This window comes from Chelonus insularis, unplaced genomic scaffold (assembly GCF_013357705.1).
Source record: "Chelonus insularis isolate UGA/USDA-ARS -01 unplaced genomic scaffold, ASM1335770v1 contig_406_pilon, whole genome shotgun sequence".
Taxonomy (NCBI): Eukaryota; Metazoa; Arthropoda; class Insecta; order Hymenoptera; family Braconidae; genus Chelonus; species Chelonus insularis.
The window spans coordinates 325,390-440,109 of NW_023276563.1; the positions used below are offsets into that span (position 1 = coordinate 325,390).

The following is a 114,720-nucleotide window of genomic DNA, read 5'->3' on the forward strand; positions in this document are numbered from 1 at the left end:
GTTCACAGCTTTCAACAATGATATTCTTATCAATGCATTTAAAAAAAATTTCATTCTAAAAAAATGGTCTATACTTTAGAGAACATCATTAAATCAGCATCTCTTTTATTAAGATTTTAGTGCTTTCATTAATTATTAATTAACAAATCTTTGAATAATTGGAGAATATCGATGAAGATTAATCTTCAATTATTACATAGGATTAGCTTCACTTAAATTCTCTACAATTTATGGACTGAATGAATAATTAATCGTGAAAATTAGAACAACAAGAACAGAATATTGATGATTTTTTTTAATCAGAATATTTTTTTTTTTTGAATATTGAAAGTGATGAAGAAAGATTTCAAATATTTTTTAAAAGAAGCAATTAAAAGTTTTGTAGAGTAAAAAGAAACTTGATTATCGTCGGTGTTTTTCTTATTTTTATCCTGATAAGTAATAAACTCTACAGTATATGATGAATCACATTTATCTGTCTAGATGTTTAGTCCACAACTTTAAAAAAAAATAAAAAACATTATGGACAACTGCACTGTAAACCTCAGAATTTTCAGCAGTCATATATCTTTCAAGAAAAAAATAAATATTATAAAATTCTTACTTATATGATGCTATTTCTTGAATGCTTTAATTCACTCTGTTCCATGTCATTTGTGAATATTAAAAATATAAAATATTTTCACTTTGATTTTAATTTTTTTTATACTTATTACATATCTTAATTACCAAGGTTTTTTTCTAAATTAAAATCTTAAATAATAGACTTTATGATTAAAAAAATATTCATAAAGATATATTTGCATATATGTATTATTAAAATTTTAAACAATGACTCAGTAAAGAATGTTTTAATTAAGAAAAAGTTGAGCATAAATAGGTTTATTTAAACATATGACGATATAGACTCTTTATAAGCATAAATATTTGTACATTGTCTTTCTTCTGAAAACTTTGTTAATTTAAAATAAAATTTATATACATATATACAATATTGAAGTCACTGGTAATGCATTGCAAATTGATACTATAATGATCTCTCAGATATTAATAGCATTCTGATGTTGAATCTTGTCACATATTGACCGTGAGTTGACTCTTAAAGCTTGAACGTGGCTTTTAGCTGTATTCTGACGCCAACGTATCGACATGGATTTGAATCGATCTGAAACAAATGAATGGGATACTATCTATAGTAAAAGTTTCAACAATATTATATTAAGAATGTATTCTTGAATGAACATTTCTATTCAACATCAATAAAAGTATGATTAGAACATTGTGGTTAATTTTATACAATTTTTTTCAATCTAATATTCGACTTAAATTAAATCAAAACACATTTATACTAAAATCTAGATCAGTAGAATAAAATTTCTATTTTTATAATCTCATATAACATGAATTTTCTATTCCAGTAAGCTTGTTTCGCTGTTTCTCTTTTCTTTTTGTGACCAATTTTATCGGTGAAAAGTCAGTAGAATTCCAATGGGGCATAAAACGATATCGTGTTTAATTTTAACCAACAATTGGATTATTCTCCTTCAAATATATGTAAATGTAATATGTATATTTTGTAGTTGAAACGGAAGCATTTTATTCGGGAATATAAATTACGAAAGCTACAGGTTACATTTATTCAATAAAAATAAAAGTATGTTCACACCTATTTGGTGCAATTAAATGTGCAATTATATTATTGATTAAATTTTATATCAATTTCTGTTTAAAACACCCAGAAGAATTAATTTTTTTAGTAATTAATTATTATGATAAATAATATTTCAACCAATTATTATGTTTATCATTAAAAGTTAAATTTTACTAGGCTGTGTTAAAAAATAAACTGAAACAGTTATTATAATAAAATAAAAAACTTTGTTTTTATTGTTTGCATTAGAGCTTTATTCAAATTGCATATTTGATATTGCAGTTCAAGATTTTCAGATTCCGTGGGGACATTCTAAAACTTTTCAGTATTCCATTTAATTGGTGATATAATAATTTAAATTCAAAAAGTACGTAAATTGTATGCTTACTATGTATAATAAATGTTTTCAAAGTTGACAACAGTATTAATAGTTATGGAAAATAATTTGATCAACAGTTACACTGTTTACAAAAAATAGTAATAATAATTTATAAAGATTTACTTAAATTATACTTGCAATTATACTAAACACTAACTACTCTACAATAGTTACTGTTTTATTACTTGCTCTTGTTTATTATCCTAGAAAATTATAACACAATAACAGTATAGTGTTACAGGATCCGTACACGTTTAAACACTAATTTACGAGTTCATTATGACTTTATTATTTGAATAATCAACTATAATAGTTGTAATAATATAATTACTAGTCTAATTAGTAAAAGAATTGTATAAAATTATATCAGTCTGATAAGCTGATATTTTAAATGGAATTAAAAGTAATTTTTTTATTGTTTAAATTGAATTAAAATGATTGATTTAACACGAAAAAAGTAATTGTAATTTTTACTTCAATAAATGGTACCTCACATGAAAAAGAAATATATGAAATGTACATTAAATTTTTTTTCATGTCAATTTTATAATACACTAGAAGTGTAATTATTAATATTTATTCTTCATTTTTTTGTAGTTCACAATTTTAATTAAATAAAAAAAAAATTTACATTAAATAATTGCAATGTATTCCAATTAAAAATTACTTGTTGCCATTCTTGAACCTGAAATGACAGACTACCATGTATTGGAGTAAAAATTACAATTCCTTCCTCTCGGTGTAATTAAAATTGATACAGTTACCTCCTGTACTTGACTTATTTTATTGTTGAAAACGTTTAAATGTATTTTTCAAGTGTTTCCATCATACCTGATTGAGAAGGTGCAGTATCAGAATGCCGCAACCCAGCTATTTCTTGCATTTGATAATTACTTGAATTTGTACGACTCATTATACAACAACACCTGCAGATAATTTGTTGAAAATACATCCGGAATCTGAAATCGTATAAATTTTAACCAATACAAATTTTTGTAAAGAAACAAAACTGATAATTCATGTGTTTGACGCTCGAACAAACAAGTAGTAAAGTGTGAAATTAGTCAGACAGTTTTATCGTTGTGCCTATTAGTAAGACAATTGAAGGAGAAATGTGTAAAAATGAAAAACAGACATGTCGATTAAATGAACGTCAAGTATACAATTAAATGAAGAATTTTTAAATTAGATATTGTTGCCTTCATCTTTAACTTCACTCTGAACTTTCACTTGGAACTTTTTTATTCTATCGTTTGAAGATACTTCAATCTAGGGAAAGACTTTTTGCTAGATAAAATTTTTCAGATTCTACACAAAGTTTGATCCGGTGTGTTTTTTACTTTTAAGTTTTTTAAGTCATTGATGCCTGCAAAGTATAATCTCTTCTATGTTTCATGCAAAATGGTACGAAATGATTTATAGTCAAAATTTAAATGCAATTCGATTTTTTTTGTATTCAAGTTTTGTGTAAAATTTTAATTACTAATTAATTATGATGTTAAGAATATATCACTTAAGAAAGTTAAAACTTTTTTTAACATTTACTTGAACTCATAAAATATAATAAAAATTTACAGTCTATTGAAAAATTAAGATTAAAAATTAATTATAGAAAATTTACATCATCTTATCATAATTAAAAGAAAAAACTTGTACTAAAAGCTCATTTTCTTAAATAAAAACTCATAATGAATAAAGATCACGTACTCCTTTTTAAAAAAAAGGTGATTAGACTTCAATAAATCTTGCATTTAAAATTTTATAAAAATAATATTATAATAAATATAAATGTAAAACTATCATAAAAGAATAATTATAAAAGAGATTGGGTAATCGCTTGAATGACTATTGAAAAAATAAAAACTTATTTGCTTAAAAAGCTCTGCTTTCAAAGTATGCTATTCATCGTTGTAAAAATAAAAAAAAAATTTTCCGTAAGAGTTTCATTCAAAACGATTAGCAAAAGTGCAGAGTTAAGTGAAAATAGATGTATATCTATATATCAAAGCTATCGAGAATCGATTAACGACACTTGTCAGAGAATAATGAGACATTTTAAAGAACGAGAAAAAAGGGTTTTTTCACTCAACAAAATTACTTTTATTAATTCGATGAGCTCACCTGTTGTTCATCCAGTAATATATTAATGGATTAACCATGGCATTAGACATTGCAAGCCAGTAAAAACTTAAATAAACATGTTGAACGTAACTGCTATCCATAATATTTTTGTAATGGTACAGGAATATAAAAAAGCCGTGATAAGGAAGCCAACATACAGCAAATATTGTTACAATGACAATAAACATCTTCACCACCTGAAACATAGTGTTTTTGATAGTGATGAATGACAATAAATTTCCCATGTTTCTGTTGACATTTGAAAGCTATCTAGTCCATATCATAATGTACCAACACGTGCAACTTATGTAACATGTGTAATTAATGTCAACTTTAGTATTAATCACTTGGAATTTATCAGGATTATTCACATTCAAATAGAATGAAAGATCAATTAACTCAAAAAATGTTATTCAACAATGTAGGGTGTATTCAATGATCTATTATTGATGATCATACCTTTCGTTTGGATTTCATTGAATACTTCTGATGTTGTGTGTGTTCACCAATAGATTTTGAACCCCATAATTTACGACCCATTAAAGTGTAACAAACTGCCATCACAATCATGGGGATGAGATAAGTTACTCCGAGAAAAACCAAGTTATATCTGAAAAATAAAATCAAATGTTATTGTAAATAACTATTCTTTCTGATTGTTGTTTATTCATGGGACAATGGAAGGATATTTCGGTGAAATAGGAGTGCTTTTTTCTCACGACTGATTAATCAATTCAGATTAATAAATGTCAGTAGAATAAATTGATCAAGCCAACAGATCCATTCAATTTGCCTATAATTGCTTTGGATTACACTATGAATCAAGTGATCCTTGATTTCATATATTGAATCAGTAACTGTATAACTTAATTAGATTGAATCACTTTCATTGCTCCCAATGGAGTAGTGGCGGTATGTCATGCTTGTCATGACATGCATCAACTAATTTCCCTTAAAGGTTTTTCGTAATTTTAAAGACACAAACCTCCGTAAATTTAAATATTTTTGCGGTGATAAACAAAAATTATCTTTTCTTAATAAAATAAAAAGTGAGAAAATTTGTATGCTCATGTATTGAAATTTTATTATATAAAAAAAATGGAAATTAGGACTTTAATAATTAAAACTTTTGATATATATTTTTTTGTAAAACTATTTTTAAGCTCATGCCTTCCTTGCGAATATAGATGACAAATGTTGCAATTACTTACAAGACTTATAGTTTAAATTTTAATATTTTTGTTTGATTAAATTTTTTTATAACTAGATGATTAAAAATGAAATGATAATTCAAAAACTTACATATACTCGCTTCTACTGTTTAAATAATCTCCATCAGGCCACAACATATAGCAAACGATCCTTGATTTTCCATTAGAGTATCTGTAAAAAAGGTTTCGAATTTCTTTATCAATAAAAATTCTATTAAAATCGTATTTTCTGCCTAGCTATAAAAGCTCTAAGGCAACTAGAGAAGTATCAGTTCGCCATTGAGATGGTTAAAGAGATAGAAAAAATAGAAAAAGAAGAATTATCCAATTACCTTCGTGTCAATGTTGTAGAATAAAGAAGACACGGCATAGCAAGCAAAGCTGATGCTAACCAAATTAAAATTAGTGCTACTGTTGTGCGTCTACGTGACATGTGATGTTGCAGTGGTCTCATGATTGCCATATATCTGTCAACAAAAATATACAGAATCATTAACAATCAGCTTCAATTATCGTATTAATCAAGAAAAATGTTTATTATACAAGTCACAGCATAAATAAGACCTGTAAGTTCATATTCTTCTAATGCATTTTCATTGTACTGGAGATTTAAAAAGTAATCAGGAATCTGTCATCATTTTGATTATTTTCATCGAGATATTTAATCGAATAAAACAACTGTAGAATGAATTAGATCTTTTCATCAATATAATGAAATTAAAAAAAAAATTTCTACACAATGTTTCACGTAAATTAAATTTTAGAATTGTTTATCGCTGGTATAAATGATGAGAACATGAAACAAATTTATTTTGAACAGAATTTATGGTTATTATTTTAAATTATTCATCATACATTCTTTTCCATTTGATGTAATAAACAGTTTTTATAAGTCACTGTGGCATAATAAAACTATATGATCGATAAATTCAAAAATTGCCTTTTAATGCTAAATGTGATGTCATTTTTCAAGTTATAAATGAAAAAAAAGTAACCATTGCATACGTTTGTATTCAACAATAATGAAATCAAGATATACAATGTTTTTATTTTTGTGTAATATTTCATAAATAAAAGTGATTTTTTTCTCCTTTGATAAATGTAACAAATAGATAGCAAATCTCGAATACATATGGAGAATAGTAAATTTAAGTGTTGACTTAGTTGGCGATTTATCAATCTTGTTGTGATGAAAATGGAATTATGAAGAAAAGTACCATTCCTCAGGAAGAAAGTAATGGCTTTAGATCCAATAAGTTTGAAAAATGGATAAGTAAAGATCTTTGTTAGCAGATTGTGTGTGTGTCTAGTTAATATAAACAGTTGTTTGTCCAATAGTTGGATGATTATAATACTATATATTCCACAACCCTACAAAACACACTCCAAACAGTTTCTTATTACATTGTTACACATAGAACACTTGGAAAAATATATAAGCATAGAAGCTTGTACATTCATTGCTATGAAGATATTTGGAATTGAAAATTAAAAATAAATTGATAGTGATATTGAGAAGTTTTAGTGTGATGACAGCAGGACATGTGAGATAAAAATTCCACTTGCCTTGGAGAAAAGGGAAAGATTAAGAAATTTTATTATATATATTTTAAACTAAAAGTGGATTTACGTTGACATGAATTGACGGATAATATAGACAGAGGATCGAATTTATATTCAAGTACAACATAGCAAACGTGGAAAAGATTGAACGTTTTTATGTACATAAACTCCAAACACTTTTCCTATTACAATATCGTATTTTACAAATATCCTTTTCAAACAAATTTTTATTCAGAAATAACCTAGTTATGAAATCCCTATAAAAATGTATGATATATAAAATCCCATCGGATTTTTGTGTCTTTGATTTTTTTTTATTGAACAAACTATGTTCAATAAGCCTCAGCTCAATAGTGTATTTATTTGATGATGCAAAATTTCTCTGTTTTATGTAATCTGATATTCTTTAAGCCTCTCATGAACAACAAACCACAATTATTCTGAAATCTGATTCAAATGATTTGACGTCATAAAGTCATGAACAGAGGAGGAAAGTGAAGAGATAACAACCAATTCACATGTTCCATCAATTTGAGTATAATTAATAGGAAATCAAATTTATGTTATATATCTTACCTATCTACTCATATATATGTATCTTCAAAGAAACATTAGTTTTATAGTTTTAAAAAGTAAAAATGTCTCTACAGATAATATACATTTTTTATGTGCATTCCAAGTCCATCACAGAAAATCCTTTTTTATATCATCCCTGATTTCTAAGAGTTAAACTTTGGACTCTATCAGATGTCTACAGACCTTTTGGTCAATCCTTTAGATACCTTTTATCCCTAATTTCCTACACTTAGAATCTATCCTCTGAACCACTCAGATCTCCTAAATTACTCATCCAACCGACACTAAGTAACATCATGTACTTGTCAATAAACGAATAGTTTTAATCGAAATATCGTTCAGTAATTGGGAATATAACATTAATGAACGCCAAGATTGGTTATAATTGAGAAGCAGTAAATTTATAGACAAATGTTACTTACAAATTTACAGACAACATTTCAAGGATTTGAATATGAATTTTCCTTAGGTATCGTCAGTTGGAGGAAGTTTCTCAATTACGTATGTATAATGTAGATCTTTGAGATATGGCTTTGAACTCAATAACGACTCGCTTGAGAATATGTTAGTTTGATATCTCCTTGGTGACAATCTTGCTATTATTCTATTATTGTTACTATGAAATCCCCCTTATGAAATTTCTTCATACATGTTAGGGAAAGAAAAGCAAATAAAAAGACAAAATAAGCAACATGTGTCTGAGTTTACAGATGTTTTTTATTTGTCAACTTGTAAACTGTTACAAAAGACTGATAATGATAACAACTTCAACCACATATGATTACACTATCTAAAGGACTATATTCTAGTATGTTTTGAAAGCTTATATGACACCTAGAATACCCGTTGAAACATAAACATTCGAAAGCTCGGCACGTAATGCTGTCGTCCAGATATCTTTCGTGGTGAAATACATAAGTTAATATTAAGTAAATTCCTGTCTGAATGTTAAAACTTCTTTACATGAAAAGAGAAATGCGAATATTTTACCAGTAATTTCTTTAAGTTTAACTCAAAAAATTCTACATCACTATTTCCGAATAAAACTTCTTGAAAAAAGTAACTAAATAAAACAAAGTATTAATTGCATCCATAGGCAAAGTGGTACATTTTGAGTTTTATTCCTAGTTTAAACATTATTTTTCAAGTTTGATGCATGATATATACCAGTTTACATCGTTTCTAAAGGTCATAAAAAAAGAATTTAATTCAAGCTATAATAATTCACCTCAACTACCTTTTTATTGTATTTGTTCTCGCCAACATTTTCAAGAATTAATCCAGTGGAAGCTATTTTTTCTAGAGCTATACTATTATACTAACTTATTCTATCGTAATTCGAATGTAATCTATACTTTAATCCAGAAGCATGTAATTTTTTCTGGTAATAATTCCTTCATGTTTAGAAAAGAACATGCAGCTAAAATTAAATACGTAGACTTAAATACACGTATTTCGGTGCATATATTAAGTGAAAGATTGTTTTATTCACAAAGTTATTTTGAGAAGATCGATAAAGTGCCACGTTACTTTGGTACATTTAACTGAAATACATCAACCCTTGAATTCTATATAGACCTCGTACATCTCATGCAGCTATCTGAGCTTTTGTGAATATGGTTACATAAAGCTGACTCATTTATTTGTGTGCCAGTGTCTATCTAGTCCTTGTGTCTACTTTGTTACGTACCTAGTTGTCATATTATAACCATAAATATATTTACTTTACTTAATACAACTTCCAACTTTTCCTTAAACAAATTTAATAAAATGATTTTCTTATATAGTGTTATGTTCACTCTTATATATATGTGTATATTTACCACAACTAGGTTTCCATCAATGTCTACCAGATATTAAAGTAGAAAAAACTGAGAGATAATTTAAAAACTTTCTCATCTAATGATCAAGATTAATTGAAATAAGATAAAGGAAGAGAGTTTGATAATATTAAAACTCCACGATTGATAAATTGTGTAGGATTACTATATTAGATTAATAATAATAACAATAATAGATAGATGTAAATTTTTTATATCAGAAATTCAATATTGTAAAATGTATAGAATGCCTTTGACATAGATACTCCCTTGTGCACTTTTCTTCGTCACATGAAATATTTTATCTGAAGAATGTTTATTCTTGCCTCTACTTGGCTTAAAATAGAACTAAATTAAAAATTTCATCAAAAATATTTTTTTTTATTATTTGATCAGTTATAGAGTAAAATAAATAAACTTTAAAAGGTAGACAATGAGTAAGCATTGTTGTGAATCGTAATAAAAAATAGAAATTCTTTATTTTATTAAAAATAATTGATTATTTTGTACCTTTACCTTATTCTAGGTATTTTGTATCATACAGGAATAATAATATCTTACAATTCTCAATTAAGAAGTATCGAACTTTGACAATTTTTTAAATAAATCAGGAAGAACTTCTTTTTGCCTGAAATATTATAAAAAAGCATAGCTTTATCAAAAGAGTAATTGGCATTATACGATTTTTAATTTCCTCTGTGATTCTAGAACATATATGGCTTCAACTCGTTTTTGGTGTCTCAATTTATTTAATAATTGTAGTAATGTTGAAATTTAATCTTCTTAATTGGAGAGAATATTTCTCATTAATAAAGTTTTAGAATTTTTTTGCTTTAAAAGTTTTCGCATGAGAATTAAAAAAATAATGTTTTGAAATATTTTATTTTTTATTTTTTATCAACGTAGAAACTCATTCAAAGTTTTAAAATGAAACAAATATTCAGTGAGAAGATAAACGCTTAAGAAATTTTATATTTACTAGTTATTACACAAGTCTTGTTCATCTTGATAAATATTTATAAAGTCACCATTGCTAACAATCATTTTAAAGATGTGTCATTAATTTATTTTAATAATTTTGTTGTTAGATTATTTTTTTTCCATCAAACTTTTAATATAATTCAAGCCTTGTAAATTAATGAATTAGAATCTTATCTATAACACCTTATTCTGAATACCATCAATGAATGAAAAAGATGAATGTGATAAATTTCCAAAAGTTTAGAAAGACTTTTTTCTCTTCAGGATCGATAAGAATGTATCAAAACTTTTTCGATAAATTCCATTTCATGAATGAATATTAAAATTTTACGATGACGTTAGTAATACTGGACGATTAGATGAACGAAATTAATTGAAGCAAATTACTAAAATCTTATTTAAATGACAGTTATCTCTCGATGTTCCGAAATAACTTGCTCCATTTTACTGAAACGTTGTTCAATAATATGCCAGGTGAAGCGTTACAGGCATAGAGATTTAAGAGAAATTGAAAAATAAAAGCTAAAAATCTTGCTGTCTGTATTGTGAAATATTTACTTCAGTCACTGGAAGAAAATCATTTGTCGACTGAGTAATAAAAAAATAAAAAACAAGTAGTAATTATGATGGTTTTGTGTGTTGAGAACTTCTATAAATGTTTGATATCATCAGTGCATATAAATTCGAAACAAATAATAAACAATTGATCCAAGGAATACTATAGTGACTTTATGAGTTGCAAGTGAATGAATGATAAGAATGTACAATAGAATATAAACAGAAGTTTTGATGCACAAGAAACTCGTGCCCTTTGTTCTCTATATCATTGCTTCTTAGAGAAGTTGAGCATTTAATTTTATCATAAAAAATCTAAGCCAAATACACTAGGAGAAAATGGCTCTTTTCATTTGTAAAGTGTTCTATAATTACAACTATTTTCCAAACAACAATGAATAAGTCAAAGTACAAATGAAAATTTTAATTACGTTCCATGCCACAATGCTTTTATGCTTCTGCTTGTTGACTGATAGATAATAAAAATTATATTAAAATCTTCTGTATTATTAAAAATCTCCTTTGCTTTGAATTTTCTTACCTGTCAAAAGATATGACGACTAAGGTAAAGGTGCTAGATGCCACAGTGACATTTGCGACAAAGTTGTTCACAGTACAATAAACTACTCCAAATGGCCAGTTTGAATTGAGCATAAAAATAAAGTTGAATATGCAGTTGAGTAACGACATCATTAAATCTGCAATAGACAGATTTACTAGGAGGTAATTCGTTACTGTTCGCATTCTCCGGTGAGCTGAAACAATTATAAATTCCACGAATTTATTAACACTACAATTTAATTTTCTATAATTGTTTAAATTTCATTTACTGACAAGTGAAATATTTAGAGAAAAATTCATTTATTTATTAAAAAAAAATAAAACAACCCTTATTGCGCTTCTTGTTTATCAATGTTACAAATCTGTTAATGTATTAAAAATAATTAATATATTAACTAAATTGCTAATTTATGCTTTTTCGTTACGTTTCACTTTACCCTTCCTTCCTCTAATCATAAACAATAGTCAGTAAAAAAAAAATGAAGATTGATATTGCTCCTCACTTTGTATAATTTTCTGCACGGTTAATTTGTGCATAATTTTGACACAAATTCAATGTACAAAGTCGATAAATTTTGTATTATTAAATAAATTATACATTTCAATAGATTGCAAGAGATTTTCATAACCAGAAAAATTCACTTTTTCTATCAAAAAATTTCTCTTTCGATTTTTCCACCGAAATCTTATGCTGCTACTTTTTTCATGAATATGTACTCCCATACATATATATATATATATATATCGTCAGAGGTATTGACGTCAGAGAGGATATGTTCAAGTACATTAGTCCGGTCGAACAAATTTTTTTTTATTTTTGAAACCTTCATATTGAAAATTCCTTTAAAAAAAATTCTCGACATTTATACATTTTATTTAAATCTATAAATGATATTCATAATAAATAATATATATTTACTGTATTTAATATAAATTTAGTACCATAATAGTGGCCTTCACTTTCAACTAATGGCTTCCACTTTATAAGTTGAAAGTGCAATGCTAAAAATAGCTGAATATAACAAAAGTTAAATTGAAGCAGAAGACGGGCATATGATTGAGCTATACTACTGAATTCAATCGAAGCCCAGCTCTTCAAATACGGAAGACCCGTTCATTTCATATCGATCATTAATATCCAAATAATTCTCTCACAATTGATTCTCTTTGTCACAGAGGATGTTAGGTACATGTAGAAATTCCAGTCTAGAGGTATAGAGGCATGAAATATATGAACAAGTAAGATTTAACAGCATTTCTGAATTATCTACTCCTTTCTTGTCGAGTGTGAAATATTAAATCCATTGACTAGTGATAAGAAATTCTCAAATATGAAAAGTACATGGAATAAATTACATAAAAATTACCATACCGATTTGATCTTTTTATATTTTATCAATATTTGAGTGGCAATAATCCATAGACATTGATACCAGTAGTGCTTTATAGCAACTAAGAAGCAATAAATATCATGATATGAATTTTTATATATATCGTATCTAAAAAAATTCAATAAAATTGAAATGCTTTGAAAAAATGACTTTTTCTTATTCTTTGTCCAAACAAATAAGTAATTATTCAATTTTAATAAATATTAGAAACTTGTAGCAACTTTGACGTTATTTATGTCAGTGTCAATTTAAAGATAATGGTAATAACAAATATAGTTACATAATATTGAACTTATCCTATTCATGCTATTAGTTTATATTGAGAATTATTACATGTAAATTTTAATAAATGAATAAAGTATTGCTTCACAAATTATACAATGACACTTCAATTTACTTCAAAGTCACAAGTTTAACTTGAGCATGAAGTATAAGACAATATTTTTAGTATTCGTGAAAATTATACATAATGAGAGTTCAGTATTATCAATGCACATATGATAAGACATTAAATAAATGGGTTATAAGGTGAAAAAAAATATTTCTGAATCAGTAGATTCGCTGAATTCGCGTTACCATTGATAATGTATCTATTAAAAGTTAACTTTTTAGCAGCATTTGCTCTGATCATTTTCATTTCGACAGTTAAATCTCAAACGAGTCCAGATGTTCGAAAATTTGCTATGAGTTTGAAGTATAATCTGGAAAAGAGTCTTCCTTCATTGTTACAAAATATATCAGCACTTTATCAACCACTACAACTTAAAGATGCTGAAGCTGCAACGATTTATATATATACTTTGGATGCAACTAAATCATTGTTGAAAGTTAACAGTTGGCAAATTAACCCATCAGTTGTAAAACAAAAAAGTACGTTTCACTTATTACAATTTATTGATCATTTATGTATTTGTATTTCAATATCCAGAACCAGCCATTAATTTAATAATGTTCTGACTTAGGAGAATCAACAGTAATGACAAATATGGAAGATTACATTAACTTTATCGTTGGATTCATCGTGAATGGACTTGTTTTTGGATTAAAAGCACTTCTAACTCCAGTCATCTTATTAGTTCAAGTTCTTCTTCTAATAGTAGGGATACTATTGAACATTATTTTGTGGATTCTCCGAGCATTATTAGCGACTCTATTGACAGACTTGGGTGCTGGAGGTTTAGGAACGGCTTTATCATCAATATTAGGAGACGTACAAACTTCAGTAGATGGGATATTAAAAGATGTAGAAAAATTATTAGGTAATTTATCATTAATACAAATTTAAAGATCGAATAAGCTTTTGAAAGAAGCTGAAACATTGATCTCAATATCATTCATGTTCGATATATTGATTCTGTAATTAATTTTGAATAAAAAAAATAATCTTAACGATGAAATGAAATTGCATTTTTGCTTCTAGAGTAATAGTTGTAGAAAATATTCCTCGATTAATCAATAATTCATGTTTAAAATGTTTACCATGTAAGCTATTGATTTTGAAAGCTAAAATAAATACCTCTATGTCCTTATCGCTTAAGATACAACTGTACATATGCTATAATAGCAGTAAAACTTACTAAAATTTATCATATAAGCTTAGGAAATATTTTTCATATAATTATAAGCCATTTTCACGACAAATAATGGCGAAATTAAATAATCTTATCGTAAACTTTAAATTAAATCATGTAAAAAATAGAAACAGTTTATTGTATTGATTTCATTGTTACAATATTCCTAATCATAAAAATGTAAAAAAAATAAAAAATTATACATAATGAGTTTTACGTATTATCGATACGTACATTGACTTATGTGTGACAGCAATAAGGAAAAAAACCACACTGAGTTTAAGCAAACATATTTATATTTGCACACAAGTTAAAAAAGTGTCTAGTCCATTGATCATGTATTTATCAAGAGTTGACTTTTTGACGGGGTTTTTATTATTATCTTTCATTTTAATCACCAATTGTCAAACAATTAAAAATCCACAGAAGCTTCAACAACGTTCAAAAAATAACCTCCGAACTTCGTTGCCTTCATTGTTTAGAAATATCAACTCATTTGATAAACCGTTCAAGAGTGGGAATAATGCGGTAGAAATTTCTTCAAAAAAATTGGATACAGAAACAGTGGAAGTATTAATTAATAGTTATTCATCGTTAAATTTAGAGACAGGTACAAATAACAATGCTTTAAATATACTTTTGTATGTTGAAAATTTCATGAATACTTATTGTCCTTCCAATTTCAATAACAGATATATTCTGCTATTATTTGAAAATGAAAAGAACAAAACTTTGATATTAATATCATGATTGACATACAATTTGTACAATTTTCATTAATAATTTATTCTCATTGAATATTTTCATTTCAGATTTAACAGATACAAATGATCAGCGACTTTTTCGGCGCAAACGTTCATTTAATGTTGACCATTTTCTCGATATTGTCCTCAATACTATTTTTTACCCTTTTTATCTCATTCTAACACCTGTTAGAACAATAATATGGACCTTACGTGCATTAAATCGCTCTTTTTTAAAATTTATTTAAAACATAAAATTGTATGAAATGTTTTTCTCAATATATATTGATTTAACAAAGGTATTCTTACTGATATAATCCAATTTTACATTTCCTTTTGTGAAAGTACTCAATATATTAAATAAATACATCCATGTTCATTTGATGTTACGTAAGTTTTTCATCTATAGCAAAGTAAAAGGATTTGAAAATAAATTCTTTGATTAGGCTGATTATCCTATTGAACAAAAATACCAGTGCCAACCGTGCTAGAAGTAATTTTCTTGTTGGTACTTGGAACTTGTGATGTAATTAAAAAATGGGAAGGACATTGAAAAATTTTTTTAATTGAATGAATTTTATTATTAATCATTTCATTTGCATCGAGTTAAACAAAGGTACCTGTTGAAGTAATTAAAATATTTCTAATAGATAGTTGAAAAACAGCAGCAGATACAACGAATACAAAAGAAGGTATAATTATTATAAAAATATTTTCCCAATACATTCACTAATGATAGAACATAACTAGTTATTTAACGTATACTGGCAAACTAATTAAATTATCCAATTTTCTTTTTTATTCCAGCACAAAGTTTATCTGGTTTATCTAATGTTTCAATTGATGTAGGATCATTTGTATTAACTGGACCTATATTTTTAATAAGGACCATATTAACATCAATTATCATTTTAGTACAAGCAATTCTAGGCTTAGTACGAATACATTTCATTATTATTTTATGAATTATTCAAGAATTACCATCAGCAATTTCGATATCTCTGGGTTTATCACACATATCACAAATGCTTGTTACTTTATTAGAATTCATCCAAACTATGTGATATGAATTACTGGGAAAGTTAACATTAATATCAGACTTAGAAAATTAACAATTCTATCCAAAAACTGCTATTAAATTTCAAAACAATGCTTAGAAATAAAAAATGGCAATGAAGCAAACTTTTAATTGCAATTAAAAAATTTTTAACCAATTAAAAATTAATTTTCATTACTTCAATTATTTTTTTTTCGATAAATACTAAACGATTTAAGTATTTATGTTCATAGGAAGGGATATTTCTACTCAATAAATTGTGAATATAATTCAACTTGTAAGTCAAACAGTGTTATCTTTTCATGAAAAAACTTTCCTGGACGTGTAATTAGAGTACTTGTAGAATAGTAAAAAATAGAAAAGATAAAATAATTTTTCATGAATTATTGAGTAAAACAACAGTTGAATAAATCCCAATCCGATTCCATTGTAAAACGTGGGAACGGAAGAATAATTACAGTGTTGAACTGGAACAGAGTTTCAATATGAGTAAAAAATAAGTTTAGATTTTCTGATTAAATAAACGTGAGTGCCTATGATAATAACATATGATAGTATCAACTTGCTCGATAAACAGTGGTTGTTTTTGAAGAATATCAAGCTTTACTGTATGTAAATGTAATAAAAGTAATGAATTACATTTTAAAAGGAAGTGATTTTTGAATTCAAGATGATTAATTCATTCACTAACATACAGCATAAATAAACTATTTATATTTTTGATAATTTTTGAGTTTAATGTTAATGTCAAAAAAATTATAAATTAATATTAATGACTTGATTAAAGAAAATTAAATTAAAATTTTTCAAAAAGTTAGTCAACATTGCTCATGACATTATCAGTGTTGTGCGTCAAAATTAATTCTATTTCTAATTGTCGTTAAATTATGAAATTGAATATGTAATTTTATAAAAAAACCTCTTTCTTTCTCTATACTAATTTCGAGGTATGCATAATGTGTGTAAAAAGTTTTAAATTAAATTATTTAATTTTCAAGTATAAAAAGAATTGGAGAAATTTCAAACTTCTACTCCTCTTTACATATATGTGTATATGTGCAAATAAAAAGTTCCTCGAGATAATTTACGTTTCATCTCTGTTTTCTGCAATAACAGTAACAACCTCAGAAAAAGCAGCTATTATATTGTTCCATGTCATTTCTAATGGCGATTATATACAAGAAATTTCATCATAAGAATACACTTAATCTTGGAAGATTGCGCCATCACATCTGGTTGAAATAATATTGTTATAAATGACCATTTTAATCTGCTAAATTAATAATTGATTCCACGATGTTTGATTAAATTTTTGTTCAAATATTTTCTTTATAAATTTTATATTAATGTATTATTATTCGTACAAATATTATCTAAATGAGAATATTTTATCAATTATCCCTATTTCACTGGATAACATAATTCTAGATAAGCAAATGCAGTCACATTTTAATTTATTTTTAATCAAAAATATGTTTTTTACAGAAACGATTAGAAGTAACTGAGATTCTAATTTGATTTTCGCCATACAAACAGCGAATTACCAAGATTATGAAATTACCTAAATCACTTGTTTAATCTGATTTATGCAATACATCAGTGTTCATAATAGAGAAATTCTATTTCAATATAAATATATGAGCAAACTCTATTAATGTATAACATGAAATGTTCATTACCAAGTTCAATTACTACCCAATACAGCTAATGTTTTCATAAACAATCTTATTTTATAATTCTCAAAAACTTAATTGAAATTAAAATAATTATAAGTTTTTTTTTTTAATTACACATGAAAAAGTTTTAAATAACAATAAATATGTTTGGTTATTTATAAAGTTAAGTTTATTTGTAAAAAGATTAATAAACATTAATATACTTAATATTAAAAGTACTTTTGATTTTCCGGACCTGAAACTTGATCATATACTTTCCCTGATGCTACGAAGAATATTACAAAACGTCATCCATATCATCTTATCCCGAAATATACCACAGACTTTGGGAGTTTAACCAATTCCCGAGGGAATTAGATAATTCATAAGGATCACTTGGTACTTTATATGTGAAACTTGTGATAACGACAACCAAAGGTCAGCATTTTCCGGATTATACAAATTAAAAAAAAAAAAAATGAATGTTAGATAAATACCTTTATTTACTACACCCTTTCAACAAAAAAGTTATTTTCTTAAAACTCATCCTTAATTTAATCAAAGTTTTTTTTCGTGAAAAAGCCAATGATAATTATATTACTGAACTTTTAATAGACTTTCTGCCAAAATTCAATTCATTTCTAAGTACATTCACAGGTTGAAGAAAATGAGGTTGAATTTATAATCACATACTGTTTTAATTTCTAGCGATTATCGTTAGGTACATAATTTAATTTGTGAATTGAAATTAATTCGAGCATTATTTTATAATGAATTGACATGTTGATTACATGAATCGATTTAATCGTATATTGAATATTGGGTTGCTATTTTATACACTGCATCATCCATGATTAATACTCTCAGCAATCAATACTAAATTATTATGTAGATGTCTAAATAATTAATGTACTTATAATAATAATCGAATTTCCAGCAGTGAAATATCGAAAACAATTCAATGTATACAATAATAGATATCGAATATGTTCGATATATGTGACATTATGGTAACAATTTATCGACTATCATTGAAAAACTCAAGTAATTTTTAACTATAGATATTTTTATACATCCAATAAATCTTCTATCTTTCATGGACTGTAGAGAATCGAGATATATTGTTTGAAGAAATAAAGGATTATCTTGGTAGATAATACATATATTTATATATAATACAATAAAAACATGAAATGAATTTTTATAAACTAAAATGATGTATATCTTCACGTTTAGTTTTTTGTTCTCACACAATGACATCTTTCTGAAATATTTTTTTTGTATTTCAGTTCCATTATCACCATACTACTAGGAAAAAATTGAATATTTAATGTGATAGCAAAGGTAGTTTTATAAAAAGCAATTTGAGTTTTTTTTCAGTTTCTTCGATAGCAATAAAAAAACATTTTTATTTGATATTAATTTGATACTAAACACTTGGTAAAATGAAGCATTTATATGGATCAATTTCAATAGATGTATCACATAAAAAGGACATTCAGAACATGAAGCCATCATAAAAAAGTACCATATAATATCAATCAGATTAAGGTTTAGTATCAACATTTTACTTTGATGTATTCATTCATCACATGAATAAGGAGCTAAACTTGTAGTGGAGTCATTATAGCTATTGAAAGTTCTCAATAAATTCAATGGTGCAAATCATCTTTCAACCAAGTCGTTTATTGATCACTAGAAAATTAAACGACGTCGGTATTTCATAGAATAACATCAAAAATGTTATTAATATTTATCTAATAAATAAAGTATCTCACCAGAATGAGTTGACAAATCAATAAAAAATTAATTGAGCTAATTACCTAACTACTATCATACACTTTACTGATTTTGATTTGAATTTATTGAAAAGTATTTGGATTATTCCAATTCAATATTTGTAAAATTATCAAAATAAAAATTATTATAATCCAGGTAATTAAACATAAAATTTTTGCTTCATATAATTTGCAAGTTTATGCAAGATAAAAGTTTTATCCAAATGACTCAGCATTGTTTGAATGTGGCTATCACTACCGTATACATTGCAATGCTGCTGTTGCTTTTCTTCAAAGAAATATATTTTTCTCGCTTTTTAAACTATTTAAAACTTAATACATAGAACTAAACATTATCTTTCCTCTCTAATGAATGAGGTAATGACTTTCATTTGCTTATGTATCAATTATCTAAATGAAATTGATAATATTTATATCAATTAGTCCAATTTCCATTTAAATTTGTCTGATTTGTTTATTTATCTTGCATATGGAGCTATTGAATTATTCTATTTACATTCTATGCTTCAATTTGAAAACATTTAATATTGTAAATAATTGAATTGTTATTCGTTATTAAATGGATTAATAAATCATTTAACCTTTTCTCATTTTCAATATAAATATGTTTTATATGTAATTGGAAGCTAAATTAATGATTATAATTTCAGTTTACTTAATTAAATAATAATATTTATCACCAATATTGATAACCATCTAACTGAAATCAATTTGGTATTCATCACCACAATTAACGGTTGTGTGAATGGTCTACCGCATGAGTATTTTGACAACTGCATATCTTCATTCGTTTATACACTTGATAGTACTTGATGGCAAAGGATCATCATTAACATAACTATTAATATGGTTGTTAATAGTTATGGGCAGTAATATTGAATATTATTGAGTTGTATTGTACCTTTAATACAGTGACAAAACAGAAATCACATTAATTTATTAGCTATTCTATTACATACTACAATAGCATACCTAACACAATCCACATAACGATGATATTTCCGCCAGTTGCAACCAAAAGGATAACAGCGAAAATGGTTGACCACGAGAGTTTCTGCCACCATGGTAAATCGAAAGGTCGTTCTTGACCTGTGAATAGACAATCCGTAAGATTAGCTCGTAAAAGCTCTCTTTCACTTGATCTCAGTAGAACTTGATCCAACACAGATAAAAGTACACTACGGTTAAATTCAAGCAATACTGATATATCTTCTTTCAACACTATTGCACTGCAATTGTATAATTTTATAAGACTGTCACTATTCATTGTTGTACTTTTATGTTATAGAAATATTTTTATTTATTTTGTGGAAAACATATTTTCTATATTAATAATATTTCAATGTAAATTTTGTTTTGGAATAGAATAATGAGATTTTCATTCATTTATTTTCCTTATTATTCCAAAAATATTATGAAACTTTTGCAACTTTAATTCCAAAACTAAAATATCTTTTATTATTTCTCCACATATTTTAATAAAGGTACTTTTTTAATTTACTTTATGTAACATTAATATAACATTCATCACTAATATTTTTGTTTGATATTCTATTGTTTTATTGTACAGAGGTATTGTCAGATATAATGTCGATTCTTAGATTTATAAGTTGTTAAAGAAAAATACAACTTTTCTCACGTTTTCTTCACAATGTATAAAACCGATTGAAACTTAAGCTATTATTTGGTGCAATAAATGCATTTAAAATAGCAGTAATTGGAATAACTACAGAAATGACTTTATAAAATAATTATTCAATTTTTCCAACTCTATTGTTTTAATTATCTTATTTGAAAAATTCTTACACTACAATTGTTACAACTTTTAACACGTCCTTATATTGAAAATAAAAAATAATTGAGATACAATTATTTAAAGTATCAATCAGTCTAATGAAGTATTTTTTTAAATTAATGAAGATTATATAAAAACTAAATAAAGAAATTCAGGTTCCAGGACATGGTTACCGATCTCAAGAACGCTGCAAGTAATACTGAGGTTCGAAAGCACGTTCATTCAAGATTGCGTGCGCATTCTAACAGAACTCACCCCTTTTTTACATCTTTCACTATATCAAACATCCTCTTGAATGTTTGAATTTAATGAAAACAAATGTGCGTCTAAGCATTGTCAAACTAACACACGTTAGTTAGCATAATTTATGACAATTTATATATTTCTCTAGCCAACAAATATGAAGAGAAAAAAAACTAGTTATCTTATTTATTTTTTAATACACATTTTGCCAAAATCGCGAAACGTATCCTACATTTTTATTTTTCGATATAAATTTTCCGATAGTTTGACTATTTTGAAAGTATTTATTGATCATGACAACTCTTTTAATTCTTTTAATACCATAATGAAAATTGAACAAATATTTTTTTAACCACTAAATTTTATAAACTAGCATTTATTTTTAAAAATAGATAAATTTTTACTCCAGTAAAAATATTAAATTAACATGATTGTTATTTTTATTCGACCGAAAAATAACAACAAACTTCTTCAATATTTTTGCGTGATAAAATATTTTCTATCTTTTATCAGTAAAGCATAAATTTTTATATAAATTGTTAAAAAGGATTTCCAATAGTTTGTTTTTTATTTCATTAATGAATTAAATATTTTTGAAACATTCAATTTTGACAGAAAGTTTGATATAAAAATTAGATAGAATATCAAGTTTGAAAATACTAGAGGCGTTTTAGATACTCATATTGTATATGGCAGGATTATACGAAACTACCACAATGTAACTTTTCTGAGATTAAATACGTTAATTAGAACAATGAAAAACAAAATATTTCATGATTTCATTAATTTATTTTTAAATCTAAAAAAGAATGTGTAAAGACCAAAGAGATCAAATACCGATTTATTTATATTCAACTTTACCCCTTTATTCTTATTATAAAAACTCATTCTATTTAAGATGGAAAGAAAATTTAAAAGTATCAAAGAAAACTATTTATTTTAACATTTTTGTCCATAAAGTGTAATAGTCAACTTGAAAGTACAGCTGAATTTTTTTTTTCAAAATGAAATGAAATCATAATTTGCCATTAAATGGGTGTTTTATTACTCTGAATTTCATGCAGTTATCTAAACTTTCAAAAACATAAATCACTAAAGAATATCAACTGCGAAAAAATAGACAATGTTATCAATAAAACGTCAATTTATTATTTTAAAATGACAAAATTTTTAAACACTTTAAAACCAGCTCAATTTTCTACTAATAGTCACAATAAAAATTTCAAATATTAAAAAATCAACACAATTTTCAACAATTTCATTAATCAAATACCTTAATTTAGAAATATCCAAACAACAATTACTATTGCAATTTTTACAAATCAAACGTACTTTTTTCATAAATAAATTTTAAATAATTAAAAAAAAAATTTCCCAACTTTAAAATCATCATTGTAAACACTATATCACAAAATTAATTCATTTAGAAAAAGTAGACTAATAAAATGGATTTTTTTCTTAAGATTACTATCTATTTAAAATATTTCTATAAGCGTCAAATGAATTATCTTCAAGATAATTCTCAATTTAAGTGAGGTTTTAAAATTTCTGCAGTTCTTCGTCGCCAGTGCATTTTAGATGTTTTTAAATTACAAATGGAATTATTTTCTGTTATTGAAACAGAATTTTTGATTGTTGAAACACAATTCGTTTCCTCTACAGGTATATTCTCATGAATTCTACCACTCTTGATTGTCAAATCTACTATTTGTTCAGTTACCACAATAGATTTTCCTCTCGGTTGCTCATCAATTTGAATTCCTTTATTCCTTGCATCGAGATTGGGCATAATCGAATTAGATGCAATTGAATTCTTCAATTCAATTAAAGTTCCGCTTTTTGGTGGCAAAAAATTATTATCTTTTAATTTTTCTGACGTAGATTTAATATTTGGAACAGCTTTAATGAGTGAATTATGTCTTAAAGGTGGTAAACATGGTATTAATAAATGTGGATCCATCCGACTAGATTCCCGATAAAAACAAGAATTATTGTTAACACTTTGATGATACAATTTCTCTTCAATCCGTTGGTTAATAACAACTGCTTCTGCTGGTGGAATTGGCTCTGTGTACGTTAACGTTTTCTTCTTTATTACATCACCGCCTTTCACATCATCACTTCTCAATTTACTTATGGGTCCATTAATCACAGAAACGGCATTACTTAACTCTCCTGGTGCTCTAATTACTGGTAATATATTCCCCATAGAATCAATCCTTGAATTTATTTGATTTTTACTACTTCCCAACGCTACATTGTCTTTAATTAAAATTTTTTGAGATAAATTATTAATATTATTTATTTTTGATACTTTCTTTGTAACTTGATTACTTTTAGATTTTGTTGAATTAATTATTTTTTTCTTTTTAATTTTTTCAACAATTTTAGTCTTTTTAATATTATTGTCAATATTATATGGAGTATCTTCTGAATGATGATGTCTCATATGACGAGTCAAATTGTCTTTTCTCTTAAATACTGTTTGACAAACTTCACAGTTAAACGGTTTAACATCAGAATGGATTGTCAAGTGTCGTCTAACTTCACTTTTAGATAAGAATACTCGTGGACAATGAGCACAGGAATAAGGTCGTTCTTTGCCGTGTGTACGTTTGTGTCGAGACAAAAGTGATTGATCTTTAAAACTTTTCCCACAAAAATCACAAATATAAGGTCGTTCATTGGAGTGAATGTGCATATGTCTGTTAAGATTGGTTCGTATTCCGAAAGCTTTTCCACAAGATTTACAAATATACGGTAGTGATCCTGAGTGAGTCATCATATGAGATTTAAGACTTTCTTTATTACTATATTTCTTATCGCATTTTGTACAAAAAAATTGTTTATCCCGACTGTGAGACAATATATGTCGATTAAGTTTATTCTTCTGAGGAAATGATTTTTCACAGATTTCACATTTGAAAGGTTTATAACCGGTATGAACCCTTTCATGATATTCAAAGTGAGACTTTTTTACGAAACTCCGATCACAAACACTACAATGATATGGTCGAACTCCAGTGACACAGGCATCATGATAGCACTTTCCTTTTTTATTCCTAAATATTTTTCCGCATAAGGTACACTTGTAACGTTCTGGATTTCCAGGTATTACTATAATATGACTTCGATCTAAAAGTTTTCTGGGCTTAGATTGCTCAGATATATCTTCTGAATCATTAATTGTCTGTTCCGTTGATTTAATAACCGATTTATTGATATTTCCGTTAGTTTGTATTTCATTAGAAACATTTTCCCCATTCTGATTTATTATTTTAACGGAATGGGAATTCGAAACGTCTAATATTGTAATTAACGAGCTTTCTTCTGGCTCATTATCATTTCTATCGTTAGCTTTCAATGACTCACCATCTAAAAAATAAAAATCAATACATTAAAATTCTATAGTTTTTATATATTTTTAACATATAACTCATGATTGTTACTACAAATATAAATGATAATTACCTATTCTTACAAATTTGTTTTTTTCTCTTTCGCAGGTTTTGCATCCTTGTTCTTCGTATAATAAACAAATGCGACATTTTCTATGACCACAAGAATCTTCAATTAATCGAGAACAGGAATCATTTGTCAATTGTCCACAATTAGGACAGTCTTCACTCATTCTTACCACAAACTCTGTATTATACACTTTATTTTACAGTTAATTACATTCATTGATTCTTTTATTTACAGTTTTACCATTCATCATGAACTCTATTATTTACATTATTTAGGTTAAAATATAAAACACAATCAAACACTCTAATACACATATCCATAACTTTTTGTCATTTATTTACAATACACAATTAAAATATTAAATCTTCAACTAATAACACAATATATATTTATGATTCATCTTAACGATAAGTAATCTTAAAAACTAAATTAATACGATTATAAATGTGACTTATAAATAAAATAGATACACACATGTACACAACACGTCATCCTGAGCGGAGAAGAGAGACTAGTATAGAAGCTCAACTCAAATGGACGATTAAAACATGAGTTAGAGACTCGTCAAAAAGACGGGAGATGGCGTTGCTATGAAAAGGCAGCGCTCAAGGCGGAGCAAAAACTAAACACAGTATGATGGGGAGGAATAGAATTAGTGGTAGGATTTTGAAACGCACGTGTTAGATTTTATGATAACACATAATTCTCAGGTGTAATAAACATATTTACAAATTTATAAATTTACCTGAATTCATTGAAACAATGTCGCATTAATTATAACCTTAAAACAAGTGTGTTTAATGTAAGTTGCTTTTAATAACCTATAACTAATAATTAGACGTATATGCACAATATATATGTTTATTTGTTTTCCAATATTAGAAAAGGAGATTTAAATTTAAAAATATTATCAAAATGAATGGTCGACTTCGAGGAGAGGTAAACTCTATTTAAAGATAGATTCATTAATTAAAATGACATTCTATGCATCTATATTAAGTTTTTATATTTTAGGTTCTCAGAACATTTAAAAAATTACATAAAACTAGAAAAATAATATTTCAAGGGGATGAACGCGCTTTAAGTTGTGAGTATATTTTTGTTAACTGTATCAGTCATTCATTTAGGATTTAAAATTAAAAATCTTTTTCAGTCGTTAGAAACAAAATCAACGATGAATTTAAAAAAAATAAACATGTGACTGATGAAAAATCTATTGAAGAAGTAAGTAGCATAGATATCATTTTAACATAAAATAAAGTAACTAATTATGTATATTTTTTATTACAGTTGAATAAATTAGCATTAGAAGTAGATCACGAATTAAAAACAACCGTAATTCAAGCAATAGAAAAAAAACCAGGAACATATGAACTTAATATTCGAAAAGATCATTTAATAGATAATACAACGTTACCGTTAACTTCATTTTCGAAATCCAATCGAAAATGTAGCTCCAAAGGACGAGAATCAAGTAACGGAAAATTATAGCACAAATAGTAGAAAGTTTTTTTAAAGTATTTATTCATTTATTTATTCAATAATAACAGTTGTAATAGTAATTTTATTCACTTATTTATTTGAATTCTTTCTCAATTTAATACTTGACAGTATTATTTGTTGTCTATAATAATTTTGTATGCGGTTATCAAAAGCATCAAGAACAATTACTGTCAATCCTCAATGACTTCCATCTTCATCCTAAAAGTAATTACAAAGAAATTGAATGGCGTTTTTCGTTATTTTATCGTAAAATGTTATATTTACTTACCAGAGTGAGATAGAAATTCTAAAGGAAATTAAAGGTTCAAGGAAGCTCAATGAAAATAAATATTTTTAAAGGAAAATCTAATGGAAATGAATATCGATGATGTTAATAAAGTAGAAAAGTTAAATTGTATTAAAAAACAGTTAGAACATAAACATATATAAGCTAAACTTTTAAATTGTTATATATTTAACGTAATAGTAACGTCGTTAGTCTATTCCTTTGAAACACGAGAAAAATATAGCCAGCCAGAGTATTAGACGAAAAAACTTTTTCGCTTTCTTACGAAAAAGCTGCTATAAAAACTGATTCATTGTCTCAACTTTATGCTGATGCAGTTCTGCTTGATGTCAATTGATAATGATAGTGATTGTTTAACTATTGTGAACATATTGAACATTATTTGAGATATGAGAAATAGAATTTTCTCTAGTGTTACTTACTTTAGTATACAAAAACTTGTTGAATAGACTAACGAAGTCCTTTGTTAAAATTGATGTAAATTTTTATGTCAAAGTGGAGCTTCGGTTTTGTCAGATATTCTAATTTATCTCCCCTTTTAGTTAATAATTAATTAATTAATACATTAACTAACTCTAGTAAATAATTAATATAATTATCTATAACTAGACTAATTATTTAAATTGAAATGAAATAATATACTAACGCATGCTCAGGATGATTACGTATTTGATCAATTAAGTCTGTTGGTTTAAGTTCTCGTGAGCAAATACGATGAACTGCAGTGAATAGAGGAAATTTATCAGTAACATTTTGTGCTTTTAACATTCCATTCACTTCTTCAGCGGTTGCTGGTCCTTGAAGTTTTTGTCCACCAAGTAACTCATCTTCTAATTCCTTGATTGACTTTCCAGTTTTTACAAACTGTTCACAAACTCGTCGATTTCTACCACCATAACATGTTGTGATTAGATCTGCTACGCCACAGCTTTCAAAGAATGTTGCAATTTTAGCACCTCCGTAAAAAGTGTCAACAAATTTAATCATCTCCATTAAACCCAATCTAATTACTGCAGCTTTCGTGTTATCTCCGAGTCCCATACCATCCACAAAACCGGCAGCACAAGCAACAATATTCTGAAAATTTTCCATTCTGCTTTATTAATACGTTTTTATTTTTCAAAATAAATTATAAAAGTTTTCATAAAGTTTCTCTAAAAAAAAATTTCAATTTCTCACGACATTCACAAATAAAAGACTTACTTTAAGAGCACCACAAACTTCAACAGCTTCGCAATCTTCTACAACGACAACTCTAAAGTTGGGTGTCATCATTAAATCTCTTAAAATGGGAGCAAGTCGTTTATCCTTACATCCTAAAAAAATTAGAAAGTATTTTAAATTCTAGCCAATCTTTAAAATTATCCTACTATTGAAAGTCACTGGTTGATTGATTAATTGAAAAATTACCAATAGTTGTTTCACAGAATTTTTCTTCTGCAACTTCGTTAGCAAGATTGGCACCCATCAAAACATAACAAGGAATTTTCAAATGTTCTTCTACTACTTTAGAAATCAATTTGATACTTTTTCCATCTGAAGAATCAAATCCTTTGATTAAAGAAAGCCCGACAGCAGTGGGTTTAATTTTTCCTAGCATTGCAGCTGCTAAGCCACGTATAAATTGATGTGGTATTACAAAAATTAAAATGTCAGCATCTTTAGCAGCTTCAACAACGTCTGGAACTGCGACCTAAAATCATCAAATATTACAAATAATTTACAATAATATCTTAATATTGTTTTCATTCTTAATAAATAAAAATAAATCTTATCAACTATTGTTTTTTTCCAAACTAGTTCTCTAACTTTGGCATCGATCCATAAACGTCTTGAAGGTCAGCTGCATCTCAATGTGCTTCCGTGTGCATCCAACGAACGTGAGAAGCTTATGCAACTACGGCTAAGCGGAAGTCTGGTCTATTAGCCAATTGATCATGATCGACATTCAAAGTTCCTCCCAGTTACAAAATTCATTTGTTTTATTTCAAAAACCACTCCAACATATTTGCATTATTTTTTTTCTCAATCGACAACGAATTTTTTTTATGATATAGTTATCATGATTAATTTATATAATATTCTAATCCGGATGAAAATGATATTTAAAAATGTAATCTACAATTTTGCGTCAGATGTCCACTGATTAATATAAATCTTTCTGTACTGGTAATTTTATTTTATCGTCTCACACAATGACAGTAATAATCTTTGTAACCCATACCATTATAGCTACAGCTTATATTAAATACACGCCCATACCAATGTTCTGCATCAGTTCTCTAGCAAACTTGCAATAAAGTGCACGTTACTTGTGGTTCAGTTAAAACTTTGACTTCATCATATCATACACTATGCGTCTTAATTCGGTGGTTCCAAATTTCCAAGCTGATACAACTCAAGGACCAATTGATTTCTATGAATGGCAAGGAAATTCGTAAGTCATTTTACTATATTTCACTATAGCAAAGCCTGTAGAATTTATGGATCCTAAATATTATAAAATTATTTAAAAAACAACGCAATAAATGATGCAATAGTTTAACTTATTTATTATTATTGTATAGCTGGGTAGTTTTGTTTTCACATCCGGCGGATTTTACTCCAGTTTGTACGACAGAGCTTGGCCGAATTGCAGTTCACTACCCTCATTTTGAAAAGAGAAATGTAAAGCTACTGGCCCATTCAGTAGATAAACTTAAGGATCACGTCGATTGGGTCAATGTTAGTCTCTTTATGATAAATAATATAATCATGAGATTCTTGGTTTGCATAAAATATTTTTTGCCATTTCAGGACATTAAATCTTACTGTCAGGACATTCCTGGATCATTCCCATATCCTATTATTGCTGATGATGACCGTAGTCTAGCAGTCAAATTGGATATGATTGATGAGGATTCCAAAGATGATGCAGAACATGCTCTGACTGTCCGTTCTCTTTATATCATTGATCCTGATCATCGCCTTCGTTTGAGCATGCAGTATCCTACATCTACTGGTCGCAATGTCGAGTAAATAAAATTAATTTTATGAAGAATTAGAATACAAATGATATAAAGTAGTTTATTAATTATACTTTCATGAATGCATGCTATGACTAATTATTTATGATTTCAGTGAAATTCTTCGTGTTATTGATTCTCTACAACTTGTTGACCGTATACCACAAATCGCTACGCCTGCTAATTGGATAGTAAGTATAATTTTCTTTAATGCATACAAATAAAAAAATATTGAACTTTTTTTTTCCATTCTATTAGCCAGGAGAAAAAGTGATGATTTTGCCAACCGTTCCTGAAGAAGAATTAGAAGCTCTTTTCCCTGGAGGAGTTGACAAAGTTTGCATGCCTTCAGGAAAAGTTTATGTTCGCACCACTACTGATTATTAAATTTATTCCTTTTCACTATTACACAAACAATGTTCCCTCTTTAACACAATTAAAAAATGTTATTTATCTTATCTTATCACCTTCGATAAATTAATCATTTATTAATAATAATAAATGACATACTTTTATACTTTCATGATATAAAAACTTGAATAAAAAAAAGCTTTAATAAATTTAATTAGTATCAATTCATTCAAAATTGTTTATCTACACCTTGTATGTTGATAGCTCTTAATAGAAGAAAAAAAAATTTTAATAATGAGTATATTCAATTATGTAGATAAATAGAAACTAGAGATAAGTAATTAAAATAATGTGTCAATAGAAATAAAACATGATTACATAATACATACGATGTTTGGTGGAAGCTTGTGGCCTGGTAAGTACTTGACATTTTCATGTTGTTGATTGATTATTTCTGTAAGTTTTTTACCATCAATCATTTCTTCATATACATACATAGTAACAGTCTCTTCAAATTTGTTATTGAACTTTGTAGCATTGGCGCCTACAATTTTTGCTATAGCCGAGCCCCTGGTGGGAAGATGAGATTACATTTATTTAATATTCATTTATTTTAATGAATTGATTATATTTAACCTTTTGAAAATAAATTAAAATTGAATTTTGTTAAAATTTGCAATGATAATTATTAGTCTAATAAATTATTAAATATTTCAAATCTATTTATATTTAATCCTGCTTTAGATAATAGAGATTATCTGAATTCTTGATGAAATTAAAATAAAATAACAATTATAATTTTATCAACAAATGTAAATATTCTAATTATTAATATAATAAAAAATTTTATGTACCAATTGCCACTGCCAACGATGCAAATCTTCTTCTTCGACATTTTATATTTGTAAAAAAGTTGTTTGGTTTATCAACAAATTATCACACTGATACTTATACAAAACAATTCGAAAACTTGAAAAAATTATCTCTTCTTATTTGATTCTTCTGTTTTGATCAATGTCAATCAATTAACTGCCTTTAAAACATTTGTGCTACTCATTTACTATTGACCTTAACAACAAGCTAACGAATAAATTCGGTTCTTGAATAAATCTTGGACCCTCTCCAAAGTAATGAAAGACCCAGCCCACTAGGGTACTTGGCCAATGTTAAATTTAACATCACTATGATAATTACATACTATTATATGTACAATTGATGCAATTATTCGACATTGACACAATTTTAATACTTTTGTATATGATTGTATAACGAAAACATAAAAAGAAAATATAATTTTTAATCATCAATAACATAAAAAATCATCAATAAAGAATTAAAAAATTTTTTTTATAATGGCATAGATGAAATTAGTCATTTCACCTACATATGAAAAATATATTTATTGTTCTTCTTCATTTGGTTCACTTGAAAATCAGTTTCTCTATAAACTCTTCACTCTTGAATGACTTAAAGATGGCACTTTGGTGGTAGATTCTCATCACCGTCAAACCTAGATGTGCAGTAAAATGAATGATAAAAAAAATTAATGATCATGATCATGATAGTTATTGTTAAAAAATATTTAAAATAAAGTCATATGAAATTGGTTAAAATTCCCCAATAAAACATGCATGAAGAAGCTTGAATATGAATGTACTGATATTGAAAAGTTAGTAATAGAAACATTAAGAGATTCATAAAATTAACAGACAATAAAACTATATTTTATCTTCGCAGTTACAATTATTTTCATCAATAACAATTCGATCACAATATTTCATAATAAAGTTACACAATAAAACATCACTTTAATCCTCTTCAGGGACTTTCATTCTTTCTAACTTTCCTTCATTTTAAAATTTTTAAGATTTATAGAGAGAAAGCAACTTTACTACTTAAATTTTTTAACTAAAATAGTTGTAAATAATATTTTAAATAAAAATCTCTATTTACATCATTTATTTATATTTCAACAAAAAATTTTTGACTAACTAAAAACTACAAAAATATACTTATAAATTTTACTAGAATCATTTCTATCATTTGGTTCATTGATTGATTTATATTTATTTTTGGTAAGTCCTTTGGTACTAAAATTATCTAATTCATTGCACGATTTTTTTTACGTTCAGAACGTTTCGAAAATGCAAGTTTAGAACAATAAATGCATTTAAAAATTATAAGCAGTATTTTTACTTATTAAAAGTTATAAATTTTTCGTCAAGCTTTTGATAAATAAGACTTGGCATAATAATAGAAAAAAATTTTAAATATTGTTTCTTTAAATCTTGCAGTAAGGGAGGGACTATTTTTTTAATTGATAGCTTTTCTATATGTACATTTACTAAAATTTAAATCAATATTTCTGTATAGAGACAGTATCTTAGAGAAACTTGCATAAAGTCTACAGAAAGAATTATTTTGTACTGCGATAAATAAAATGGAATTAATTTAGAAACGAATATGTTTAAAAGTGTTTAAAAAATATTTCCTCTTCAACCATAGAATAAAGGGACTATTCATTTGATAAATTTTCTTTAGATTTTGAGCTTACATGTGTTCGGGATGATTTCGTATGCAGTCGATAAGGTCTACCGGTCTTAAATCACCGATACAAATTCGATGAATTGCTGTAAACAGAGGAAATCGTGCCTCCATATTCTTTGCTTTGAGCATATAATTGACTTCTTCTGCAGTAAAGGGTCCTTGGAGTTTTTGTCCATTGAGCATTTCTTGCTCTAGTTCAGCAATACTCTGAAATAATAATTGAATTTTGTTGAAATTTATTTTTAAACTGATCAATATTATTGATTATAAAATAAATAGATAAGAATTAGAAGAAATAAGAATACCTTTCCTGTTTTTACAAAGGCTTCAGACACTTTACGATTTCGTCCACCATAGCATGTTGTAATAAGATCTGCTACACCACAGCTTTCAAAGAATGTACTTAGTTTACCTCCAGGATAAAACACGTCTACAAATTTTATCATTTCCATAAGCCCTAATCGAATTACAGCTGCTTTTGTATTGTCTCCAAGTCCAATTCCATCAACAAAACCAGCACCACAAGCCACAATATTCTAAACAATGAAGAAATTATGTAAGAAGCAGTGAACAATTAAAAAACTATTAGCGTGAAAAGTTTTTATTGAATAATAAAAAGTGTTTTGTTTAATTACTTTAAGTGCACCACAGCATTCGACTGAGTCAACATCATCAACAACTACCACTCGGAAAAATGGAGTTTGAATCATATCTCTTAAAATTGCGCCCATCGCGTTATCTTTACATCCTATAAAAACATATTTAATCATCAATAAACAGACAAGAGATTAAAAACTTATAACATTATGTAATTTTCTTTTATATGGCTGGATAATACTATGGATTTATGATTATCTCAATTGTAAATTTCTAAAAAGTTATTTATATTATCAAATAAAAAATTTTAAGTAAAAAATCATAATAGCAATAACTATAAAATGAAATTTGTTTTAAAAATCTTGCTATCTCAATAATCTTTTCCTTCACGAAAGAACTTTCATACTATTGTTAATTTGTTTTTGTTTTTTTTTTTTAGTTTTTCTATGTTTATATTTAGAATGACCGAGTCTGACATTCTTTCAATTATGCCTTACCAATAGTAGTCTCACAAAACATCTCATCAGCTACTTCAGAAGCTAAATTAGCTCCCATTAATACAGCCATTGGAATACTCAATTCCTTTGCAATTATGTGGGAAATAAGCTCGATACCTCCTCCTTCTTTCTTATCAAATCCCTGTGAAATGAATGAAAAATTAAAATACCATTCGAATCATGATATTCATAACTAATAATATAACTTTATACTTTAATTAAAGATAATCCACAAGCAGTAGGTTTAATTTTTCCTAGTAAAGTACTGCATATTCGTTTAATGAATTGATGAGGGACTACAAAAACAAGTATATCAGCATCTGATGCTGCTTCAACAACGTCAGGAACTGCAATCTGAAAACGAATGTCATACGTCAATAAAAATCTTTAATTTTCTAAGATAAATACAAAATGAAGGTCAGAAGTGTTAAAATAAATTTTACTAAGCTGAAAATTGTATAAAAATAAATCTTTCAACTGAATAGAATGCGCGACTCTTCATCTTTTGTCATGTTACATCAAAAAACTTCAAAAGTTATAACATAGTAACCGATAATATATATATATGTATATAAACATATATAGTTATTGGCCTTGAGGAAAATGTACGTCAGATAAATGACGTAGATAAATGTTAGTTAAAATGAGATATAAAGAATAAGTGATGTCAGGAAATATAATGAATGAACAGAACAAAAACTTATTCAGGTAAAATGAGGAAGTGAAGTTAATACAATTGCGATAACTAACAATAAGTAACTCTTTATCATATATCGTTTATTCGATATTAATTGAGAAATCATTGAAAATATCAATAATTTCGAAACCAACAAGAAATATTTCAAAACAATAGTTCAATAGCACACATAAAAAATTCCTAATGTTAGACAAAATTTCTAAATATCGTTGAATAACAATCGTTTCTACGTTAAAGTAGATTTATACTTTATGAAAAGTAGAAAGTGATTATATAATTAAATATAATAGGAAATTTAGAAATATAATATTTGAAAAAGTTTTTATCAATCAGAGATATGTTGATTAATATGAGTACATAACTTTTGTTAGTTGTCTCATGATCATTGATAGACATAAAAATTTGCTTGTTATTTTGTCAGATAATTTCTGTATTTGTTTTTAAAAGCTGTTTTGCATGATCTGTGAAATTTTTCTTATCAGTTATATACTGATAACTTACCACATTCTCGGGTATTTTATGACCTGGGAGATACTTGACATTTTCATGTTCCTCATTAATAATTTCTGTTAATTTCCTCCCATTTATTATTTCTTCATAAACATACATTGTCACCCGATCATCGAAATTGTCCAGCTGCTTTGCATTAGCTCCAATTATCTTCGCTATCGCTGAACCCCTGATAAATTATAATATATAAAATTTTAAATACTATCCAACAATATATGAAATATAAAAGTAAAATGATGTAAATTCTAACTCAAGGATTGTTAAAAATTAAAAACTACAAATGTAATTGTTCTTCGCCAATTTTATGCATAAAAGGGTGGTTATTCAATAAAATAATATATAGAACAAAGTTCAAGGCCATATAAATATCGTCACTGATTTTAAACAATAATAGAAATTAATATGATAATAACATGGTAAGAGAAAATACCTTTGTACTTTCATTATTTTTTCAATCTCATTATTTATAGAAATGAAATTTTTTTCCAATTGTGATCCTGTCATTATTCATTTAAATTTTCAATGAATACATTTAATTTAAACAAAATTTTTTATGAATATTTTATAATAACAATTTTATTAGAATGTATTTTTGTATAAAATATAAAAATTATAGGAAATATCTTTAAAAACTTGATAATGCTGACGATATTGCGTGACTATTTTGCTATTTATATTACCAATTTAGTGGAATTAAATGAATTAAAACTCACCAATTTCCTGATCCAATGATACACACACGTTGTTTAGTTGCCATTATTGATTATATTAATTTTAAACAGTTTTAACTGGTAATGAATTAATTACACTTAAGATTTAAGAAAAATTGGAGCGCTGATCAGCCAAACAGTCTAGACTGTCGAGTGTCCAATGCTGATGTCTACTGGAAGTGGAAAATGGTGTAGCAGAGAAACGAAGACAGAACAAACGCGCAACGTTGACGATGGCAACTTCATGGGAGAAATGGAGCAAAGTGGGGGAAACACGTGATGTAAGATTTATCGATCGATGAAGAAAATAAAGATGCAATGCCATAATACACTAGAGTACTTGTTAATAATTGAATTAAATCCTATATTATATTATCTAAATGATACAAGCTATATTTTAAAGAAATCTTATAAATACAAAAAGAATTTTATAGATCATTTATTGATTCTTTATTTAATGCTAGGATACAATAACGTACATAATGCCGTTTTTAAACATATTTTCATGCTCTTTTGAAAAAATTCAGATCTAACAATTATTATTTGCCACCTCTTAACTTTTTAATTAAATTCATGTACAGTTGGTTTTAAATACATTAGAGTTTTCTATGTAGATTTATAATAAAATAGAGACAAAATTTAATATTACCTTGTTTAAATAAAGTGAAAGTTTTTATTTTTTACTTAACTCGACTTTAACTATGTAAATGTTAAGAAGTGTATATATTATTAATGCTCAGTAAGATTAAATATTAATACGATAATATTATTTTTTAATATCTTTATTCTTCTGGTGTTGATTGAGCACTTTCTAAAATAATTTCGAAAGAGAATGGAGTAAATGTATATCCTAAACCTGCATAAAATTTACTTTGGAACTCAACCCTAAAAAATATGTTTTCAGTTAGAAAATTTGATTATCAAATTTATATTTAATTTTTTTCTTACCAATGAAGACGTAGAGTATGTAAGAAAGCTGAAAGTCCTTCCATAAGAACAAGGATTCCTACTGTTAGCACAGCCCAAAAAGCAAAAACTATCCATAAAAATATGCCTCCAAACCAACCTTCTTGAACTAATCCATTTCTCATCACCATGTTCCATAAAACCTCAGATAATTCTATGGTAATAAAATTTTATGGATAGTAATTTTTATTTAATAGCAATAAATAAAAAAATTAACGTTTTAATAAATTACCAGGAAGACTTACGTGCATGAGCAAGAGATAAAGCCCAAAGACGAAGATAAGAAGCAGTATGTGATACACTTCCAAGAACATATTCAATGGTATGAATTCCTTGATGAATGAAAACTTCACTTATATCTTCTTCTTCTTTGTGTCCCATTGCAAGTCCTTGATTTGGTTGCATAGCACCAACTCCTCCTTCAACATCTCCATTTTCTTGTCCATGATTATTAAGTTGATAATGCTGTTTTCTACTACGCATTAACAAAATAGGTTTTGCTAAAAGCATCCAAGGTATACAAAGAAATGCAATGACAACCAGGAATCTTTGAATACCAAACTGCCCGGCAAACATGAATTCACTGCATGGATCATTTTTTGCATTTTCTGAATCCACCTCATTTGGGGATTTAAATAGTACCATATTAATGAATGTGATTAAAATAGATGGAGCACAATGAGGGCCATATTTTTCTTCATTGACAGCTGAATATGATGTCCACTTGATGAACATTAACAAACACATGTACATAAATAAGAAAGTCAGGAAAATGACTTGTGGTACAAACTCGCAAATGATATTTTGACGTTTTTTGAAGTAAAGATGGTTTTTCAGACCCACAAGAACACCAAACAACATGTGAATTATACCAAATATGATTGATATCTTCATTTTATAAGAATTCAAAAAGATGATTTTATTTTCAGTCAATTGCCAGACTGGATCCATACCAATTGGATAAGGATATTGTAAGTAATCAGGCCCAGGGTTTAATGATATTGATTTGTTGGTATGAATATCATGCCAATCATTGTTGACTACCCAGTAAGATCCAAAAATGTTTAAGGATTTGGAAAATACATCATTGTAAATAAAACCAGTGTACATGGAGAATAAACCCATAAGGAAGATAATATATCGACCACCGAAGAAAATATTCCATATTTCATTATCTGATTTTTGTGCAGTAAGTGGCTTTTCTTTTAATACCATCCAAAGACCAAAAAGGAACATGAGTAAACCGTGTCCAGTATCACCAAACATCACAGCAAATAAAAATGGAAATGTAATAATGGTATAAGGAGCTGGATTCATTTCTCTGTAAGTAGCAACTCCATATGCATCAATCAATGCTTGAAATCCTTTTGTAAATTTATTGGTACGATTGTATGTTGGTGGATCCTCAAATGACTCCATTCGATTTAGAATTGGCGGTACGGAACTTCCACTGCGTTCCTATTGATAGTATAAATATAATTATTAAAAAATATTAAAGCAGTAGATGAAAAAAAAATATATATATATATCTATATATTACAGTTCCACGTCGAAGAGCCAGCTGAATAGTTTCGATATCTAAAACTGGAACCCAGCATTCAGCGATTAAACATTTTTGGGTAACATCCAAGTTAAATAGATTCAATGTATGATAAATGGCTTTAATTTTTCGAACTTTGATGAACCAATTTTTGATATTCTTTGCAGCAGCTACAAGTACTCGGTGACGGTGATCCTGAGTTTGTCCTAAAACCTACAATAACATTTCTGGATGTAATTATTTATAATATGAAGGGTTACTAATTTAATTTGAACTTAAAATATATATGAAAATAATTTTTGAAATAAATCTTACGGTATTCAAATCTTCAATACGAGTCATAACACCCATAGACATTTCACGTCTATCAGCAGGTGCTTCAGGACATGGATAAAGAGTAGCACGAAAGCCTTCACATATTTTTTTGACTCTAGTTTTCAATTGATCTCCTTGGAAAAAAATAATAAAAACTGATTTGAAAACTTGATCTCCCTGTAAAATAATAAATAATAATTAATATTTAATTATAACGATATTTTAAAATATATAATTTAATAATCATACTGTGGATGGATCTTCTAATGCAGAATCGATTTCTGCTTGACGAAGAAAAACATTTCCTCGACATGCTCGCCATAGCATACGTTCAAAAGCTGGAATCCTTTCTCGTAAAATAACTCCAGCGACGAAACTAATTCATAATAAAAAAACTTTTTAACAAATTTGAGCCAGGTAAGATATATACATCAAATAATGAATGTAAATTTATAATTAAAGAATTAATTGATTAATTTGGGGCAAACAGCAATTAATTGATGAAAATCGGCACGTCGTAACTTGAAATCTTTCTTTAAAACACCTGTATGACTTTCTATATGCTTTTTTACACACTCCATCAGTGCCCTATGCCTACTGATTCTATCATTAATGACCTTTTTCGAAGATTTAAATTGTTTGATTGGTACTCATTAATTTGAACTAACAATAAAGATAGATCTTCATGATTTTTCAACACTATATTGAAACCATGTCTGGCAATATTGTAAAAGCATATGATGATTCTTGTAGCCATGGTCTTTTACATACCTTAATAATCAAAGTTGAAAATAAGATGGTCATGTGAATAACCCCACTATGAAAGATGCTTTAAAAAATGCAGCTGGGAATTATCAAATATTAAATATTGACAATAAACAACAAACCCACACTCAAGTATATATTTAATTTTAATAATGAAAACTCACATAATGCTACTTTACCACACTTTTAACCAAAATCAAATTACATTTTAAACATTAATTAAAATTATTTGATTAACGATTACTACAATTTGTAAGATCAGTAATGATCGATAAACATGACAAAAAACTGTAAATTTATATAGTGTATACTGCACATCAGTATATTTTTATGCGAATGATTTTACAAAGATATCATATCAAAAGATATTAAAATAATGAATAACGATATGAATGAAAACAATAACATAAAAATAAACATTTGGAATATTTAGAGGCTTTGTTTTTTTATTAGAAATAGAGCTGACTCGTTAATTATTTTACTTTGTGTTTTTGGGCATTAGATAGAGGTGAAAGGAAGCGATACAAATTATAATCATCCGTGCTTTTTAAATCTACATACATTCCAAAGATTCCAAACAAGAAATAGAATAAATAAAATAATAAAAATAATTTTATAGTGATTAAATAATTATAAATAATGACAAAATAAACAAATTATAAGTATAAACAAATAAATAAGTGGAGTAAACTACCAAGGCATAAGAAGTATTATTGCTTTATATCAATTATTTATATGATTATTATTACATTTATCATAATTTCTACTAATTTCAACAAGGGGGGGAAGGATTAAAAATACAAGCAATATTTAGATCTAAATACTTTTAAATACCATAGAAATTATTTGTCAAGCTTTTAATCAAATATTTTTGATATTTACTTCTGAGAATTGAAACAGGAGTTATCTGAAATTTATTTTTCAAAAATTAATTAAAATTTGGATAAAAATTTTTTTTTGTCATTGTTAGCTGTTGAAAGTATTTATATTTTCAGGATGATTTCGATTAAGAAGTCAGTTTAATAGGGTCAGGTGTTATCTAGTTTTGAAGGAGGTGAGTGAAGGTACATACCCCAACTGGACAGGACCAAGGGCGGACTGGCGGGCGATATTATCATCACTAATCAACGCGCGTGTCATGGACTCGGTGGGGTTCAAGCCTGCGTGCTCTTGCTGACGACACAACAGACAAGACACAACCACATTATAATTAGCACACTAGACACGGGACCACAATGCTCAAATAAAACGCCACTCGATGCCGTTGCATATGGGTGCTTGGCCTTCAGTGTGCGTGCAGGTGTTAACTAAATCCTCGATCATTTTTATCTTTTTCTTGCAATTACGACAATTTATTTTTCCATTTATTCTTGGAAATTTAATACATTCTGTATCGTTATAATATTTTCTTATCAAAATTATTCTGTTCGAGAATTTAGTAATTACACCACATATAATCTAAATATGAATTGCCAAACTGAGTGTTTATTTTTTCTTTAACATGACAATTAAAAAATTTATGTTAATGTACGTTTATTTAAAATGGTTGAAAATGAAAAAATATAATAATGGCAATTCTTATTTAATAATCTGAAAGAAAATGTACATATGTGTAATTATGATTGTGTTATTAAAATAAAAATCCATTGGCCATTTAATTTTTATAGGAAGTTGTTTAAATGTATGTTGTAATTATTTTTTTACTATTTGTGTATCTTACGGGCCCCTTTTAACTAACTTTAAACTCATTATTATAATTTATTATTATTAAATATGATCTAAATTTTAACAATGACAAAAATAATAAATTTACCATGTTCTAGCAAATAAAAAAAAGATAAGCAGTTAGCTATTTAAGACAAAGGCATGGTGCATATGGTTGCAGAATAATGATGCATAATAATTTCATTTAGTTATATCATAATATCAATAGGTCATCCCATTATAACTATTTTTAACGAACTTGTATACAATAAGCAAAGTAATTAAGACAATAATGATGCATCAAAAAAAAAGGATAAAAACACTACAGAGATGTTTGTTAATTGGAATAAAAATTGATATACATACCCATGGCCACACCATCATCATTTATATTGTTATTTACATGACATGGCTCTAAACTTAAATATAAAAATGCTAATCCTATAATTAAAGAAAAAAAAACTAAATGGTTTATTTACGAGGCAGTGATTGCTTAAATATCTGTGTTATTTAGATGATTATTTTTTTGCCAATTTTTATCAACAATTTAAAATTCTTATAATATTTATTCAATATTATGAAAATATTTTCTTTAATAATTTTAACGACGTTGAGATTTACATTGACAATTTGCAAAATCCATATTATTCACAATATTTATGTAATTAATTGAATTGTTATTACTACTAAATATTAATGATATTACTTGTTAATAGATGTGTTTTTTATAACAATAAGAAATCAAATGACTACATTATGAACAGTCTCAATTGTCTTTTCTCGACAAAGAAGGCAAATTGAAAGCATACTATGACTTTTTGGTGATTAAATTATTAAATAATTTAAAAAAAGTTAAATTTTGATTATTCAATTGCCTTTATGATCTTTTGTTGATTAAAAGTCAGCTGAAATAGCATAACAGGCAAACATTGAGGCAAAAAAATGTAATTGGCAAACGCAAATAACTGTTGATAACAGCTTGCCTGAGGGGATTCCTATAGTGGGCTCCTACGGTGTCTGCTGCAGTGTACAGGTGCTGTAACCATAGAATACACTGGCTTATTGTGCTTCTTAATTAAATAGAGCCTCGTAGTGCACCTTTATCGATAAAATAATAACTACTTGATATTAAAAATTATGAAAAAATAATTGAATAAATTTTTTAAATATACATATTTAATATTTTCTCACTCGACTGCCTGATTTTCGTATGGGTATTTTCATCTCAAGACTTAGCCATTTAAACCGAGAACACACTGGTGCATATCAATAGTGCAATAAGTGGACTTAGAATACATTTTTCTATTAAATTAAAAAACATGCAGTCACGTGTGAATCTCGGTTATTTAATTTTTATAATGAAGGATACAGTGATCTTTATAATTATCAACCAATCAAATAATTTCATTGATTATATGTATAATTTTGATTAATATATTTTTTGAAATAATTAGGATTCGAAGATCACTGTATCCTAAGTTGTGGAGATGAAGACCACATTCAATTACCCGAGTTTAAGAGCCTGGCCGCCAGCGCGGAGGCCCTCCTCACCCAAAAGAGTAACTTGTTCTTCCTCGCGACTTGGATCTGCCATCTGCGACATGACACTTTCATGCTCAGCTTCGTAATGAATACATGTTACATTTCCATATGCCAAGTCTCACCAAAATGAAACTTTTATAATTATTCTTAATGTCACATTTTTATCGATACTTTTATAAATAATTTTGAATTATGATAAACCATTCGATAAATAATACAAAAAAAAAATATCAGAGACAATGCATTGGTAACTTGTGTTCATTGCAGTACTGTAACATTTTGTTAGTTAGCGACTAACACATTAAGACTCCCTAAAATCATCTAAATTATTATTAATAATACAAGGGACAATTGTAGACTACCATTATGGATATTTGATTATTATATATTATATTAATTTTTCATAAAAAAAAAATTTCATTTCTTGCTAATAATGAAGTTTACATGATCAAATATTCTTGAGTGCAAGTGCTAATTTTTGTCTTTTTTTGCGTGAAATATTCTAGCAAATAGTAAATGTGGAGCCAATAATTCAGCCATTTTTAGCAAAAATTATGAAACTTTCATGCACCTTCCAATTTTAAAAAAATGTTTCGTGATAAAATTATTCAAATAATTATTATCCTTCACTTTATTGATAATTAAATATATTAGAAAAATTTTTTTCAATATAACATATTAAATTACTACTTCTTTTTCTGTTTTATTAAAGTTAGGACCCGTTTCTTTTTTATGTATTAAAAAATAACAAATTACACTGTTAACAAAAGATAGAGCCATGGATTTTTCGTTTTAAAATACTATTTTGCATTCTTCAAATAATTGATTAGTTCATTTACACCCTAATTAGCGATTTAGTATCAAAAAAGACTATTAATGTTACAAAATATACTAAACATTTAAATAAATAAATGCTTACCTCGTCAAAGAATACTTGAGTTTTTCTCAAAATATGTTTTAATTCAGTAAGCTCTAAAAAATTTCGTTTTAGAGCTTCTGCATTTTGGTTCACCTCTCTAAGCTCATTTTCTAATTTTTCAAATGTTGCTTCAAGATCAATCATCTCACGAGGTTGTGGTGCTTCAGGATTTTCTCCAGAATCAGGCATTGGTGTTCCATCTTTTTTAATTTCTTTTTCCAAATAACGAAGCTTACGTTCCATTTCATCACACCGCCGTACTTCATTTACAAACTTCCTTTGAAAGGCGTTTACATCAGGATTCAGCTAAAAAAGAATTTAATCACGAGTATGTAATTAAGGTCATTTCCGAGACCTTGAAAGTCATTATAAACGATAGAAAAAAATTTAGATTGCCTATCAATATAGAATTATTGATTACTATTACTTATTTTACTTACATCACGGAATTGAACAAGACCAAGTTCTCCAAGTTCAGATACACATGCATAAGCTGCTTCACTTTGCAAAAAGAGCTGACACAAGGTCATTTCTTCACTTCGAAAAAGCGAGCCCATTTTTATGAATTTCGATTGCCGGGTTTATGTAAATATAAAATATAAATATTGAAAAATAATATTCTCAGTCTTTAATCGCCTCGTCGTTGAGAACGACGTCGACGATGATGTTAATTAATGTAAAAGTAATAATTCACTCAAGTTTGATTTTTAATATTTTGGGCGAGGTATCTAAATCGAAGGCTGATTTCACACTGACGTAAATGCTGTCACTGTTAAAACGAATCAATAAGTGGAATCGAGTCACGAGAATCACAAGAAAATGAACATTTTGTACAGTGCGCATACGTCTCGTTGTTGATGACAAGATGGCGGTCGCCGTGAACGCCTCTGCCGTGAAAATTTGGAACTAAATTTAAAATTAAAAAATTCGTCGACATAAAATTCTCATTATTTTTGATTCTAAACATATTATCATTTTAATCCGGATAATGATAAACATAAAAACGTATAATTAAATAATTTAAGGTAATTATAAAAATAATCAAATTTTTAAGGTAAATAAATTTTTTATTAACATTAACTTGAGTATTATTGACATTTATTAATTTTATATTTTTTTAGATAACTTATGTAATAAAAAAAAGTACGTATGAATATATATACATATCATGTATCAAATACATATCTATAATCTATAAATTATGAAATGAAAATAAAATATATTTATTAAAAATAAATAAACTATCTATCGTAACATAAAATTTTTTTACAAAAAGTTTTAGTCTTAAAAAATAAACACCAAGATGTCATTTGATATTTAAAATTGAATAAAAAGAGACTCAATCTCTGAGATCTACCATATGTATGTGAAACAATCATTACCCCGTCTTCAACGGAGTTTTTTTTTTTTTTTCAAGGCGCAAAGTAAAGACTAAGGTAATTGTCGTTATTAGTGTTTGGAATTTCAGTTGATGTTCATCATCAAAATCACTTCTTCTTCGTAGCAGTAATAGATTTTTTCACTGGTTTTTTCGCTTTTGCTTTGATAACAGGTTTCTTCACCGCTGCAGCTTTTTTCGGTGGTGTTTTCGTAACAATCTTGGCTTTAGCTGTCGTTTTTGCCTTTGGTGGTTTCGCAGCAGGCCCTTTAGTAGCTTTTTTCTTCTCTTTATCAGCAGTGGCTTTGCTTGCTAAGGGTTTTTTCACTTCAGCCTTTTTAACTGGTTTCTTAGCAACAAGCTTCTTAACTCCAACAGCTTTCTTCAACGGTGCAGACTTAGAAGTAGGTTTTTTCTTGACTTTGCTCACTTCGGATTTACGTACCGAAAGCTTGAATGATCCAGCAGCACCTTTGCCTTTGGTCTGAACAAGATTACCGCTTTCAACAGCAGCTTTGAGATACTTTTTGATAAACGGAGCTTGTTTTTCCGCATCTATTTTGTAAGTTGTGGTAATATATTTTTTAATTGCCTGTAGCGATGATCCATTGCGATCTTGCAATACTTTAATGGCAGCATTCACCATGTCTGCAGTTCTAGGATGTGTTGGTTTTGATCTCGGTGATTTTGTTTTAGCTTGATTCGTCTTCTTCTGATTGACTTGAACGTTTGAATTGGCTGTTGGTGTCATGATTACTGGATTTGTTTTTGTATCAGTCATTGCCTGAATAAACTTTGCTGAAAATAAGCTTGTCTTCACTGAACTTTATAAAGTCACACGCGCAAGCTTTACTTCAATATTGTAGTCTGATGATGAAGCCCTCAAGTAAGTGAAGTAGTATCGGTGCGCGGACCGTGGAGAGAGGCCGCGACTACCTTGTGCGCTATTAAATGCCCGATAGTCCTTCATTGTGGTACCGATTCCTATAAACTTTACCTATTTTATCTAGTTCAACATCATTCCATTCATCTTCCAGCTATTTAAATACATCAATGAATATCTTGTGCTTTTATTGCAAATAAAAAGCAACTCTCAACTCGATAAAAATGATGAAAAAGTGCCTCAAGCTCCAAACACTCAAGTTCACAGCCAAGGCAATCACTATCAAGAATTCATCAAATTTAACAAGCTAGAGACAGTTTGGATGATTTATTACTTGTAATTGATACTAAATATTTGTATGCTTTTAATAATTACCCGAAATAATTGATTAAATATGTTTATTTAAAAATATGAGCTCTTTAACTAACAACTCTAGTGCATCTTTAAGCAGTAGCAAATGGTGAATATGTTCGCGTTTGAATTATATTATTATGAGTGGGAAATAAAATTTTTTGCAAAAATCATTTCTCTCGTACCGAGAACAGTTTATTTATTATATATCTAAATATTTTTTCAGAATCATTTCATGGCTTTTCATCAGCTAGAAAGACCTTTTCTATGGAATTCGCGGATTTTTAAGCGTTATTCAACCCACTCTGCCGGCATTGTCAACATCTGTTTATTTATTTTTTTTTACATTATATAAAAAAAAATAAATACAAATAAACAAAATAGAATTTCGTTAAAAATATAAACTGATATTTTAAATGAATAAAAAACCTCGTAGTAAAACAATTCCTATAATTAAAGTTTTTTATAAATTTTCTTCAAGACTATCTATTGTTTAAGAGTAAAATGATTTAATTTATTGTTTCAACAAATAAAAATTTTGTAATTATCTTATAGAATAATTTCTAAAACCAAATGGTTCGTCAGTAAATAAAATTTTCTTGTTTTCGAGTATTTTTTAAATCTCAACTAATGTTAGACCACTTTTTATTCCCATGTGTATCAAAAAATTAAATTATCAAACTATAGAAGAATAATAAACAGAGAAAACTTATTTAACAAAAAATTAGTCGTGCGAAAATAAATAAAATCATTTGAAATAATTGAAAGCTGTGTTAGCACAAAGGAAATTGCTTAGCTGTAATTATTTTTGATTTCATGATAAATACGATGAATTTAAAGTTAGTAGTTATGGAAAAAAAAGAAATTTTATGCATCAGATTGAAAAATATTACAAAATTATTCCAGCTCCATTGTTTTTTTTTTTTAAGTTAACATTGAAGCTAGATCATCAATCTACATGGAGAATGCATCTGACAAATAAATGTGGGGATAAAGTGTAGATTGTAGAGAGTGATTGCAAGTTTATAATAGGTGGGTATTGCAATCCTTTCTAATTCAAAGCACTGCTGCCACCATTCGCTGTAATTCTAAAGATTATGAAGCATATCGACTGTAGTACCCGCGAATCACTTTATTCATATTTGACTTGTGAACTGTTCACACGAATAAATGTGTCAAACAATAAATTAATACATTTTAAGACTGACAATTGATGTAAAAAAATTATCCATCAATAAAAATTAAATATTAATAATTCATTCATATTTGTATGCAGATAAAATTTTGTGCAGTTGTTTTTTCTGATGCTGTTGATCTGTTTTTAATTACAGTGATCAACTATGGGTGCTATTCAATCCAAAACTCCAAAAAATTGTTCTGGATCTTCATCTTTTGGTGCTGCTCCTTCGTAAGTTTTTAATTTATTCTTGACATTATTAATTTAACAATCAACATCAGTGCACAATCAAATCTAAACAATATGGATAGAAAACTATTATTTTTACAAAACTACCTTCACACATGCCTGTTATATATGCTTTCACATTTAGTCAATTAATAAAAATTATCTATTTATTGTGAAATTATTTCATACATATAGATTGTTCACGAATTTGTTAAGATTTTTAATAAAAAACATTACGTAGAACTAGAAAAATTTTTTACTAGTTATCAGGTGATTTAAGTGTCACAAAGTATTTTTGAAACATTATGTTATACTGATATTAAGAAATTGTTTAAAAATGTGTTAATGTTCAGTACAAAGGTTTTATTAAACACACATCATCACTGTTATTCCAAAAAGTCGTATATTGAAAAACATTGTTTCAGGAAACATAAAAAAAATTTTTTTATGTACTATAATTAAAGTCCAAAATTGTCATATATAATATTTATTATAATATAGCATTGTAAAACATGAAAGAACTAAAAAATTATTTTGTTCTAAATTTTTACAATTGCAAAACTTATTCTCAGTCAGTTTGAATGATTTGCAATTTTTCTAACCCCAAAAAAAATATTTTTTTAAATATTTAATTATAAACTGTTTCTTTAAAAATCTATGCAATTATAATTGATAAAAAATATTCCTGTATGGATATTTAAATATATTCGTAAGTGTAAAAATTAATTAGATGTACTATGTAATTTAAATATGTACACATAAAAAAAAAAGCAGCACGACTTTTTGGCATGACAGCGACAAAATACGTTTTATTTAAAAAACAAAGAACTAAACATAAAATGTTATACCAAGTACACCGGTTTATTTTTTACAAGCAACAAGATATTTATGTTATTATGTGAATACAACTGTAATTGAACGCGTGGTGATATACCGGTAAGTCAGCTGTTTATCAGCTGTTCTGAACTTTCATTTTCACGTTGTAAAATTCAAACCTCAAAATAAGAAAAAAGGGTAATTTATTGATTTTGCCTATAATCTTAATAATTTTAAAAGTTTTTCTATCACATTGAAAACATCAACGCATGAGCAGATAAAAACAATAACAATGAAAACGAAAAGCATTGACTACGTCCATTGTATCAATGATAAATGCTGAATCAGACCAGTTGAACTTCGTTCATTGAGGGAGACATTATTCACTGATATTTTTAATTTGTTTCCTCTCCTTTATAGACAACAGTATATTAATTAGCCATTTCAAGATATTGTAAACATATTCAGAATCATGTTCTTTGATAAAACACTATCATTTAGTATTAAAACCCAGTGTCTTCCGTTATTTAAATCTAAAATAAATGCTTGGACGAGTACTTTTGCACGTAACCTTGACTTTTCGATGTTGGAACGTAATCAGATATTTCAAGCTAGGTATTTAAACAATCATTATTTTTTTTCAATCATCTGATACCCTTTTTAGTTCTAAAATGATTTTCTTCAACAATATTTGCAGTGTTTGTGCTGCTTGATTGTTTATGTTATCATTCTTCATTATGATTTCATCAATACATAGTTAATTAATTATTTTTCATCTTTTGTTTCTTTCTTGCTAATGAAATATTTAATGGCTAGGGATAAAATGTTTATTCATTGTTTTTGCTTATCGTGATTATTGCTAATATACCAACCAGTCATGGATACCTTTTATGTGTGGTTGAGAATAATTATCTTCCATTATATAATTAAATATTTTTTTGGTAACAAAGTCTGTGGTTTCAAATAACAATCAAAATGACACAGCTATAATAAAATCGTGTCTTTATCTTGAGGAAAATAATTTCAAGCAGATAATATCAAAAAATTAATTTTTTAACAAATATTGCATGATTATTCTTAAAAATATTTTTAATAATAAAATGATAGATAAATAAATGAATAAAAATAATAAGAATTTAATGTGCAAGACTCGTTGATATTAGAAAAAAAATTCGGGCTATAACTTACAGGTTTTATTGCATCAGAAAATTCCAAATATTTTCCATCATCATTCTTTCTCCAATAATATATAAAATGACTTCAAATTACGTTGAATCGTAGGTACGTCACGCATGCGCTCCACAATAGTTTAAATACACATACAAGTTCAGTACGTCATGTACATATAGGTATACAATATCATTATATTAGTTTACCGTCAAACGATTCATTCTCCCCACCATTCCTTCTTAAACGAACAGCACGTCGAGCAATTTGACGAACAGGAGTTTCGGTGAGTCGTTGAGACTTCACTTCCAAGTGTTCATTTATTGCGTTTGGCTCTTTCAGGGTCCGAAATATAAGCAACTGTGAGAAAAATTCCAAACGAGATCCTCAACAACTTGAAAACATAGTTCAACCTTCAAATAATACAATGTCAAGTTTCGAAAGAGATCAGCTAGGACAACGAGGACCTGGTGATGGCATTTCAGTCAATAATGTTCGAGGTTTAGATCATCTTCGAAATCCTCAATTAAATAAAGTGAGTAATGTTTTCAATATTTTCTATTTCATTTACTCATCGATATGTCAACAATTATAACTCAGACGTGTAAATTATTTGGGGAGATGCAACAAGTGATTTTACGATATAGCTTAATAAACTTAATTGCATTTGGAATAAATTAAATTATTTTTTTTTTATGTATTATCAATAATTTTTCTGAAATTTGTTGACATGTTTCAAGTTATCATTATCGTAATACATTTGAAAATTGCTGTGTAATGTAAAAAATGCATATAATAAGTGAGGTCATGAGCATTCGAAGTGAGTTTGTATTTTCTCATTTAAAATTTAATTTATAGACAAAGTGAAAAGTATTAAACCAGACAAATTGTATTTACAATACATTGCTCATGATTTTTTTATTATTAAGCTCAGTGTAACCTTGACAGAAATATATTTCTATGTTGCGTCATGTAGAAAAAAAGTTGCAATCGATTTAATAATTAAATTATTGTAAAAATTTTATGAATGAAGATTGATCTATAGATTAGATATAGATAAGATTAATAAATCAGTCATAAAATCTACAGGAATCATGATGATGGTACTAATTTTTTTTCATATTCTTTCAGCTATTAAAGTATCACCATTCCATTTGATAATTCTGATATAAATTCATAATTAATATTTTAATCAATAAAAAACAGAAAAATATTAACGATTAAATTATTAATAATAATTTTGTGGTTATTAAACCACATATGGAAAGCATATTTAATCATCGGGATATCCTGTATTCTGGCTAAATTCACACAAAAGTTCATACAACTCATTGTAATTTATTCATTTTTTCACATAAAATTTATTTAGTTAATTTACGTAAACGGATAATGACATTAAAAAATGTATATTACATTATCTTTGAACAATCAATGAAAATTTCTTGATATTCATTGATTAACCTTATCAGTCAAAGATCAAAAGAAAGACAACAGCTTGAATAAAAAATAATGAAATTGCATACATTTAGGATGTCTGCTGAATTTGTTTAAATAACCCATTATGCAATAATATTTGTATTCGTGTGCATTTAATTATGATTATTAATATTTAAATAATTCATTTATTTATAGAAACACAAAGTGTAGCACTGTACTGAGTCAAGTGTTGAGACTATCGATCGCTTGAATTTTCTCTCTCATAAAGTTTAAGTACATAGAGTAACACTAAGGCAACGGTATCCACGGACGCTTATAAATGCATTGTACGAGGTTTAGGGGGAGTTTTACATCAGGGTTGTTAAGATTCCATGAAGCACAGTTCAAAGAGTTGTATGGATAGTGAACATGGAGAAAGATTGGTGGACTCTAGTGTCCAAAGAGCATTTGTGGATTGGTATACCTGAGGCTCTTTTTTCTATCGATGGAAGGGTATTTTTCTTATCTTGATTCACAAATACTTTTCGAATATTTTCTTTGCTTCCTTTTAAAGTAATATAAAAATTTCTAACTCAGTCTTCTGGCACAAACTACAGGCTATAAACTTGAAGCATTGATTATCCAATGTTCAATAAAAATCATTTCTTATCATGATAAACTTGTTTTTCAATTTTTTACTTTTAATAGCAAAATTAAATTTTATTAGATTCTTAGGAAAAACAATTTTTTAATTGAATTGGTAATATAAATTAGAATGAATAAAAAATTGATCCAATCCTTTATGCAAATAATTTTTTGGATTATTTTATAGCACATATGAGAATTTATTTTATACTTATATATTTTATGTCAAGATAAGATATAAAACTGTGGTTTTTCATGAAGGGAGTTAAAAAGAAAGTTTATAGCTGGTAGATGAATAAAATGAACGTAAATAATCTGTTAATTTCTTGTAATTTCTTTAAACATTTCCGACTATTTAAATTTCATTTCTGCTATTTAAATAATATATTGAGGTCGTTTACACCGGATCTGAGTGAAGGGTCTTAATCGATTAAATGTAGTACCAACTACCACTTTGACTATATTTACTGATCTGACTCTCCAGTGGAAAAGTACCAAATTTTTTTAAGACTTCTACTGTATTCTATTCTTTTTTTATTTCTGTTTGTTGAATAAACCAATCTTGTAGGAAGATAAAAAAACATTTATTGATGATGTCAAGCTTCAATAATCCAAAGTTCATGTTAAATTAAAATTTTTAAATTACCTAATAATGAAAAAAAAATGTCATTAACTTTTTTTTACATTTCGAGATCATTGCATAGCAAATTATCATTTATTACAGAGATTAAGCTAAGTGAAAGTGAAGGCTCTGAAGCGTAAAAACAATTACATAGACTTTTCGAATGATTTCAATCTTTATAATGTAACTAACAATATTTTACTAATTATAATTAAAGAAAAAAAAGAGTCAATCTCAAAAAGATCAGTAAAACTATTTCACTTTCTCTAAATAATCATTTTTTTTTTGCTAACGATAAATACTATTATATGGTGTGCTTAGATTTAACACTTGAGTGAGAACACATGATTAAATTACTTTTTGTCATCTCTAATGAATGCACAAGGTCGCACTGGTATATGACATGATAAAAAAGATTTCTAACCCAATGATTTCACTATTAATTACTCGAGCTTATCTCTTTCACACCATATTCCACAAATTTTTGTGTAATTAATTTATTCAAATAAATATGTTTTAATTGTTTCTATAAAAGAACTTAAAAAATTATTTCTTTTCTTGAGACTCATTGAACAAAGAAAAAATCTTTTGTTTATCATTTTTTTACATAAATTAGATTATTTAAACCTTGAACTGATTTAAAAAACAAGGATGTACCTTTCAAAAAGGCCTGAGGTTATTAATGCAAGTTATCAATCAAAATCAGCAATAATTGTGTTTTTCGAATGCATATAAGATAAAAGATTTTTTTTATTTGCTATTAAAGATAATATATTTATAAATTAAATGCTAAAAGATACAAATAAAGTTGTATAATATGTCTATATTCACATATTAAAAAGCAAGTTGGAACGAGGTCATTTAAATGGTCTATGTCTAAGTTGTAATCAGTGTCAGGGGAATAATTTTTAAAAACATTCATTTTTAATGAGTTGGAACAGTACTGTCATTTGAAAATGATAAAATAATGTTGGTTTTAATGATTTTATTTTTGTAGTGATTTTTAATTTTAATATATTATTAATTTTTTTTATAAGTCATAACTTTTAATTAGTCAATGGAAGATTTTTAGCGTATCATGTTTTCACTTTATTTTTTTTTTTCTAGGGAATGGCTTTCAGTATTGAAGAGAGACAGATACTGGGAATTCATGGGCTTCTTCCAGCAGCGGTAAAAACTCAGGAGGAGCAGTTGGAACTGTGCCGGCTAAATTTGGACAGATACACAGATGACCTCACCAAGTACATCTACCTCACGAGCTTACTCGTTTGTACCCTTCTTTCCTCTTGATCCTCACTCTTGACTTACGACTGAGTGATTTAGCCACACCCTTTACTTAATAACGTCCTTATTGAGTGCAAAATGTTAATAAAACAGGATAGGAATGAGAGACTCTTCTATCGGTTGCTTGGTGAGAACGTGGAGAAGATGATGCCGTTGGTCTATACTCCAACAGTTGGTCTGGCTTGTCAAAAGTTTGGTTTCATCTACCGGAGACCAAGAGGTCTTTTTATCAGCATCCACGATAAAGGTCACGTTTACGATGTCATTAAAAATTGGCCAGAACATGATGTTCGAGCGGTTGTTGTAACTGATGGCGAAAGAATCTTGGGACTTGGAGATCTCGGTGCTAATGGGATGGGTATTCCTATTGGAAAACTATCTTTATATACAGCACTTGCGGGTATTAAACCTCATCAATGTCTTCCAATAACTCTCGATGTTGGAACTAACACCCAGTCGCTGCTCGATGATCCTCTATACATCGGCCACAGACATAAAAGAGTTACTGGTGCTGAATATGATGAGTTTATAGATGAATTTATGAACGCTATTGTTAGAAGATACGGTCAAAATACTTTAATTCAATTTGAAGATTTCGGAAACAAAAATGCTTTTAGACTGTTGCAGAAGTATAGAGATCATTACTGTACTTTTAATGATGACATTCAAGGTACTGCTTCTGTAGCAGTTGCTGGTTTATTAGCATCCTTGAGAATTACAAAGACTCGATTGTCAGATAATACAATAGTATTTCAAGGTGCTGGAGAGGTAATTAAAATAAAAGTTTCATAAATACCTGTAATTCTTAATTACAATATTTTATTTTTAATTTTTATTTTCTCATTTTAATAGGCTGCTCTCGGAATTGCTGGCCTTTGTGTGATGGCAATGATGAAAGAAGGAACTTCCGAAAAAGATGCTATAAATAAAATTTGGATGGTAGATTCTAAAGGTTTAATAGTGAAAAATCGTCCATCTGGAGGAATTACAGAGCATAAAGAGCCATTCGCAAGAGACCATGCACCCATTGATACTCTTGTTGAAGTTGTAAAAACTGTAAAACCTACTGTTTTAATTGGTGCTGCTGCTATTGGTGGTGCTTTTACGAAAGAAATTCTTGAAGCAATGGGACAGTTTAATGAAAGGCCAGTTATCTTTGCCCTTAGTAATCCAACTAGCAAAGCTGAGTGTACTGCTGAGGAAGCTTATACTGCAACAGATGTACGTGAATGATTAATTATTATTTAAATCAAATAAGTATCATCAACTTCATTCTTTAATAATCTATTCTTTTATTACTTAGGGACGATGTATATTCGCAAGTGGTTCACCTTTTGATCCAGTAACTTATAAAGGAAAAACATATCATCCAGGACAAGGAAATAATAGTTACATATTCCCAGGAATTGCTTTAGGTGCTATATGTGCTGGAATGCGTGTAATTCCTGAAGAGACTTTCTTAGTAGCTGCAAATGCACTTGCTGATATTGTTACAAAAGAGGATTTAGATTCTGGAAATCTTTATCCTCCACTTAATGACATTCGAAAGTGTTCACTTGAAATTTCAGTTAAAGTCATGAACTACGCATTTAAACAAGGTAAATTAATTATTCTATCTATTCAATTTATATTTTTTCTGATTGATTATTATTTATTTTTATTATTAACAATTCGAAATAATTTTAGGACTAGCAACGGTTTATCCAGAACCAACAAATTATGAAGAATTTATTAAAGACCAATTATACGATACAAACTATAAATCTGCATTACCTGTTACGTATTCATGGCCTAAACTTTAAAATTAATATCGCAGGATGCAAAATAGTGGCAAGAGTAATTACGAATAAAGATTTTAATACAAATTATATGAAATTGTGTGATTTTATAAATTGAAATCAAATCAGCATGTGAAAATTTAACAAATATTTTAAAAACATCGAAATTAAAAGTAAATCAAAGTGATAATTTTGTGTAATATCTTAATTCATCTGAATGTATATGTAAATGATAAAATTAAACTTTCACAAAAACACGTGTGGAGTTTTTAAAAATTCTATTACCTTATCAAGAAATGATTAACACAAAATTCTGATTAGAGTAGATAAAAATTCACACTTTTATAAAAAATTTATTAAAAGCTGCGAGCTATGAACAAATAAGTATTAACTTTTATACAAAACATTTATATCATTATAAACAGCAAAAAATTAATTATCGTAATTTATATTTATATAATTATATTTAAAATAAAATATATTTAAGCACTTCTCTTATTGACCATCACTCACTGTGTTCAGCTGCTCGACGTAGCAAAACATAAATTTTTTCTTTTATCCAGTCTTTATTGTAGGGTGCATAAGTATTCGTTGATTTTTGGTAAACTAAACACGATAAGTCCGTTAATTGATCAATGAAATCGAATAATTGACTAATGTCATAAGTTATTGTAGGAGTGTTTGGATTTCTTCTTTTCAAGTGTTCTTCATATATTTTTCGTACACCTAGAGATATAAAGAATCAGATATGAATATTGTATAATACAATCTTTAATAAAAAGCTTATTTTTTATAATATGTTATTAATATCTAAAAATATAATCAAATAAAAAATTATAAAAATATATAAATACCTTCTAGACATTCATTTACACTTTCATAGTCTGAATATGTTCGTGTTTCTGGTCTGTTTCCTGGTTGTACTAATAATATTGTATGTGACTAAAAAGTTAATGTAGAAAATATAATTAATACAAAGAATAAAGATTAAAAATTTTCTCGATCTTTCGATTACTGATTTTTTGAAAAACACTTACCATTTTTTTCTACAAAACTTTTTTCAAAATTTCTTGTGATATATCTTTTATCTTATAAGTTACTGTACTCAGTATTTTTATGTAAATTTTGATTGAATATTGTCTAACCATTAAAAATTTGATTAAATATTGTCACGTATGAAAAATTTACATTTAGTTTACAGTAATTATCACAATATTATGAGGATCAACTATTGGATATTTATTTTTTCGAGAGAAATCGACAAACATAAATTTACTATAGTTTTTTTGTGATCAAAAAAATATAGATGGCGTCATAACTTAACTCATTTTGCCGCGAAAATACGAAAATGAACTGCAGTACTGCGAAATAAACCACCAGTTATTTTGTATACTTAATGTCAGCTATTGATTTTTAGATAATTAGCAATTTTGAAAAATTAAATTCTCTGCAGTTGATATATAATTAGGCTTCATATTTATATTTTTATAAAAAATTTATTAAAAGTAAGCTGTGGGTTATGAACAGATAAGTATTAATTTTTATACAGCAATGTGTAGATTATTATCATTATTATTGTTATTAATTATAAACAGCAAAAAATTAATTATGATATTTTGTATTTGAATAATTATACTTAAAATAAAATATATTTAAGCACTTTTTACATTAATCATCACTCACTCTGTTCAGCTGCTCGACGCAGTAAAACATATATTTTTTCTTTTATCCAGTCTTTATTGTAGGGTGCATAAGTATTCGTTGATTTTTGGTAAACTAGACATGATAAGTCTGTTAATTGATCAATAAAATCAAACAATTGACTGATGTCGTATCTGATCTTAGGAGTATTTGGATTTCTTCTTTTCAAGTGTTCTTCATATATTTTACATACACCTGGAACAATAAATATATTTATGATATGTTATTAATAGATAAAAATATTATGAAAAAATTTTGAATAGCATGTATATACCTTCTAGACATTCGTTTACACTTTCATAGTCTGAATATGTTCGTGTTTCTGGTCTGTTTCCTGGTTGTACTAACAATATTGTATGAGACTATGAAATAAATATGAAGATTACCATCAATAAAAACAATAAACATTGAAGAATTTTGTATATCTTTTGATTGTAAATATAAATCCTACCATCTTTACTGCCAAAAATTTTTCAAAACCTTTTTCGAAAAAGATATATTCTATGAGTTAATGATTTTTTTTACCGTTGTCGCTTTTTTTTTATAATAGTTACTATTTAATCATTGAGAGATTAATCAAACTACACCGTGTATTAAACACTTTAATAAAATAGTTGTAATGTTATGAAAATTATAACTTGTAAATTGAGTATTTATTTTTAGTATGGAGCAATCCCGACACAAAATTACTATAGTTCCGTTCTTCAGCGACTATCCCGACATCTATAATTCTTAATAAAATGAATTCAAATATGTACAAATAATAATAATAATTATATTTTGCATACAAATAATAAAAAAAAATGACATTAAAAATAAATCAATAAAGTCAAAAATACTAACGATTAATACTTACATAACAACAAAATATGTTTGTCTGAAAATGAAGTTACGTGAAAAATTGTCATGCATTTTTTGCTCTTTAACTATCATTAGGATCATTGTATATTAGTAAAAGTAAAGAAAAACGTAACACTTTAATTAAAAAACCTTGACACTGTATTTAATACTTTATCTTAATTTAATAGAAGAACATTAGAAACAATTACAACTTTAAGTAAGATACACTCGATGTCTTCGTACGCTACTACAATTGTTATGTATTTACAAGTAACAATAATTAAAATAAAATACAATTTTATTCGTCATGTATAGCGTACAAATATCATTCTATTTTTATGCATTTCTAAAGATATTTATCGAAAAAAGTGATGTCAAAGGAAACAAATCTTATTATTAATACAAGATAATGAAATAATCGTATAGTGTACGAAAATTCACTTAATTTACTTATTCGATTTCTTTTTTTTTTTTAACGTCTTTTCCAGATAAAATCATTCATTCATATTTTTTTCATCAACTATTTTAGACTATGATTAATTAATACAGCGAATAAACAAATGGCTCAAGGAAAAAACACTTTAGTGTTAATAGTTTTCTGTAAAATACATTTATTTGCTCACGACTTTATATTTCATCTAAATTATTCGAATGTTATATTGATTTCAAAGTTATATGTGAATGATCATTATCAATTCATTCATATAAATTTTATCACGTTGTCGCGAGGTAATGCCATTTTTTCTGGTTTTGAATTTATTTTTTATGCCTTTCTTAATAGATCATCTTACAACAAAATGTATTCTAGTCTCACTCTCACGATATTAATCAACAGATTAATTAATTACTTAATTTATGAATATCTTTTATTTATTTCTTTTCTTTTCATTTTTTTCTCCTCGATTTTAAAACGCATAACCGCCATAATATTACTCATGATAAAATAATTATGGGACAAAACGTACAAAGGTATTATAAAATGTTTACTGATATTTCATGTTTTTCTTATTTTAGAGTAAACACTTTATATACAATCCCATGCTGTTCAGGCACATCATTTGTGTTCATTGTTTATTATCAGCGTATTCAAGTAATCAACTTGTCTTAACAGAACCTTTCCAAAAATTTCAATGTATAAAAACAAAATAAGTTGTATCCAAAATGTCGTAAAAGATGTGTCTAAACAGCTACGACTTTTGTCCCAATCCTAGTTTCATCGTGAGAGCGAATGTGATCGTTCATGTGTCTGTTGAGCATCACTGCCGGCTTTCGCGTCTGTTAGTCGTTGCGAAGCCGGCAATGCATCGAAAAACGGATGCTGTAGGGCATCTTTCAAAGTAATTCGATACGATGGTTCATATTCTAACATTCGCTGAATTAAATCAAATAATTGTCTGTGCTCTTCTTCTTCTGATAACATATAGCGCTAAAAAATAAATAAAGATTAAAATAATATTAAATTTGATTAGGAGTATTAAGATATATTTTCTTTAAGAAAAAAAAAATTATTAACTTACATGTAATGGCTTGCAATTATCCCTGACATATCTGCCAGCGGTACTTTTTTCATCCCATTCGAATTTTCCATAATAAAAGTATTTAGTTTTAGTTTTCCTAGCCATACGATGTGGAATTGGGCCTAAAATACGTTCCATCATTGCTAGGTGCTCACGATTATCATGAGTTTGAAACAGTGTAATGCCCAAATATAATTCAAATAGGATGCATCCAATCGACCATACATCGCACGGCTGTGACCATCCAAGTTCTGTAAAAAGGATAATAATAGATTCACTCTTGGACTTTATCCTCAACTAGTATCTAAGTCTTCAGCTAATAGACACTCGGAGAATGTTTAATACTTACCAAGAATAACTTCAGGTGCTCTGTAATGTCTTGTACTGACGATTGTACTGTGATGCTCGTGGTCGAAGGTCGCACTACCAAAATCTATGAGTCGAATATCCGTCCTTTTTACACGACGTACATCTCTTCTCTTAAATAAAAGATACTTTTTAAACAATTTATGCTTAAATTCGATAGCGAATAAATCGTTAATTTAATTATTATTATTAAGGAATAAAAATATATAATAAAATATTACTTATTTTTATTAATATATTTTTGGTAAATGAGCAATACCTTTTTCGTGTTGTATGTAACTTCAAAATCTGAATCAACAAAGAGAATATTTTCTGGCTTAAGATCTGTGTGTGTTAATTGATTATCATGTAAGAAGTTTACTGCATAACATAGCTGATATCCAATGTGTCTTACATGATCCAAGGGGTATGGTTGATAATTATTGTCTCTCTATAAAAAGAAACAAAGATATTAATATCATATTTAATTTCCTTTTTTTTGAAAAGAAAAAAATTGATTGATTTTTACTTACCAAGAAATCAAATACACTCAGTCCAAGCATCTCGAATGCAATACACATGTGTCCATGGTAATTAAACCAATCCAGCATCTTCACACATAAGCTGAAATAGTAAATATAGTTAATCGTTAAAAAAGTTTTCACTAAAATAAATATTTGGATAATAAAACTGAATAAAGTTATTGCAACACATTGAATAAGATTGAGTTACATTAAATGTAGATATAATTAGATATGCCAAAACTAATAATAAGGCATTGGTAGAACAATAAATGATGTTACTTACTGTTGACCATCTGGATCTTCTGAATCAATTTTCTCCAACGCAATAATTTCAAGTTTAGCAGCTTCTCTATATTTTTCAACATTTTTTATAATTTTCAAAGCCATTACGTGATCCCTAATGAAAGAAAAAAAAACAATTGATTAATAAATATAATGATAATTATTTCGATATTTTTCAATATTAGTTCTATATATCCATATTTTTAATGAATTAATCTAAATCTCGATGATGAAACCATCTTGAATCGTTAAACTGGTTCACTGTTTTAGGCACAAGGCCAGTCTCTAATTACAATTCCAATCTTTATCAACTAGTGACTATTTTCAAATCTTCAGATGTACATCACATAAGTTTCTCCAGTATTTTGCACATTATTTAAATTCCCCATTCTTGGATATTTTACCTATTAAATGCCCTTACAACTTACATTTGTAAATCCTTAACCTTGACAACTTTTCCAAAAGTACCTTCCCCCAGGGTGGCCAGTACTTTATCTGTAATTTAAGAGAATTAGATAAGTAAAAAGACATTATTAGACCTCGCGAGTGCATACTATATCATCTTGTTTATTAACTCTATTGTTATCAAGAAAAAAAGCAAAATAAAAGATAGGGAATGTTTAAAATAAAATATTGTAATTATTGTAAAATTAAAAAAAAATTTCACTATCCAATAGAGTTAAAAAAATGATTTCTGCTCTCGCTTGGTCGAGTTTTCAATCGTGCGCAGCAAAAATAGACGAAAAATAGCTGCTGATCGGCATAAGAATTTAATAATCGTCTCGAAATATTATTAATTTATTCTGACTTCTTGTCGATTCAACCGACGAGTACCCAAGATCATTAACATCATCTCTCTGCCATTACCATTATGAAGTTCGAATATTTAATCATCTTGTTAATTATTCGAAAAATTAAAAAAATTCATAACTCTTTCAGAGTGTCATTGATTGAAAAAATAATGTATCTTTTGTTAATAATGACAAAAAGAGAATGTTGATAAGAATAGCACATCATCTAGGCATTTCAATAGAATAATAAATAAATTTTTTTCAGACTTTACAAAATAATTATTATGTATGAGAAATTGAAAATGATTGTTCAAATAATTTCACGTGTGAAAATTTATATTGTTTACTGTATTTAAATTGAAACGAAATGCCAGAACAATGTATCGATCGCGTTATTATACTACTTGTTGTCGCGACAATCCAGTGAGACAATTGTCGATATCTGAAAAAGATGGGTTGAAAAAGTATGGGTTGATAAAGTATACAATTAAATTCCATGGGTTCCCGATTACTACATCTCAATACTTTATCAAATATAATAATTAATATCTTCAAATATACATACAAATATATATGTATATATTTTACAAATATCTACACATATAGAGAAGTAATTTTGTGATAAAAGTATCATTTCGACTCGTTTTATAATTAATTGTTGTAAAACTAAAAAAATTAATAAAAAATATAATAAAATTACATTCGAATTAATCAACTAAGAATGAGTATAAAGAAGTAACCCGAAAGAAAATAAAAAAAATAAAGAGAGAATATTAAAAAACAAAAAACCGAAGAAATGATCGAGCCAATCGATCAGCATAAATGTTCTTAAATCTACTACAATGAGTGTATTCACGTATTAACGAACATCTATTTGCCAGGACGTCGCCAGAATGGTAAACAAGGTGGCCGTCTTCATCGTCCTCAACGGAAGGCGGTCGTGGGCTCTATTGTCGGTGCAAATGCATCGGCGATAACAAGACAGATGTTCGGCCAATGGGTTACCGGTGTTGCGTAGCCCCGGTTATTGTTACCAAGGTACATTGCCAATAGTTCCAATTCCACATAGTGCGTTGCGTCGTAGTCAGGATCCAGGCCAGGTACAAGTGATTTCCATGGTTGATGAGCCCCATACATCATTGCAGTCACACCATGTAGATGGTTGTTGTGGTTGTTGATGAGCACGTGTTATCGCGTCGTTGAGTTGTAGTGTGTGTACCGAACCGAGATTTCATCGTCATCGCACGTGAGGGGAAGTAGGTTGTTGGTTCCAATCACGGTCATCATCCACACCGACCCCATCATCACCATCCCGACCGGCCGAGAGGAGATGTGGTCCCACCAGTGTGTCGATCCACGACCATTCCATGACCATTCCATTACAACGGAGATGTAACCCAACAATCAGAGAGAAAGGGGAGAGGGCAAAATAGTTTGCCAAGTCAAAAAGGTGCGGTTACGAAATTTACCAATCGGCACAAAGCGCTTTTTTAATTATTACTATTAGTATTATATTAACCTCTAATACTATCTCTTACGTTACACTATTATAATATCTTTTTTTTCTTTTATTGTACAACAAGTTTATTTAACTTTTCTGAAGCAGTTTATGTCTTAATTAATTTTATTGACTTTTTTTTTTAAAACAAGAATTTTTAAAAGTAACTTTAATTTTAGATTTTAATTTCTATCTACTTTAAAAATTAATATGATTTTCAGAAAAAATAAAAAAGTAAGATAATTGGATCAATAAACAATTTAAAGTAATAAAATAAATTATAAGTAATTAAATTTAAGCAATTTTAATGTATCATGAACAACAAAGAAAAAATACTGCTTCAATGTATTGTTTTAATATTTTTATAATTATTACTTTTTTTTTTTATTAAAAAAACTTTAGTGATTTTTTTTCTCTCAATTTTTTCAAAGTCAATTGTTGAAATAAACTAGTAGTACTTACGTATTTATTTTAACGTTTAACGTGTCGCATTAGTTTATAATAACACATCACGTCAACGTTTTACCACAATAATGCCAAACAAGATGATCATTTTAGTAATTAATTATGATTATTTTCATTATACATTACAATTCTTGACTGACCAACACTTGTCATAGATTTTTAAAATAATTTATAAACACTTCTTTATTTATATCATTATATTCAATCAAGAATTTTAAGTATAAATTATTAACCAATCACAGATGAATTTTTATTTACAACACTAGTATAAAAACGTATATCGTGTTATTACGTAAGAAATGTGTTGAAAAATAGATTCACCGGTGATCAGAGAGTTGTGTGTAAGATCCAAACCACACGAATCTTTGACCGAGCTCTCACAAATATCAAACACCGTGCAAAGACTATTGACTAATGTCTTCTTTTAACTTATGAAACAAAACAGAAAAAAAAAAAAAACTAAAATTAGTTCGTTTCTCAATTATAAATAAGATTGATTAAATTAATGAATGATTTACAATATTAGTCAGTCTGTCTTAAGTCAAAAATTTTCGGATTTAAGCTCAAGAGATAAGGAACTAGGAATAATGACAAAAATAAATATTGATGTACATAAAAAAAAAAATAGAATTAGACACAAGAATAAGAGAAACTGTAGAATCAAACACTTTTTGTTTAATGAATTTTTATGAGCGGCAACACTATCACGCACTTCGACAACTTACAATCGCGTTTGAATCAATTGCTTTGGATCCCGCTTTAGAGAAATTTATTTTTCCTGCATTCTTCTGGTACTTGTAAGCAATTATTTCAGCAGCAGATGGTTTAACATCAACATTAGCACCAGAATTTCCATAAGCTTCTTCGATAGTTGAATACTTTTCAATAAGTGTTTGAATTTCTTTTCGTTTAGTTGCTCTTTCAGTAACAATAGGATCTTCTTCAATATCAACTGTTTTTTGTGGCAACGTTTTATCAAGTTCATTATTATTACTTGTTAATTCTTGAGATGTTTGCTTTTTTAATCTTGAAGTATCAATTTGTTCGCTTTTTCCACTACGATTAGGTCTAACTTTACGACTTTTTACTTCATTCTGTCCTGATTTATGTCTTCCATATCTTCTATAATTTTCTGAATTAGTAGTGGAACCTTTGCTGTCTTTACGTCCTGGAGTTTTTTCTCTCCTTGAAGTACTTACATATGGATATGCTTTTTCGCTTAATAAAAAACTAGTTGTAGCACTTTTAACAATGGAACGAGGTAACGAAGGCTCTAGTGTTTTTTCTTCTCTATTAAACGGACTATTTTTGTTGCTTAAAGATAAATGAGCTTCTTGACGCTTTTTATAATTATTTAAAGACTCTTCGTCACGTTTTTTTGTATACCTCTCAAGAATTGAAGCGTATTTATCCTCAAGACGATTTCTTGTTGCTGCAAAGTTACTCCGACTGATAATCGGTGAAGTTCTGATAGGTTTTTCATTATTCATAGAAGGAAGTCTAACTCTGGTTGTTAGACGTTGCAAAAGATTTGAGCATGAATCACTTAATAATTGAGTTACACTATGAGTTGTTGATGATCTAGCATATCTATTTCGTCGTGTTGTTGTAACTCCTTGACGATTTGACGACATATTGTCGCGTGTTGCAAAAACAAACATTAATGAAGACTTATTGATACACTAAAAATTGGAGCACTTATTCTTTGTATACAGCAGGTGTTTTCATTTCTTTATGTTCATCATAAGCACTTAGCTTAAGGGCTGCATTATTTTTCAAATAATTGAATCTGATAGAAAAATACATAAGTCAGAAAGATTTTTATGAACCACGCACAGATGACTAAATGTCTTACTAATATCTTACACATACATGTAGTCGAAGACTAGGTGAACATTGATGACGATGAAGAACAGGGCAAAGCGTATGTCGCGCCAAATACTGTCGTACTAAAAATATCGGCAGAACGACCGTGCTCCAACGAATAATGCGTCCTCTCGCAACACACTCTTGAATCGACACTCGAAAAGAAAGAGGGGAAATTTAAAAAAGAAGATGAACAATCATTGAAAAATATTAAATAATTGTAGTAATGTTCAATCGATAATGTCAATTTAATTTTAACAATCACTTTTTTTTGTTTACTAATTAACAAAGTGTGTTATGATTTATATATATATATATATATTAAAAATCATCTATTTTCATCAAAGTGCGTATTCATAATTTTTAAATAGCTAAATATATTTCAATAAAATTTAATAGTGTCGAAAAATAAGAGATTCAATAGGAAAAACAGCGATAAATTGGTTGAAAAAAGAAAACAAACACGATTAACAAACTTCCACGATTATGACCACCAAACGAATGATTGGGAGTTAGAAGACTTTTCCAAGAGCTCAAATTATTGAAAAGCTGTGGGCAGTTTTCATGGACTTGCCATTTACTATTAATAATCTATCGAGTAAGTATATTTCAAGGTTGAAAAGTTTCCTCTTCGGCTTCTTAACAACTTGGAGTTGATGATTTTACCAAGATTTATAAAGAAACCGAGAAACTGAGTATAAATAATCAGTCGAGTGACAACAGCGTGAAGAACAGTTGAGGAGGTAAATTCCACGTAAATGACAAATTTTTTTTGTTTCGTCATTGTCAAGTGATGAATGAAGAAGAAGAATTGTCTGTTTAATGTCAAGTTGATTGTAATACATTGACATTGTAAATTGTGAAGGTAAGTAAAACATTGCAAATTTCTATAAATTGAATATTTACAATAAAATAAAATAATATAAACCTGAGTATTTTTAGATATCTTTTCTACCTTAAAGGTAGAAAAATCAGACTCTGATTTCACGTGGACTTTTTTTATCCAGCTATTCCAAAAATTTTGATTCTGTTGATGAATAACGATCACGTCATCTTGATTAAGACGCACAGCAGTACCTGGTGTCAACAATCCATTATTTTTACGCGCCATTGTTGTTAAGGCTGTTGACCGGTTAATCCTGAATCAACCACATTCAAGTCGTGGGTATTTTTCTTTTATAACATCTCTTTGTTATTTTTTTGATTTCCATCACTTAAATCACCATAAGATCACACTAAAATTAATTTTATATTCATTCCAAATTATAACCACAATTTTGTTCATTAATTCTTCTAATGTAGTATTTGTTTAAACTCAAATGAAATAATTTTGTCGTGTGTTATTGTCAAATTGTCTCGATAAATCCGTCCATCGTAACGGAATAAGGTCGCAAGCCAGTTGCTCACGATGTAGTCTGCACCGGCCATCTGGCTTTAGAAATTGTACTGAGAATCAGTTGTGGAAAATCAGGGTGTGACGACGGGGCCCACACCACGAAAATAGTCCTTAGACAAAAATAGCCGTGAAACTGTGATGAAGAAAAGAATCATCACAATCTTTACTCAGATTTGTGGTGTACCATAAATTCGTTCATATTCTGAATTTTTTCAATCGTTCAAGTGTAACTTTATTTTATTTTTATTTGAAAATAAAATAATTGATTTTTTTGTAGTATCAGATAATTTTTTTTCATCAATTCATAATTTTTCTCAATATTTACATCTTTTTCTTCTTTATTGTTTCTTCTTGCTCTTTATCGTTTACAATAAGGCATGCCTCTATTACTAACATGAAGATAGTGATAGCAATATTCCTCATCATTGTTTGAAAGTTGTCTGAAGTCCGTGAGAAAAGCTGCTTTAATACTACATTTTTAAATTACTTTTAAAAATAAATTAATCAATTTAATAAATCGTATAGTTTTTGTATAAAAATTTTGATCCAATTGAAATAGTCATCGAATAAATAATAGCAACAAAATATTGTAAGAGTCGTTTGTTCAAAAAATTCATCTTATCTAAATTTGAATTTTAAATATAATAATAAAATAAAAATAATCATAATAATAATAAATGATCATTTGTTGGTATATTGTTTGTCAGGCATCAACAATACAAAAAAATACAATGAAATAGACTAGATACTGACCTGGCTTCTAGATGGAGACTTGTGACGATGGCGAGACGATTCTTGACTTGCGGATGATGAGGCCCGGTGTCGGTGAGCTCTAGTTCGTCTCGCATCGCGTGATGTCAAACGGGTAGTATGTGTCTTATCACGATCACGACGTTCACGTTCGCGCAGTCTGACGCTTCGTGGAGAAAAAATAGCTGTATCTTTTGTATCATAATCTATATGATGACGACCACTACTCGGTGATCTTCTGTGACTACGTTTATAACGTCTCTCTTGGCTGGTTCCTCGTTCATGTTGACGAGATCTTAATACTCTTTCACCGCTGAAAAAACATAAAATAAATTAATTAAATATCATTAATTAAGATAAGATGAGAAGTTTTATTCATAACACACTGAAAGCTAGAATGAATAAGGATTGAGAGAATTAAAAATAGAATAATCCTAAAAGGTGAACGTAATGATAACTTCTATAAGTCAAGTACAAAATAAGAGCCTATTGTTCTCCTTGTTTGCAATAAGGACAAGGAAAAATAATATCTTAACTTCTGTTTAATTTATATAGTTTAGTTAAAGTACTGAAAGAATAGAATACTATATATATAAAATACTGTTATTAGTATTTATTAATATACAATACCTTAGCATCCAAGCAGAAGTAAAAAAAACGTACAGAACAGGCATCACCGATTTCTACTTTAATATTTAAATAAGAAATATTTTTATCATATCAAATTTATTCCTTTTTATCTTTGTGTCAATGTCATTGCAATTAATTGAGATGATTTGTAAAAAGTATACATGACAATAATAAGTAAAATGTATTTTATTATTAAGAGAAAAGAAACGCTTTCCCTTTACAAGTGAAATATTCACTTGAGTGAGCATGAAATTGTTCCGCGATAATAACTTGATGGAATTGTTGATGATATAGGAAGAATTAAAAAATAATTAACTAGAGAATAATCTTGAGAAATCCAAAACCAGTCAATGTTTAATAGAGATGGATTTGATTGATCAAGAAAACATGATGTCGTTTACTCAGATTTCGGTTCATGTTCACTTGTCCTCGATTTTATCTACAGCTGCAAGATATAGTCAAGATTAATGTTTTTATAATTCTTCTCCTTTATTAATTTTTTTCTTTGACATTTATTTCCAACAATCCGCTTGTCAACTACAAACTCATTTTAATACATATGTGATCAATGATTTATGATACTCATTTCTATTATAATGATGAAATTTCATTATAAATTTAATCAGAGCTGTTATTGTATACGTGAGAAGTATTCTCTTATATTTTTTCTTCTTCGTTTGATAACACAAGCTCGTTAATAATTTATAAGAAGTTAGAATTGTTTCTACAATTATTGACGTACTTATAACTATCTAAAAGAAAAGTTACTAATTTTAGATAAAAACTTTAATTGATTCTTTAACTTATTTTATAATTATTTCATTGACATAAAAAAATATTTAATCGATTAGAAAAATTAATTGGAAACTATTTAAGGATTAAAAATAGCATATGCACTTGAATACTAACAGAGTAACCTTCATATTATGATTTCTTTTAATTTAACATTTATTCAAGATCTAACTTGGTGTTTCCGGCTACTTCCAAAATTAGATAGTTGACGGTCAATTACTTTACTTAAAGAATTTTTATCATTTGTCATCAAGTTGTAAAAAAATTTTTCATGGTTGAATAGTCAGTTAAATTAATTCAATAATTGATACATTCAAGATAAATGAAAATAATACATAAATTCAGAAAAGTTATGAATAAAAATTTTCTCATCAATTATTATCAACTATTTTCATTATATTTATATAGATTATATCAGTATAGGCAATGCGCGTGAACTACAGATGGCACTAGAAATTATATGAAAATGGAAACTTTTACATAACTAAGATATATATTATGAAAATGAAGTAAACAAAAAAATGATAAGAATAAAAGAATCGCGTTTGAATAGAATAGAAATGAATGACAAAAAATTACATATCATCGTGAATTAATTTTATATAATAACAATGACACAATTTTGTTAACTTGAGATAAAAATTAATAAACTTCATATTGAACTTAAAATGAACTTTTTCTTATTGAACATTACCAATTTTCAATCATTGATCACTACTGTATTATTATTAAATGTATTATATTTTTACAAAAATTTTTGTACCAAGATTTTATTGAATGAAATGAAAAAAAAATATTTAAATAAGCTACAAAGCTCCATAAACGAATATTATTTTATTAAAAAGATATTTTTACCGAACAAAATTTCAAATGTAATGAAGTCAATTGAACGCTAACACTAGATGAAAACCGAGAGTTAATAAATGTTACTCTCGTTAACTCAAGCGCTCCGTTAAAACTGATGGACATTCATTGAATATAACATGAGGAATATCGCGCGAGACTTATGGAAGGGGAGATTAGGAGAAACAGCATTGGTCTTTTAACTGATACCATTAGTAACAATCCGGAAGTTGAATTGTCATGACCAACGTCAAAGTCTAAGTAATTTGAGAAAAGGAAATAATTTTCTTGAAACAAGAAATATTCTTCCCACTCGACAAAGATCTGGATTCTTGGCTAATCAACAAGGCTAAAGTAGAGGCGTTGAGTGAAGAATAATTACAATTGCATTAGGCTTATTATTTTATATAAAAAAAAAAAAATTAAAAAATTCCAATGTATTGTATTGCTTACCTATAAGTACCCTTGCTCTGGGGACTCTCGTAATCCATACGCCTACGCTTATGCTCGTACTTCGGTGATCCTGCTGAATGAGAATGGGACCTCGAATGACTCCGAGAGCGATGACGCCTCCGGTTTCTCGGCATCTAAAAAATTTTATTACATCAATATAATATTAACAATAATTTATTTGGATCAGAGATTTTTCTCAACTAATTGAGAAAAAAATTATTGAATACTTTAGTACTTTATCGAGGATATAAATGAGAAAGACAATTTATAAAATGATGAAAAATGTCATAAAGTCTAGAATTGTCAGTAGATTGCGAGTTATGCTAAGAAATAGACTTAATAATGGCATGAAAATAATTATGAAATAATTGTTGATGGATACAGGAAATAACAGAGAACGCTATAATAAAATGGAGAGTACAGCACTTTAGATGTTTTTTTTTATTTTTAAGTAGACCCAAATTTCGTTCGACGTTGAATAACCCGTACTTACATTCGAAAGTTTAAATATGCTTGCTTGACCCCAAATGTAATCGAAGATGAATGAAATCCACGACCGTAAAGATGATGCTCGAGGTATAATACTTTTTTCCAGCAATGAAGAGGACATTGGCTAAAAAAACTGTGAAAATGTCGCTATTGACTATTTTTTTTTAACTTCAGATAATTAGAAATTAATCAATAAAACTGCCAGCATTTCGAAATAATTTGATGAAAAAAAATGAAGTAACGCTAAGTGCAGTTAAAATGTTTAAGAAGATCGATGAAAAGCACCATTATTCCAACCTTGAATAAAAAATGAACCATCCAGTGAGGTGGTTCTACTGAAGATCAAATAGACCTGAATAACCGTTGGAAGTTGTTGATAACAAGCACTAAATACCAACAAAATACACTAATAATTAAATTTTTAAAAATAAACTCAATTTTTTGTTCAAAAATGTCGTTTTATGTACGCCATAAGGCAATACAGTTCAGTCGTAGCCATCTTGGAAAATATACAAAGTATAGACATATTAGTAAAGGTATTGAATAGAAAACGAATAAGAGTAAAAGGGAGAGAAGAACGCACGCGCGTGTTAACACGACATTAATGCCTTACGGAATCTTCTAAAGTACAAGGAAGGAAACGCCAAGTTTTCATAAATTGTCTCATCTATTAATGATTTTGTTAATTTAAATATAAACTAATGTCATAATACTCACGTTCCAAGGATATAAGAAAGTCACTTGGTCCCAAAGATAATTAAAAAAATACGATATCCAAGAGCACGAAAATACAGAACGCAAAACACTTTTGTGTGTCAACGACGTGGACATTGGATCAATGCGATTGGTTTGTTCGTTCATTGTCGGCTGAAGTCGTTATAACTCGAATTTCATCCGATTATCTACGAAGGTTGACGAAGTTTTCCCGGTAAAATAACGAAAATGGCGGGAAAGTCAAAACAAAAAAATTGTTCTTACCGTACACGTGCTTGATGCAAAGGTGAAATAAAATTATATATATTATTATCAAATAAGTAATAATTTATAAATAGAAATTGAATAATAATCTTGAGTAAAAAATTATTCAAGGATTTTATTATCAGTAAAATTATAGAGTCAAGTTATGATCAAGAAGTTTTGAAGTAAAAAATAATTGATATGTAAATTAATTTTATTAATAAATCTCTAAATAGATTGAAATAGAAATTGATACGCCATTTTGATTTGATTATACTAATGAATACTAACAAAATAATTGATGGTATAGAAGTATTATTCTGTGATATATTATTTATTTAATGTACTGACATTAGAAGGTAGATGTTAAGATTCGTTTAGTTACCATACATCAAACGTGAGTATTTCATGTTTTTTTACCTTATGAAAAGTCTCAACGACTTGATAGATTGTCATTTGTAATTATTACAATTTAATAAAGAAGCAAAAAATTTGTTTACCTGTGTTGAAAGGCAGAATTCGTAAATTTTATTGAATGTCACATAGAAATAGTGGAAAAAATCACGAAACATGTCGTCTATACATATGTATATGATTATTAAACAAATGATAACGTCGAAACACATGTGGTATTTGGTATCGAGATAGTTTGAGAATGGTTCCTGGCCCAAACAATGTCGGTGAACCCGCGCACACAAAAAAAAAATTTATAGGTGGCACTATATGCAAAGCGGGATTAGTATAATGAATTTTCATTAATTAATTTATCAGGCAAATTTATAAAATTATTATTTATTATTTCTTACTTGAATTCTTATCAATTATTTAAAAAAAAATTATATTATTAATTTTTTAAGTTTTCTTATCAACTGAAATTAATTAAATATAATAATTTTGTTTATACCTGTAAATTTATAGTATACAACGGACTTGGATAAATAAATATTCTTTCGAAATTAGGTGATGATTTATATCTATCAAAATGGCCTTTTCTTTGCCAAGGTCCTTTCAATTGACTATCTCGTGGCTGAAAATTAAAAACATACATTAGTATCATAAAACATTTATTTCGAATAATTTATAAAAAATGTAATATAAATTTATATTTAAATATTTTTTTAAATTAATTATCGTAAATTGTTATAATACATGTATTTACCTTATAAATGTCAACCTTCTGTCCTAATTGATCTTTAAACTTTGTTATGATTCTTGTTACTCTTCCAATCATCTTTTACTCATGTCGATTGACCCACTAGATTCCACTGATTTGGATTTGTATGTTACCCCTATACGCTTGCGCTTTAAAAATCTTCACAATTAAAATTTATGGAAATATCCAAATATTCATTACTAACTCATTAAAAGCTGACTAATTTTAGAGATCAATTCTTTGTTATGCAGCCAGTAAGTTAGTGACATTCAATCAAATGGAATTGTATTTTAAGAAAAAATCGATTCGATTTCTCCCTGTAGAGGCAAGCGCAGAAGGATGCTTGCCAAGAGGTCAAAGCAGATAAAGTTGACGCATGAAAGCAGGGTGGTTGGGTGACTATCACCACCACCACCACCATCACCAATTCAAAGTGTAACCTTGGTTTAAATGCAACTTCCAATAGGGTGTGGATATCAACGTGCGCTCTAAGATATTCCATCAGCTTTGCGGGCACATTGTTGGTCCGGCAGCCGCGCAATGCGGACGTGCGTACAGAACTGGCGGGAGAGGTGACCAAAAGCTTTGTAGCTGCGAAATTCGCAGCTTGCGAACAAGATATTGCTGATAATTTCGCAGCTATCACGGCGGACTCCGACATAACAGTTGAGAAAAATGTTCAAAAGCCTAACAGCCAAGATGTGTATCTTAAAAGTTGGAGTGAAATGCCAACGCATCTGCAGTTTAATCCACACATTAAGACGGGATACCGACCAATCACTGATATCAAAGGATGTCTCGTGAGCCTTTTTTATTTTCACAATGAAACTGTCAATATTTTAACTCACGGTAAGTCCCTTTTGACTTTCAATCTTAATTATCATTTTTTTCTCATTGTTTTGTCCGCGTTGTGAAGCACGAAAACTGCATTGCCATAAATGGATCCATAAGATTAAGGTCAAGGTCTATCTCTAGGTCAACTTCCGGGATTATATAGAAATCTGAAAACAATTCAATTAATTTAATTGAAAAAAAAACAATGTATCCTAAAATAATCTACTTGAAAGTGTTAGAAAAGTTTAGAATTCTTTAAAAATGACTATACTTGATATAAACAAAGGAAATGTCAATAGATACTTTTATATAATAACTATACAAAAATTTTTCATCAATAACTTACAATGTAATACTAACAAGTTTCTATTGATTTAGGTCTAGCTATTTTATACATCTTATTGAGAATTCCAAATTTTTTACCATGGTGGGACGAAGGTGTTTATCTGGGAATTATTTCCTGGTGCCATTTTATTGGTGCCATAAGCCCATGGATTGGTTCTTTTACTTATCATCTGTTTATGAATTTAAACTATGGCGAAGCTTTCTACAAAAAACTACTCAAACTGGATATGTTGGGAATTTGGGTCTGTCAGAGTGTTGGTAAAGTATTTATCCATTTTCTATGAATTTCTTTAACAAAAAACAATAGTAAAAGAAACAATACTGTCATAAATTAATTAAAAGAATTTATATATATATTAGCTTGTATTGTTCGAAAGAAAGTTATATATAACTGGAGCTAGAGGTCTTAAGAAAACTTGAAATTGAATAATTGATTTATTGAATGATGTTACAGGCGCAGTGCCAATGATATCTGCATCAGTTCACTGTCTTCCAGCGGTTCTTTGGCATTTAACAATGCTCATATATGTCTTCTTGAGCCTCTGGGGTCTATTAAAGGCAAGGAAGAAAGCTTAAATTATTTAATCATGACTTGATCAAAGAACTTGTGACATGAAAATTATGCAATTATTCTCTTTAGGCAATGAAAGCTAAATCACCATGGGAGAGAAGGCTTTGCTTTTCGCCTCCGTTTATGATGCGCATGATCTTTTTGGTATTAAGATATTTTAATGTTGGTGGAGGTGCACCCGATGGCCTTACACATATCATACTTCAAGTAGGATAATTTATTGAGTTAAATGATAATTTTCAATTAAAATTTATTAGGTAAACCAATTAAGTTAATAAAATACCTTAATTATTCAGGATCTCGTCGCAGTAATTGGTGGAACAGTTGGAGCGTTAAGGATACCAGAAAAATGGTTACCAGGTCAAGTAGATTTTATGTTAAATTCCCATAACATTATGCATGTCATAGTAGTTGTTGCTGTTTGGTCAATGCACGAAGCAACGATGCAGGATATTAAATGGATGATGGATCCATCAGTATGTCTAGTTTCTTCTTCTACTTCCTCTTCGTCTTTTTCTTCTTCTCCAATAATTCGCCATGATGAATTATAAAATTTGATTCTAATGATTCCCATGAAGAAAACTGTGATTATCAATTGAAATCTCAGAGATATACGATAAAATCTGTGATTAAACTAGAAAAATATGAAAAAAAAAATCTACATAAATCATTGAATGCAGGAAATGATCTGCACATTAAAAAAAAACTATTTATTGTTTATTACTATTGTTATTAATTTTTTTCTTACTATTACCACTATGGATGAAGATAATATTAAAATATTACGTAGGAATTAATGATAATAAATAATTATTACACATTTGATTGTGATTTAATAGAATAAATTTAATAGAGTAAATTTACTATGTTGGAAATAATATGTTGAATTTCCTTCGTATGGATCCAACTGATATAATATTTACAAAGTTTTAAATATTATTCATAGAAATTTATCTAATGTTAAAATTGAATTGTAATTTTTGAGTAACGTGATAGAGTAAAGCAATAAATAAATCGCACCACCAAAATAACTTTCTTTTATTGAGACCTATATAATAATATACTTTATTTCATAAATATATATTTATTTTATAACGTTCCATTTTTTTATCATATTTTATTTAATTTCGAAATCCATAAAATATTAGATATTACGACTATATTAAACATAAATGAAATTTTTCAAGGCCAATAAGGTAAATTAAAACAAAGATCTTACCATCCTCTTGGGTAAAAAGCAATTAATAAATATCTAATTTTTCATTAAAATTTTAACAAAAAATTCACTGTAAAGGCGCTTCACTTTCTTGAGTATAGCTTTTGACTCTGCTGAACCGAAAACACGGATACTTATTTAATACATTTAAGCACATACTTCCTTCTTGTCCATTTTTGTACTGAGTAAAAATATTATAGCAAATCCAACTCAATTGAAAATTTGCTTTTCTGTGATGAGTTTGAATTTCGAATTCCTAAAACATTATCATCAATAATTACATAATGTTGAATAAAAGTGAATTAAAAGTTAATTTAAAAATATATTACCAGATGGTAAGTTTGTTCTCCACTATCATGCACCAGGTCTCGCTTTTTTTTCTTATACGTAACTGAGTTACTCTTAGATTCTTGTTTTTTTAACACTAGAGTTACACGATTATCGCGAAGTCTAAAATGACCAACCAAAATAGAAAGATTTCGAGGATTGCGATTTTTCAAGGCATTAACACAGCTTTGTGCATCATCTGTTGATGTAAGCATTAAAACACGGCCCTCCGGAAAAAATCTAAAATAAATTATAAAATTATTTAATTGATTACAGTGTTCATAAATTTTTAGATTTTTTATCTTTCTAAAAAATTTAATACTTCTTTCATACACACCTTAGATATCTAAAATATTCTACTAGATGCCAAGGCCGATAAAACTGATCTTGAAAACTGTTTTCTCCATATCGAATGTATGTATTTTTACTTATGTAGCATCCATTATATCGTAACCTAAGTCTTTTCAAGTACATATCTCGCCATGATAGATATTTCGGCTCATAATGACCACAATTCACTCCCCAAACTCTCACACAAGCAAGTCTCCATATTTCTGGATCTCTTGCTGATATATAAAATCCACGACATACTCGAGAAAATAATTCTAAAGAACGAAGATCTAGTTCAGATGAAACGACCCATCGTAATATATACAAAATTATTTCCATAGGCAATGCAGAGATGTGCGTTGTCTGTAAAATAATTAACAAATTATTTTAATTAAGTAATTTTGACAAAATGTATATATTCATCATAAGTTTTTGAATTTTACCATTTGTTCAAAACGAGGATAGCAAACGTACTGATTTCGACTAACAATTCGAGATAATTTATTAATAAGATCATCCTCTTCGATATCATTGATGGTTTCAGTACATTCACGAACATCATTGACTTTTTTTTCAAATTCAATCGTATCTGCAGTTTCATATTTGTCCCTTACTTTTGGTTTCATTGACTCATACAACTTGAATTCAATATCTGGTACTAATTGGACAGCACGTTTATAAAATCTTATTGCATCATATAATTCGCCATTCTGTTCGTACTCTACCCCTTTCAAAAATAAATCTCGAGCCTATAAAACATGAATGATTGTAAATATTAATTTCTGGCAGCTATAAATAAATAAAACATTCTTGTTAAAACTACCTTGCTTTCTATAGTCACGTCTTCTTTATTTTTTTTAACATTGACTAGTTTATTTGATGAAGATCCTCGTGCTTCTTTTTTAGGTGAAATTTCAAGTTCTCTTTGCCATTGTTCACGAAAACTTGCTAAAACATCTTCAGCCTGAACATTAGATGAAGAAGATCCTTCTGAATCATCGCCATTCTCTCCATCATTCCCCCCAAGTTGATTCTGTTGGAAAACGATTTTATAATTTTCTAATGCTTGACAAAAATAAGTGTTATCATTTTCACATTATTTTTAATTAATGTAAGATAAAAACATTCAACTTTGCATATGTTAATTTGTGTGTTGAGGTTATGATGACGTACGTAATAAGGTGAGAACGATGAAAACCACAAAAATTCGACTTAACATTTCAATCTACTGACGTACCATTATTGACAGAGTTATAATCCTTTGTTTTGTTTATTTTCTTTGTTTCAACGCACAAATTCTCGGTCAGAATAGCGTACGACACATTGAAAACACAACATTGCTAGTTGAGCCGCCGCCATCTTTAATAATTATTTAGGTAATACATGAATACACATTTAGCTCCATAAATGTCAAAAAATTATAAATCATGGCCTAGATAAATGTCTAAAAATGTAAGAACATATTTTTTATCATTAGGACAGTCTTCACTAACAGTGAAGAGTCTTGAAAAAAATTTTAATGACAGATAGTCCTTCTAAAACATATAATTAATTATTTACTTTTCATTATTGGAGTCAGGAATAGCCATAAGTACATCAAAACAATAAATATTTAGCTCCGGTTGGTCACATGTGATGATCTGCGCATGTAGAGCGCGAAAATAAAAATTCGCTCAAAATCGGCCAAAAACGATTCTATAGTCGTGGTACAGTGTACCTGACATAGTGTTTTTCCAAGATTGCTATAAAATATTAATTGTTTGCAAATTTTTTTGCTTCAAAATGTCGTTATATTTGATAGAATATCTGTGCAAAATTTAAATCAAACCACTAGAAGTATGCTTTTCGCGACGTTGCTAATTTCCCTGTAATTTTGTCCCTAGAATTGTGTTATTTTTAGTTTACTAGGGACCCAGGAAAATTTTTTTTATCAATAAAATTTTTTTTCTATGTAATTGATTTATTTACACTGGATGTCAATGATAGTATTTTAAAAAAAATATTCAAATCGATAAAGAAATTTTAATTTTGACAACCGTTACATACGGTATTCGCATTCAATCTTCTCAATGATCTACAGTTCCAATTTGACAACGCGGACCAATAACTTTCTACAGTTAGATCCATTCGAACCAATGAAAACCTGCCACACGAGAGATGAAAAGACAATATTCATGTTGCCGGTACACCTGCGACAGTTTGTAAGTGTTTAACGTTGAATAAACGAAATCAAATTGATTACAATCTCTCGTTTGAGCCACGTGTAATTATTATCAGTAATTTTATAAGATTTAAGTTTATAATACAAAAGAAATTTATGAATCTCTAAATCATTGAGATTACACGACGTTTTGAAACGTTGAAAGCTTACTACATTCTCTATAAATAATAATAAAGTTTTCCATTCGTATGTTGAATGTCTGCGTAAATTTGCAACTACATAATACATGAAAATGAAGTCTGTAACAGTTATTTGTTTATCCATTATTTTAATAATAATATCATGTTTCACTGGAAACATCAATGGAGTTGCTGTCATGAGTGTCGACTTAGGAAGTGAATGGTTCAAAGTAGCAATTGTATCTGTAAGTATTCATTACCATTTATGTCCAATTTTATTTCATGCATTAATTTTAAAAATTCATCAAATCATGTATTTATTCCAGCCTGGCATTCCAATGGAAATAGCTTTGAATAAAGAATCTAAGCGAAAAACTCCAACAATAAGTGCATTTAGAGATGATGAACGGCTCTTTGGAGAAGATGCCCAAATAGTTGGAGTTAGATTTCCTAAAAACAGCTTTCAATATATTTTAGATCTTGTTGGAAAATCTATAGATAATCCTATTGTTGAATTGTACAGAAAAAGATTTCCTCATTATGACATAATTCCAGATGAAGAAAGAAATACAATAATTTTTAAATTAAATGAAGATATGTCTTTCACTCCTGAAGAGTTGTTAGCACAAATTCTTCATACAGCAAAAGAAATGGCAGAAAATTCTGCTAATCAAAAAATTAACGAAGTTGTTCTAACAGTTCCTGGATTCTTCAACCAGGCCGAGAGAAGAGCAATTCTTAAAGCAGCAGAGCTTGCTGATCTTAAAGTGTTACAACTAATTAATGATTATACTGCTGTTGCATTAAATTATGGGATCTTTCATAAGAAAAAAATCAATGATACTGCTCATTATATTTTGTTTTACGACATGGGGGCCAGTTCAACGACTGCAGCAGTTGTTAGTTACCAAAATGTTAAAACTAAAGACAGAGGCATTGTAGAAACCAGTCCACAAGTTAGTATTTTGGGTGTAGGGTATGATAGAACACTTGGAGGATTGGAAGTTCAAATTAAATTACAACATTATTTAGCTAGTGAGTTTGATAAAATGAAGAAAACTCCCAACTCTGTATTTAAAAATCCAAGAGCCATGGCAAAATTATTCAAAGAAGCTGGAAGAGTTAAAAATGTTCTCAGTGCTAATGCTGATCATTATGCTCAAATTGAAAGTTTACTTGATGATAAGGACTTCAGACTTCATGTTACGAGAGAAAAGTTGGAAGAGTTGTGTGCTGATGTATTTGAAAGAGTTACTAATCCTATCAAAATGGCATTAGATGTATCAGGATTAAGTATTAAAGTTATTTCACAAGTAGTCATCGTTGGGGCAGCAACTCGAATGCCTAAAATTCAAGACATCTTAACTGCATATGTTGGAAGCGATTTATCCAAGAGTATTAATGCTGATGAAGCAGCAGCCATGGGTGCAGTTTATAAAGCTGCAGAATTGAGTCAAGGATTTAAAGTAACAAGATTTATTACAAAAGATGCTGTTCTATTTCCAATTCAAATTGTCTTTGATAAATCTACTGATGACAAGCCGAGGCAGGTTCGACGCACATTATTCGGAAAAATGAATTCTTATCCTCAAAAAAAGATTATTACCTTCAATAAACGAAAAGAAGATTTTTCATTTGATGTCAATTATGCAGAGTTAGATTATTTACCACCTCATGAAATTAAGTAAGTCTTTATTTATAATAATCATTAAAATAATATTTATTATTTTTAATTATCTGATATTTTAAAATAGAGCTGTTGGTAACTTGAATCTATCAACAATCTTCCTATCCGGTGTTGCTGAAGCTTTGGAAAAGCACATCAAGGAAGGAGCAGAAAGTAAAGGAATCAAAGCACACTTTGTTATGGATGAAAGTGGCGTTTTGAATCTCCTGAATGTTGAATTGGTTGGTGAAAAGACCACCTCTGCTGATGCTAAAGATGAGGGTACATTTTCTAAACTTGGTTCAACCATTACCCAATTCTTCTCAGGTTTGAATTATCAATTCTTTCGTACCTTGATGTACTCATACTTTGAAAATATGTGTCTTATAGGATCTGAAGACACTGAAAAAGTAGAAAAGGCTGAAGAGCCTCCGAAAGAAGATGTTAAACCTGTTCATGAAGAACCAGAACAACCACCTGAACCTGCAGCTGAAGAAAAGCCAAAAACTGAAAATGAAACTAAAACAGAAGAAAAATCAAATAATCAAACAACCGACAATAAAACTGATAAAAAGATGACTGTGACTGTTCTAAAAGAGCCTATTAAGTCAGTTGAAGTTAAATATGGTCCTCAAGAATTAAAAGATGAAAAATTGAAAGCATCGCGTGAAAAGTAATATTTCACTATTGTTGAAAAGAAATCGTAAGCCCTAAATATAATCTAAATTTTATTTTACAGAATAAAGGCATTGGAACTACGTGATCTGGAAAAGAAACGTCGTGAAACAGCTCTCAACAATCTCGAATCATTTGTAATCAACACACAGCAGGATTTGAAAAAGGACGAATACATAAAGGCTGGAGCTCCAACAGAAATTGAGAAAATTGCTGATGCATGTCAAAAGACTTCTGATTGGCTGTATGAAGACGGCTTCGATGCAGCGGCAGAAACTTATGAAGAAAAATTGCAGGATTTACAAAGCAAAACACATGATCTTTACGAACGTGTATTTGAACATCGTGAAAGACCCGAAGCTTTAGCTGGAATGTTTTCAATCTTGAATGCTAGTAATGCATTCTTGAATAACATGAAAACTTATAACAATAATCAAATTTTCACACAAATTGAAATTGAGAAACTTGCAAAAACTATCAATGACACTGTCGTAAGTAAAAAATGAAATCTAAATTTGTTTAAAATTTAACAGTGCTTTTCAACATCATTTAAAAATAATTTTTTCTCTTATAGGAATATCATGAAACGGTTATTCGAGTCACAGCAGAGACTCCTCTTCATGAACCTGTTAAATATTCAGTCCGAGATATTGCAAATAAAATGGCCATATTAGATCGTGAAGTGAAATATTTAATGAACAAAGCCAAAATATGGAAACCCAAACAGGAAACAGCTTCTAATCAAACCGAAAAAACTGATGAAGCAGCAAAGGATAATCAGACGGAATCAACAGCTGATAGCACCACTGGCGCTGATGAAGAACAAATAGTACTTGAAGCGGCTGATGACAAAATTAGTGAAAGTGCATTACCGGAAACGTCTACTGTAAATGAAAATGAGCAAGATGATAGCGCAACAAGCTCTACAAGTGATGATCAACATCAAGAACTTTAAACAAAGTGCTGTTTAGGCAAAAATTAATTACTAATATTTAACGAATATTCAGAATTGTCCTACATTACAATATTTTTTCTTACAGAAAAAAAAGATGATAAGGAAATTAACGGAAAATTGTTTTGAATAATCTTGTAACTTATATCTGCGATAAGCGATTTATTTCATGTTTTCCTGTATAAATAAGAGCCTGCACAAGTCTGCCATTAAACAAATCGTGTACAGTATTCATAATATAAAATTACCATCGACGTTTTTTCATAAAAATTTTTTAAAGTATTCTCATTTATAACTAAAGTAGTGATTTTTGAAATAAAGAGTGTGATTTCAATCGAACCCATTCAACCCTTACTTTTTACATCAATTAGAAATATTTTTGTTTAATGAGCATACATTTAAATAATTGAACAACATTAACACTATTCTAAGCTGCCTTTCATTCATTTTCATTTTTTCATTAATTTTTGACTTGTGTCATGTTTTTGATAATTTTGATATAAAAAATTCCAATAACCTAAAGTAATAAATAATATAAAATAAGATTGAATAGTTAATTAATTATTTTGTTAAATATTCACACTGGAACTGAAAAGATTGAAATTTAAAATGTAAGCGTACTTATTGGATTGTTGCAAAAACATTTTTATCAAATTTATTATTAACTTTAAAAGTTTATTATGATTTATATTAAAAAATAAACTCATCAAGATTCTTGCAACAATCTAGATTCTAATTAGAAGATAATAGTGGGATTAATACAATTGTTGAAGATGTTTATTTATTAATTGGGAATTTATTGGGAGATATATAATAAAATCTTATATAATTGGTGATGAACTCTTGGCTATAACAAACATTTTATTCCGCGATTTTGTGTCATTTGATATAAGTGGAGGATTCTTTGAATATTAATAAACAAGCTAAATTAAATTTACTAAATTTTCTTTCGTGTATACATGTACAGATAAGAGAGTGAATGTAAATTTTATTTTATACTTATAAATGTATTGGCTGTCTCTTGGTCAGTTTTTCATGCTTTATAACGAACTGTATTATCAATCATGATCGTACAGAAAATAAAAACGGCATTATGATGTAAACATAACAGATACAGGAACATTGCTATCAAATTCGCAAGCTATATGATGATTGATCTTTTGATGGCTTATAAAGTCACCAGTCAGATCATCCAAACAATTATAGACAGTTTTTTTAATTATATGAAATCATTATTATTATTCATTATCATTATAATTATTAATATTTTCCCCTCTCTTTTGTTTAAATGTGTTATATTGTCGAATCAACTAAGTACTTTATAAATTTGTTTATAATCCAGACAGCTATTTTAAAAAATGATCAATGACATATTTCAGTCTTAATGAAAAACATTGTTGCCGTCGAATTGATAAGCCGGAATGCCATTAATTAAAAGTATCTGTTGTCGATGGTATTATTTAATCCATATATGAGTGTAATGAAGATGTTTGGATGTTTTATTTTTTACTCGACTTTGACTAATGTTGAACTTTTGAAAGCTGTGGTATCGGCTGAAGTGAAGCAAGTTCCTCTAAGAGGCCCATGCCTACGGCTACTCCACTCATATTTTCTTGTCCAGTCGATCCAGAAGCTGGCAATGAGTTCATAGTCTCGTTATGGGCACCTAAAACATTTCAATTATCAAGAAAAATATAATTTGAGGTGTTTCAAGCAAAAAAATTTAGATACATAAGAGTATATGGACTTTTGCGTATTAGTTTTAGGCAAATAAATAAAGAAAATAAGAGAATACCTACCGGAAATGATTTGTACAACATCGAATATTTTATTTATTTATTTGTCTAAAACTAGTGCGCAAAGGTCCATATATTTAATGCATCTATATTTTTCTGTTTGACGCGCCTTGATAATTAAAAAAACAATAGATGTATGGGGAAGTTGAATTTTTCGTATGAAAATAAATGATGAGGTGACATTACCTGAGTTGCTACTCACCTACAGGCATCGAGCCTGCCATGGGAGTAGGTGAAGGCGAGACCATTGTAAGTCGAGCTTGGTCTTTAACTATAGGATCTATAAAAATATTTAGTGATAAGACAAATTCTCATCTCATACTTTGATTTCGACTATGCGATCCATCAACTCACAAAAATATGGATGATCCATCGCTTCTCGCGCAGTTAATCTATCATAATGATCATAGCGGAGAAGTTTGTCAAGAAAATCAAGGCTTTCAGGCGATACTAAATGTTGATTTTCTGAATGCACAAAACGTTCCCAACGTTTTCGGGAATGACGGCCCAGAATGTCATTGAATCGAGGATCAAGTTCAATATGATACTTATCGAGGTATTCAAACAATTCTTCTGTGCCTAAAACTTTAGCGATCCTTACCAACTGGTCATAGTTATCATGACCATGAAAAAATGGCTCTTTCCTAAATATCATACTCGCTAACATGCAACCTAGAGACCACATGTCCAAGGAATAGTCATACATCTGCAATAATAAATCAACATAACTAATTAAAAACAATAAATTTTTTGTTACTTAAAAATTCTAATAGCAAGAGGAATGTAGAAATGAAATAAAAGTTATATAATTTTACATACAAACCTGATAATCAACAAGTAATTCTGGTCCTTTAAAATATCGAGAAGCTACACGTACATTGTACTCTTGTCCTGGGTGATAAAATTCTGCTAACCCCCAGTCAATCAAGCGCAACTTACGATTTTCATGATCAATCATAACATTGTGCGGCTTAACATCTCTGTGCATAATGCCCATGCTATGGCAATAATCCAATGCCTAAATAATAATTAAATATAAGAATTAATATCATTAATTCTCAACAATAGAAATCAAGTTTAAAAATAAAAAAAAATTTTACTTTGAGGAGTTCATAAAGGTAATATCTAATGTCATAATCTGTCAACGTCTGATAAAGTTGTTTGAAATCTGTATTGTTGACATATTCAAATATCAATGCAGGTGTCCTCGAAACAGGATCCTTAACGACCGCTTGAAGTGTTATAATATTAGTTCCACCCCTGAGATTTTCCAAGATTTTTATTTCTCTTTTAATTTTCTTCTTTTTCACAGGCTAAAATATAGAGTAGAATAACGTCAATATCTAATTTGGTGTACCCGTTCATTTAAATTTGAACGTTTATTTCTATCATTTTTATCAAGGACAACAATAATTCACCTTTAATATTTTCACAACACATTTCTCATTGTTTGTGATATTGATTGCTTCGAATACTTCGCTGTACTTTCCCCTTCCTAATTTTCTTACTAACTGATAATCGTCTTGTTGTCTATAAATGAAAAAATTGCAATTAATCATACCCTCGGTTGTCATACACTTTGAACAATATAAAAGTTATAGTAAATTGAAAAAAATAATAGAGTCTACGATAATAAATATTAATTATATTCTAATAGAGTTATTGTTCAATAATTTTACATTCAAATTTAAATATTCCAAGTGATTTACAAGCATGATTTGATTGAAATTTATTTTTTTATCCCAAAAATCAATAGATAATTTGAATTTGACATATTGATTTAACATAAACATAATTTATGTTTTATTTTAAAAATATTATTGATCAGCTGCACTTTCTAATGATTGATGACAAAGACGTTGCATCAGTGGGTGAAGGTAAATAGATTATCAAGCTATTAATAAGAATTGTTAGGGGATTGTTGTTTTCATTCACTGATTTTTCTGTAATAGACTGGTTAATGATTGGATGTAAAAAATCTATAGAATAACTTACCCCCAGTCTACTACGTAAGATTCATAGTCCCAATACTCTCTTGTTTGGTGTGAATTGACTTCGGCATAAACACGTGCTCTACTTGGCAATGCCATTCTGTCGTATATGTCGGAACAAATATTATTTGTATCGTTAACACTATTAATCAATGGACTTTCTTTTTGTCGATTTATAGGAAACATACGACGAACATCTACACCAACATAGCCGTTCACCAAACGACTAACATATAGATGCTTTGTCAACCCTGTAACAATCAAGACAATTGCTATTACAGTACATTTATGATGTTATTTTATAATTAAATTGAAAAATAAAAGATTTATTTATACTGAATAATGGAAAAAGAGTTGACTATAATAATTACCGTGAAATTATAACAAAAAGATGGAGATTTTTCGAGATATTTGTTGTTTGGAAATCCTAACCTTAAACTTAGAGTTTAATCTACTCTCTAGAAGAAAATTTATCTTTAAATGCTGAAATAAATATGAAATATTACCAATAAATTGTTAATTATAGATATTATTGATTATTAATGGTACGTTTTTAAAAAAAATAGATTTTTAGCCTTAGCTTCAATTTCCACTACACACCCACATAAGCAGAAAAATCATGCATTAGGAACATGATCATTGCGTAGAGAATGGTCTGATTGTATGAAAGTCTTACCTAAAGCATACCGAACACCAATATTGTAAAATGCCTTGTTGACGAATTGAATTATTGTAAAGAAATACTAAGACAGCGTTTTAGATGATTATGGCGAAACGCACGATCCACGTAACTCGAATATTTTGCGAGGACCCGGCTTCTCAAACGAACATAATCCAAGATGGAAGCCGGGGAACCGCCGCATGTCTTGAAAACTGACCCTATATTTATCTGGAAGTGTCGTGAAGTTGGCCGCTATCAGAAATTAAGACATTCCATTGGCTCTTACCTTCATTGATGAGTTGGTGTCATTGGCTGATTGTAGTAAAGTTTATCTACGCTCCGAAAAGAATAACTTCCATGGGTACAGTAGCCATATCAGTTATCACGTAGCCAACGTTCGTACTATTCATGGAAAAACGATAGTTATTTATATGAAGCTGTAGAGTAATTTTGTCCATTTATTGTTGACATTTGTTATGAATTTATTTTGCACTTGTATACCTTTCAACAGGTGTATAAGCATCTAGAATGTTCTGTGATAATTTGAAAGTTATTTATTGAAAAATTGGTGTTCAAAACAGTTGTCTTTTTTTATGTATTTTTTTACTTCCTAATTGACGGTGTGTATTCACAGAGGATTAAAATATTATTCAAGCCTGAAGACTGGCAATGACGCGTGAACAAACACCAATGAAATCTTTATTTTCATCTATTATCAAATGGTCAACGGAAAATCATCAATCATTGTTGAAAATTAGTTACAATTGTTGATAACTTTTAGGTATTTATTATTTACATTGACATTCAATGTATTTCAAGGAGAATATTCATTAATCTTCTTGATGATCAAACCATTCAATGTATTTTTAGGCAAGAATGGCCCTAGAGAAAGTTAAAATAACCCTGGAATGTGGACATGCATCTATGTTAAGGGTCAGGACTACTCCTGAAGGATATACTCATGATTGGGAATTATATGTTCGCGGAGCTGATAATACAGATATAAGTCATTATGTAGAAAAAGGTAGTTTTTTATTCCCTATCGAATTATAACAAAAACTATCACTATCAATTTTCTTATAGCTGTTTTCTTGTAAATCAATACTTGCATTGCTAACTCATTTATTATTTATTTCAGTTGTCTTTCATCTGCACGAGACATTTCCTAAGCCTAAACGTATTCTAAAAGAACCTCCATATGAGGTAAAAGAGTCAGGTTACGCGGGATTTATGATTCCTATTGATATATGGCTAAAGAATAAAGATGAGCCAAAAAGAATTCAAATTCAATACGATTTGCATTTACAACAAAGAGGCCCAGCTATCAACAATGTTACTCGATATACTGAAGTGTTTACAAGTCCTGGTGATGATTTTCGCAAGAAATTATTAAAAGGTGGAGGTGTAAGTATTCTTATTTTATTGATACTCTAAATTATTATAAAAATTGTAATTTATTTGTGGTGAATGAAATTCAATAAATTGGTAACAATTCATGACAATGAATGAAAAATTGTTCTTTCTAGGTTATAATGTCGAACGTCGATGAAGGGCATGATCGAAGTGAATCTAAATCATTAGTTCCAATGGTAAGTAAACCGAAACTAAGTGGAAGTGAAAGTAAAAAACATCGTACGGAGCCAAAATCATCAAATGATTTCGATGATATATTTGGTGACTCCATAAAAATTGCTAAAGTCTCTCCAGAGAATAAAAAATCCTCTGTGGATAAAACATACCACAAACCTCTACCATATAAATCAGAAAAGACAGAAAAAATGAACAAATCAAAGCACAGTCCTCATAAAGATAGTAAACGCGAAAAAAATGGAGAAGAGAAGAAAGATAAAAAAAATAAAGAAGCTTCTAAAGAGAAGGAAAGGAGTAAAGAGAAAAGTAAGAGGCCACCTAGTCCAGGTAGTAAAAGTAGTTATCAAAGTCCTAGTAGTAAACGACCTTCTTCACCTGTGGCGGTGAAGAAGCAACTTAGTCCTTTAGGCTCTATAAGTACTCCAAAGTCCTCGTCTCCAAAAATTCGCGAAAAAGAGCATAAAAAGGTTGTAAATGATAAAGACAAGGAGAGAGAGAAAGAAAAGTCTAAAGAAAGTATCAAAGGATCATCAGAAGAATTAAAAAATGATAAAAAAAAGAAAAAGCATAAAGATGATAAAAGTACAGAACGAAAAGATAAAATTCGTGATAAGGATCGTGATAAAATAAAAGAAATGAAAAATTTGGAGAAAAAAATTGTTGAAAAGTCTGAAAAACATGAAAAATCTGATAAGAAAAAAGTACAGGAAACCAGTAAATCATCAAAAGACTTGAAAAAATCACCTAGGCCTGTTAAGGAAGGTGATCGCAGTAGTTCTAAATCTAGAAGTGAAAAAATAGAAGTCACAGAAAAGGTTAAGGACGTTAAAAGTGATAAAGATCGGCAGAAGCATAAACATAAAAAAAAGGAAAAGAAGGAGAGGTCGGATGAGAGTAAAGAGAGGGATAAACGTGATAAACGTGATAAGCAGAAAAATAATGTTGAAAAAGGTGGCGGAGGAAGTAGTAATAGTGTGGCCCAATCAAATTCTTTATCGACACATTTGTCTGAAGTTCCTGATCGGGATAGCAGTGATTCAGCGAATTCTGCTGATGAAGAAGAATCAAAGCTTTCGTCGAGAATTAAAATGGAACAAGAGCTAGCGAGGAATCACACTTCAGAAAATCGACCGCCAAGGTCATTATCACCATCAGGGTCAGAGCATGCCAAACGTGAACCAACTGAAAAGATTAAGAAAGAAAAACTGAAGCCCCTGCGAAATGAAGAACGAGAGAGCAGCCGTAAAAGAAAAAAGAGAAGCAGTAGTAAAGGTGATGATGAAATTCCGGTCAAGAGAGAAAAAGATACTGGATTTTCTCCACCTCTTGAACCTGTTTCATCAAGTCAATCACCAGTTACTGTTGAAATGGCAGCAGCATATAATGTTAAGCCTGAATCTGATGAGGTTGAAGCAATTCATCCTAAGCAAGATTTTGAAGCTGAAAGTGAACAGATAGCACCAGATTCCACAAATAGTGTTCTAATTGAATCAGAAAATGATGAACCACCCGTTTTTTCCGAAGACTATGTTTCTCAGTTGAAAGATTTACAACAGAAAATCATGACACTACAAGATAATCAAGAATTACAAAGAGTTGTACAAGTAATAGCAGCTACTGGACAGTATGAAATTACACGGAAAACTTTTGACTTCGATCTGTGTGCTTTAGATCGGAGGACAGTGCAACGTTTGCAGCAATTTTTTTCCGCCTCTTGACAATTGAGTGAATAACTTTTCAGTGAATTGGCTGCACAGTATATATAAATATAAATATTATTATTATTTTATTATGATCATTATTATTTTATTATTATTATATTATTATTAATATAACAATTTTTAGATTGTAAGTAGACCCAATTAAATTATATGAATGTTAATGAATTATTATTGTAAATCACACTACGCCAAACTAAGTAGACTAATGATGCATCACACTCTCATTTCATTAGTGTCATTGCCAAATATTTCATGGTTTTTTATTGTCATGGATATCTCAATAAACAAAATGAATATCGTAGATATTTTTTATACAGTAGCGAAAATATTGATCATTATTATTAATAAAATTCATGACAAAATAAATAAATTAGAGATTTTATTAGTTCAAAGATAAAATATAATAAAAATAGAAATATACAAAATCGCTACTGAAATATAAATCAATTAATAGATGAAGGGAATGTAAATTCCTTGAATTCTAATTCTTTAATTCTCCAAAGGAAAATTATGTTTTTCTTGGTAAACTCTTGACGTAAAAACTAATTAATTGCTGTGAGAAAGATATAATTAGATAAAAAATAATCAATTTGTATAAATTTCGAAAATTATATTTTTTGAATGAATTTTGAGATTTAAGCTGCATAATGTGTATGTATATCTCAACATAAATAATGCGATATTACATAGGAAATTTATTATTTAAGCTATTTTATTGATAGGCAATAAAAATTTATGTGTGATTAATGATTATGATTAATTCTCAAATGAGCTTAAAAAGTGCGCGACATTGGTCAAAAATCTTTTAAGGGAAACGTATTGAAAGGAAAAAAAAAGAGTGAGAAAATTTTTATTATAAAAAAATCTAAAATCTTCTTCAAAAAATAAACATTGTGTGCGTTGAAATAAACATGTGATTGCATTTTAAATGGCTTTCTCTATTCGTATCCTTTATATACATTTTAAAACCACGAATAATTTATTTTATCCTATTGTTTGCATGATGAATCTCAATGATTGCGGAGGGACTGAATTTATTTTATCAAGCTTCGCTACTTTGTAAGTAGAACAAGTCCAACAAGTCAGACATCACTCTCAAACAGCCCTGCAGCACGCAATTGGTTATTATATCCTATGTCCTGTCTCTCTGGTGCTGTAAATTCTTCTTTAGTGTAACAATTAAACCTTCGAAGTGTAGAAACTACACAAGGCTCACCCTTGACCCGTGAAAGCTAGCAAAATTCAAGGGTATGGCATAGTTGCTAAATGTAATCTCAGCCGAATGTCGGATTGTTTTAAAGATATACACACCTAATGTATTTTATCCAAGCTATATTTTGAGAAGGAATTGTTTGCTACGTATAACGATAAAGATCGAAATTGTAGAACAGGTCAGGCGAAAGCATGACGAGAATCTACTTTGCATACATCACGACCGTGAACTTTTCAGACTAATACAAATATTCATTGCTAGGTGAAACATTGCGAGCAATTTCGCGTTTTATGACTGTGCGATGAGAGTTTTGACATAGTTATTTCAAATTTAACATACATGCTATTAATTTTATCACTCATTTTTAAGTATCGTTTTTTTAATCTTATTAACTCGACTTATAAATGTTATTGTTTTCAACTTTTTCTAAATCTAGTAGAAAAGTAAAAGAAAATCATAAAATCTGACACATTCGTCTATTTATTGTCCATTTTTTCTTCCACTTTTATAGATTCGCTAAAGTTTTTAAATGCTAACGTAAATTTTGATTGTATAATTTTTATTATTAAAGTGAACGTTAAAAGAAAACTCAAGAAAGAATATAAAAATTGAGCTGATTTTTTTTATATCTGTCATCTACCGAAACTTTACTTTTTATATCGATTTGATGATTACGTAAATATAAAATTTTATATGGGATGTTTAGAACGAAAAAGTAGATTAGAAAAATGGTTTTAAAAAAAAGAAAGATTTCAAAAACAATGAATATTGTTGGTGAAGAAAAGTTTTAATTTTTAGAAGATTTATAAAAGTTCGAAGATCCTAATATAAATATTAGATGTATAATCCCTGTGAAAGATAAGTTGAACCATTTTTAAATAACCAGAAGAAATGAGAATAGTTGAGAAATTTATATATTAAAAATATGTAAAGAAACTTTTCATTGTTTCTTTTGAACTTTCAGGAGTAAAAGATAACTAAGGCAAACATATTGATGAAATAATTTCAGTAATAAGATAGTTTCCAACTTTCTGACTCTCGTCTACGATAGGAAAGTTAAAAAAAAAATAGCGTAACTATTTTATCGGGTATGGTATGACATAATAATCTAGTTGAAGTTGATTGATCAAGTTCTTAAAAGAATTTACAGATTCTTTGAAGACTTACGAAATAATACTGGTATGCTAGTACTATTTTTATCAAGAAATATTCTGAAAATGATTTAAGAGTCAAACTAGAAATGGAAAAAGTTAATTGTATTTCTAAAAATGTTTAGATAGAATTTCCGATTTTTTTCAATCATAAAAAAGCACTTGAATGAAACAATGGTCGGATAATTGATTATAAAGTTTTACAGTGAAATAAAAAATTTCTGTAGTTAAATCATCGAATTTTATGAGTGGAGTTCAGGGTAAATTGATGATTCAGTAAATTGAAAAGATTAGAGAGGCATACAAGGGCATACTTATAAAATGAAATGTGAAAAATAAAATTAAAACTTAAAAAAATGTAATTTACCATCAATGAAAGTATAATTAAGTTTATTAAATCTTTTGTCCAATTTTTCTATTCTTCAGAATTTCTGTGAATAAAAGAAACTTTGAAATCAATACCATTGCCCTATTTTTCATGCAATTAGTTTACAGAAAAATGCCATAATAAAGCTTAAAAATTACCTCAAAACAATACTACTTATAAATATAAAATTAAAATCAAAAATAATCTGAGATTTTATTAATGTAAAGGCATCCACATGCATATTAATGAAAACGATTTGCATACTGCTCTCATAAAGTTCCTAAACAAGAGATAAAAAAATCAAAGCATGAAAAAATAATTTGGAAAGCATCTCGAAGAAATTTTAGAACAAGATTTTCTGAACAATAAAGAGGTACACTTGAGTGAATATTGGCCACAGGATTTAAATGGTAGGAATGTCTAGGAAAGGTTATAAGAAAGAGAAAAGTTCGTAGGAGGTAAGGAAAAAGAGAAGGTATATAGTAGAGGAGATAGATCGCTTAGTAGCACGAAGCTCGGTGGTCATGTGTATGGCAAGGGAGTAGGAAAGGGGCTAGGGAATTGGGTAAAATAGAAAGAAAAGGAAAGAGAGTCGGCAATAGCCTAAGAGAGGCAGATGCCAAGCCGGAAAAATGTCGAGAGATGGATAAAAGCATGAGCTGTAAACCAAGGGGATGAGGAAAGACAAAAATGGGAAAGAGAGAAGGGGTATACAGCAGTTATGTAGGTGTGTACATAACGTGATAGAAAAGTACGACATTGAGTTGAAGTGAGATAGACGAGTTATTGGGGGTGGCGAAATGAGGGAGTCAGCGTGTAAAAGAGAGAAATATGTGGGAGAGGGCGTGTTGGTAGAGATAGCAAACATAGTAGTGAAGGTTGGAGGGAAGGAGGAGTATCAGCAGCAGCACCAGGAGGCCGAGGCTGCGGCGTACCCTCAGTGTCGGCGCAGTGGCCGGGCCATCGTGTCGTATGTCCGAATCCCGTCATCACGGGATTCGATCGGCTTTTCTTCTTCTATCTAAAACAAGATATAACTTTCAATAATATATCACTGACACTGCAACATACACTTAATTATGTGTGAAATAAAAACATTTGTTAAACTCACCATAATGTCCATTTTGCCCAGTTGAACTCGATACGTTGTATTTCTATCTGTCTAATAAATTTTTTTTATCCTCGCGACGATTCATGTTTCATTTAAGGTGATCCTTTGTACATACTGAGACTTGTGCTGCAGACATTTGTGGTGATGTAGACTCAAAATGTGAGCAGTATTAGGGTATTTATTAGCCCAACCTGTCAGACAGTTTAGTGATATTATTACTATTATCAGATATTGTTAATTATTTAAATAATTATTCATATTCGTATTATTATTGCTTTTATGATGATATTGTTAAAGTGATATTTACCATTAATTAGTAAGAATCCGCTTAATAGTGAGATATTAAAGGTCCTCAAAAGTCAATTAAAAAATAATATCAAGTGAGAAAGTGATAAAAGAAGGATAAGGTCGGACACGCGAGCACGCAGCAAGCGGGTGGATTTGGAAGAAGGAGGAAGTCATGCCGCCCGGGCGAGCTTGCCTCGATTCCCTCAGGATCACTGCGCTCATTCTAAATCCTCGTCATCAACGGCTGATGTTAAATCGTCGTTTTGTCTGAAAGTAAGCATTCTTTCCTCAATCTCTGTTCTCATTTGCTCTATTCTTAATACATCATGTCTATAGTCTTTTTACCTCTATCTCAATGCGTTATGTATGAATACACGTCCCTACGAAACACTGTGTTATGTCTTTTTATGTCACACAGACGCGCGCATTTTCTATCAAAGCTTTTCAAAGGATTTTTGCCACTAACTGAGAATCAGTTTTCATTGCACATTTCGATTACACAAAGAACCTCAAACAAAAATAACAGATCAAATTTAATTAAAAATAAATAAATTCTATCGTATAAACATTTTTATTTGAAAAAAAAATAAATAAAAAAGGCTTACCAAGTAAGCTCTGGTGACTTTGATGATATTGATATTATTTTAGTAAGAAGTAAATGGAAGAAAATTGAGAGCTCATGTCAGAAGCACTTTACCATACCAAATGTTATGTGCACATGGACTTATTCAAATGTATTTAAAGTTGTAGAAAGGCTAGATCCCATATTCTAGACGATTTGAGTATTCACCAGTGATCTACATAGTTTCTCCATCTCCTGTCGAGTGATAACGAACTTGGAACGTGTTATCACGAGGGTTGTGAAATTCGCCGGCTGCATTGTCTCTTTTCTGTCGTCAGTGGTATTATTTATTCAATGTAGATAACTCACTTCCATTTGCTTTCTCTCACAATAAAGTCAAGTTATTAAAAAAGAAAATGAAGATTTCTAACATTTTAATTCATTTCTCATTCTATTATTGTTTTTTCATCTCTCCAGTCCCTCCATCTAAAACATAAAAACTTACTTAAAGTTATTTTAATTAACTATTACATGAATTTAAATTTAAATCTGATCAACATCGGTTATTATTATTATATATTACGGAGGCTATCAGTATCTAAGTTTGACAGCAGCATCGTAAACTCGCACCTGTTGTGGTTCGTAGCATCCAACGATTTATGATCTGTCGCTTTTATGCAGTCTATGCATAGGCATTATAGGTTGACAGAGGTGGGAAATACGACGGTTATTCCTGTGTAGGTATGCAAAGTTCTATTTTAGTTTTAGAGAGACGTCGTCTGATGATTCAGGTTCTAACTTTATCACTTAAATTTTTACTCTTTCTCAAGTACCTAGAAAATGCGAGTCGCCACAAACCTGAAAAACATGAAAAGAAAACTTTAGTTGCTTCTTTATACTTCCTTATTTAAAAGTTTGTAATACAATTAATTTATAGGAAAAAAGAAGAGAGTTAAGTCTGCAAGTTGGGTTTTGACAAGAACGAGAGGTATTTTAAGTGAGAAACTGGGAACCTGGAGGCCAACACACGTGGAGAAGCTGCTTGGAGTGGCTGTAGTAGAGGGTGGTGGAGAAACCCGATATGAACGCCAGCGTAAATATCGAAAGAAACTCCTGGCGGCTGCCTCCTGACGAGACCGTCCAGGTTGGCGATCCGAGGGTTAAATCAGAGGTCAAAGAGGTAATTTAATCATTTCAATTATGTTTACTCTTCAATTCAGCTACTTTAGATGGATTATTTTGATTTATGAGTTTGTTTGAATTAATTAGTGTGGTATTTTATTTGGTCGGATTGTTAATACTTTGTTGGGAATTTATTTTAATCAATAATGGAAACGTCTTTGCTTTTGTAATCTTCTCTAAACGAAACAGCAATTGATGTATTTTGGCAGCATACCAGGATTAAGATTAGTTTTAAAAAACTTTTTGATGTTCTTTTTGATACGTTCTACATTTTTAGACGTCATAAGTTGTTGCTATTATTATTATTACCATCACAATAACAATTACTATTATTGTTGTTGGAATTATTTTTATTATATTTTGATTGAAGTTGGCTTTATTAATAACATGGGTTGTTTGATTGAAAAGAAATATTCTGAAGCTTTGCCAGTTATTTTCAATTAATACATTGAAATTCGGGAAAATATTTATTACAGTCTGATATTTAAGTGATAAGATGCTTGATAAGAAAGAGCTTCAGATAAAAAGTGAAATTTTATTGGAAACTTATCAATATTAAATCATGCCTCTGATTCCGTGAATTTTTTTGCTTTTCCCGAGAGTGTTATTAAATTTAGCTATTTTAAATCAAGCTTTTTTTTTTGAGAATAAAATTCTATCAAATAAGAATTCCTGTTAGGATGAAAGTATTTCAGTAATGATGACTTTGCTTCACGAACGTTCACTAATGGAAAATGATATTAAACGTTGGAAAAAATTCCGTATTTTTATGATGAAAAAATATTAATAAAGAGCCATGACATATCAAGATTAGTAGTTATTTTTATTCTCCAATGGATCGTTTTTCTGTGTAATGAATTCAAGGGATTTATATAATGTATCTTTAAATGTTCAATAAAATAATAGATTTTAACATTCTCTTGGAGAAACTCATTTACATTCATTATTTAAATAATATTGATAGTCAAGTACTTTATCTCATTTGCTAATTAAGTAACAGGCTAAAATTTCAATTCAATTAGTTATAAATTGGCTGAACTACTTCAGCCAAAAAAAATTTTAATTGAAAAGAGCACATTAAAGAAAAAGTTGTGAAAAAAGGAAGAATGTCATGTCATGTGAAAAAAAAAAATTAAATTGAGTTTAATGAAATTTTTTAGGCTAAAATTAACATACCATGCACCGTAGGCATGAGTTAATAATGAAGTTCTTTGTTATGTTTAATAATGAAATAGTTATTAAAGTTAACAGCAAGTTGTGAATTAATTAAACTAGGACTTGTATGGAGATAGCGGCAATAACTGGAGAAGTATAATATTTTCATTGCTGGTTATTGGGTTCGTAATTGCTGGGATTGTGACTGCTATTTATCTTCTTGGGTAAGGAAGCTAATTAATGGCTATTAATTATTGGGACATTAATAATTCCATTTATTGAATAATGTAGATATGTCGATGAGCTTTTGTATTGGAGTGGTAGACGTCTTACATTGGAAGAGTGCCTTCGAGAGGACCTCTCACCTCATCGGTTGCCACCCGCTTGGGTAACTCATGACAAATTTGTTTATCAAGCTGACGATGGTTCATTAGCACTTCTTGACACATCAAATAACTCTGTTTCATTACTTGTATCTAATCATACACTTGTAAGCAATTTTTCTTCATTCATTTTTTAATGAAACAATTACTTATTTTAGAGAAGAAAATGAAAATAAATTAACCACTGGGATGCTTTATTACAGAGACAATTGAATGTGCAAGGCTATCAATGTAGTTATAATCTACGTTATGTGCTTTTTAAGCACGATGTTAAACCAGTAAGTAGATTTATTCATTGTAGAACAATTGATGAGTAATTTTTACTTTTCGTTGAATTCGAACAATTTAATTGAAAAAAAGTGTGAATCGTATTCAACAATATACAAGGCTTTCAAATAAATTTCACGAATGGTTAATTACGATGAATTGAACGAAAAAAATTGCAAATCATTGATAGAATTAATTGTATTATTTTATGAGGGGAATCAATATACTACACAGTTGGGGAAATTTTTGGGACAAATTTTTATACCTCATTTATGATGAATGAGTCTGTAAATGATTTTTTTTTTTTTTCATATTAAACTCATTAAAGTTAAATAACATTCCTTTCTAAGGGATAATATTTACTCGAGTTTGATAATACCAAATTTCTGCTTATTCATTTTTTCACGTTGCTGAAATAATTTTGAATGACAACTATTTAACCTAATAAAAAAAAATAGTCTGTGTACTTAGAAAACATTAAAAGTCTGTATATATGAAACAATAGCAATTGAAAGTTAGAAATAATTTTTATTATCTGACCCGAATATTTTGGACAATAAAAAAAGCTTTATCACGTTTGTAAAAACAATCAATTTTTTATGACAGGTATTTCGACACACTTTCACTGCTCTCTACACGGTTTATGACGTCACAAATGAGTAAGTACTTCTATTAATTGTTTATTAGATCCCCAAGAGATATATGAGATTAAAACAAATGATTTTTAAAGCCATCATACTCCTCTTCGTCTTCACGCCTCTTCACGAGTCCAGCCAACTCGTTTGCAATATACTGCATGGTTGGGCAACACTACTTCACTATTGATGATATCCGATAACAATATATTCTTAAGAATGTCGCCATCGGCGCCAGAAGACAAGAGACTGACTGACACTGGAGTGCCTGGAATTATTTACAATGGAGTCCCTGATTGGTTGTATCAAGAAGAAGTACTTCCGAAACCTGAGGCTTTGTGGCCAAGCCCCGACGGCAAACAACTACTTTATGCGAGCTTTAATGACACGAAAGTAGGTTTAACACCCTTATAAACTTGTTTGTTAGTTTACTTAAACTGTCGTTCGTTTCTTATTATGCTTGCAGGTCACGTCTTTTGAATTTCCTTGGTTTGGTAATCCATTGGGTCAGGATGGCCCAAGCTCAAGTCCAGTAGGTGTTTCTAGGAAAGCATCATTTCCACCACTCAAATCCGTGAGATATCCTATTCCCGGATCACCGAATCCTGAAGTAGAATTGTGGGTGATAGATTTCACCAACATTAGTGATGCTACTAACGAATCTTTGGGTATAAACTTTGAGAGAGTTCAAGTCAGACCACCGCTTATACTTGATGGCCAGTAAGTCAACTGAAATTTAATACAATATACTCAGTTATTAGTAGCTTTTCTATATTAATCTGTCTAGATGCTAACAATAAATCAATTTATCTTTATCTATTTCTGATTTAATAGGTATTAATTAGTGTAGTTGAAAATTTTATTTCTCGATGTAGACTTATAAAAATAGCGATGAATAGAGAATGTTTTGATTTCATTAAATAAATTCAATAAGAAAGTATCAGTTACTAAATAAAGTTACAATCAATAATCCATTGTTGTTCGACTTTTTTTTCAGGGATTATTACTTAATCTCAGCTGGGTGGGTGGGTGAAAGCTCGGATCAAATTAGTGTAGTATGGATGACAAGATCACAAAATTTATCGGTAGTTTCCGCTTGTCGTGCACCCAAATGGGAATGCGAGGAAACTCATTCAGAACGTGCTCCTGAAGGACAGTGGTTGGATGCACAGCCACATCCAGTGTTTGCACCAGATGGTGATAGTTTTCTTTTGCTGGCTGCTGTGCAGGAAGGTGGACAGGAACATTTCACTCATATCAAGCATGTTACTCTCACACAACAAAGGATTGCCGTGTTGTCACATGGCCGATATGAAGTCATAGAGATACTCGCCTGGGACTCAAGAGCACATTTAGTTTATTACCTTGGTACCAGAGAGCGAAAACCAGGACAGAAACATTTGTATGTGGTTAGAGATCCTACGACAGATGATCCTCGACGACTGGAACCGTTATGTATCACTTGTGATTTGGGTGATGTACTTTGGAGTAGTCGGTAAGTGGTATTAAAAACTTGAGTTATGAACTATAACTTAAAAAACAATTGTGCTTTTGAATAATTGACCAGACGGTGCTCCGGGTGATTAGAAGTTTTATTTGAAAAAGTGAATTGTCAATATTTTTTTAACCCAGTTATATCAGTAGCAAGTTCCGTATGAATCTTTACTAGAAATTACATCAATTGAAACACAAAAAAGCACGATAACTTTCGAATGATATCAATTTCCAGGCATGTTCTAGCTTAAATAATAGTATATTAGCATTTTTATTGGAGTCAAAATGATGAACTTAGTATGGTCAGTCGTGAAGAATTGATAAAACTCGAAGTCGTTAGCCAAGAAAACTATTTATCTATTTTTATATATTGTACTCAATTTTATAAAATTGAATTTCTATAGAGATGATTTAGAAAAGAAATGCATAATAAAGGATTGGAATCAATAAACGGAAATGAAAAAGTATTCATACAAATCTCTGTATTAACATATTGAATACTTTATTTTTTTCAATATAATTTTACAATTTTTTTATTATGTCCAATCAAGAATTATTTAATGTTACATTTTGAATAAATTTTCTTGAAAGCATTTATAAAATTAAATTTATAATCTGTTCAAAGGTAAATTATGGTTAAAATCATGTTGTTTTGATTATCAATATTTCATCTTTATTAATTGGCTTGCATTATTAGCTCATAAAGATTAAAATAACAATAAAATTAATCTATTATTAAACGTAAACAATAGGTATTAATTTACGATCGTTCGATAAAAATAACAATATTGCTAATCTTTTAATTTGCTATAAAAATAACATTTGCATATGTTACAATCATAAATTGTTGTGTAAAACTGTTGATGGGCTAAATTTAATTCATAAATAAGCGTACTAAACTAAAAGAAGTATTCGAAAATAGAGAAGTTTTCAACATGGCTCAAGTGTTTTATTCACAAGTTATAAATTTGTTTATATGCATTCGAAATTTTGGCAATGTTATCCACAACTGCCCAAAGATAATAAATCTCGAGTTTCGAAAGAAAAAAATCCCAAAGATTAAAAGAATTACTGTCAGATCTACAACAATAAATTCTCAGTTTCAAATTTATATTGTTACATTCAAAGTTACACATGATTTCGTATAGAAAACATTTTTCATATTTAATCATTTTCTATCTATATTATTTTGATCATATTTTATCTTATAGATAGATAGATAGAAAATGTTGGAGTAATCTGAACCGAAAGTCAAAAATTGTTCGGAGTTAGGTCAGTTTATCTCCAATCTCGACATGCCTTTTAAGTTTAATAATGGTTGAGAAAAGCAAGGCCTATAAATTTGTTCTATATTTAAAAACATTATATATGGTTTAGATAACTGATTGTCGGTTGTAAATTATAGTTTTGTGACACTAGAAATGATTTTGTGAAAAAGCAGAATCAAAAAAGCATTGGAATGATTTAATAGCTAGAATTTTTTAATTCTTATAGTTTTTCGTGCTATACCGACAGTATTTCATTCCAGTTTCAACACGATACAGAGGGGAAATTCACAATTTCCGAGTAAATCTGACAACATGTATTTATTACGAAATTCACGAGTATTTGTGTTTTTTATTTAATGTAGACAAACTCAATAAAATAAACGTTTATATGGTGGATAATTTACTTTATGATTGTAACGATCTTTATTGAATGTGTTTAATTAATTGCTCAGTAATGAAATTATGTGTTCTACTCGGCAGGTTTTATTACACCAATTGTACTCACTTTGGAGCTTCGGTTAGTGTTTCTACTGAGACTAGGCAAGGTTATTACATACTCTATTGTGAAGGGCCCGGGTTGCCACTTGCTGGAGTTCACTCAGTCACAACTCATAAGATGGTTCGAGTTCTCTACGACACTAGAATCCAACATGCTGACAGATTAGCTCAATTAGCTCTACCAACTCGGAAAAGTTTTGAGGTAAAATCGATTCCCAATAAAAAAGAAAAAAATGATAACAAGTAATAGGGGAAGAAACGACAAGCCACAAAAGGAAAAAGAGGGAAAGAAGGGAAAACGATTAGGGGAAGACTGAATGAACTTTTGTTTTGTAGGTACCTTTACCGCAAGGGTGGAGAGCACAAGTCCAACTTCAACTGCCGCCATCCTGGCGTGAAGAATTGCGAGATGCAGCATTTCCAGTTCTCGTTGAAGTAAACGGTCGACCTGGTAGCGGAGCAGTCACCGATAAATTTCAAATTGATTGGGGAACATACATGTCCAGTCACAATGACGTAGTATATGTGAGGCTGGATGTGCGTGGAGCAAGAGGACAAGGGAAGCGTGCACTTTTTCATAGGATTGGTGGAGTAGAAGTGCAGGATCAATTGACCGTGCTGCAGTACCTATTGGATACTCTGAAGTATCTAGATGAATCGAGGGTTGGTGTTTGGGGATGGGGATATGGCGGATACGTCACTGCCATGGTATTAGGCAGCCAACAGAATGTTTTCAAATGCGGCATTGCAGTCAACCCCATCGCAGACTGGTTGTACTACAGTGAGTCGATAATATTAATCTTTTTTAATCCTAAAAGCTGTGTCTTTTCGACTGGAATAATAGACTCAATCAATTGAATAGATTCAGCATTCACGGAACGAGTATTGGGAGCACCAATCGAGAATTACAAGGGATATGTTGAGGCAGATTTAACTCAACGCGCAAGATTAGTCCCAAGTCATAGCCTCTACCTTGTTCATGGTCTAGCTGACCTTACAGCGCCTTATACACACGGTATAGCCTTCGCTAAAGCTCTGTCCGAAGCTGGAGTTATCTTTAGGTATCAGGTAAGAAATATTTCATTTTTTAAATTATCAACTCGAGACTAAGCTGTAAAAAAACCAATAACGAAGTACTGTTTGACGTCACTCTACAAAATATTCCATAGATTAATAATTTGATTTAAATTTATTCGCTGCTGAAGCTCTTCTTGGATATCTAGTTCTGAGTTTCATTTTTAAATTGCAATATTATTTATCATTTCTTCAAACCGATGCTCACTAAGACAAATTGAAAGTATTATTCAGTAATTATTAGCTGTCGTTTTGTGAATTTTTCTTTCGTTCTGTTCAAGTGATTTATTTCTTTCCTTCTGTATTATTTATTGATGAACTTACTGACTATAAATCACTTGGCTGAATGATCAAACTTTTGCACATATTTGTAGTAATATATTGATATAAGCTTTTCCCTGAATAAGTTTTCTTCTTAGAATAATATGTAAGCATTTTTATAATCCATTATTAATAAAATTTTATCATCACCGTCATCAACTAATTCTTGTTCTACTCAATAAAACTTTCCCTATTAATATTTGCTACAAGTTTTATCCCCTTTGAATTTTTTTGATGACGTATTATTCGAATCATTATCTCCAAATTGTTTTGATAATTATATCCTAGTCGTTTAAATATTAAAAGTGAACTTATTAAATAATTCAAGCAAAAAATTTAAGTTTGTCATACTTTATGTAAAAAATTCAAGCAAAAAATTGTCTGCATTGGATTTTTTTTTGCTTATCAACCATTTCTTTAATATCTTCGTGACTATTTTTCTCAATAACTTGGAAAACTAAGCATAATTTATACAGCTTTTGTAGAAATGAATTTGTTTGTCACACACTTTTACTTCTGAAGATTTTAATTTGATCCAACTGGTACATTTCTCTTCTTTGATTAATTTATTTCAATTCTATCTCAGCGTCATTAATAATATCTTTTTTATATTCCATATAAATCTGTTGCATTGATATTAAATCACTGAACTAAGTTCGTTAGTATAAGTGGATTATTTCATAGAAATTAATCAATGTTATCAATCAGTCGTTTACACTCGTTAATAACTCACCTGAAATGTGCAATATTTTATGGATTCCAAACAAGTTTATTAAATTCCAATGATAATTTGTTGCATCAAATAATATTTTGCCAAGTTAAATGATGTGTTTGTTTGGCACGAATACATCTCATCTATATTGAAAAAACTTTCTTGAAAAAGTTACTAAACAGTTGGAGGTAACGTGACTCTATCTTTACTATTATATATGAAGAAAAATTACCATAATACTTTGATCATCTATACCTGATGTTACAAGCTTCATAAAATATTATATAGTCAATTTTTGATCAGTCTCATACTTTAATAGAGCTTTTGTATATATAAAATCAATCTTAAGAATTACAAGAAAAATTATTAATATCATTATTTTAATTATAAAATTTTTCTAATTAACAAAAACTATTAATTACAATGAATAAAGTTTTCAACTCTACCAAGAAAATTAGTGATGAAAACAATGTTTTTCAGAGTTACTTCTATTAAGAGAGATAAATAATAATAACAATAATATTAAACAATTTTCTGCTCCAAGAATTCAGTGAATTTTTTCAATGTAAAAGTATTTTTAAGCTTATAAAATAAATCTGGACTATTTTTTTAAAATTCACAAATTTTATTCAACCTACATAATTTGGATATTTGAATATGTATGATGAGTCAATAATTAATATTAATTCATGGTTTTAAGTCAAACAAATATTATTGCAGAGCTATGCGGATGAGGATCATGCTCTAGCGGGTGTGATCGAGCACGCTTATCGTTCCATGGAGGACTTCTTCGCTGAGTGTCTCTCCTTGGATGCCTCCTAGTGCCTCAAGACGATTTCTTGCTCGTCATTAATACTGCGTCTTCTGCTTATAACCGAAATAAGTCGGTCGTAATTTATCGTGTATGTATCGAAGCGTGAAATAACATGAGAGTAGAGAGTGAGTGAATGAGTGAAAATATTCAAAAATGTGAATGTTATATTGATGAAAATCAATTCTCATTGTTATTTGAGAATTTACATTACCTAAACATTTCAGATGATTGTATTAATACGTTATCGGGATTCCCTAGGATGTATAGATTGCTCAAATGACTGATTTAATTATACGTGCAAAAGTGAAAGAGTAGACAATTTAAAATAATTAAAAACAAAAAGGCAGATTAATAAATAAATCTTATTGAGCACTGCGATGATAATTAATTAAGTTTTACACGATAAGATGAAAAAAGTAAAAATTGAAATAAAAAAGATATTAAATAAAAATAATTCATAAAAAAAAGTTAATGAAAAAATATCGCGTTTGTATTAGCAATATCTTTATATAATAATGCAATGTATTATTAATTATAAGTCTGCAAAAAGTTAGTATTATTATTAATACAAATGTTAAGAGTTTGGCTAATAATTATTCGTTAAGATTCAGAACTGTAAGAGAAGATTGTAGAAATAATTCCTGTTTAATTTCAATTTATATTTATATGTTTTTATTATTATGGGGAAACGTAATTTTTTATCAGTCATTTTCTCATGTTCTTACAAAAATATTGAAAAGAGCTAAAAAAAATTATTATTAAATAGATTATTATTTTTTTTTAAATTATTTATTGGTTGAAAGTGATAGTTTGTAATAATAAAAAATGATAATAATTGATGGGAAAAGTAAATAAGTATCAGAAGAATGTCATAATATCAAATTTAATGGTATGGTAAATGTAATTCTAGTGACGATTGGATTATTAAGTAATGAGGAAAAAATATTAGACGCCTCGTTGATTAAAAAATTATTTCTTCCGGCAAAATCCCGTCCCCAATGTGTTATAACATGGTAACAATAAATGTTGTGTAGCCTGCGGCGCCTAATATTTATAGAGTTGATGAAAAAAGGAGGAGGAAAAAACTAGAGGAGGATATTTATGTACATAATGACTCCTCCAGTTATTGAGAATCTTTGTAAATAAATGAATTTTTCAATCGTCATTAACTTGGCAGAATGTTTAACTGATTACGTTAATGTCGAATAATGATTAAATAATTAATAATAGTGATAAATAATTAATGATTAATTTAATGATAAAAAATATGATGAACGAGCTTCGAGGCTGATTAATTAACAAAAATTTTGTAAAATATATTCCCAGCAGCTCGCGCAAATATTTATATGGCTGTTCTGGATAAGCCAATAATTATAACGGGTTGGCTATATAGAGGATATTTTTATAAATTCGGGATTCCTCGATTTTCTTATAAGAACATTGAAAACTTTCATGTTATAAATGCAATTATAATGGTTGATCTCTTTTTATAACTTAATCTAAAGGGCTATAATAATATTTTATTGTTGAATATTTTTAATTAGAGTTCTTAATTGAATTTATTGCAGTTGTTCTTATATTCATTAACCCTCAATATTTATTTTTTTAATGTCAAACGATGTACGTCTCTTATATGATCTTCTATTACATTTTTCTGCCATTTTTTTTTTTTATAATCAACTACTAATTACAAGTCTTTGAAGTAAATTTATTTCTAGTATATCTAGTAGAGTTAATATAAGTCAATTTGTATTTACATTTAATTATAGTATATTTTGATGACACCATTTTTTTATATTCATGACGTGTAAAAAAAGTATTTGAATATAAGTTATATATAGAAAATTAATTGTGTAATCAAAATGTATTATAATTTTAACGAATTAATTAACATAAAATTTGTGAGCTTAATCTAACCACAAGGTCTGTAGTAGTTGGTTTTTAATGAGAAACTCGTTTGAGACGTAGATCGATCATTGAGGGTTGATAATTATATAAAAATAAGGTCCGTGCTATTGTGAAATACTATAGGCCTAACTTATATTAACTCAAAGATTTAGTGAAATATTTTTAATCTGTTATGCCAATGATAATATAATCTCTTAAAGTGAAATATAATACGTACAGGGATAGAGCAGTGGTGATGTTATTACGAAGATGTTATTTACAAAATTATTATTAATAATTAATAATTAATATATGTATTTTTTCCATGCTCTACCCTTTGTAATACTCGATCTCACCTTTGCACCCGACAAATCACGTAGCTATAAAAAATCTAGTTACGCTTCAGTCAATTGTGATTAATAAAATGCATACCAGTAATGGTTATTATCATTATGTATGAGAGTATCATTTTATTTTTCAGTAACAATTGAATTATTATTTAAAAACAAATGAAGGGATCCTGCACGAGCTGCATAAAATGTTGTAAATAAATAAATTTGCCCCAATTGTTATTGAAAGTAAAACGGGGTGAAAAGAAAATCAAAAGTTGTGAGTCATGAATGAAATGATGATTACTATTTAATAATATTATTATTATTATTATTATATAAATGAATTAATAATTAACAATCAATATACAGTATAATATAATATTATCTATATTCATAAATATTATATATAAACAGACACACGGATAAGAAAAGCTGCCAATTAATTAGCAAAGTGCATCCTCCTGACGGAGCCCACATCTTATCATCATAATCTATCGAACATTCATGTCAAAGTCAGTGTAAAAATGCTTCCTGGATTAACAAACTACTCAAATTACTGAATAGTGTAAATTAAAACTTGAAGAGTCATCTTTTTTACTGGATCTACTTGATATAATGTTGACCTAATAACGTCTTTCTTCTTCCTTATGCTGATGATGATGATGATCCTGGTTGAAGGTTGATCATCCAAGTTTCAAGTAAATGGTAAGTCGTAATTCCACGCGATTGCTTTTATATCTTGCTATATCATTTAATCGTATATATTCCTCTTGCTATTGACTATCACTCTTTTCTCACAACTATTAAAACTAAGTGCTTCTTCATACCGGAGTCAATTGCATAGCTTTAAATGATCACGTGACACCATGTTACATTTCATTACTATACTCAGAGTATTCGCATGACAAATTACTCATATTAAATAAGGCAAAGATCTATTTAGATAGGAAATTAATATATTTATCAATATGAAATAATATCAGACTTTTTTTTCATTCAATATATTGCTTTGAAGAAATTAATTGTAAATATTGATTTCTTGAATAAATCTTTGAGAAAATATTTTACAGATGTTTATTCATAATCCTAAAGTTTGCAGGTTTGATAACAACACTTGGAAAACATTGCATTTTCATCTGAAATTTTTCAATGGTTATGGATAAATATTTATTTTGTTTGAATTGTTTGCTATTTAAATAAAACTGGTAAATATTTATACTAACTACTTTTTACTTTTCAAGTGAAATAGTAAATTAGATTGAAAATGTTTTTCTCAACTTTACAAGTGAAATTTTTTTACTGCTACAAGTTGTTTTTATTGCTACTGCTATAATATTTTTTTTTCATTTTAAAATTACAAACTTCAACATGTTAATATCGTGGTAACTAGTAAATTATGAAGTGAAATTATTTACATTAGAATAAATTAATAGAAAAATGAATTGAATTTATATTGATCACTACTAATCGCTGAACAAATTTAAAATATCATTCGTAACCATATTTATTTCCTTTAGAAAGGAAGGAATGTTACTATTCAATGTTGATTAAAAAACTTGCAGTAAAAATAGATTGCAAACTTTAGGTCCTCATTGATTTTAATTGTATTAGAAAAAATAGAATATAATGAAAGAATGCTTTCTATTTACATTTATAAATAATTTCTTTATTGTAAAATTATTTCTCGAACTGAACTAGATATTTACCACACACTCACTTTGTAATCCCCGTATAAAGAAATTTTATTTTCAAAAAATTCGCGGAATGTTCGCCAGTGAGATTATGGGGAACGTTTAGAGAACGAAATTTTTTTTTTTTTGAAAATTTTTATACAATGAAATTAATTAAATAATGATATATTGGCGAGAAACTGTAAGATATAAAAATGCCCATAACTTCTATGCTAATGATGCTATGGGGTTGATCGAGGACTCAAATGAAAGATCTTGACGAGAGGAAAAAATTCGATATGATTAAAATCATAATTGTTGCGAAATTTATGCTAAAAATAAAGAAAGTTCCCGTTTTACCCCATTTTAGGGGTGAAAAAATTAATTTTCTTTATGTTTGACCAGATTCCGCATTTCTACGCATCAAGACGAAGAGAATGAGTGGTCGAACTTGAAAATCGGACAACTTTGATTTTTCGACCCAAAAAAATGGCAAGTGGTACCCCTTTCCATTTTTTTTGGCCAAAAAATAAAGGTACTCCGATTTTGATGATTGAGGGCTCATTCTCTTCGTCTTGGTGCGTAGAAATGCGGAATCGGGGCACCGGTCAAGAAAATTCACTTTAACACCCTTAAAAACGGGTTACACTAAATACAAATTATGGATTATCATCCCCTTGACTTTAAACCCTTATAACTCGTGAACGGATAGTCCAATAACTGATTTCAGGGACGTTTTGAAAAGCTGAAAATCTAAGCTAAACATACATATCCGTAAAAAATGTTAAAAAAATTTCTTTCACCCTTAAAATTGCTAAAATGTAAAAAAAAATCACATTTTTTTAGGAAGTTGCAAACTATTTCGGCCATTTTAAGGGTGAAAGAAATTTTTAAATCGCTTTTTATGGATATGAATCTCTAGCTTAGATTCTGAAGTTTCTAAACAGCCCTTAAAAATCATCATTCGATGAATTGTATAAGAGTTATAGGGGTCCAAAGTCCAAGAGTAGGTGATTTTTTTATCTTTCTTGGACTTTGGACCCCTATAACTCTTATACAATTCATCGAATGATGATTTTTAAGGGCTGTTTAGAAACTTCAGAATCTAAGCTAGAGATTCATATCCATAAAAAGCGATTTAAAAATTTCTTTCACCCTTAAAATGGCCGAAATAGTTTGCAACTTCCTAAAAAAATGTGATTTTTTTTTACATTTTAGCAATTTTAAGGGTGAAAGAAATTTTTTTAACATTTTTTACGGATATGTATGTTTAGCTTAGATTTTCAGCTTTTCAAAACGTCCCTGAAATCAGTTATTGGACTATCCGTTCACGAGTTATAAGGGTTTAAAGTCAAGGGTGATGATAATCCATAATTTGTATTTAGTGTAACCCGTTTTTAAGGGTGTTAAAGTGAATTTTCTTGACCGGTGCCCCGATTCCGCATTTCTACGCACCAAGACGAAGAGAATGAGCCCTCAATCATCAAAATCGGAGTACCTTTATTTTTTGGCCAAAAAAAATGGAAAGGGGTACCACTTGCCATTTTTTTGGGTCGAAAAATCAAAGTTGTCCGATTTTCAAGTTCGACCACTCATTCTCTTCGTCTTGATGCGTAGAAATGCGGAATCTGGTCAAACATAAAGAAAATTAATTTTTTCACCCCTAAAATGGGGTAAAACGGGAACTTTCTTTATTTTTAGCATAAATTTCGCAACAATTATGATTTTAATCATATCGAATTTTTTCCTCTCGTCAAGATCTTTCATTTGAGTCCTCGATCAACCCCATAGCATCATTAGCATAGAAGTTATGGGCATTTTTATATCTTACAGTTTCTCGCCAATATATCATTATTTAATTAATTTCATTGTATAAAAATTTTCAAAAAAAAAAAAATTTCGTTCTCTAAACGTTCCCCATAATCTCACTGGCGAACATTCCGCGAATTTTTTTGAAAATAAAATTTTTTTATACGGTTCATATAAAATTGTACAGTAAAAACATCGTCGAATGACAAAACTTGAATTCCGTCATCTAAATCATCTTAATTTGAACACTTACCTTAATTCAGAGATATAATTAATAAATTAATTAAACTGACTTAAGCTCAATGAACTAAAATTGAGAGGAACCCAGAAAAGTATATGACAAAATCAAGTTTTTTGTCTGCAACAATAAAATGAACGTACAATCAATGATGTAAAATTTTGTAAAGTTTAAATAAATCTTTTTGTATTTCGACTAGATGTAATTATGTGATAAAAACAGATGTATTATCGCCGTTAGCTCAGGAAAAAAACTATAAAATAATAAACTTCTTTTGCTGTTTAACTTTACTACGTCTAGTTACGTATCTTAAGTTTAATAAAACTTTGAAAAAATATAAAAAAATAATAACTCGTAAAATTAACTAGCTTTGCTTTTTGTAGGTACATAAAAAAGAAGTTAACTTTGATATAACTGCATTTCGGTTGTAAAATATCTATTATTAGACAACCTAATATTAAGTCTCACTATAAGGCTGTTTGAAAAATGATAAAAATCATAATAGAGTACATACACATTGTAAAAGGGTAAAAAATTTCAATCATCTCTTCAACTAATGACATTATTTCAACAATATCTTTGTTAACGTATCATTGAATTGCAATAAAATCATCTCACTTTCGCTCTGAATAATTGAATGTAATTAAATATGATTTTATCATTTATCAGTTGAACAATTGTAAGATAAAACGATGCTTTGTAAAATGAAAGCTTGTACAGTACTTGTTAGCAATCTCTCAAGTCTATTGCAGCTGCTTCGGAGCTTGTAGTAAAAGTCGGTCATCTATAAGATGACAATATCCAGCTTTATCTCCCACTTTATCAAACGTTAATATCTTCTGGATTATATTTATGTTACGAGCACTGGTAATGTCAGGAGAGCACATAAAATAAAGCGAGTAATATTGCTTAGACTACAATGAAAAGAAATGTAAAGTCTGTGTTAGATAGCGGATATTATTGATGTCATGAAGAAGAAATTTATTGCTGTATATTCATGAAAAATAATGATTTAGTATTGAAATAATTTTGAAAGAGACACCATTGTTATCATAAACATCAACTGTAATCAAAATTACACTGACCAAGTGTACTAGATTTACGTTTAGAAGTTCATTTAGATTGCTAATGGCAGGATAAGTTAGTGAATATTCTGATGTGTGATAGATCGAAAGATGCTTTTGCGACAAGTTGATATGTGACAATAAAGTATGTACTGAAGTACTGAAGATAAAGTTTAAAAATAAGCAGGTCAATATGTTGGGATAATTTAAAAGTTAAATAAAATCTTTATATTCCACTGACAATCGCGCTAGACAAGTGTCGAGAATCACGAATCCATCTAAAACATTCCATTATAAATCAAAACATTCATGATTGATTGTAACGATCGATGTACCTAATATGTAAGTTTTTCTGAATAAAACAAATCATCTTTTGTTGTTGTTGAATACAGTCTACATTCTATGTGGAACAGATTTACATTCTTTCAAAGCACTACATTAACTCACTTAAAAAACTTGGAAATAATAAATATCTACATTCAAGTTGTAATAAATGACTCATATCAATTTTGTTGTAAAGTTAATGTACAATAATTTGGTTATTATTCCTTGAAAATTTCATGCATTTGTTATTGCTGTGGCATTGATGTAAATTAATCGGTAGGATCATTAAACATGATTATAAATAAAGGCAGTAGCAGACGAGTAATAATTTCAATATTTCAGGCCTTGATTCTCGATTTTTTATCAATAAAAAATCAATCAGGTTCTATCATGCATTATACCATTATTATTGAGTAAAAAAAGAATCAATTTGATTAACCATGGAATACTTGATTAAATACTAATGCCTTTATTTTTTATCAAATGAAAAAATGGTTAAGTAAGCATAAATTTAATGGTTGATTATATTTGGTAAAACATTTACAAGGTAATAATTTTTTTTCTTTTGTCATTCAACGCGTATTACATTTACAGGCAAGGCATTGTCAAAGACTGTACCAACTCTACAGCTAATCATGTAGAATGTCACTCATAAGAAAGTATATACCATCGAATTAATTTTATCAATAGGATTTATAATTATTATTAAATATTATTGTTATCAGTTATTATTATATTCACTATAATTAGTTGTCGTTAATGTTAATTATTCTTATTATCTTCAATTAATTTTTATTAATAATATAATTGTTATTACTACAAATATTATTCTTGCAGAAACAAATACATATTTTTTTTAATAGATATTTAATATACATCAATTCGCGATTATATGAACTGTAGAGTTGTAAATCCGTATGGATTGAGGAACGGACACTTTCATTATTTAAAATACTTTGTATAATTAATGATTAACAGATAAAAATTTGACTAATGTTGTTAATTAATTAAAAATTTTTCATTTTCACCTAATTCAAAAGTGTCCCTTTTTCTATCCCACTGTCGAGTGTTGCGTACACCATTTTATTTCGTTTTATTCTTTTTTATTAATTATCTTTTGGATACATAATTAAGTGCCACTTTACAAGAAGAACTAATTTACATATTACAGTACTTGAAAAATATGAAAATTGTTCAAGAATGAACGTATAAAAACAATGGCACACTTGAACTAAAAAAATTCTTTTTTTTCAATCAATAACAAGCTTTGGAAAAATAAAAAATAAATTCTTGTTTACATTTATATATCATTTCATTTTTATTTTTATTCATTAGTTAATATTCTAATCCTCCATATTTTTTATATTTGAAATGGAAATAAATTTGTTACAATCGCGAGTTTTAATTTATAAAAATTTCGGCGATATAAGTATTAATGAGAATGAAATTACTTTTTTTTCTTTATTTTTATTTTTTATCACAGAGGAATCGACACTTGAGTTACCTCATTCTGGCAACTAACGAATGTTCGGTCGCTATAATCCGTGGTAATTACTATTGCTATTTTATAATTGCAGAGAATAATTGTAATAATCATAAGCTACGCGTGAAGTGCACTCACATCCATTCATTTTAATGACTATGTAGTTGTTATGTAATCAATTTTAGCATACTGTGTGTATTTTTCTATTTGTACAATCAATTCTTATACCGGTTCTATTGAGTTACATAAATTTTTTGCGTAAGCAGATAAATTTTTCAAAAAAACAAAATCTTTAAAAAAAGTTGTTCTTCAATGAAATCATAAATGGTGACAAAAAAAAATCAGAAAAAAAATGTAAAAACATTTTAAAAAAAATGTAATAATAAACTCTTTTAATCGATAAATTAGCCATTAATAGGCTACAATACATAATAAAAGTTTAAGTAAAATTGTATTATTCAACGAGGCACGACAATAATTAAATATCAAGCGTTTATTTAATTTTTTTTTCTCAGATAAATAAAAAAGGAAATTGAATAAAGTACGCTTGCTTTTAAGTAAAGTAATTTTTTTCATCAAGAACACTCGAATCTATTTTTCTTTTTTACAACTAACAATTTTTTCCAGATGGAATGTGTATTACTGATACTACAATAAATTTTTTTTGCAATGTATAATCTTAGAATTCTGTGTCCTCTCTTTTAATGTTTAGGAGCAGTTCAATAGTCGCATTAAATATATTTATATTATTATATGTTTCTATATATCAAATAAACACTAATATATTCAATATATGCACTCCTCCAATATATAAACTATGTACAAAACAACGACAGAATAAAACTAACGATGACATTGACATAAACCAATTCCATTCACTTTAATTTATGCACATTTCTCACATTTTTATTTTATTATTTATTCTTTATCAATATCGATTTTTTTCATTAGACATTTATCTTAAATTTATGCTTCTCTTCTAATCTCGTGATTTCTATAAGATTTAAAGTACTTTTCCTCGCTTTGCACAGTTTTGATAATAAAAAACGACAAAGATAAGAAAAAATATAAATAAAGAATTAATTAACTACTACAATAACGATTTACTACGACTAATTTTTTTATTTGTTTATCGTTTTTTTTTGTTCTTTGGTTGCACGGCGGTGAGTATGGGAACCATACAAAGCACCGCGTATTGTCCGATGGTGACGAGATGGTCCCAATCGCCAAACATAATTATTTTGTTTAATTTTTATTGTTTAATTCAATTATTGTGATCATTAATTATTATGATTATACCAAATGAACTAACTTCTCTTACTCTATTGAGTAATCTACGTATAGAATATTTATATTGATCTTAAAGATGATCAATGAGACTCAGTCTCCCTCACAATCATGTACTTATATTTATCGTGTATATACATACAGAGTTAATTATGAATCGATAATTTTACGCTATTCAAGCGCTTAATATTCATTTATCGTCGTGTCTGATATCTACACGATTAGCGAGAATGTGACATTTGTATGCATAAATTATTATTTTATTATATACACAATAAAATCAATACATTAATGACATTTCTACGTTTCTCTTGAAATTTAGAATTTATTTTATATAAATTTCATTTGTTTTCTTCTCCAATTATTATAACAATTAATCTACAATATGAAATTTTGGATATTTAAATTATAAAATTTCCTTTTTTTTTTATTCGAAATGATGAAAAGAAACTTCAAATGATCAAAGAAAAATTCTTTTAGAGCTC

The 114,720-nt window shown here is 28.6% G+C and overlaps 18 protein-coding genes and 1 long non-coding RNA gene across 36 annotated transcripts; 9 read left to right on the plus strand and 10 right to left on the minus strand.

The window, feature by feature from the left end:
• Window positions 1–880: 880 nt before the first annotated feature.
• Window positions 881–25,607, minus strand: TkR86C (Tachykinin-like receptor at 86C). 3 transcript variants are annotated; one of them, XM_035087261.1, is made up of 10 exons: window positions 25,144–25,607; window positions 25,045–25,047; window positions 20,607–20,723; window positions 11,399–11,612; window positions 5,695–5,829; window positions 5,454–5,534; window positions 4,611–4,761; window positions 4,152–4,348; window positions 2,862–2,989; window positions 881–1,165 (listed from the first exon to the last, which is right to left on the minus strand). In XM_035087261.1, the coding sequence occupies exons 1-10, from the start codon at window positions 25,301–25,303 to the stop codon at window positions 1,041–1,043; spliced, it is 1,311 nt and encodes a 436-aa protein (XP_034943152.1). In that variant the 5' UTR covers window positions 25,304–25,607; the 3' UTR covers window positions 881–1,040. The 3 variants fall into 3 exon arrangements, with proteins under 3 accessions (XP_034943152.1, XP_034943151.1, XP_034943150.1); XM_035087260.1 differs by lacking the exons at window positions 25,045–25,047; window positions 25,144–25,607 and having other exon boundaries at window positions 20,607–20,908; XM_035087259.1 differs by lacking the exons at window positions 881–1,165; window positions 2,862–2,989; window positions 4,152–4,348; ... (3 more) ...; window positions 11,399–11,612; window positions 20,607–20,723 and having other exon boundaries at window positions 22,961–25,047.
• On the plus strand, window positions 13,347–14,206 carry LOC118069280 (uncharacterized). Its single transcript, XM_035087266.1, has 2 exons — window positions 13,347–13,679; window positions 13,772–14,206. The coding sequence occupies exons 1-2, from the start codon at window positions 13,394–13,396 to the stop codon at window positions 14,092–14,094; spliced, it is 609 nt and encodes a 202-aa protein (XP_034943157.1). The 5' UTR covers window positions 13,347–13,393; the 3' UTR covers window positions 14,095–14,206.
• Window positions 25,608–25,762: 155 nt separating the features above from the next.
• LOC118069281 (complex III assembly factor LYRM7) lies at window positions 25,763–26,692 on the plus strand. The gene is made up of 5 exons (XM_035087267.1): window positions 25,763–25,942; window positions 26,023–26,079; window positions 26,155–26,227; window positions 26,294–26,364; window positions 26,431–26,692. Exons 2-5 carry the CDS (start codon window positions 26,056–26,058, stop codon window positions 26,629–26,631), a joined length of 369 nt encoding a protein of 122 aa, XP_034943158.1. The 5' UTR covers window positions 25,763–25,942; window positions 26,023–26,055; the 3' UTR covers window positions 26,632–26,692.
• Window positions 26,693–26,736: 44 nt separating this feature from the next.
• On the minus strand, window positions 26,737–31,363 carry LOC118069276 (glycerol-3-phosphate dehydrogenase [NAD(+)], cytoplasmic-like). Of its 2 annotated transcripts, XM_035087262.1 has the most exons (7): window positions 31,140–31,363; window positions 30,675–30,855; window positions 28,340–28,622; window positions 28,133–28,245; window positions 27,576–28,006; window positions 27,352–27,464; window positions 26,737–26,841 (listed from the first exon to the last, which is right to left on the minus strand). In XM_035087262.1, exons 1-6 carry the CDS (start codon window positions 31,178–31,180, stop codon window positions 27,380–27,382), a joined length of 1,134 nt encoding a protein of 377 aa, XP_034943153.1. In that variant the 5' UTR covers window positions 31,181–31,363; the 3' UTR covers window positions 26,737–26,841; window positions 27,352–27,379. The 2 variants fall into 2 exon arrangements, with proteins under 2 accessions (XP_034943153.1, XP_034943154.1); XM_035087263.1 differs by lacking the exon at window positions 27,352–27,464 and having other exon boundaries at window positions 31,140–31,180.
• LOC118069279 (peroxiredoxin-6-like) lies at window positions 29,175–30,392 on the plus strand. Its single transcript, XM_035087265.1, has 5 exons — window positions 29,175–29,366; window positions 29,497–29,653; window positions 29,726–29,943; window positions 30,050–30,125; window positions 30,193–30,392. The coding sequence occupies exons 1-5, from the start codon at window positions 29,284–29,286 to the stop codon at window positions 30,319–30,321; spliced, it is 663 nt and encodes a 220-aa protein (XP_034943156.1). The 5' UTR covers window positions 29,175–29,283; the 3' UTR covers window positions 30,322–30,392.
• Window positions 31,364–31,562: 199 nt separating the features above from the next.
• On the minus strand, window positions 31,563–36,041 carry Gpdh1 (Glycerol-3-phosphate dehydrogenase 1). Its single transcript, XM_035087264.1, has 8 exons — window positions 35,847–36,041; window positions 35,125–35,302; window positions 34,140–34,280; window positions 33,927–34,068; window positions 33,468–33,580; window positions 33,138–33,368; window positions 32,840–33,039; window positions 31,563–31,795 (listed from the first exon to the last, which is right to left on the minus strand). Exons 1-8 carry the CDS (start codon window positions 35,888–35,890, stop codon window positions 31,753–31,755), a joined length of 1,092 nt encoding a protein of 363 aa, XP_034943155.1. The 5' UTR covers window positions 35,891–36,041; the 3' UTR covers window positions 31,563–31,752.
• Window positions 36,042–36,266: 225 nt separating this feature from the next.
• Window positions 36,267–44,461, minus strand: Vha100-1 (V-type ATPase subunit a family protein Vha100-1). Of its 3 annotated transcripts, none has more exons than XM_035087049.1 (9): window positions 44,035–44,461; window positions 43,595–43,900; window positions 40,502–40,602; window positions 38,914–39,040; window positions 38,665–38,841; window positions 38,350–38,562; window positions 37,055–38,267; window positions 36,792–36,963; window positions 36,267–36,728 (listed from the first exon to the last, which is right to left on the minus strand). In XM_035087049.1, exons 1-9 carry the CDS (start codon window positions 44,149–44,151, stop codon window positions 36,626–36,628), a joined length of 2,529 nt encoding a protein of 842 aa, XP_034942940.1. In that variant the 5' UTR covers window positions 44,152–44,461; the 3' UTR covers window positions 36,267–36,625. The 3 variants fall into 3 exon arrangements, with proteins under 3 accessions (XP_034942940.1, XP_034942942.1, XP_034942941.1); XM_035087051.1 differs by lacking the exon at window positions 40,502–40,602 and adding an exon at window positions 42,117–42,169; XM_035087050.1 differs by lacking the exon at window positions 40,502–40,602 and adding an exon at window positions 42,642–42,727.
• A 439-nt stretch (window positions 44,462–44,900) lies between these two features.
• LOC118069294 (histone H1-like) lies at window positions 44,901–45,859 on the minus strand. The gene has a single exon (XM_035087295.1). It carries the CDS (start codon window positions 45,751–45,753, stop codon window positions 45,082–45,084), a length of 672 nt encoding a protein of 223 aa, XP_034943186.1. The 5' UTR covers window positions 45,754–45,859; the 3' UTR covers window positions 44,901–45,081.
• A 1,417-nt stretch (window positions 45,860–47,276) lies between these two features.
• On the plus strand, window positions 47,277–55,429 carry LOC118069293 (NADP-dependent malic enzyme-like). Of its 4 annotated transcripts, none has more exons than XM_035087293.1 (8): window positions 47,278–47,421; window positions 47,538–47,614; window positions 49,937–50,129; window positions 53,385–53,543; window positions 53,655–54,329; window positions 54,414–54,782; window positions 54,865–55,159; window positions 55,248–55,429. In XM_035087293.1, exons 2-8 carry the CDS (start codon window positions 47,547–47,549, stop codon window positions 55,361–55,363), a joined length of 1,875 nt encoding a protein of 624 aa, XP_034943184.1. In that variant the 5' UTR covers window positions 47,278–47,421; window positions 47,538–47,546; the 3' UTR covers window positions 55,364–55,429. The 4 variants fall into 4 exon arrangements, with proteins under 4 accessions (XP_034943183.1, XP_034943184.1, XP_034943181.1 ...); XM_035087294.1 differs by lacking the exons at window positions 47,278–47,421; window positions 47,538–47,614 and adding exons at window positions 48,937–49,042; window positions 49,709–49,880; XM_035087292.1 differs by having other exon boundaries at window positions 47,277–47,614.
• A 144-nt stretch (window positions 55,430–55,573) lies between these two features.
• On the minus strand, window positions 55,574–56,728 carry LOC118069296 (enhancer of rudimentary homolog). The gene is made up of 3 exons (XM_035087297.1): window positions 56,377–56,728; window positions 56,194–56,281; window positions 55,574–56,065 (listed from the first exon to the last, which is right to left on the minus strand). The coding sequence occupies exons 1-3, from the start codon at window positions 56,377–56,379 to the stop codon at window positions 55,845–55,847; spliced, it is 312 nt and encodes a 103-aa protein (XP_034943188.1). The 5' UTR covers window positions 56,380–56,728; the 3' UTR covers window positions 55,574–55,844.
• A 142-nt stretch (window positions 56,729–56,870) lies between these two features.
• Window positions 56,871–57,738, minus strand: LOC118069295 (enhancer of rudimentary homolog). The gene is made up of 3 exons (XM_035087296.1): window positions 57,492–57,738; window positions 57,315–57,402; window positions 56,871–57,235 (listed from the first exon to the last, which is right to left on the minus strand). The coding sequence occupies exons 1-3, from the start codon at window positions 57,492–57,494 to the stop codon at window positions 57,015–57,017; spliced, it is 312 nt and encodes a 103-aa protein (XP_034943187.1). The 5' UTR covers window positions 57,495–57,738; the 3' UTR covers window positions 56,871–57,014.
• Window positions 57,739–58,762: 1,024 nt separating this feature from the next.
• Doa (Darkener of apricot) lies at window positions 58,763–72,157 on the minus strand. Of its 6 annotated transcripts, XM_035087352.1 has the most exons (12): window positions 70,819–70,997; window positions 70,526–70,654; window positions 70,033–70,166; window positions 67,318–67,627; window positions 62,208–62,286; window positions 60,977–61,043; window positions 60,550–60,663; window positions 60,276–60,366; window positions 60,023–60,193; window positions 59,747–59,891; window positions 59,398–59,648; window positions 58,763–59,306 (listed from the first exon to the last, which is right to left on the minus strand). In XM_035087352.1, exons 2-12 carry the CDS (start codon window positions 70,640–70,642, stop codon window positions 59,094–59,096), a joined length of 1,692 nt encoding a protein of 563 aa, XP_034943243.1. In that variant the 5' UTR covers window positions 70,643–70,654; window positions 70,819–70,997; the 3' UTR covers window positions 58,763–59,093. The 6 variants fall into 6 exon arrangements, with proteins under 6 accessions (XP_034943243.1, XP_034943242.1, XP_034943241.1 ...); XM_035087351.1 differs by lacking the exons at window positions 70,526–70,654; window positions 70,819–70,997 and adding an exon at window positions 71,979–72,157; XM_035087350.1 differs by lacking the exons at window positions 70,526–70,654; window positions 70,819–70,997 and adding an exon at window positions 71,239–71,397 and having other exon boundaries at window positions 59,747–59,876.
• LOC118069320 (uncharacterized) lies at window positions 65,816–67,392 on the plus strand. Its single transcript, XR_004690602.1, has 3 exons — window positions 65,816–66,033; window positions 66,111–66,329; window positions 67,272–67,392. It is a non-coding gene; the product is annotated as an uncharacterized lncRNA (long non-coding RNA).
• Window positions 72,158–72,876: 719 nt separating the features above from the next.
• LOC118069289 (progestin and adipoQ receptor family member 4) lies at window positions 72,877–75,301 on the plus strand. The gene is made up of 6 exons (XM_035087287.1): window positions 72,877–72,885; window positions 73,018–73,480; window positions 73,844–74,068; window positions 74,265–74,368; window positions 74,451–74,588; window positions 74,678–75,301. The coding sequence occupies exons 1-6, from the start codon at window positions 72,877–72,879 to the stop codon at window positions 74,930–74,932; spliced, it is 1,194 nt and encodes a 397-aa protein (XP_034943178.1). The 3' UTR covers window positions 74,933–75,301.
• A 306-nt stretch (window positions 75,302–75,607) lies between these two features.
• LOC118069261 (F-box only protein 9) lies at window positions 75,608–77,637 on the minus strand. Its single transcript, XM_035087236.1, has 6 exons — window positions 77,492–77,637; window positions 77,078–77,287; window positions 76,698–77,003; window positions 76,262–76,617; window positions 75,927–76,164; window positions 75,608–75,853 (listed from the first exon to the last, which is right to left on the minus strand). Exons 1-6 carry the CDS (start codon window positions 77,492–77,494, stop codon window positions 75,665–75,667), a joined length of 1,302 nt encoding a protein of 433 aa, XP_034943127.1. The 5' UTR covers window positions 77,495–77,637; the 3' UTR covers window positions 75,608–75,664.
• Window positions 77,638–78,382: 745 nt separating this feature from the next.
• Window positions 78,383–82,169, plus strand: Grp170 (Grp170 co-chaperone). Of its 2 annotated transcripts, XM_035087279.1 has the most exons (7): window positions 78,383–78,839; window positions 78,921–80,278; window positions 80,349–80,587; window positions 80,651–80,933; window positions 81,000–81,426; window positions 81,510–81,895; window positions 81,976–82,169. In XM_035087279.1, exons 1-6 carry the CDS (start codon window positions 78,702–78,704, stop codon window positions 81,888–81,890), a joined length of 2,826 nt encoding a protein of 941 aa, XP_034943170.1. In that variant the 5' UTR covers window positions 78,383–78,701; the 3' UTR covers window positions 81,891–81,895; window positions 81,976–82,169. The 2 variants fall into 2 exon arrangements, with proteins under 2 accessions (XP_034943170.1, XP_034943169.1); XM_035087278.1 differs by having other exon boundaries at window positions 78,384–78,839; window positions 81,510–82,169.
• A 494-nt stretch (window positions 82,170–82,663) lies between these two features.
• CkIIalpha (casein kinase II subunit alpha) lies at window positions 82,664–86,552 on the minus strand. Of its 4 annotated transcripts, none has more exons than XM_035087281.1 (9): window positions 86,351–86,552; window positions 86,046–86,157; window positions 85,679–85,925; window positions 85,102–85,213; window positions 84,784–84,996; window positions 84,507–84,701; window positions 84,038–84,389; window positions 83,886–83,963; window positions 82,664–83,553 (listed from the first exon to the last, which is right to left on the minus strand). In XM_035087281.1, the coding sequence occupies exons 3-9, from the start codon at window positions 85,858–85,860 to the stop codon at window positions 83,408–83,410; spliced, it is 1,278 nt and encodes a 425-aa protein (XP_034943172.1). In that variant the 5' UTR covers window positions 85,861–85,925; window positions 86,046–86,157; window positions 86,351–86,552; the 3' UTR covers window positions 82,664–83,407. The 4 variants fall into 4 exon arrangements, with proteins under 4 accessions (XP_034943172.1, XP_034943174.1, XP_034943175.1 ...); XM_035087283.1 differs by having other exon boundaries at window positions 85,679–85,946; XM_035087285.1 differs by having other exon boundaries at window positions 83,411–83,553; window positions 83,870–83,963.
• A 112-nt stretch (window positions 86,553–86,664) lies between these two features.
• Window positions 86,665–90,575, plus strand: LOC118069286 (protein AF-9). The gene is made up of 4 exons (XM_035087280.1): window positions 86,665–87,116; window positions 87,206–87,359; window positions 87,474–87,739; window positions 87,862–90,575. Exons 2-4 carry the CDS (start codon window positions 87,212–87,214, stop codon window positions 89,641–89,643), a joined length of 2,196 nt encoding a protein of 731 aa, XP_034943171.1. The 5' UTR covers window positions 86,665–87,116; window positions 87,206–87,211; the 3' UTR covers window positions 89,644–90,575.
• Window positions 90,576–93,338: 2,763 nt separating this feature from the next.
• Window positions 93,339–104,678, plus strand: LOC118069259 (inactive dipeptidyl peptidase 10). The gene is made up of 13 exons (XM_035087234.1): window positions 93,339–94,049; window positions 95,276–95,518; window positions 96,796–96,899; window positions 96,967–97,165; window positions 97,262–97,336; window positions 97,932–97,984; window positions 98,056–98,353; window positions 98,427–98,680; window positions 98,958–99,455; window positions 101,203–101,422; window positions 101,557–102,001; window positions 102,083–102,288; window positions 104,048–104,678. The coding sequence occupies exons 2-13, from the start codon at window positions 95,420–95,422 to the stop codon at window positions 104,147–104,149; spliced, it is 2,553 nt and encodes an 850-aa protein (XP_034943125.1). The 5' UTR covers window positions 93,339–94,049; window positions 95,276–95,419; the 3' UTR covers window positions 104,150–104,678.
• Window positions 104,679–114,720: the final 10,042 nt, after the last annotated feature.

What these genes read in the sequence shown, in the direction of transcription:
- LOC118069280 (XM_035087266.1), top strand. Translation starts at nt 13,394, where the DNA reads ATGTATCTATTAAAAGTTAACTTTTTAGCAGCATTTGCTCTGATCATT. An exon ending in ATCAGTTGTAAAACAAAAAA is followed by an intron (nt 13,680 to 13,771) that starts GTACGTTTCACT and finishes GTTCTGACTTAG; the next exon opens with GAGAATCAACAGTAATGACA.
- TkR86C (XM_035087259.1), bottom strand. Translation starts at nt 25,303, where the DNA reads ATGAGTGAAGACTGTCCTAATTGTGGACAATTGACAAATGATTCCTGT. An exon ending in AAACAAATTTGTAAGAATAG is followed by an intron (nt 25,048 to 25,143) that starts GTAATTATCATT and finishes TTTATTTTTTAG; the next exon opens with ATGGTGAGTCATTGAAAGCT.
- LOC118069281 (XM_035087267.1), top strand. Translation starts at nt 26,056, where the DNA reads ATGAATGGTCGACTTCGAGGAGAG. An exon ending in ATGGTCGACTTCGAGGAGAG is followed by an intron (nt 26,080 to 26,154) that starts GTAAACTCTATT and finishes TTTATATTTTAG; the next exon opens with GTTCTCAGAACATTTAAAAA. An exon ending in GGATGAACGCGCTTTAAGTT is followed by an intron (nt 26,228 to 26,293) that starts GTGAGTATATTT and finishes AATCTTTTTCAG; the next exon opens with TCGTTAGAAACAAAATCAAC.
- LOC118069279 (XM_035087265.1), top strand. Translation starts at nt 29,284, where the DNA reads ATGCGTCTTAATTCGGTGGTTCCAAATTTCCAAGCTGATACAACTCAA. An exon ending in ATCACGTCGATTGGGTCAAT is followed by an intron (nt 29,654 to 29,725) that starts GTTAGTCTCTTT and finishes TTGCCATTTCAG; the next exon opens with GACATTAAATCTTACTGTCA. An exon ending in CTACGCCTGCTAATTGGATA is followed by an intron (nt 30,126 to 30,192) that starts GTAAGTATAATT and finishes CCATTCTATTAG; the next exon opens with CCAGGAGAAAAAGTGATGAT.
- LOC118069276 (XM_035087262.1), bottom strand. Translation starts at nt 31,180, where the DNA reads ATGTCGAAGAAGAAGATTTGCATCGTTGGCAGTGGCAATTG. An exon ending in ATTCTGTGAAACAACTATTG is followed by an intron (nt 28,246 to 28,339) that starts GTAATTTTTCAA and finishes TAATTTTTTTAG; the next exon opens with GATGTAAGGATAAACGACTT. An exon ending in AAGTTTGTGGTGCTCTTAAA is followed by an intron (nt 28,007 to 28,132) that starts GTAAGTCTTTTA and finishes GAAAATTTTCAG; the next exon opens with AATATTGTTGCTTGTGCTGC.
- Gpdh1 (XM_035087264.1), bottom strand. Translation starts at nt 35,890, where the DNA reads ATGGCAACTAAACAACGTGTGTGTATCATTGGATCAGGAAATTG. An exon ending in GTGGATTATCTTTAATTAAA is followed by an intron (nt 34,069 to 34,139) that starts GTATAAAGTTAT and finishes TTCATTTCACAG; the next exon opens with GGATTTGATAAGAAAGAAGG. An exon ending in GTTTTGTGAGACTACTATTG is followed by an intron (nt 33,581 to 33,926) that starts GTAAGGCATAAT and finishes ATGTTTTTATAG; the next exon opens with GATGTAAAGATAACGCGATG.
- Vha100-1 (XM_035087049.1), bottom strand. Translation starts at nt 44,151, where the DNA reads ATGGGCTCGCTTTTTCGAAGTGAAGAAATGACCTTGTGTCAGCTCTTT. An exon ending in TGGCTCTTCGACGTGGAACT is followed by an intron (nt 38,268 to 38,349) that starts GTAATATATAGA and finishes TACTATCAATAG; the next exon opens with GAACGCAGTGGAAGTTCCGT. An exon ending in TTTATCTCTTGCTCATGCAC is followed by an intron (nt 36,964 to 37,054) that starts GTAAGTCTTCCT and finishes TTATTACCATAG; the next exon opens with AATTATCTGAGGTTTTATGG.
- LOC118069294 (XM_035087295.1), bottom strand. Translation starts at nt 45,753, where the DNA reads ATGACTGATACAAAAACAAATCCAGTAATCATGACACCAACAGCCAAT.
- LOC118069293 (XM_035087290.1), top strand. Translation starts at nt 48,900, where the DNA reads ATGTTCTTTGATAAAACACTATCATTTAGTATTAAAACCCAGTGTCTT. An exon ending in GAAATCCTCAATTAAATAAA is followed by an intron (nt 50,130 to 53,384) that starts GTGAGTAATGTT and finishes TTTTTTTTCTAG; the next exon opens with GGAATGGCTTTCAGTATTGA. An exon ending in GAACTACGCATTTAAACAAG is followed by an intron (nt 55,160 to 55,247) that starts GTAAATTAATTA and finishes AAATAATTTTAG; the next exon opens with GACTAGCAACGGTTTATCCA.
- LOC118069296 (XM_035087297.1), bottom strand. An exon ending in TGTAAATGAATGTCTAGAAG is followed by an intron (nt 56,066 to 56,193) that starts GTATTTATATAT and finishes TTATATCTCTAG; the next exon opens with GTGTACGAAAAATATATGAA.
- LOC118069295 (XM_035087296.1), bottom strand. An exon ending in TGTAAACGAATGTCTAGAAG is followed by an intron (nt 57,236 to 57,314) that starts GTATATACATGC and finishes TTATTGTTCCAG; the next exon opens with GTGTATGTAAAATATATGAA.
- Doa (XM_035087346.1), bottom strand. Translation starts at nt 64,963, where the DNA reads ATGTTTGTTTTTGCAACACGCGACAATATGTCGTCAAATCGTCAAGGA. An exon ending in TTACATACAACACGAAAAAG is followed by an intron (nt 59,892 to 60,022) that starts GTATTGCTCATT and finishes TTGTTTAAAAAG; the next exon opens with TATCTTTTATTTAAGAGAAG. An exon ending in ATAATTGCAAGCCATTACAT is followed by an intron (nt 59,307 to 59,397) that starts GTAAGTTAATAA and finishes TTTATTTTTTAG; the next exon opens with CGCTATATGTTATCAGAAGA.
- LOC118069289 (XM_035087287.1), top strand. An exon ending in TTGGGTCTGTCAGAGTGTTG is followed by an intron (nt 74,069 to 74,264) that starts GTAAAGTATTTA and finishes ATGATGTTACAG; the next exon opens with GCGCAGTGCCAATGATATCT. An exon ending in GCCTCTGGGGTCTATTAAAG is followed by an intron (nt 74,369 to 74,450) that starts GCAAGGAAGAAA and finishes TATTCTCTTTAG; the next exon opens with GCAATGAAAGCTAAATCACC.
- LOC118069261 (XM_035087236.1), bottom strand. An exon ending in ACGTGACTATAGAAAGCAAG is followed by an intron (nt 77,004 to 77,077) that starts GTAGTTTTAACA and finishes CATGTTTTATAG; the next exon opens with GCTCGAGATTTATTTTTGAA. An exon ending in GAATATTTTAGATATCTAAG is followed by an intron (nt 76,165 to 76,261) that starts GTGTGTATGAAA and finishes AATTTATTTTAG; the next exon opens with ATTTTTTCCGGAGGGCCGTG.
- Grp170 (XM_035087279.1), top strand. Translation starts at nt 78,702, where the DNA reads ATGAAAATGAAGTCTGTAACAGTTATTTGTTTATCCATTATTTTAATA. An exon ending in TTACCACCTCATGAAATTAA is followed by an intron (nt 80,279 to 80,348) that starts GTAAGTCTTTAT and finishes ATTTTAAAATAG; the next exon opens with AGCTGTTGGTAACTTGAATC. An exon ending in AAACTATCAATGACACTGTC is followed by an intron (nt 81,427 to 81,509) that starts GTAAGTAAAAAA and finishes TTTCTCTTATAG; the next exon opens with GAATATCATGAAACGGTTAT.
- CkIIalpha (XM_035087284.1), bottom strand. Translation starts at nt 85,860, where the DNA reads ATGTTTCCTATAAATCGACAAAAAGAAAGTCCATTGATTAATAGTGTT. An exon ending in ACCTTTATGAACTCCTCAAA is followed by an intron (nt 84,702 to 84,783) that starts GTAAAATTTTTT and finishes ATTATTATTTAG; the next exon opens with GCATTGGATTATTGCCATAG. An exon ending in AATTACTTGTTGATTATCAG is followed by an intron (nt 84,390 to 84,506) that starts GTTTGTATGTAA and finishes TTATTATTGCAG; the next exon opens with ATGTATGACTATTCCTTGGA.
- LOC118069286 (XM_035087280.1), top strand. Translation starts at nt 87,212, where the DNA reads ATGGCCCTAGAGAAAGTTAAAATAACCCTGGAATGTGGACATGCATCT. An exon ending in AAGTCATTATGTAGAAAAAG is followed by an intron (nt 87,360 to 87,473) that starts GTAGTTTTTTAT and finishes TATTTATTTCAG; the next exon opens with TTGTCTTTCATCTGCACGAG. An exon ending in AATTATTAAAAGGTGGAGGT is followed by an intron (nt 87,740 to 87,861) that starts GTAAGTATTCTT and finishes TGTTCTTTCTAG; the next exon opens with GTTATAATGTCGAACGTCGA.
- LOC118069259 (XM_035087234.1), top strand. Translation starts at nt 95,420, where the DNA reads ATGAACGCCAGCGTAAATATCGAAAGAAACTCCTGGCGGCTGCCTCCT. An exon ending in CGAGCTTTAATGACACGAAA is followed by an intron (nt 98,354 to 98,426) that starts GTAGGTTTAACA and finishes TTATGCTTGCAG; the next exon opens with GTCACGTCTTTTGAATTTCC. An exon ending in CGCAGACTGGTTGTACTACA is followed by an intron (nt 102,002 to 102,082) that starts GTGAGTCGATAA and finishes TCAATTGAATAG; the next exon opens with ATTCAGCATTCACGGAACGA.